This window comes from Excalfactoria chinensis, chromosome 1, assembly GCF_039878825.1.
Source record: "Excalfactoria chinensis isolate bCotChi1 chromosome 1, bCotChi1.hap2, whole genome shotgun sequence".
NCBI classification, from domain to species: Eukaryota; Metazoa; Chordata; class Aves; order Galliformes; family Phasianidae; genus Excalfactoria; species Excalfactoria chinensis.
The window spans coordinates 156,609,640-156,753,818 of NC_092825.1; the positions used below are offsets into that span (position 1 = coordinate 156,609,640).

General features: G+C 44.1%; 1 protein-coding gene across 6 annotated transcripts; it reads right to left on the reverse strand.

The window, feature by feature from the left end:
• Positions 1 to 13,048: 13,048 nt before the first annotated feature.
• TSC22D1 (TSC22 domain family member 1) lies at positions 13,049 to 85,054 on the reverse strand. Of its 6 annotated transcripts, XM_072358985.1 has the most exons (4): positions 84,578 to 85,054; positions 81,223 to 84,086; positions 15,071 to 15,122; positions 13,049 to 14,469 (listed from the first exon to the last, which is right to left on the reverse strand). In XM_072358985.1, the coding sequence occupies exons 2-4, from the start codon at positions 84,051 to 84,053 to the stop codon at positions 14,212 to 14,214; spliced, it is 3,141 nt and encodes a 1,046-aa protein (XP_072215086.1). In that variant the 5' UTR covers positions 84,054 to 84,086; positions 84,578 to 85,054; the 3' UTR covers positions 13,049 to 14,211. The 6 variants fall into 6 exon arrangements, with proteins under 6 accessions (XP_072215086.1, XP_072215078.1, XP_072215118.1 ...); XM_072358977.1 differs by lacking the exon at positions 84,578 to 85,054 and having other exon boundaries at positions 81,223 to 84,095; XM_072359017.1 differs by lacking the exons at positions 81,223 to 84,086; positions 84,578 to 85,054 and adding an exon at positions 33,530 to 33,620.
• Positions 85,055 to 144,179: the final 59,125 nt, after the last annotated feature.

Here is a 144,179-nt window from a genome sequence, read left to right on the forward strand (position 1 = left end):
TTCTCCTGTCACTGCTCCTCATCCACAAGCAGAGTAATTTCCTTCCTTCAGTAGGAAGGAAATTCTTTCCATTTCCATCAGTACCTGCCATTACAGCTTCGCTCATCGTCTTCCCCTCTCTTATCCTCTCTTCCCCTCATGGAGTGCTCTTAATAGCACCAAAAAATTGTGTCAGACTTCTACGCATTAGAGATAGTTTTCATACGTCTTTCATAAAAAGCAAAGGACCCCTTCAGGAACCACATAGATGTGGCACTGAGGGACATGGTCAGTGGGCATGGTGAGGATGGGCTGATGGTTGGACTTGGTGATCTTAGTGGTCTTTTCCAACTTTAGTGGATTTGCGATTCTATGATATCATGAAATTGCCCAGGAGCCTGTGGATGCACCATGCCATGATAGCTAAATGTCTCCCCAAGTGCCTGGACAGTAGTGGGAAACCAAAGCCCAACTCAGTGAACTGAAGCTGGTGAGAGAATCCAGTGATATCTCCCTTTCCATTTGTTTTATTTGCTAATTTAGCTATCACACAAAGGGAGGGATTGACAGCTTTTACAGCATGTTCTGCATCAAGGAAGGAGAAACATCTTTCTCCCAGATGCTCACAGAGGGCACAGCACATTCAAGGACTGCAGGCGTCAGGCCAGACAGCCAGACCCACTCCTCTCTCAGCTTCTCTCGGGCCTATTCCTTTAGCAATTTTCACTGCCAATGCTTAGAGGATGTCATGCTGGGATGTGACGCCCCATTAGCTGTCTCCACCTGACCCCGTCACATCAGCATCCTCACTGCGTGTCCCCACAAGAACTTAAAATCCAATGCTGGCTGCAGCCAGAGTTCAGCTTGATGCGTTGAAGGGGCTGGAAGCACCCTGGCGGCACCCCCTCACTATGCCCCTTCCTGTCCCCTTCACAGTCCCTTTCTCTGTTCTTTTCCTGTGACAAATTTGCCCTGTTCTGTCTGAGGAAAGTACTGGAACGGTTTCTTTCCTGCAGTGCTTTTCTCCTTCTCCGTCCCTCTCAGCGGGCTTGGATCTATTCAATTCCCCTTTATTTTCTTTCTTTCCAGTGCAGCTTCCTTCAGTCTCAACTTTTTGGCTGATGCTGGGCTTGAAATCTGCTTTTCCTTTTCCCCACGCTTCCTCTTGCAGTAACCCTTTGTGCATCCCGGGCTTGCATTCTGTCCCAGCACTGCTCCGATTTCTCCCCCCGCTGCCCCTGGGCTGTGTTGATGATGCTGTGTGTACACAACAACACCATTCTGTTTGACGCTGGTGCTTTTAAAAATATTATTGTTATTACAAAGGAATGCTTATGCACAACCCTGTGACGTCTGCACCCGCTTCCCAGATAGCCGGTGCCTGATGGCTTGAGTCAGTCTGCTGATTCAGGCACCTACTGGAACAGACCTCAAGGGGCCATGGTTTGTAATCTCAAGTTCGTGCTCGTAAACAGCAGACCAGTCACCTCTTTGAGGTTTTGCTTCCTCTTGAGGAATGAGTTCACCAAAAATATGTTCTTGCCCGTCTGGATTTTTGTTTCATTTTGGTCTTGACTTTTTTAATGTGAAATAAACCAGTCTCCCAGAGAGGTGTCTCCCTCCATCACCCAGGAGACATTCCAAAGGAAAAGCCACTTACTCTAGAGCAGGTCTCACTGCCCAGTGGTGGGGACAAAGACTAGGCTGGTAGCTCCCTGGCAGACAAAGCAGTGCTGTGGGGGATTGTTGTCTGAAGAAGAGCTCAGGGGAGACTTTATCACACCCTACAACACCTGAAAGGAGGCGGCGGTGAGAAAGAAGTCAGCCTCTTCTTCCAGGTAGCAGTGGTAAGATGAGAAGCGATGGGCTTAAGTTGCAAAGGGGAGGTTCAGGCTGGATATTGGGAATAATTTCTTCTCAGGAGTGGTGATGTGCCGGCACTGGCTGCCCAGGGAGGTGGTGGAATCACCATCCCTGGAGGTGTTCAAGAACACCAGAGATGTGGCACTGAGGGATGTGGGCAGTGAGCATGGTGGGATGGGCTGATGGTTGGACTAGATGATCTATGTGGTCTTTTCCAGCCTTAATAGCTCTAAGATTCTATGATTCATGGAAAAGTGTGGTTCTGAGTTACTCAGAAAATGGCAAGGCATGTCCAGGGAAGCTCTCTCTGGAAATGTTCTTTCATCCTTCTGCTTCACAGAATTATAGAACCATAGAATCACAGAACTATTGAACAATTTGGGTTGGAAAGGACCTTAAAGATCATCCAGTTTCAAGCCCCTGTCATAGGCAGGGTTAGCACCCACTAGCTCAGGCTGCTCAAGGCCCCATCCAGCCCGGCCTTGAGCACCTCCATGGATGGGGCATCCATAGTTTATCTGGAGAACCTGTGCCAGTGCCTCACTTTTCCTTTGTTTTATTTTTACAGTATATTGAGGCATTTCATTAGTACTGTACATTATATAAGAATATTGTACTGGTGGGTTGTTTTTTTTTTTTCCCTCTTTCTATTCTGTTTCATTTAAGAACTATTAAAACCATCTGCCACTTAGTAAACACTAACATATTTTCTTTTCTAGATCAAAGTGTCTCCTGTCTGTGTTGTAGTGGAAGTTTGACATTATTTTTTTTACAAGACAGTCAGGAGACACTTTGATCAGGTGCCAAACTGCTCCACTACAACAAACAGGCAACACTCTGAGCTAGAAATGATAAGATGTTATTATGCGCTGTGATGATTTCATTACATGTCAGCATTAATGTTAAAGAAAAAAAAAAAAAAAAAAAGCCCTACATAACATTTAACATTCAAATATCATTGTGAAATTCCAGATTTCATTAAAGCAAGCAATGCATTAATTGAAAGCGTGCCTTTTGTATTTTGCCTCCACGTAACTCTGACTTCTTGTTAGCATTTGTAACCGCTTTTAACCCTTAGCAAACAAACCAGAATAGTATCTTCTGTCAAAAATATTCCGTTGAAAAAATTCTGATGGATTCAACTTAAACAGATTTTCCTGAAAGCCTCTTCATGCACAAAAGATTATCGCTCCTGTCAGAGAACAAAACAATCACCTGCTGGCTTTTTTGTCATTCCTAAATAAATTAATTGCTTTAGGATTATCCCATCAGTGTTTCTCAAACACAGCACTCCCCGCTGGCCCTCATACACGTGTTTTCCTTTTATGCTGCGATGCTCTTCTCCACAGAGAGCCCCTGGCTCTGCAATAACAAATACTGAAGCTACACACCAAGGGAAAAAAAACATGCACGTTGTTGTTTCTGTCTTAATTTGCATGCTGACAAGGGCTCTTCCATAACCATGTATACATCACCAAGCACCTGGGCACCAAAGAGGGGCTATGCGTGAGTGTGAGTACATGGCCCTGAACATGGGAACTGCTTGGGGAGCAGGTGGAGGTGACCAGCTCCACTCCCTCCTCCTGAATGCAGGTCATCTCCTGGCCTGTCAGCAGGTGCCATCCTAGATTTCTCTGTTGACAAGCACTGCTGGAAGGGCTGGCTGTCTCCTATAGGCCTCCATAGCCCAGAAAAATGGTGGCAGAAAGGCAACAGGGTGGACAAGGAGAGCTTGTCTCACCAGTGGGGAGAGATGGGCACTGATCCTTCAGACATCCACTTGCCACACTCTAACAGATGGAGGAACTATGGGTGTCTTAAGTTTTGTTCTCAGCTGTATAACAATTTTGAGGAACCAAAGATGACTCTGTCAGAGAAACTGGACAAATGATGCATCAAAGAGAAGTTCAGTTGGGTATTAAGAAAGAAACATTCACAAACACTGGTTGCACAGACTGTCCTTGGAGGGATCCCCAGATCTACCATATATGGCCCTAAGTGGCCTGTTCTATATCAAAGTTAGCCTGGATCTGAATGGATTGTTGGATCAGATGGTCTCCACAGATCTCTCTGACAGCTTCAGCTATTCTACATCTGTGTTAGGAAACACCTAAATATAAGTGGGATGGATTCCAGCTCAGGAGATAACAAATGTGCCTGACTCTGAGCTCATGTCCCTGTCCACATCCCTTCACAGCAGTGATGTAGGCTGTACCGGTGGCCATGTGAATCTCTGCACCCAACATCAGATGCGTCATTCAGGGAACACCACTCAACCCTCCTGAGACAAAGTCCTTGGTTGCTCAGATAACATGTATTTCAAACATGTATTGGAACCAGCCTCGGGTTGAAGGACTCATATCACACAGCATAAGGTCACAAAGAGACCACAGGCAGAGTGCTGACCCGCGTTTCATTGCTGGAAGTGTTTGTAGCAATAAAGCCACATGCTGGTGCAGCGTCAACACTCAGAGCACGTTCAGCACACAGCCCTGCCATAACACCCCGGGGTTTTGTGTCAGTATGTGCATTATAAACAAAGGCCAAGCATGGACACTCCACATTTAGGACTACTTTCCTCCCCTGATGCTTTGGGTCGGGGAGGTCACTGTCCCGAGAATGACTCCAGCATCTGCTTTAGCACTTGTTGCTCAAGAAATGTTGAGCTTTAGCTCATCTTCTCCCTTTTTTAACAGGCTATTTAGAAACAAAAGCTGTAGTATCGTGTACAATTGCTGTTTCAACTCAATAGTAGTATTTTAGTATGCAGTAAATCATTATTGAGAAAAAAAGACAGAAATCCAGACTGAGAGGCTAGGCGTGTGGGTCCAACCAGAAGGAAATCAAGCCGGGTGTTTCATTCCCTAGGGCTCACCACTTCCATGCTTTTCTTCCCAGAAGACTGCTTTCTAAAGTTCATCAGCACTAGGCAAAGTTTTACTTCATTTTGGAAAGCCATGAATTCAATATTTTCTACCCTATAAAGAGGACTCACCTTTCACGGGCTGTTTCTTGTTATTGCTTGTCCGCTGGCATCTCTTCCTCCTTCTCTAGGTAAAAATCACTTCTCACTGCCCATGATGCCCTCTTACCCCATAGGGTTATCCATTAGCTTGTGCCATCCCTCCAAACATCCTGTGCGCTGAAAGACCCAGGAGAACACAGAGCCCAGTTTGCCCATGGGCTTCCCTCTTCACCAGGAGAGGGAAACAACCTGGAAAAGACAACTACAGCTTCCAGAGATCCCACCTCTTCCCAAATAAAGATATTTTGAAGCTGTGGCCTAAAGAGAATGGCTGTTTACCAGCTCCAAACCACCCCACGTTCCTCAGCTTCCACCTAGGAGCTCCTAATACTGCCTGTCCTCCAAACCAGAGAGGACTAAACATGGTCATGGAGTTACAGCCATCAATGGGAGCCAAAGATAAAACTCAGCACCTTGAGGTCTGCAGGTGTATGTGTCACTCATCTATTGCTACAACACCTTCTCATACAATGTTCGTGCCTTTCCCAGAACCAAAGACATCCCTAGAAGGACTGGTCTATCATTCCACTGCTCCCTTTGAAGTGCCTTGCCCCCCTAAGCAAAAAGGGGAGGAAGTGCTTTGTGTTCATAAGCTCCAGTAAAGCACTTTGGGCTGGGAGGCATCTGCCAAGCGGTAACGTATAGCATGTTCTGCCTCTCTATTTGCATGGTTTGAGGAAACAGGCTGCCTACACAGCCACCTTCCAGATGGAGCAGTCCCATGTGAATATGGACCTTTGTTAGCAGTTGCCAGACGTAACGTGGTACATGAGGAATGCCTACGTGGAATCATAGGGTTGGGCTGTTTTGCTTAATCATTCTGATGACAGTAGAATACAGCTGCCTAAAGGGCTGTCCCCTTGGAAACTTCCCTGTCCGCACATTTGAGAACACTCAAGATAAACCAAATCTCCCGGCGTGATCATGGTAGAGAGAAACTTTACAGGGAAGAAAGAGGTCTAACTTCTGTGTCTTCGAATAATATCTTTCCCTCATTCAATACGCTCCCGATGTCGCCCTTCAAAGCCTACAGCACACACAAAGGACTTAAGACAGAGTTCTTATTGTGGCTGGTTATTTTTGTTGGAAATGGCTGTTGCTATTTTTCTGTCCCATTGATTTAGCCAGTGGGTTTCAAGAGGACAACAACAACAACAAGAGCTCTCGATCTTTTGTAGTGAAACATAGCCTAAGATTTCAGAAACTTGTGGTCAGAAGGTTCTGGCTGCCCTCACCATTCATGGCACCATGAGAGAACACTGAGGATACTATGGCTATCATCCCACTGGGGACAAAGGGACACCAGCCCCAGCTGGTGAGCCTGCTTTGAGAGAGCCCTTTCTGCAAGGAATCCGTCTAATGGGAACTGGTTGGTGCTGTACCAAGCAGTTGTTGGTTTGTTCAGATTGCAGATGCTGCAATAAAAGTGCTTCGGAGAGTCTGTAGGGATGAAGGAACAAATGCCATCACTTCTTGAAGCAGGAGTGGAATCCAATGTTGCAATGTTCGGTACAATTGCAATAGTGAGAAGCGCCACTTTGAATATTGCTTTCCTTACCTGTTTGCACAGCCAAAAGCATCTGGCTGTTTTTCCCTTCCAATTGTGTGGGAAATAGATTGCACCCTTTATTCCTTCCTTGAGGAAGAGACCGAACTGCTTTTTATGGTTCTGAACTATGTGACCATACGTTCCCTCTACAAAAGCAATTTGTGTTTTGGCGTGATTATGTGCATGCAACATGAGTCACAGGACAAAATACCGCGGGTATGCCCCTACATAGAGAAACTGATAGAACACACTGAAGAATAAGGATCCAACATAAGGATACGGTGGAAGAGGTGGAGTGACCATCCCTGGAGGTGTTCAAGAGCTGTGTGGACATGGCACTGAGGGATGTGGTCAGTGGGCACGGTGGGGATGGGCTGATGGTTGGACTGGATGATCTTAGTGCCCATTTCTGACCTTAATGGGTCTGTGATCTTATACCACAAAGCTATCACTGAGCAAGAAAAACCCTACAGGCCTGATGCGCCATTTTATACTAACAAATAATTTGGGATTGTTTTTCTTTCCTTTTTAGGTTTCTGGCTCTGTACATTGCAGCTCATTTATATTTTCTACTCAGAAGTCAAAGGCTGGAAGCTGACTCATTGCTAATAGAAAGTATAAAAGCCTGCTAGAAGCGACATGATTTCAGGAGCTCAGACTATCATGGGAACATCAAATGCACCTGGCATTGTGATAAGGCCATCAGAATTTAGCAACACCAAAGGTGCACCCTGGGTGTCCTTCTAACACAGATCATAGCTGATATATATCTGTCTGTACTGACATCACCCGGAGCCTCAGCAGCATACTTTGGAGGTAAGTATAAGTAGAAATTGCATTTGGTGAAAGTTTAGATCAAAAGTGAGGGTTGTTTTTTCTTCTCCCTCCTTTTAGAAAGAAAAGAGAAATTGATGTCTATGAGGTTCACACCCATCGTCTCAAAAGGGTGGGCATTTAAGGCTTTCCTTGGCTGGGCTCTTCTCTCAGCCCTGCCAGGATTACATTCTCATCGGAGAGAGAAAGTAAAACTTTAACCAGAAATGAAAGTGACCCATTTAATGATATCTCATCTGATGTCTTGCCCACAAAAAGAAGAGCAAATCAATGTCAATACCTAAAGTTCTCTCCTGTTCCAAAAGAGAAGCAACATCGAAAAGATGGGCTGGGATGGGACAACAAGGAAAGCATGGCTGTGGCTATCACACAAGGAGGTTGGGGCTACACCTTCTGTGGCATTTGTCATAGAATATTCCAAAATATAAGGGTGGAAATGAGCACGACTGGAAGATATCTCCAAAGCCAGTTATTAAACACCTCGGTGCTGTGTCCATTTGGGAAAGTCCTTTAATGGTTGGCTGTTGGAAGGTGAGAAGATGCTCAGAATCAAGGACAGCTCTGCACCTTCATCCATAACCTGATCCCAGTCAGTTAGAGATGCTGGGATAGACGGGTTAAGTCAGCCCTCACCAATAACCCAAGTAAGAGTGCTATAGATGAAAAGAGCAGAAAGCATTGCTTCAACTGTAGCAACCACCAGTGGTACCAGACAGATTAATAGGAACTGCCACTACTGAAATACATTCTCATGACCAGAGCCAACAAAAGTCACTATGGGCAGAACTGCCCTTGTCTTCTGCAGGGTGTTTTTTGTTTATTTTGGCTTGGGTGGATTTAGCTTTTGGTGGGTTTCTGGTTTGGGGTTGTTTGTTGTTTTGTTTTGTTGTTTTGTTTTGTTGTTTCTTTGTTTTTACATTTTGCATTCCTCCCAATTAATTCAAATACTACCTTAAGTTTATTTGGGGAAAAAAAGGAAAGGATCCAGCCCTGCTGCAAACATGTAGCAACCTGCTAATTTCCACCACTTCCATCATGGAAGCACCAGTGCTGTTGCCTCTGCCCCCAGTACTTCAGCAATAGGATGGAAGACAGCAGCTCCAATACCAATCAAAAATGTGAATGTCATTTTCCCTGGGCTGTTCAAACACTCTCCTATATTCTGTGAGGCTTTCCAATAGGCAGGCAAGGGGAGGACTTGCTGTAGGTACATAGACTACAGCAGTGAGCTAGGAAACATAACCCAGAAATATCCCCAGACCTCCACTGGCAGCCTTGTGAAACAAATAGAGGCCCATAGCAGACTTCCCTTCCCCACTGACATTCATCCTCGTTTATTAAGAGCCACAGACTCACAGCACAGCTGAGGTTGTCAGGGGCCCTCTGGATCAGTGGTGCAATCCCTGCTCCAGCAGGGACACCCAGAGCAGGGTGCCCAGGGTCACATCCAGGCAGTAAAAATATAATGTTAAGATCCCTTTATCCCACAGGCATTTGGGAGCCAATCCTGGAGTAGATAAGGCTGCACCCTCACTTGCCCCAGGCAGTATGAATACCAAGAGCTCAAAGCAGCTCCAGAAACCTGTTCTCATTAAGCCAGGTGGCATTTCAGGACCCTGTCCCCCAGACTGTGCCTCCCCTAGGAAGGTGACCTCACTGGCTACCAAGGCCACCAAATGCCAGTAGCGGTGAGGTCAGCTCTGTTGGTCTGAGCCACATCTGCTTTTCCTCCCAAGGAAGCATTCCATCTGCATCTCCGTCAAGCAAAGAACTTCAGGAGGCAAAGCTTGCAGCAAGCTGCAAACCACATCCACTCCCACCACTCACCTTTACTTTTCCTCTTCTCTTCTGGTTTGGCGTTTTTAACAACTGTATCTTTTCTAAATGGAAGCCCACACAAACCTCTCTTCTGATGCCCTTCACTTGTGCTTTTGTGAGCCTTTATAACCAGCACTAAGAAACGCATCAAATGAGACCATTAAGTCAGTCAATAACGCCCTTCAGAGCACTTGTATACAAGGTTGTGATAAGTGTGTGGGGACAGCCTGATGCCACTGGGAGGGAACCTTCATCTCTGGGGCAGCAGCTCACAGAGGAGGTCAAGGAAGTATTTCTGAAGAGCCATTCCTCACAGATGCTCAGCTTTTGAGTCTGGTGACCCTGCAGGAGATCAAGGCAGCCACCAGCAGGGTTTATGCTTTTACAGGCTGAAGTCCATGAGAAGAAAGGAGTCAGACTTGTGCTGGTATGGAGGAAGCACTCCTAAAAGCATCCTGTGATACGTGTCCTTGCCTCAAGTCCCTGCTAAACCAGAGGCCCAGCAGGAGAACAAGCTCACGGAGGAGGTAGAAGGAGCTGAGTATCAGAGCAGAGCCCTACAGGCTGCAGCCGCAGTGAGCACAACATGGAGGGCATGGTGCTCTGGCAGCAGTTGGCTTCACAGTGTCTGTGAGTATACGCACAGATCTAATTGAATTGCAGATGTCTTTTCTGATGGCTATCTGGAAGCAAAGCTTTGATTAAAGCAGCAGCAACAGAGAGGCAGAACAGGCTTGCTCTTGGTAATAAAACCAATGGAAGGAAGAACTACCAATTACTGTGGCTTCCTCAGGGAGCACAAAGCAAGCAGATACTCTAAACAAGACTTTCTTCTTGAGATTCAAAAGCTTGGCGCAAATACCCAGCTTCCAGCTCCTGAAGATCCCAAATATATGCAGAACTGTAAAGCAGCTGACCGTGATGTAAACGATCCACAAACTCTTCCTTCTCACCTTCCCATACTCCTTGACCAACAACAGATCTGCCGCCCTTCTGGAAGGCCCAAGAACAAGGGTCCAAAGAACTGCTTTCCTTGTGCTCAGCTGGCTGCAACCAAGCAGGTTTTGAGGCCCCCTTGGCTAAGTCTCGTTGCTTCTTGTTCTCATACTCAGCTCTCCTGGGGTCGTCTCAAGGAACAACCACCTGGGGCTGAGCTTCAAGGAAAGACTTTGCAAATTAGCTCATTTTCCCTTTTGACCTGCTGCCCTTTCCTGATGTATTTCCAATGTAAGGAAGCTAGTTTCTCCTCAGTTTGGCTTTTAACTTCATTGTTGAGCTTGGCCTTGCTCCTGTTGGAAACCGGACCCTGATTCAGGACGGCAGTTGCCAGTGTCTGCTGGAAACTCCTTGCCCTGGGATTTTCAGCCGTGCTGTTTATTGGCCTAGCTCACTACAAAGCAAACAAGAGTTGGACGTCTCCTGCTTACTCATCACAGCAGAAGAGTTTGTCCAGTGGCAAGTGTTTTCTTGGTCTCCTCAAACACGCACTTGCAGTTCCACAGCTTGTTCCAGGCCTCCCCACAGCTCCCTCCAGCAGTCACTTGCTCAGCATAGTTCCGTACATCTGAAGCCACGCTGACCGGCAGGCCTGGAGCTGGGCAGACCTTCCAGCCTCGCTCCTCTGACTTGCAATTTGTTTCAGGTCCGTTCCAGCAGAAAACTCTCCAGAACGTTAAAAAGCATCATCCAAAAGAGAAAAGAGAGAAGTACTTCAACACATACGATGCGTTGATACTACTCAAGATGCTATGTTACACTGAACGAGCATGCCTACAGCCAGCAAGCTTGAGTGCTATTCCACCCCACAAAGAATAAATAGTAATTAAACTTGTTTGTATTCATTCGCTGGAGCTACAGAAACCAAGGATGGTAATTCCCAGATAGCCTCGCTGGGTCTTTTTTTCTCCATAGGAAGATGCCTTCCAGGCATCGATTCTTCCCAAAAGAATTAGGGAGAGGCATCTCTAAGGCACTGTGCTTACTGCAGTGCTGCAGGTTTGGTCTCCATGCTCACCGGACAGCTTTCAGACAGTAATGGAGCCTACTTCTCTATCTGAAGCATTTACAAGGCCTTCAGAATGCAGTCAACCTGGACTTGTCTTAGAATTACTTGCCTGGATCTTGACTTATTGAGACCAATTGATTTAAAGTGCTCTGAAAAAGAACAAAAGCAAAAAAATAAAATAAAAAATAAAATAATCAAACCAATTCATCCCAACACCCAACAGTATCACAACACAACCAGCTGAGAAGTCCACTCTTTCTTTTGGTCTCAAGTGAAATGTCGGTCAAACTGAGAGCCTTCCATTCTGACAGTGATTGCTAACATCACCTTGGCATAAAGTTCCGCTGCCTAACTTTAGCAACTTCACAACCAGCTCCAGAAGCTGGCTCCGCGGTTTGAAAGCAATTAAAACAACCCTGCAAAGAACAACTGCCCAGATTCGCCAACAGTGAAGCACAGCGTCCTAAAACGATCGCCGCCTTATCTAACGTAAAGCCTTCAAGCTTTTAGATATCGTATGAGAGAACGGCTGACAAAAAAATACAATCAAATCCCAAATATGCTCGGGCTGTTCTTTAAATGGAGCAATAAATCCAGAGGTCAACCACATTTCTGAACATAAAACGTTGTTTGCAAATTCTGGTGAGCGAAGTGGGTGAAAAGGCCTGTGTTAACATCAACTTCTTATGTACTCAGCCTTACCAGCCTGGAAGTGCTCGAGACATTCAGAATATAAAGGCAACTGGAGACAATTAAGCCACTTACAAAGCACCAGAATTAGCATTCCTTTTGTCAGATTCAGATAATTCAAGTGCTGTTCTGCCACAAAGGCTATCATCAATTTCTAATTTTAGCTTAATCCCTCTGTTAAAAAAGCATCCAGCCTTTCCCTCTGTTGTTTGCTCATTAAGAATCCTTTTAAATTACATACTGAAACCCCGAGAATGCAAGCTAGGAATTAAAGCTCACATTCCCACAGGGACATGCTCAAGCAGTTGCTTTGATATACTGATCCCAGGGAGGGTAACGCGACAGCACAGCAAAGCAGTGCGCCAACCTCCACATGACCTGAACCCAACAGAAGAATTTAGCTTTAAGTCACTGATAAAAACAAGGTGGTCTATCCTGCCTTTGAACCCCACTGCCTTCTTATTTCCTTTGCTACACCTACTTATATTTCTTGGGGAAGTCCCAAGAGAGTATCTCTTCCATACTTCTATACGCTATCATGTAGAAAAGCCTCTAACAACTTTATAATTAACTTTTACGTTTTAAGTCGTATTCCAGCATCATCCTATAAGTTGGATGCTTTCAAGTGCCTCCGTCAAGGAGGCACTTCAGATTTCATTCCATCAGCGATGAATATTGCATCTATCTGGGATTCATATCCTTAACACCACCGAATAGGACCCACTGTAAAACTGCAAACCCCTCTGCTATCCCAGCTGCAGGCTACAGCCATGCCATACCTGCAGTCTTTCACATGTAGAGCTGTAGGTTTAAGTTTGCCCATATTATAACCGTGACTACTGAAGAGGAAAGAAGCATTTCTATTTTTCCCCCCTCAAAATGGAGGAAAACTCTCTTATCTTCATGCAGAGCTGAAAGTCTTCCTCCACAATCCAAAAATGTAGCTGTCAACACCGTGTGTCAAATTCACACTATATTTCAGCTCATAAACAGCGGCAAAGAACCAAAAGGTGAGAGCTGTGGCTGTAGAAACTGAGGTATCCTCGGACATCCAAGAGCTTCAGCCCAGTCTCACCGTGCTGTAGATGCGATGCCCCCACACTTGCCACGCTGAGCTGCAGGGTGGCTGCCAGCATGGGTGCTGCTCACGGTTCTTCTGCTCACAGCTTGGAGAAAGCACTCAAGGCTCCTGGCATCTCAGCACCGCTTTCCTGGCCTGTTCAAGCCAAGCCCAATTGCAACATGTTGAAATGACTGCAGTTAACATTATTACAGTATGCAAACAGCGATTTATCAACATTGTATGCTTTATTGAAAGTTGACAAGTGCAACAGTTAAATACATTGACGTGTTACAACTGTTTAGAGAACATGCACAAAAACATATGCATACTACTATACAGATCATATGCAAAAAAACTCATACCGGGAAATCCCAATTTTTTGTTTCTTAATTCTTTGCTAGCGGGGCTTGGTAATTTTTGGAGTGGTTTTTCCTGTCTTGAACCGAACTACAATGAACAAAGATTTACTTCAAGATAAATCAGCAGCCAGGGAACTTCAGAAGTTACACAAACAGCATAAATCTGCCATCTGAACAGTTGCGTAGGTGCATTCTTGTTTACGTAGCATTAAAAAAAAAAAACAAAAACAAACAAACAACTTCCCAAACTTCTTCAGATCAGCCGATGAAACAACTAAACCTCAATCTGTACAACCTAAATAGTTACAGTTTGCTATTTTACAAAGTAATTACACTAAATACACAAATATACAGTAGGCAAATAACCTTCATTGTAATTCTCCTATGACCCGGCTGTACGTCACCTACCTGCCTTCTATATATATAATACAGCTTTATGCACCTGTCCACTGCTTCAGAAAACGGTGCAAATATTTGCACTTAAGGTTTCAGGTGACAGTTAAGTGTTGAACACTGAGTTTACCTTTCTCCCTCTTCCTCTGAGGTCCTATGCACCGGTCCTCACTCGGAACTCAGGTGCACTCTATGGGGGGTTGCGCCATCACTTTTGTTTTTCACTCCAGTCTATTTCTTCACGTTTCCGAGCTGGAAAAGCACTTGTATGGATCGCATCACTGGATGAGCAGATTTAAAAACAAACAAAAAGGAAAAAAAAAAATATAATAATAATAATAATTCAGGCATGCAGCTTCATTTCTCAGCCACCTGCAGAAGCTGCTCACGTCCCAGCGTCCTTGTGCTAATTGTCTGGCGGAAGTTTGTTTCACTCGATCAAGCTAAGAACTGAACGGAGCCTCCTTCGAACCAGAGGGAAGGGAGGGAGGAGGGAGGCAGATGAGTGCGGGGAGCTCCTCGCGGCGATGCGGGGTGCGGAGTCCTGCAAGGTGCTGCGGATGGGCCGCACGCCATCACCAGCCCCTTCTGCAGGCAGTCCAGAGGCCGGTGGGGCGGCGGTGCCACCCATGGCTACGCCGAGGGCCCCGAGCCCTGTGAAGCCGGCTGGGCGGGCTGCTGCGCCGTGCCCTGTGCCTGGCCGGAGGATGGCGGGGAACCAGTCTGCAGCTGCGCCTGGAATTGGGCGAGCTGCTCCGGGCTGGCGAGCGTTTTGAGCAGTGTGTTTTCCTGCTCCAGCTGCGAGTTCTTCTCTATCAGCTCCTTGATCTGCTCCTTCAGGACCTCCACTTCCTCCCGCACGGCGTACATCAGGTGGCTCTTCACCAGGTCCTAAGGGAACAGGCGGGCAGGGCGTCAGGGGGTGCCCCGGGGGGGGGGGGGGGGGGGGGCCGCGGGTCCCGCCGCACACGTGCGCCTCGGGGAGGGGGGGGGGGTGAACGCGCAGGCCCCGCCCCCTCCCCCGTAGCCCCGCCCCCAGCCCCGCCCCCCGCGCACCGGCTGCAGCCAGTTCTGGGCGCAGGTTGCCGCATTTCCCTCCCTCCCGCCGGCCGTCCGCGGCCGCGGGTGACGTCAGAGCGCGGGGCGGCCAATGAGAGGCCGAGTTATTTATAGCCGGGAGTTAAAGGCTCGCAGTTTGCCTAGCAACAGTCGGCGGAGGCTCCCGTGAGAACGGCTCCGGGCTGCGCTCCGCCAACAAAGGGCGGCCGGGCCGGGGTGGGAGGATGCGAGATGCTGCGGGCCGAGTTCAAAAAATAACAGCCGTGAAAACGCTAAAGAGCCGAATAATAATAAAAAAAAAAGAGAATTAAATTAAGTAAAAATAATAAATAAAAAAAAAAGTCGGAAAGGGGAAAAATAAATAAAACCGAAAACCCAAGAACCACAATACGCGGAGGGCACCCCGCTCCCCGCGGCCCCCGGCGGTACGTACCATGGCCTGCTCGATCTTGTTGTCGATGGCTACCACGCTCGCACCGGAGGAGCTGCGGGAGACACAGAGAGAAGCGCACGGGGCGCGTTAGAGGCGGAGCGGGGACGGGGATTCCGGCAGCCGGGCTGCGGGATGCTGCGGCCCCGCGGACAAAGGCACCCCGCCCGGCCGCGGCGCGTATTTACCTACTGTCGAGCCTCAGGGAGGAGCTGTCGGTGCCCAGCAAGGACGAGAGAAAAGAAATGGAGAAATGCCTCAGTTGATAAACTCCTAGATCCATTGCCACCGGTCTACAACATTGGGCATTCATGCGACCGCGGCCGGGAGCGCTGCCCTGCTCCCCGGGCACACGCGCGGGGCGGGGCGGCGGCGGGGCTGCGCGGGGCGGCCGGCGGCGGGGCTGCGCTGGGCGAGCTCCGGGGTCAGCGCTCCGCCGCGCCGCACAAAACCTGGCCATCCCGGCCCCCCCTATAATTTATGCGGAGCCGCCGCCGCCTATTGGCTGAGCCACCGCGCGGACACGCCCCCCCGTGCATCTCATTAGCCTGTCGCCCCGCCCATCGGCAGCGAACCCCCCCCCCCCCGGCGGTGCCCACGCGGGACGGCTCCGCACGCGTGAAGGGCGCGGGGATGAGCCCGTGCCGGGAGCAGAGCGAAGAAGAACGCGGCTCCCGTGCGGGTTGGGTCCCCACCCGCTAGAATGGAAGGGATGAAGAAAAATAACAAGCCGTGTATTCCGAGCAGTCAATACAGAAATAACAACCGACAGTAAAGAGGCGAGGGGAAGCCCGCCCGGCGGCCCGGCCCGTGCGGTGGTAGCCGGGCTCCTTCCCGCTCCGACAGCGCCATCTATCGGCCCGCGGCTGAACGGCCGCTCCTCCGGGCACGAGTGCGGGGCCGCTGCGTGCCCACACAGCGCACGGGTGCTGCTCTCAGCAGGAAGCTGAAGGCACCCAGTAATCACCTTAAGGCCAAATATAGCACTTGCGTAGCTGCATCATCCACCCCAGATTACTGCCCGCACCGACTGCTGCTCTGGGGGTCAGGCAGAATGAGGAGTGAATTATCGCTGTCCTGCTGCAGGACATCAGCAGGTATTTGCATGCACATGTAAGAATAGAGATGCATTCTAGGCTGATTGCTGCTGCTGCCACCATGATTGACCTTTATGAAAGAAGTGGAATGATGCCATTTAATAACGGCAGCAAAATGACATCATCCTCGGGCTAAATTAACAACAAACAACACCGCCCGCTTCGAATCTATATTAATAAACCCTCACCAACAAGAGAGAGAGAGGATCCTCAATCCCATTCCCACTTAAAGGCATTAGCCATATTCCATTAACTTCAGTGGGCTTTCAGCAAATTCCTTCCTTTTATTTTTAGCTGCCTACAAGCCTGAGCTGTGATTCAACCAAGCTGTCAGCTGCGCAAGCAGGGCTGTGTACCCACACGCATGTTCTGCTTGGCCCACTCCATAGAAAAGGCAGCCTCGAGTGTCCCTTTATGGCTGGGAAGGCAGCAAGCTTCCAAATCAGCCAGGGAATAGCAAACGTGACACGTACTGCTTCCATCCCAAACATCTGGTGGGGAGGAGGAGCAAGAAGGCATGCAGAGAACTATAGGATATCCCAATTTGCAATAGGGCCACTGCCCTATGCAGCCCTATCCCATGCTCACCACCCTCTGGGGCAGAACCTTTCTCTAAGCTCTCCAAAGACTCCTCCAAACTCTCTTTACCTGCTCATCAATTTGCCTCCCCTCTCGCCATGACATAAGCACAGGCTGCACTACAAGGCTGCCCTTTGAACTCGCTTGCAATCCCACAGCACCAGAATAGAGGCAGGGAGGTGACCGTGGTGCCACCCAAAGCCTTCTCACCATCTCCAACACCTCACTCAAGAGACAGAAGGCAGCATTTTAAGACACAGACTCCCACAAGGGCTTTACAATGTGCCTCCAGGCTGCCCCTGCTCCTTCAGCAGAGCTCCCCTCCCACGCACAGCCAGGCTGCCCTGATGCACATCCCTGGGCACACACTGAGGGATGCTCAACAGTGGCAGAGAGCAACACGATGCTCAGCAAGGAGCCCATAGGCACGCTATGGTATTCAGAAAGAAATTAACTGCTCACGTTGAAACACGTGCCATAGCCAAAAAGCTTTTCTTTTTTTAGCAAACATCCCCACTTGCAGTGTTTTAGCTCTGTTGCTCCCATTATCTCCTCTTATCTCAATTGAATCACGCTAAGCAGTCCTCCTGAAGTGCTTGTCATTGTAAGCACATAATGAGGTGCCGCACAGAACCACTTTGTCTCTACACAGCTCTGCTTTGGCACACCCCGGGTGCTCCTCGCAAAGCACTTTACCTTGCAAGTACCTCATCAATGGATGCTTCCTTCAGATGCCACCTCTGATCATCCCACACAAAGCAGCTCCCGAATGCCATCTACACCTCATCTTCAGACTCTACTGCAGAGACCACACCGGGGATCACACAAGCGATCCCATCACATCACACCTTCACCCATCACACCACACACATAGATGCAGACAGGCTGAGGTCCCACAGACTGCAGCTTTCAACCAACACAATGGGAAAAAAAAAACTCCTAAGGTTAAATAAATTGGTTAATTTCTCAAGAGAAGACGACAGTAATCAGATTCTACAAGACAGTGAAGTGACAAAGTAGCATTCTGCTGTAATACTCAATGATTCAAAGCTACGTGTTAGCATCAACACCCCCTTCAGTATTAAACTTAGGGAAGCTGCTCCAAGTCAAGGTATTTGCATCTATAACTCGGTTGCTGAGGAAGTTGGTTTTACACCTAAGAAAAACACACAAGAAAGAGGAAAGCTACACAGGATCTTCTGCTAACAAAGTGATGTACTCCGTGTGCGCTTTGTTTTGTTGTTGCCAGATGTGCAAAGCAAAGCTAAATAAATATTCAGAGGAAAGAATACATATGGCCCACTGGGCTTCTGGAAATAACCCGGCAGCATCTCCGATTGCAGTACACACACAGAGGCATCCCGCTGTGCACACCGCATGGGAGGCAGCGGGGTGCATTCAGAGGCAAGGAGAAAGCGGTGGAAGATCAAAAGATGAACAAGGAGTGGTGCTCGCTGGGCTCCTCTGAGGATATCTCCTTTCTTTTTTACAGGGAACTAATTGCAAAGTCAACCCCGGTTGTTTTAATGAGAGAATTATAATGAATCTACTCGGTTTTAACGTTGGCAAAATAAAAGGTTTGTATTATACTTGGATATAGACAGGGAATCCACTCCTACTAGAGTGCAAGAAAATATAGGCCACCTTACAGCCACTCTGGTGCTGAAAGAGGGACTTGGGCCATTTCATGAGCTCACCCACAGATAAGTTAGCAGCAGCACAGCTGGGGTAAGGACTCTGTCCCACACACATCCAGTGGGTTCTGTTTCAGTGTCTCAGAGTCAAGCAAGGTTTATCGTAATCCAAATCCTGAAACTGGAGCCAGTTGCTACACACCACCTACCTTTAAGGAGGTTCACATCTGCAGCAACGCACACAGTCTGGGAATCACAGGTTTCACTAAGAAACCAAACAGCCCACTTCAGCCGGGACTGAGAAGGGCCACTGTGCCATGGTTGTTTTTAACTCTCTTACTGCTCATTTCCCTTCAGGCTGCTGAAAAGTCACCTGGCCACAGTCAAGTCACACCTATGGGAGCACTTGCTGGTGCTGAGTGGAGGGAGGCACAGACCTTATTCCTTCCACATCCCTTGTCCCTAAGCCCTGTAAAGCCTGTGTCCCTTATACTATTTTTTATACCACTAATCCTCTCCTTCCTCTTTTCTCCCTCCTCCTGTCCTTTTTTTTTTTCTAATTGAGCCCCTTGAAGCTACATTAGAAATCCCAGACAAGTAAATAATTCACTCACACTCATGAAGAAGTTATTTGGCTTAACAGCTGCCTTATACTTCTCATGGAACATTGTTTTTCCTTTGATGGTAACACTTCAATTCAGTGCTGGAAACCAAGCCTGTCCTTCACACAGAGATATCTTATGATACCTTCTGGAGACCAGAGTTAGTTGTAGAGATGATTACGGTTCTTCCTGCAGCACTTGCACACTGACAGCCTTCTCTCCCATACATGATTTCTGAAGATAAGGTGAATTCAATGCTGCTTTTCTTCCTCAGCAGATACACCAATGGGGCTTCCCTCCAGATGTCCTACAATCCCACAACTTCAGTCTCTGGTGTGCTCATACCTGAATGGAAACTTTCATTTACAGGAACCAAAAACCACGTACCTCCACCCATTCAGGAAGCGGGAGGGAATTTCCACAAACATGCAAGAAATACCAGATTTACTACACAGTGCAGTGCACCCTGAAGATTCGCTCTCCTCATCAATCACTGAGTCAGGCATCTGCTGAATGATGCCTTTTTCCTGCCCAGCCCGTGCTTTTGTTTTCCTGTCCCTGTGGGAATGAGGACAAGAAGACCTGAGCGCTGAGGAATCAGGGTGCACAGCTACAGCCAGCACAGGGAAAGTGCTTTGGGCACACTTTCAGGGGCTTAGAAGCACAAGTCCCACTGACTCATGACTGCAAGAAACCCCATAGGTACTTCCATTTCAGTTTTCTGTGCTCAAGGCAGAAATTGTGAGGCAATACTGATTTGGAAGAGTGCAAAATACCTGCTGAAAACTACGAACTGAAGATAGATAAATAAGTTTTTCTATCCAACTTGTCTTCGTCTTGGGGCCACTCATTCTATCACAGCATTTTCTTTCCTGCAGTTCTGCCCCATACAAACCAGCAGCCAGAACACAGATGTGCAAGCTCAGCATATTCTGAATGCATCCCTGGAGCCCCTTCCAGGCCAGAGAGTGCGAGCAGCTGGCACAAGTCCACGTCACCTATAGAACAAAGCCTGTAGAACCCATAGATCTCACTCTCCTTCAGCTGGGGCTTTGGCATCACCCAGTACCCTACAGCTTCCTACAAAGCTCTCAGTTTACAAACTGGAAGATGGAGACCAGTGGAAGCACCCTGAGCACTGACATTTAGCCACCCTTGAGCCAGACGTTCTGCAAAGAGCAGAAGATAAAGTTAATCTTTTAATACACAACTTGCGAAGGAAAGATTACAGCATATTAGTTCATACATATTCAACACCTGGGTAATCGTCCTTGCGCAGAGCTGGCTGAGTTTATGAATGGCGTCCTGCTTATGAAGCAGTCCACTCCATTCCCTCAATACTGCTGGTGACACTCTTCTGGTAGGTATCTACCTAAAATATACTTCATTAGCTATTTGAAGAGTTTTTTGTACAATGCAAGGTCTGAACTCCTTCCTATATGGCACCAGGCCTGAAACAATTACATAATCCTCCAGAAACCAGTCATTGAGGTAACACCTTGAATCTTTACGGCTGAAAAAACAACCCTCCAAACAAAAACCCCACGAAAACAAAACCAACTCCAGCATCGGAAGGGTGAGACAAGCAACCCCACTTAGTCACGCATGGGAGTCCAAAACAGCTCCCGGGTCCATTTCCTCAATCTCAGGCAGCCTCTCATCCAGGGAGGCACCACTAATGCCCTGCAAGGTGCAGAGCAGGGGAATTCCTCTATCTCTTCCCAATTGCTGCCTAATGCTGGAGGTTCTGGGCAGGCAAAAAGATCCATCAATCAGTATGTTGAATACAAGCAGGCACGACAAGTTACAAACAAAAACATCTGTAAGTGAATGTTTGAGTCACAGGGCAGCACTGGTGCAGCTGAGTAGGCTCCTACCTTCAGTTCATTAGCCAAAACCTGTTTCTCAGCTCTGTTTCCGTAGAGCTCAGCATTTTGAAACAAGCCGCTGAAGAAGAATCACTGAAATGAACCAGAGATTGGAGTTGAGGGAATTGATTTACACCGATGGGCTGAAAGATGTCAGCGTGACAGAAACAGTCCTGGGAAGGACTGAGATCTGGTTCAGGTAGAGGGAAAAATTCCCTTTATAGAGAGAAGTTTAAGGGGCTGTCAGATCTTCGGGTTTATATTAGAGGGCCTCTACTTAGTATCTGTTTAATGATGAATTAAAGCCTTCCTTCTAGAACCAGTAGGAAGGACCAGCCCATAAGTACAGTGGGATTTCTATCCGCTGGTATCAGACAGGGCCTATCACCACAAAGTCTGGATGCCCTTCACTGCGGTACACTTTAAACAAACTGAAGATCCTCAAGCCCTGACAACAGCAATTGAAATATGACAGCACAGGACATACTGAAGCTTTTGTTCCTGCCTTCAGTATTTCCTCATGTATTTTAATCAAGTCAACACCTTAGCAAACCCAGGAGCTGGCTCCTGCACTCAGCACTCCCTTCATCCAAATACCAGTGTTGCATCTTGAGGACTCAAAATAAGACTTGGGATTTGTTGCTCTTTCCTAGCAAGCTGCACACAACTTCTGCCTCCCAGAAGTTGCTGCATCTAACCTGGAGGAGGCCAAATGCATCCTTGGATTTGGCTTACACATTCAGTAGGGTCAGTGTGGGAAGGAAAATAACAGTACTTAGCAATATTAGCCAAGAACAGCTGCGAAAGTGGTGAGGAGTTCCTCCTTCATTTGCAGCCCATGGTGACAGTCATAGTCTTAACCCAGCAAAACAACCAGTGCCTGTGCAAGAAAAACAAAGAAAACAACAGCATGAGAAGCAAACAGGAAATGTCTCACTGAAAAATAACAGAGAGCATCCAAACTCCCTGTATGAAGCCAGTATGCTTCAGAGGTGATACAGCATACTGCTATCTCTATCAGCGAAAATTAGTTAGAGAAAAACCACTCCAAAAAAAAAAAATCATATCCTATTCTACCCTATAGAATCATAGAACAGCCTGGGTTGAAAAGGACCACAATGATCATCCAGTTCCAAACCCCCTGCTTTGTGCAGGGTTGCCAACCATCAGACCAGGCTGCCCAGAGCCACATCCAGCCTGGCCATCACACGTTTTCACTACACACTGTGTGACACACCGAGTCCTGATAGGAAACCACCTTCTCAGTACTACATTTCTTGTTCGGTAACACAGTGACAGACGTTATTGGCTGCATACACACATTGCTCAAGTATAAAAGACTCATCACCATTATTTTCAATTGCTATTATAAAACATTTCCATTACACTGGTTCCACAGGCATCCAGATGAATTAATGCAGCATAGCTGAACATCCATTTAAAAGTTCACGCGTATTTTCAGAACCTGTCAGCCACACTAAAGTATTAAAACTTAGACAGGAGGCTTTCCAAGGCATGAACGTCTATTTTATAAGGCAGCAGCACTGACAGAGGAAAGCCATTCTCTGCAGGCACTCACACAAACAGCGTGACAAGGCGAAACGCACTAACTACCTGTCAAAGATTTCTGAGAGCAAGGTGTGGCATAACAAGAGCACCAGTGCGGAGGGCTGAAGCTATGAGGAACACACTGTATTTTCTCCCACCGAAGGCTGCTTGCCTTTTGTGCACACAACTCTGCAACGTGAGGTATTTTTTCCCCCACACCATGTATTTTAAACCAGCAGTGTAAAGCAGCTCTCTCCATTCACCGAGTCGCATGATATCTCTTTCAAATGCTAGAAAGGTATCAGATCAAAATAAAACACGCGATGCACGTTGCACGATGTGCAAAAGGTTAACAAATGTCACCTGCAGAAGAGCAAGCTGTATTCCATCACTTTGCCAAGCATTTAACAAGGCTGACAACTAAATTCGGAGTACATGACAGTAGGGATTTTCCAAGGCTGGTGAATAAGCAAACCACTCTGCACGGCATAGTACTCTCAATCAGTAATGCAGCTAGAAATGGTTTTAATAAGTGCCAAGCACTAAAGTTCAGAAGAAGCATTTCTACGTACTTGCTCAAAGAAAACAGCTTAAGAAACCACTGCAATAACAAAAGAGAGACAAGTAAACCAAGCATCTACATAGATCATAAATACCTCTTTAGGTGTTGCTGCAATTCCACGAATAACACTTTCATGGTTATTCTGCCAGGGCCCCGTTTCTGGAGAAATGTCACTTTCATTGATGTATCTATTTAGTACCTGCTGATTAGCTTTCCCAGAGCCACAGCCTGAAGAAATACCTTTCAATCCTTGGCAGCCGTGAGATTAGCATTAGCATTCCACTATTAACCGCGAGTGCTGAGCTCTGCAGCACTTACAAGAATCACAAAGCCTTGCCCGTTAAAGATTATCCACTTGCTTCTATTCAAAATTGGCACAGTTTAATACTGGTTGGTCACGATCAACAAAAACAAGAAGGGCAAGTGGTGACGACACCACAGGTCTCGAGATCACGTGGTTTTGTTACATAAAGCATCAAGAGCGATTAAAATCTTCTCGATTAGGTTTTCACATCTCAGTGCAACGCATCTGCTTGCAGCGGTGCCAACTTCTCTAACGCAGCCAGCTCCCACGTCCCATAAAGCAGATGGTAATTGCTACAGGTTGCTATAACACGGCTTAGAGAAAGAGCTGAGCTACACTATTTCTCAAAGATCCAGCACTTAATGACAACAGTAATTAGTCACGGAACTAACAGTACTGGGTCAGCCCCTCCAAAAGATGTGTTACCCGGGCAAATCCCAGCCCTGCTGCTATCACCACAAACACTATCGATGACAACCACAGACACGATGCGACTGAGCCTTCTGCAGACCAGATTAAGACGACCCATCTGTTGGGCCAAGCTGTGTATCACTTCGACACCCAACTGAATACTGTATATTCCTCCTCACAGAAACACATCATCCTAAGGAAGGTTTGCATCTTCTAGCACAAATGTAACACCAATCTGACTACAAACTTACTTGCTCACCTACCACCATCTAACCCTGATTCATAGTCTTAGAATCCTTAGAGCTGGAAGGGACCTCTGAAAGCCATCTAAGTCCAACACCCCCACACTGAACAGGCACATTCAGCATTCTCCATCCTCTGTCACGGTGAAAGCTTGTACTGCAAACAAAAGTTTACTGCCAGAAATTACCCTCCCATGCAGAAATCACAGGCTACAGAAGGCACGACAGCAAGAACCCCCATAGCACAGGGATGGAAGTCACAAAAATGGAGCAGCAAAGCCAGAAATCAAACCTTACAAATGTTACTTGGGCTCACCTCTGACTGCTAAGCATCAGTTGCATTTACAGTAGGTTTGTCTTGTCAAGACAATATTGCAAATAAACAAAAAGGAAAGGCCAAGCAAACTGGCTCAGGGCATGACTATCTGTTATTTAGCTGCATTTCTGCTCTGCCTCGCTGTGACACTGAAGAGATGACTGATGGCCAACAGGCCCAGGTACTATGGGATTAGAACAAAATCTAGCCCAGCTCAGTGGAGGGAAAGACAGGAAGGGGGAAGCCCAACCTCACCTATTTGCACCAACAAAACCAGCCACCACATACAGGCAGTATTTTGGCTAGGAACCAGAAAGGAAGCAAATCAACAGAAATAACACCTTGGTCTGGCCAGAGGGAGGATTAGCTGCTCATTCCCAAAGCCAAGAGGGAGCTCAGATAAGTTAAACTGACATCAGAGCTGTCGTGTGAAACAGTGCAGAATATTTCTAATTGGTCTTCCCAGAACCTGGTAAGCCTTGACTGTAAGGACAGGGCATCGTGTTTCTTTCAAAGTATGCCAATCAGATTGAAATAGGTAAGTCCCACTTCAAAAATATTTGTTTTTCTCTCATTACACCAAGTCTGTTCCTGTTTTAAGTGCTGTAGTGAGGGAGACAGCCATGGCAAACTTGAGCTTCCTCCTTGCACTCCCACCAAAAACCCATTTAGGTAGGATCAGTCAGATTGCAGAGCACTGTACCTTGATTCCTAGACAAGCAGTAAGGTCTAAAGGCACTACTAAAATGCTGCTTGCTTTGAAAGCACAAATCTACCTTCAAAAGCTTCAAGCGAAGACTAACACGGTACAAGTGCATAAAAAAATAGAGGGAATAATTTGTAGAAGTAACCGGACTTTCAGCAATAAACTGGGAACACAGGAATCAACAATGACTGACACCAGTAACTATAAGGATGAGAAAGTCTGTTTTAGGATTATTGAATTACTTCAATAATCAAGATGAAATGCTTCCTTCTTTCACGAGCAGAAACATCAAGCTGAATAGAGAAACGTGCAAAACTGACTCCAGAAAGCTGAACTAAGATGGAAGTTACAGCTCAAGTGACATTATTAAGTGACGGCAAGATGCTTAGCACAGGAAATGATCCCTAAAGAATAAGACATCACCTTATATATCATAAAACAGAATCACAGGATTGTTAGAGCTCAAAAGAGACACCTGAAGGTCATCTAGTCCAATCCTCTGCAATGAACAGGGACACTTACAGCTAGATCAGCCTGCTCAGAGCCCAGTCCAGTCTGATGTTGAGTGTCTCCAGGGATGGTATTAAGGACCATAGTTTAGTGGGCAATATTGGTGGTACGCAATTAGACTAGATAATCTTAAGGGTCTTTTTCAGCTTTCATGACCCTATGGGGCATCCACCACATCTCCAGGTAATTACCCTACAGCATCCTTCCCAACTCTGTGACCCACACAGCTTACAGTAGGACTGTCATCAGTGGCAAGCAGGCTTGGCTGAAACCATACCCAACAGAATCGCACAAAGACCCAAAGGCTTCAGATTTCAAGCTGCCCTTCTTACAAACTTCAGTACTTTTCTTGCCATCTGTGCTGCCTGCATTCCTCTCTCTAAAGTTGCACTGTTGATACCAGCAAGGAAGACAGCCCATCTCTATAAGCACTGTGGTCACAGATGTTCTTCAAAGTATCTAAGCAAAGAAATACACATTACAAGTATATTGGCATGGAAAAGAGATGAACACAGTGTTCTTAACCTTTTACTTGAATGGTGTCTGCTTCTCCCTTTCCTATTCCAAGTTGTTTCTTGAACAGGCGCTCTATCATCCTAGGGCTACACCAAGACCACTACAAACCAGGTCCAGTAAGTTATGCACATCTCACCCAGATGTTGCTTTGTTCCTCTGTGGCTCTGACTCAAACCTGGGTTTCCTGAGTAGCCAGAAAGATCCTGACACACTAGGTCTGAAAAATCCATTTCTCAGAGGCCGACCTTTAAGTGCTAAATGTAATTCATGAAATATAAACAGCCATATGTACTATCAACCAATGCCCACACAAATAAAAGGATACTGTAAAAGTTATCTTTTCATCATCCTCCTCCTTGTGAGCTAATGTTGAAATCTGCCCTGATTATTAAAAGTCCTAGCAGAGGCAGTTTGAAAGAAGGTGAAAAATAGATTTTATATAGACACACAGGTTTTAATGTTTATATATAGAGAATATATCTTTATATAGATATAAGATACGCACACATATGATGCAGGACTACTGAATACATTCAGCTGCTATGTCCAGCAGAAAAGCAGCTATGCTGCTGGGCTCGCAAAGAGGAGCCACAGGCAGCTCCATCTCTGATAATGCTGCATGTCTTCCCTCATGCTTCAGCCTTATTTGTGCTGACAACTTCACGGTAAGGCAACACACGCAAACTCCATTTGCTACTAATCCTCTCCAGTTATTCCAAGTAAAATTGTTTCTTCGCTCCCGATTCAAAAGCACAAATTTCATCATCCCAAGGCATCACCTTTTTATTTGGGGCATTTGCGACCCAAAGGAGTTTGATCGGTTTGATTTATCACCTTCAAGAAAAAAACAGCAAAGGATTTGCTTTGTCAGTTACTGGACTGAGACCAAACTACATGTTAAACATCACTGCTTCAGAGGGAGGTATTCCAATAACTGATTTCCTCTTCCAACCCATTCCCATAAATTTCCCGATTCTGGTTACACAAGTAATTAAAAATATTGCTCAAGTTACGTGTAGGTCAACAACTCGCAGGTAATAGAAACCACAAAGAAATTTTAAGTCAACTGGATTAACTAAGTGACGGAACATTTTTACTGCTTTGAAAAATAGCCTCTAGCAGCAACTGAAAAAAAGCCCAAAGTACAAGGATCTTTCTTTCTTCTCCTGTCACATTCAAGTATTCAGCACCAAGCTATGCTTTCCTTCCTTTGTCCTGAACCATTCTGGCTGTTATATAAAGTGACAGATTGCGCACAGATGAATTATCACTGTGGGTACACCAGGATGTCAGATACGGATAAGTTTTAGCATTTAATGAAACAAAAAACAACAAGATTTCATGCGTGATCGCATCAGGGTACCTAGTCTCCCCCCTAGTAACTGCAATACCCCAAGGGGAGGAGGCAAAGCATTCCAAGGTATTTTTGCTTGCTGTACTTCTCAACAGTTTTGCTTTAAGAAAAAAATAATACAGCAGCCTCAGTTTGGATTCAACCTAAGTGAATTAACCTGGCCTTCAGCCAGCGACATTTACCGTTTCTGTCAGTCCAAATGAAGTTCAGCTCTTCAAGCACTGATCCCTGCACACGTCACACAGCAGCGAGTTAGCTGCCCTATGCCAGGGAGTAAACACTGTGCAGCTTTGGTTTGTCTTCTATTTACCCATGGAGTGCTGTGAGGTAGCACTGATAATCCAGCCTTCACCATAGGAAAACATGAAACTAACTAAGAGCTAGCTAACCTTTATCACGCAGCACTACGGTAATATATATATATATAAATCTATTTATGTTTTGATATGAAGCAGCAAAGTAAGGAGGGATTTCAAATTCTGATGTGAATACTGGTGCTTGTTCAAGCAGAACAAACACCTAACAAAGCATTCCAGCTCTTCTCGAAGTCTTAGAATTACAAGCCTACAATCCTTAATATATTTAAGAGTTTTAATGCTTACTGAACAGTGATGTAAGACTGATAGAAGCCACCACTTGGGATCTCCAAAGTCTGTTGTGTGATTACAACAGTTTCCAAAGAACGCTACTCCAGAAGCCAGAAAAACAGAATGCAATGAACTCGCAGCGCTTGCTGTTGTAAGAGGTGTTCCAGATACCATTTGCATCACAATTTATGCATTTTTTTAATGCTTGGTTCCCACTACACACCTCGATTGATTCTCATGGTACACTTCAGCACGGTGTGTTCCGCAAGGCTGCTCAGCAGAGACAGCAGCACACAAACAAACCCGACTTCAGAAAACATTCATTAGTACCCAGCAGTGAAGAGATGCATGCAGAAATATCAAGGGAAATTAAGCTGATGAGAAGAACTGAAAAAGCACAAGAGGCTGTGCATTGGCACTGAAGTGAAAGACAAGCATGTGGATGCCAAGCCTGGGCAGTGCCTCGTTCCAAATGCCAGCAGCAATAGCTATGTCTGCACCTTTGCTATCCTTGTGTTTCAAGCTGATGTTATAAACCACACTTAGAGAAAAAGACTTCAGCTCACCACTATGCAGCCCTTCCCCAACAAACAGCTGTGTCTTTGGCAATTAACATCCCAGTTGTGGATCTTAGCAATAGTCTTTGAACAACTTGATAGCCACCAAGTGATAAGTAAGGTAATGCTTTGAGTTAAAGATGAGCATTACAACAGCACAGAATTAATCTGCTCCGCGCTAGGTGTGCTTTATATTTTTAATCAAACCCCATCTAGCCCAGGAGATCAACTGTCCATGGCACCCGTGAAACTCAAGCCAGCAGCAGCAGCTCTGATTAACGAGGACCATGATTAACAGACTGACACAGCACTTTTTGCTGCGGGGGATTGTCAATTTATTTGGCATGTTACATCAGCTGAATACAAAACCAATAATGAAGGATTTATGGATACCAGCTAGACTGGAGTAGGCACTCCCCCAGAAAGCTAAGGTTGCATCTCAGTACCCAAAACATTCACAGCCTCTAACCCACATACATCACTAGATGTGAGCTAGCAGTAACCAATGACAAATACTCCTGGATACCAGGAGATTCATGAAGCTAAATCAGATCTGTCAATACTTGAGCCCTCGGTAGAACTCACAGCACCGCAGTTCCATTACAAGGTTTTCCCTTTCCTTAGACCCAGCTCAAACAGGCCCAAACAGATGAGGCTCTGGGAGGTTAGCAACACATTTCCAAGAGGCCAACCAGTGCAGCATCACCTCTGAGCCAACACAAAGGCACAAGTTCCTACAACAGCAATCGCCCTCCAGCATGGTAAGCTCAGCAGCTGCAGAGTGACCTCTGATATTCCCAAGACGCTGCTGAATCCAGAACGGGGGTGAGGGGGGGAAATCTCTGCCATGTTGCCTTCACAGACAGGGAGCTGTTAGTAGCCTCTCCTCACAACTCTGCCATCCTGATGTTTCCTCATTTAAGGCAGAGGCTCTACAAGGCAAGATGCAGCTAAAACAAAACAAGCTCACCGATGTCTAAACCAGAGTTAAGTGCTGCCTTTCACCTCCAGGAACCCAGACAGCAGCAGTGTCGCAGTCAGGCCTCGCTACAGCACAATCAAAGCACTACGAGTGCAGTAGGAAGAAGGGTGTATGACTCACTGCTGAAACAGAAACTCTACAAACCACTCTAATTAGGTAAGTAAGAGCTATGATTTTTGTGTGGAGCCAGGAGTTGGACTCAAAGATCCTTACGGGTCCCTACAGACTAAAACATGTCAATGAACTAAAGAAAAACATAACAGTGAGACAGGAAAATAGAAATAAAAGCACAAATGGAAGCAGGGAAGGAACAGGGAGAAAACTGGACAGAGAAAATAGCAAAGAGTGCAAGGCATTGAAGACAAGAAGGGTCAGGAACTCTATGTGGGAGTGAAGAGGATAAAGGAATTATGGGCTAAAAATACCCAAAAGAAAGGTAACGGGATGTTATTTTTTTAGTACATTTAATACGACAGCGGAAAAAATAAAACAATTCTGAAAACTCCAGATTTTTCTGGGAAAGGCAAAATATAGGGAACAAAGGATTAAGAGACTAAATCTACGATAAGCAGTCGCCAAAGCCCTGCAATTTCCCTTGGCAGAGCTTCAATTCATTGCCCAGCACTATGACATCACTGTCTTGCAGTGAGAGCTAAATACAGGTACACTATTCCATCCCCCTTCTCTAAGTGAGCAGAAACATTGAGCCTACGACGACTCTTTAGTTCACGCTCCAATCCTAAAGAAACACTCCAGCCATTATACTTTTGATGTCAGAGGTCAGCCAAGACCTCTCCATTGCTTTGTTTATCCCACCAGAAAGGGCTAAATGCTTGCACAGTTCATCTCCAAATGCCTTGCAGAGCTCAGCCCATGCTGTCCAGCACTGCAAAGCCACACACACAACCCCCCCCTCCGCAGTCTATTTTGGCAGCCAGGAGGTGCAGGTCAGCCCCACACCAGCAGTCCTGGGCTTAACACACTGCAGCTGCTACCCTTCAGTGGAGGTGGGTTACACCGAGCAGCAATTAGAAGCAAAAAGCCAGCCTACACGTGTCTTTTCATAATCACAACCCATTTAGGCACAGCAAGCACAAGGATTTTCAAGAGAACAGCGCTGTGTGAGCTCTGCATAATACAGCATCATCTTAATTCCACTGGGAGGGAGGGAGAGAGCAGGCGTTTCCATGGGGAGGCAGACACAAAGCTTACAACCACATTTGCACTCTGGGTTTAAGTTAATAACGGCTATCACTTCATAACACTCAATAAAAATAAAGCTGACGTAAGGATTGTATGTTCTAAATGCATTCCAAGAGCCTCCGTGCTTTTGGCTTCTGAATATCAATTTATCAAGCTATAAGAACTGAGAGTTCTCGTTTCCAAGTTTATTATTTTCTCCTTCGCTGAACAGTTCAATATCCCATTAAACATTTGCAGAGGTCCCTGCAGGTACATACATACAGATCTAAGGCCCAGGAAGCAATCTGCTCAGGCATTCATGTCAACAAGCTTTCCATTGACGGAAGCTGAACTCCATATGTTGGTAAGAGACACGAACATAGCTAACAAGACAAGTTAAATAACATTCTTTTCCTCTCGCTCCATCAATGTATTCCGCTATTGTACTTCTCAATGGGCTCAAATTTGTCACACACAAAAGCTTCTCCTGCCTTCTCTTTTGCATTAGATCCAGTGGCAAAATTAGTCTACCAAAGGTACTTCGTGCTACCTACCATGTGGATGGGACAGAAATGAAGGCAGAAATGAGAGGCTGCCAGGGAGAAAGGGCAAATATACCAACATTACTCATTCTAGGCAGGTTTGGTTTCCTCTTTCGCACACTTACACCATCTACATTGCTGGGGTAAAGTCTTCCAGAGACGTTTTTGAAAGGAGGGGGTGGGAGAAAGAGGTTAGAAAGAGGAAAGCAGATAAGGAAGGAAACATTCAGGGCATCTCCTTGACTAATCTTCTCTTCTAAGGATGCTCATCATGGCAGGGGATTGCCCTTTCCCAGTCTGCAGCTAAATGCATGTAACATCTGATTAAAGATTCATTGCACGCTGCCAAGCAGCAGGCATGCTCAGTAAATATTGATATCAACAGACTAATATTTACCTGTGTCAGGAGATTATCAGAACAGTTAAGAGCCACATTCCAAAAAAGAGAAGTAGAAAAACAGGCAGAAAGAACAGCAAGAGAGAAAAAACAATTATCATCAAAGCTGTCATGTTAAGAGAAACGAAACAGCAAGTATGAATAAAATTAAGCCTGGTGAATATTTCAAGGTTATTTGACAAGTGACTGAATCATCTCTGCCTTCCCAAACAAAGACATATTGATAGTAATACTATCCAATTAGTTTTTACTAAAAATCCATAGATTTGTTAACTGTTACACTGTCTGGTCCGTACAAAGGACCCCTTTAGGAACATGGTTTAGTGCATGTGGTGGTGATGGGCTGACAGACTGGATGATATCAGAGGTCTTTTCCAATCTTAATGGTTCTGTGATTTGTCAAGATCATGGAATCACAGAATGGCCTGGGTTGAAAAGGACCACAATGATCATCCAGTTTCAACCCCCTGCTATGTGCGGGGTCGCCAACCACCAGACCAGGCTGCCCAGAGCCACATCCAGCCTGGCCTTGAATGCCTCCAGGGATGGGGCATCCACAGCCTCCTTGGGCAACCTGTTACAGTGCGTCACCACCCTCTGTGTGAAAAGCTTCCTCCTAATACCTAGCCTAAACCTCCCCTGTCTCAGTTTAAAACCATTCCCCCTTGTCCTATCAAGGACAAAGTAAGCCAAAGTAAAATGCTTGCAATATTACTGAAATAAATATACTGATATCAATTAAGTGTTTCCCAAAGCTTACTTCAGCATAGGGAAGGTCAGATGTCAAAGGGCTGAGCCCAGCCTAAGGCACTTGTCCTTACAACTCTTCTCACTGGACACAGAAGCAGCTCAACAAAATTATACTACCTACAATAAGGTTGGACTTCTAAGAAAACCTCCCCTCCTATAAAGCAGCTTCCCCCCATTTATCCAGTATAATTCAAACTCCGAATGGGAACCTCTTAAACTAATACCAAAAAGATCAGTTCAATGGATAAGGTGAAACCTCTAACAGGCAAAACCATCAGGCATGAAATCTAAAGGCACTCCGCCAGGTAACTAAGGACGATGCTCTTTTTGGGAAGGAGCTGAGTCACACCTTTGCTGTTCCTCTGCTTTGTTCTCTTGGCTGTCAGCCCATCCACTTCTTCTCCACACTCTTCTCTATGTCCCTTTCCCCCCAAAAAAAAGCTATTGGAAGGAACTACCTTGTAGTCCTTAGTCTTTCATCATTAGTCTCAATTATTTCCTTGTCAACCCAAATTAAGAGGAAATTAGATAGCCTTCAGTCAAAAACTGCTGCTCATGTGTTTAAAAGAAAGCTCCTACTAGAACTAAATGCTATTCTATAGGACCAGCTCTCACTCTGTTTTAGATGCTGCTTTCTCCTTCGAGGCCCACGTTATGTAACAGCTTGGCTGCCTACAGAACATCACACATCACCATCCAAAAAAAAAAAGCAAAGAAAAAGTATCTATTTTTGCTGCAGATGAACAAACCACTAAATGTACACAGCCAGCTTTCGGGGTGGGGGGGGGGAGGGTGTTATTCTTTACTTCAGCTGGATTTTGCACAATAAAACTGCCTCCAATCTCATAACAGCATATAAAATAACCACACAGCTTTTAAATATTAAAACAAGGGCCTATCCCCTTTGACCACGTGCACAATGTTTGAGGAGAATCAAAGAGGTAAGGCGCATATTTTCATCCCTATCCCTATTCCCTATCACAGCGCACAGCACAAAAACAGGAATCAGCAGAGCACAGGGCTTATGTAACCAGCAAGCCCTTGGTCTCACTGCAGCACGGCTGAGCTCTGCCCGCACTGAGCCGCCCCCAAAGGCCTCCTGACATCCTGCAGTTCCCTTCTACAAGCACACTACATCAGCAAAGCCTCCTTGCTTACAGCTGGGAACCTGAAACAAGAGAGATAAAGCCGTATCAGCACAGATAAGATCACTCACCTATTTTTCCCCCCAGCATCGTATCATTTGGGAGCATTATTCAGCTGCAGCAATAATTAAGACTGCTTCAAGACTATCATACCTAAGAGAATTCTGTTCAAATACGCTACGCTGCTGGTACTGCAGCCTGAGCTATAAATAAGCCAGCCCTGCCTTGTCAGAGCAGTGCCTCCCACCCCCCATCTCTGCTGCTTCCCTCCCTCCTGTTGGGGTCTGGGGGCTTGGGGGAGGCACTGCTCCTCCCAGAGGTGCAACACTGAGGAGCTTCAAAGGAAAAAGCCAGGCATAAATGAAACTTAAACAGAAAATCTTGAAGCAGGACTCTGAAGAATCAATCCCTAACAAGGTCAAACAATCACCATCAGCACACAGAAATGCAAAACAGACAGATTTGATGTTGGAAAAAATAAGCAGCATTAAAGCAGCCAATACCTACTTCTATCAACTAACTGCATAGAAGCATACGTTTACAGTCATCCAAAAGCTCCGCTTCGGTTAAGTAGGATTACCCTGCTTGCACACACGTGACAAAGCTGCAGCTCGGGGCCGCAATACCCGAGGCAAAGGAGCTCCGTGTTCCCGGCTCAGCTCCTCGGGCCGCGGTGCCACCCCGCCACCTGGCGGCTGCAACCGGAGGGAAGCGCCGCCGATCCCCGCTGTGCGCCGCGCCGCCAGGGGGCGCTCCGGGACCGGCCGCGGCCTCCCTACACGCTTCCCGATCCCGAGGCGCTCCCGGCCAGGATTCCTCGGAGCACTTCGTGCACCACGACCCTTCCCGTTTGCTTTCCACTGCTAGGAGGTCGTTAACTTACCCACAACAAAGCGTGCAGCTTCACTGCAATGCAACCCTTCGTGCCAGATTCACAGGATAGGACAAAAAACCCGAACAGTGTTAGCTTGAGGCTAACACACCTTCATTTTCACCATACTAGTGAGCACTATCCTGTGTTTTTCCTTCACCAACACGGAAACACTTGAAGGTATTGAGTTTTGTTTTGGATTCCTCTCCCCTTGTTTGTTTGTTTGAATAGAGCATCAGCCAACATGGCAAAGACGAGCCCTCCAAGTGCCAAAAGCATCACTGGTGCAAAAGTGATGTCAGCACTGTTTTGTTAGGGAGCTGGCCTTCCCTCTGAAGAGGCAAGAACGCACACTTTGCCAGGTCAAGCATTAATGGAAACTATTGTTAGTTTACTTAGCCCAGCCAGCGTGAAAGCTCGTAAAACAAGACAGCATCAGAAAAGGTCTGGGATCACCTCAAGCTCCACCACTCCGGCTCACTTCCCACCATCAGGAATCCAATTCACAAAACGCGTGGGGATGTTGAGGAAGCAAGCATACAAAAGTGATGAAACCTTGACCTTCTGGGACTTCTGGACCTGCCCCCCCGACTTACCTATACATGCAATGGAATATGGCGGCCTGCAGGATGTTTGACCCCATAACACTGAGAAGTCAACAAAAACAACCAGGAGTTTTATGAAATCGACGCTCCAAATTCAGTAATGAATCAACTGTCATAACAGGAGCTGACACAAGAGTTTGATTCTTTTGTTGCTGTGCTAAAGCCAGAGCTTTGTCTGCTGTTGTTTCAACACCGCACAGACTCCATGAGCTTTCCCAGCAAGAACATTTACAATGTTAATTATTACAGCAGCATTTTACTCGTCTAAACAAACTGCCTTACCTTCCCTAATTGCTCAAGTAGTCAAGTTCTCCACTATACTGCCTGCTTCACATGAAGTCACAAGTACACTCTGAAAACAGACCTTGAACACACAAGAATATACGGGCTACAGTAATACTGACGAGCAGGTATTCTTAATTGACTGAGTGCCTTTTGCTATAGGCTCAACAAGTCAGGCAACTGCAGTCTACAGCTTTGAGGTATAAGAGCCAGTAATGATGTGGCAGGCCAAATTAAAGGAAAAAAAAGCCATCGAGAAGATGAGCTTGAAGCCTTGGAAACCACTTAATGCACAATCAAGTGCTGTTACAAAGCACAGAGTCAGAAAAAGCTGGGTTGGAAGGTTTCTTTGGAGTTCATCTAGACCTACACCTGCTCAAATGAAGGCCAGCTTCAAAATGATATTGGTAGCTCGTGGCCTTCTGAAGCAATTCAACAGACAACACAAAATTCACAAGTGCTAGCGTCCCAAAGGGCCACCACAGCTGGAAGGTGCCATCTAAAAGACACACCTTTGGCAATGCTCAAGGGCAGCAAAGAGAAAACAGGTCCAAGCTCTGCGTGGACCTTGCAGTTAGGTGAGCAAAGGCCATCCACCAGCTGAACAGAACAAGCCACATCCTGAAACCACTGAATGACGGAGCATCAGACACACTTGTCATCAGTCACCAAGACGTTACAGCAACTCCTCAGAACACTCCTTACATTAAGTTGTATTTAAGTTACTTCACCTATTTGACTTCCATACTCCTGAGAGGAAGCCAAGCCACAAACTCAGGAGCCTTCAGTCTGTGACACACACTTTCTTACACCAGTTTAAGCTAAGAGACCATAACAGCGTGAAAAATGACAGTATACACACAGTTCTCTCCTGGCTGCTTCACGTTCCCTAGATCTTCCACTGGTGAGCCACCAGTTGAAGAGAAGATGTGATAATACTCTGTCCAAATCAGTGTGATCTTATAAAAAAAACAACCTGAAGAAACTGATCCAAAAGGTTTGAAGACTGCAGACTTAATACTACGTACAATTCATTTCACCATATGAAAACCCACTGACAACAGCCACCTGCTTAACAGAATCTATTTTCCTACCACTTCTATGAGTTAAAGATTGAAGTTTCCACACTTTCGGTAACTCTGTGGTCAGAAAAGTTATGATGAAGATTCATTTAATGCCAGAAATCAAACCCCAGCCTGAACTCTTTACAGCAAGGTTAAAGCCATGCTAGAAATGTTTGCAATACATGTTTGCAGAGGTTAAGAATAGCCCAAAGATAAGCACTTGCCTAAACTTGGCAGTAATGAACTGGGACTGTACACAGGCACAAAACATTCTTCTGATGCTCAGACTCATTTGTTCTCCAACACTGACTGTCCCGGCTCCAAAGCCATGCTAAAGTTTAATGAGGTGACAATCCTCTGTTGTCACAAAGTATTGAGAGATTCAGGTCACAGAAGGAAAAAAAAACCCACGTTATTTTACACAACAGGAAAAGACTTAAGTAACAGGTGGTGGGAGCTGGGTTTTTTTTTGTTTGTTTGTTTTTCCTTAAAATAGCATTAAAAGAGAAAGCTTGTGGCAGAAAAGTCATATAAATTTGATTCTTGAATTGTGGGAAGGATTTAAAGAACAGCTCAAATTTACCCACTCATTTCAGGGCAGTCATCCCTCACAGTTTCTCTCCTGAAGACTTGAGGAGCTAGAATCGTCACAAAGGAAGTCTTCATGCTTCCCTGTAAGCCATAAACCATATTGTATGTGAAGGGGATGGATTGGTAGGGAGAGGAGAGTCATAGCAATGCATGTAAGACTGGCCACAGTGATCGTATTGGCCTGCCTTTCACCAATATGTCTGGCATACTGAACCTATCTCCATTACTACCACAGAAAATCCCACTGCATAATCATAGAATGACAAGGTTGAAAAGGACCTACAAGATCATCTGGTCCAACTGTTCTCCCATCAACATTGCTACCACAAGCCACTAACCCAGATCTCATAGCTCCTCATCCAGACACCTCTTTAACACTGCCAGGGACGGTGACACCACCAGGGAAAGCATTCCCAGACACCCTGAATACAGACATGAACAGTGATTTAAGTAATTGTACTTGCTCTACATTTTATTTATCATCAGGTAGCCTGATGTGGAAAAGTCCATTGAGTGAAAATGTTACCATATTAAAAAATACTCCAGCTTTCTAACCGACTTCACTGGCCTCTTGCTCGAATTGGTGGCCAGTTTCTGAAAATAAAGGATAGCAAAGTTGGGAAAGCACAGCTGTAAAGGCATTCAAAAACACACCAAAACTGAGGAAGGCGCCCATTAACAGAAAATACTCAAAGTTGCTCTTATAGCATAAAGAAGATCTCAAAGATTTTTCTTCTTTTCTTACCCTAAAGAACCCACAGAAGAGAGAATCTCATTTGGATTCTTTCCTGCACATTTCACGGGACACAAGTTACGTGTTTTCTTCTATATAACTGCTACAGACTGTATGTAAATAACAGCGTCACCCATTTCCAACTGAAACTGATTCATTCATTAACATGAGAGGGAAGGATTTGGGCGTCAGGTCATTAAGATTTGAGAAATATAGGTTAGCCTATCTATAATAAGCATTCCTGATGATTTAAACATGGTCTGATGATTACTAGATTCATCATCTTTAAATAAACACTTCTGACTCAGCATCAGTAGAATAGAGACATTTTCATCAGCTAATTTACTTTAAGACTTTTTGGCAAGCAAGAATAGGAAAGAACCGATAGCTTTTATATAAGATCAGCGAAGGCAGGAATAGACATGCAGGTAAAAGGGAAAATATTATCATGGAACAGAATCCAAAACCATGGCAGACAATTGTTCCCATCATACTCCAGTGTTTTGTATTCTAAAGTAATTAGCAAGCAGACACTACACTGACAGGAAGAAAAGGTCCTTATCTAAATATTCAGCTAAGGGGTTTACTTTGTTATGATGATTAAACATGAAGATGCCTTAGAAGGCAAGTTGTATCTTGTAGAAGGTAACAACATACAATGGAAACTATTTATTTTGGTACTTAGTGGTCAAAGAGGATGAAGCTAATGACTTCTGAATCAAAGATTTAATCCTCTAACGTTCAATTGCTAAGGACAAGCAGGATTCATCTCAGCAATTCATGTGTTAAGCAAGCCAGGAAACAACACCAAATCAAGAACTGCCACGTACCCACAGAGGAAAAATGTGTAGAAAGACCACAGAGATGCACACCCCCTAAGATCCTCAGCATACCAACAAAAGACTGGCTATCAGAATTATTTCAGTAGCTCACTACTGTCTAGAATCAAGGTCTTCCCACAGCATTCAAAGATCCGCCCCATATTCCAAAGATACAGTCATCTGAACCACATCATCATCTTACAACCCGCTGTGCCACACAAGGTCAAATGCCAGCCTTTCTAAGCACTCGTTTTCCCAAGATCCATATAACCCTTTGTACTAGCTTATTGATAATGCACATCTGCCCCAATAACTACACTAGAAGACAAGCTATCTTGCGTATTCCAGCCCTAAAGTCTGTTTTGTCTACAGACTCCTTGGAAACTTGGTTTGTGTAACACATTCTTTTCAAAAGACTCCCTTGCTAAAATAAACACGTGGGTTTTTCTTTTGTTAAAGATAAGGCTGCTGGCCTTCAGCTTCCAAAATTCAACTTAATTTTTTCATCTTCAATTCAGAAGATGACCCTTCCATTTTTTTCATGGCATGCAAACATCTTTCCGCCCTACACATTTTATCTGAAGCCAATTCTTTCCAGATTCAGGATCCCCCTCAGCTTCTCTGTGTCCCATCGCCTTATTTATTCCACGCTGAACGTTAACATATCAGAGACCTTTAACTCTCTTCTCTAGTGCTACATCAGTATGCAGCTACTGGGCTGCATACCAATCCCCAAATAGCATTAGTCAGTCAGGGCTTTAAGCTTTTTTTTTTCCCCTCTCACATGAAGCAAACAGTGCTCCCCATCTTTCCCCTACATTAGCAGCTCTGAAATAGTTGAGGCTTTAAAACAACGTGTTAGCATTCACCTTGAGCTTCACCAGAGAACTGACTATGTTTTAAAGATTAAAAACAAAAGTACTTGCTGAAGGTGACAAGAGTATGGATAAATACAATAACAACCTATTTACACAGTACCTGCAACATCTGGAAACAGCCTTGCAGCAAAACTGGAACAGGTTGCCCATGGAGGTTATGGAAGCCCCATCCCTGCAGGCATTCAAGGCCAGGCTGGATGTGGCTCTGGGCAGCCTGGTCTGGTGGTTGGCGACCCTGCACATAGCAGGGGGGTTGAAACTGGATGGTCACCGTAGTCCTTTTCAAGGCCTTGAACGCCTCCAGGGATGGGGCATTCACAGCCTTCTTGGGCAACCTGTTCCAGTGCATCACCACCCTCTGTGTCAAAAACTTCCTCCTGATATCTAACCTAAACTTCCTCAGTTTAAAACCATTCCCCCTTGTCCTATCACTATCCACTCTGTAAAGAGACATTCCCCTTCCTTGTGTCCCACAGCAAGTCTCATGTAGCCTCACCTGCCCTTCCCAGGCTGCAGGTTGACCTGGAGTGCCTTCTGGACTCATTGAATCAGGTACCCAGGTGACTGGGATCATAAGCCCCAAGTACAGCCTTGATGGGAACCAGGTCAGAAGGATCCTTCCTTAAATGAGGTTATGGGTGGGATGGGATCATCCCTACCACCAGTATACCTCTGGGTTTGTGCACACACATAGCCTGAGATGAGCCTATTCATCACATAGCCCACCACTCTTAGTGTTGCCAGACTGAACATCCAAAGCTATTCCAGGAGCATTTATCAAACCCCTGCATGCAGTACTTCAAAGTTCAAAGCTAGTGTGTTTGGAAAATCACTATGCTCACCACTTGCCCTATGTCAGGGGCGGGAGATGAAAAAACCTCAAGCACATCATCTATCGGATTTACTTACTCAAGTAGTTGCTCTTAAGTGTCAGGTGCTTGCTCATGTGTAATCCCAATAAACGTTTTCCAACAGTTATCAGGACACTCAAGCAATACAAAAGCACCACATACCTTGTTAAACATATCACATTATATTTGCTTTATAAACACTCATGACTGTTAATGTTATTGCTAAGCAACTGGACTATGTGCCACGCACTAATTGTGCAGCACTGTATCAGCAAACAAATGGTTTAGAACTGTTTTAACTCACAATTCACAACAGAATTACATGTAACTAACACTAGGCAGATGTTTGTTTGTTCTTAGACTTTCGATAAGTTATCTAAATCATCTCAAAAACTCATTCACGGCTGGCATTTAAGAGGTTGGGACTGTAAAGTCTTTAAAAAGAGATGGGAGGTTTGAGTTGCTTGGGAGATGACAGTTGAAGTTTTAATTATACAGCAGCTCTGCAAGGTAGAAGAAACAAAATCAAAGGCATTAGCTAGAATTTCCAAAGCACCATTTTACACCTTGAATGTGAGGGATCCTTTGCTTGCCTTAATAGAGCAGCTACAAAGGTGCAAATCTGTTCACGCACAAAGGAAAGAAAAAAGTTAATCAGAAAATGGAGAAGGGACAAATGAAGAGGAACTACAGCAGCATTTATGTTACGAGTGAAAAACTGTTCCTTTACACCTCCCATATACATTCCTTTCTCCAGAAACCCTAATGCTGTCCTTCTCTGCTAACGCGAGGAGTGATGGCTCTTCCAGATCCTCTCCATTTCCACGTTTCTGTTCTGAAAAGCACAGATTCGCTTTCACTTTTTATTTCTATTACAACTTCAATGTTGATTGACTTACAAATACTGGCAAGGCAGCTACTGTTACTGAATTGTACTCCAACACTCCTTCCCCAGGTTTCACTTATGTTCAAGAAATTCCAATAACATTCCCTGAGAGCAATGAATAACCTGGTTTCTTACAGGGAACAGAGTCAACAGCCACGTTTTGGTGAGGGGCGCTGAGTATCCGATGTATCAGCCAAGCTGTGCTTTTATCACTGCAATGGTAAGTTGTGTAAATGTGACCCCATCGGTCACATCAACAGAAAGATCAAATATACACCAGGAGTCAGCACAGCATGTGAAATGCCCCGTATTTCTGTGCAGAAATACCCTCACTGATGAATGGTGCAAGCAGCCATTCGCTGGCTGAACAGCGGCAGGAGGAGCTCACGTGTTTCTGTTACCATCAGGTCAAAACAGTGGGTAATTTTAGAACCACTCCATGAGAGAAGCATTTAAAATAGGCAGATGAATGATACTGATCTGGAGCGGTGGGTGAGACTGCAAAAATTTTAATTACAAAGCGTCTGGAATTGAATGCTCTACTAGCTAGAGATTAACCCAAATATTAGTTAGGCAAGTTTTCTAAGCATGGAGCTTCAGAACATCGACACCACCCACACAACCATATGCTTAGCCTACATCAGATTATTTCCAATATAAGCTGCCTTTCCTTTGGATTGATCCTTCTCCCACATCTGATTTTTCACCTGTAACTATGACTGGGGAAGCTGTGGCACCACACCAGCAGCCTACAGCTCAACACGGACATAAGCACCACAAAGAATCACACACAAAGACCACGCAAGATGATATACAACAGACTTCAGCCACTTTCCTGCAAACACTGGCCTATTAGTAACTTCACAGAAACAATGCTAAGAGAATGTGGTTTTCATACCTAACGTGAGAGAGGAAGTTCTAGTTCACTGGTAAAGTCAACACTGTAACAGCAGAGCTAGAGGGAGGAAAATGGCAAAGAAGCGTCATAGCCACCAAGTGGAAATGGGTCGCCAAATAGAAGAATATTACCTGCTGTTAAAGTTTCAGAGGGTACAGGCAATTGCAAGAACTGGAACTAGACAGAGTAAGGCTCAGAAGAAGAGACAACCGCCTGCTATGCCACCCTTAGAATGCTTACTCAACATATAGTATGTTAAAGAAGAATTTCCCAGTACAATGAATTGAGCACTCACTGCTTCAAGAGATGTACTAAATACACATACACTGTGTATGTTAAACCAGCGCCTGGAGTCACAGGGGACTTAAGCCCATTAAAAGTGCACACATCAGTTCTGTATTTGCATGCAAAAATGTCAAGTATGAAGATATCTCTGAATGCTTCCAGGCAAGGAATACAGAAGGAAGCAGTACAAGACACTTTTCAATGCATACGTATGCTTAACTTAGGCCATACAGAGGCTTTGACATCATCACAAAAAATACATTCTTTTTCAGTATTACAGTAAGGAAGAAGGAAAACAAAGCTCATGCTATCAGTGTAATGGCCCTGCATACATAAAATGCACAGCCAGGGATGGGAGGGTGAAACTGGTGTACTTATTTACAGTGTCAAGCCCTGAACAATCGTTAAGAAGAGTTCTCATGAAAAGCCCCTCCTGGAAACTTGCATCTTGCTTCTCCTTACACGTGCTCTAACCACACCATCTCTACTCTGACATGCTGAAACAAAAACCTCAGTATGAAACAAAAGCTGAAACATATTACAAGAGAGGAGAGGCCTGGGATCTCCAGCTGAGATGCCAGAACAACTACAGCAAAAGGACTGTCCAGCAAAGCATAAGGATAAAGGAGCTGACCAAACTGTGTTGGATCAGCAAATTTAGGGCCAGATTCTGTGACTACCAGAGCCACACCAACATGCCTTTTGAGAGCACATCAGTTCATAAAGTAAAAACTGAGACCTATGAGATCCCATGGGTTGGTTGCAGTGTTAGAGAGAACCTGCTAGTCCACAAAGACCAAGGGTGTGGGTGAGAAGGAAGCAGCCAGGCCATCTCCCAGAGCCAGGCTGTGCTTCAGGAATGGTCCTCAGCTGAGCCCTGCAGGGAACAAGAAGCTTAGTTGCTCTTATGGCCCCACCATGAACATTAAAGCAGTATTAACGAATCTTCTTGAGTTCTTAGAGGAAGGAAAGATCCTTTATGAAAGTCTTTATATAGGTAGCTTCAGGACTCAAAAGCATCTCCTCAAAATAGAAACCCTGAGTTGATGCTCCTGTAAATATAACATACAAGTAGAAGAGCTACTTCAGCATTCAAATCCACTTCTAACGCGGAAGGATTTCAATACTTTCATTCACCTCCCCTCACCAGCACTGGGACCTTCAACCTCACACGCTGCGGTGGCCACTTCAACCTCACAGACTGCGGTGGCTGAGAAATACCCAGCGTGCTGTATCTGAGTTTTATAAACTGCTAAGCAAGTAAGCTGCGGGTCACATGAAGCTCATTTTGTCACCATTTCTAGCAGGCATTATTCAAACCTTCCTCAAGTCCTAACCCACTCCATTTCAGTTTTCACTCAGCTGGCTTAGCTAGGAGGTACTCAGCCACAGGTGCAGCAAGGCCAACGCTTGATAAACAAATACTGAGCTGCTCTGTAACCTTATCTAAAAAACCCCACAAAAGCAAATGGGAGGCTACCAAAACTATGTTAATACTTTATTTAAAAAATGGAAGAATTAAATGACTTAATGCCTGTTAATCAGTCTGCGCTCAGCATTTAAACCTTGACAGGGCAAGAGCATTCGGGTCAAGTCAAAAAAGCAGCACACAGGAGTGACAGATGGCACAAAGAAGACAGATGACAAAGAAGTCATCCACAACCTTAGCTCATCTTACCCGTTAACTGAGTTTCAACTTCAGCAGCAATCCTCACAGCAGAGCATCACCTCACATTAGTTGACTTAGCACGGGCTTTTGTAGCATTTAGCTTTTGCTTTAATGGTCATCACAAGCATCAGCATCTAGTGCAATGCCACAGCAGTTCTTGAATGCATCTTAAATTGACGACACGTACCACTTCTACCCCTCAATATAAATCCCACACACTGTACTGCCTCACTGTCAAAACTCTGCAGGGTAAAAACATAATATACTACATAGTATTACTCAACTACAGGTCCTTTCAGTACCTCATCTACACATACTTGCATATACTGACACACGTGCACATCCCTGCACAGTATTCAAGGGCTACAAAGATACTGTTCTGCTCTGCTGTATCGACGAGAGCATAAAATATCATGTAAAAGGCTATAATATTATGCATTCAGTTATTTTACTTGTATGACTATTTGAAATTAGCCAAAGCTGTCACAAACAGCACAGCAGAGGAAAATACATATAATATATATAAATATATGTATACTAGTTTTTAAATGTATATCTAAAAGGCTTTCTGCTGCCTTTAAAAGAGAAAGAAAGAAGACTACAAACCTGGTCAAATAAATAAGGTCAGTGTGATGAGCAGACAAGCAGGCCAACAAGGGGAGACAGCCTATTTTAAGCAGGCCTTCATCAGCAAAGCTTCACAACACTCACAAATTATTCCTTTCTAAGAAGCTCAGCTATTGCAAATGATATCAAATTCCCAATCTTCACAGATTATTTTTAGCCACGTTAAAAAGAAATCTATCATATTTTACTCTCTATTTCAGGAGTCTAATGCCACCTTAGTAGGATTTTGGTTCTAAAGAAATGCTTGTACAACAGTCTGTTGTGCTGTCTGACCTAAACCCACAGCTCCAAGGGAACAGTTTACAGCTTCAGGTATAAGGAAAGATGAGTTTGTCCAGGAAGCAGAGGAAAAACTCTTGCCTTATAAACCAAGCTATTTAAACTTGTACTGAAATACCACCCATGGGCTCAGTGAATAAGCAAGGCCTCATTCTTTTTGGCATCATGCAATAAAGGGGGGAAAAAACGACATGCTTTAGTTGCTTTACACAGACTAAATGTAACTGTAGATTTCTGGGGGAAAATGGAAACAGCATTCACAGTACATTATAGTCACTGTAATTCTGGAAGAGAAGTTAAATTCTTCTATTATGAGGGGTTCTGTTTTGTTCTGAGCATCAGCATTGCTGTATTTCATAAATGATGTCATTAAATGAAATTCCACACCATCAAAGAGTTAGGACTCACTGAAAAGCAAGGGGAGTTCCATAGGTAAATAATCTCTGCATTATGACAAAAATTGAAGGGGAAACAGAGGAAGGAAGACAGGCAAAAGAAATAGGGGGCTCAGAAGAAAGCTCCTTTGTGCAAGAAGGCACCTCCCCCTTCAGAAAGCCAGTCAACACACCAACTACTCTAGTACTCTGTTTTCCCGAGGATAGTCCTGAGGATAACTGAGTATCACATGCCCATTAAAACTGGTGAGACTAATCACTGAGCACAAGCCTTAGACATACGTGGTTCTCAAGCATCCCCAACTTAAACTACACACTGTGCAAAGAAACAAACACAAACAGCTCGTCGAGCCACAACATCTTGCGTACACTTCAGTATTCCCATAAAAGCAGACAGGAAAACTTCTCTCTAAAGCACACCAAATCACAGACTAAGCCTGACTTTGAAACAGCAGGAGTTACAGGAAGGGGGTGGCGGGGAGGCTAATAAACAGCTGGTAGTTCAGGGGAACTAAGTGTGGCAACATAAAACCATTCATTTGCTTAAGTGTAAACGCAAGTGAAGATCCTGGATTTATGTCATTGATACATATATGGCATACAAGGCCTTAGAAAAATGTTTCACTTGCAGTAAAGTCACAAGGATATAACAGGAACATAGTCCTTTTTAGCAGTATGATATTGCCACCAAGTTTAGAATATATAAAAGAAGTGCCTTAAGGAGACAAAGCTGATGTTAAGCAGTAACTTGAGTCCAACAATAAGCAGGAATCAGGATGCTAAGATTACATGGGGAGGGAAACAGACCAACCTGCAGCCAAAGCACTCCACGCTGGAAACACTGGTTTGACTGCAGGCCACAGGGAAACGCTCAAGTCTTACAAGCTGGGTGCTGTCCAAAAATACAAAGGAAAGGATACAAGGAGAAAGTGCCTTTGACTTTTCTTAAGCATTTATTCTCAGGAAAAAAAAAATATGGTATTACTGTTCATCATTCCCATTCAAATTTGATTTAATAAGAAATGAAACAACCAATTTGAACTGGTTGAGGGAAGTACGAGACCTGACCAGCATGCTCTTATTAAAGGAGGATAGATGGGAAAACTCTGCAAGTATGGGGGGGGGAAAGAAAAATCCTAGAATCACAGAATGGCCTGGGTTGAAAAGGACTACAGTGATTATCCAGTTCCAACCCCCTGCTATGTGCAGGGTCACCAACCACCAGGCCAGGCTGCCCAGAGCCACATCCAGCCTGGCCTTGAATGTCTCCAGGGATGGAGCATCCACAGCCTCCTTGGGCAACCTGTTCCAGTGCGTCACTACCTCTGTGTGAAAAACTTCCTCCTAAAAGTAATTGCAAGTAATAAGATAAAATTTAGAATTAATATGGGGGAACAGATACTTGAAAGATATCACCAATACCTGCATAAAATAAACCAATTTCCATATGGAAAAACTCTAGCTGCAATGCTGCTGAGCATAATACAAGTGCTATTGTTTCCCAAAATACTCAAGGAAAACAGCATCAGCATACTTTATTAGACACCAAAGAACCCAACCAGCTGGGCATCAGACTTATAGCAATACAGAATAGGAACCAAACAAGAAGAACAGACAGAACTCTCTCCTGTTTGATAGTAATTTCTGTAAAATCTGATATTCAGTCTTTCCGATCTTACTGCAGCCCCACATAAAAGGGGGGAAACAAGTATAGTTTACTTAGTATTAAAAAGCCTTTCCAACAACAAAAAGCAAGACGTGTGCAAGATTCAACCGCCTAGACAGTTAGTTTTACTCAGAGTAACACCTCAAAAATATGCAGAAGCTGCATAAAATTCCAAAGTATTTTTAACAGCATGAAAGCAATAGAACTACAAAAAAATACCATGCCATCCATATGCCTCTGTAGTCATTAGAGCAAACTATTCCAATGTTCTGTTTGAAGAAATACAAAGACTGCTCCCCATTAAGGTGATACCCGTTTGTACAAGATGTCTTCATTCACTGTTCTGTGACAGACGCCCCAAACCCACATATTCTCCTGGCATCCACTCAATACATAGAAAAAAGCAGAAGCATCCATTTCTGCTGGTGAGAAGAGGCAAACCACCCACTTGTGAGTATAGACCATAGGAATGAAATAACACAGGACAGTTGGTTAGAACTCCAATGTCATACTCTTAAAAAAAAACAAAAATGTATCGGGAGGGATCAAGGAAGCCTCACTGTCATTAATTAAAGAAAGCCCCAAACTTATTAAGGTCTTCAAAGCCGTGTTTCCAAGAGTTGGTTTATAATTACTTGCATGCCATTTTGACAATCCAGTTCCTTAAGCAGCAAAGCCCGACAGTTCCTGAAACAGCTCATTAACTCACCTCACGTTGTTGATATCAGCCTGTATCATTTACAGGCCTGGCTTAGGAGCTGGGCTGCTTCCAGTTCTTCAGAAAGTCCATGTAAGAAACAAACCTGGGGCAGTTCAGCTGTTTGTTAGCACTGTTGTTCAGATAATGCCTTTCCCAATTTTCAGTGGAAAAACACCTTTCTCAGCTAACCCTCAAATCACATTCGTTTTTCCCAGGGATCACCAACATCAAAACCAAGGTATCTGCTTTCCTCAACAGGCAAAAAAGAAGCTGAAATATATATATATATATTCATCATTTCTACTTGACCAAATCCCAGTGCTCTGCAGACAGGACTGGAGAGATGAAAGTAAGAATCTAATCCAGTTCACAGTATGCTACTGCTGACAGAACCGGCCTGCTGATGCTTTTGCTATGCATCTCCCTCACTGCAAAGCAAGGAAAAACACCCCAGATTCCACGCTGTTTATTTTGATTTTGCTTATGGAAGGGCTAATGCTTTTGGGTCCTTCCTTTGAAGGACATAACCTGAATTGGCAACTCATCTCACATGCACACATACAAAAAAGAAAAGAAACAGGTTTAGCTCCGGGAGAAGCAGCAATGTTAGCAAGCTGGGTTTTTTTTTTCCCCCCTTGGAATTTCTCAATCTTTACAGAAGGCTCCATTTATTTTCAAAGCGCCCCATAACAGAGTAGCAACACAGAGTGAGAAAGGGTGGAGATAGAAGGTGGGAAGAAGAAAGCAAATCTTTCATTATAAACAAGATAGCTTTTCTGAGACAGGAAAAAAAAAGATGTCAACATCCAGGATTTTATTCACTGGATATAAAACAGTGAAGAGGAGCTGGCATCTGGTAAAGAAGATGTAAAGGATTACACAGAATGAGTCAGGAAGCTCTAATGCTCAAGGAATCTTAAAGGGAGCAGAAAGAGGAAAAGCAGAAATACTGCAAGCCTATCTCCTGAAATTCCATTAGTAGCCGGGATTAAAAAACCACTAAAACCATACACTCTAAAAACCACACCATGCTTTTCCATGTTTCCTGACATTCTGAGGGCAAATCAGAAGAGAGTCACTCAATACTCATACAATTACATTAGGTACAATATAAACGAGAAGAAAATGGTTTTAGACATCTTTATTATTTAAGAAACACAAAGGCAGGAGTTGTCACTCTAAACAACTTATTAAGAATCCAAGGTGCCAGCTGCAAAGCCCAGAGCACAACAGAGGTACGCTAACAATGCTGATACACAAGTAGTATTAAAATGCTGACTTAATAAAAACAACAGATTTTTGGAGAGTTTTCCTCCGTATGTGGTTTTTTGGTTGTTGATTCTTTCTTTTTTGTTTTTTTAATTGTTACTATGGAGAGGGGGGGAGATGAGCAAAGTCATTTTATGTTTCCCTAGAGACAGCAATTGAGACAATAATATTAGTAAGTTCTCAGTACCTCTTCTTTTACTCTAAGTATTTAGTTTCCACAAGCGTTTAATGGTCTTAAATTCGTGTTACACTACAGAACAAAACGACCAAGACCTGCAGCTGAGGAGACGTACCTTTTAAGGATGGCACAAACCATATCAAACCTTAAGCAAGACTAGAAACCAGAAACGCGCAGGTATTTTCAACTAAGAGAAGTGCTGGCACAGATCTCAAGCCACAGATGTTAGTGTTTATTTCTAAGACTCACAGATCTTCAGCTTATAACCTCCAGATTACTCCTGTTAAGCAAGCAATTTATACCCAAAGATCCGTACCTATGACAGCTACTCAATTTTGAAGTCACCATATGCACAGACACACACTTCAGTTAGGTTGTTGGTTTTTTTTATATATAAGAAACATTTGTCACATTAAAACAGTTTCTTTAAACTTCCAAGTGCACAAGCGTTACTGCAGTTGCATAGTTTAACACATATATCAGACCGTTCTCTAAAAATATCAGGTCATAACATTAGCATTTTACTTGATAACCACAGAAGCGGCAAGACAAAGTCTGATACTCACGGAGAAAGAAATAAAAGATATTAAAGGCATCCGACAGACAGCCAAATTTCAGAAAGTCCAGTGAAAACGGCTCACTACATAAGAATGTACTTAAACAGCACCATCTGAACAATTATTTTTAGAACATACTAAGGCTTCGAGGCATTCCAGCATAATAAGAAGTCACAACTGCCATGAAGCCTCATGGTAGCCTCAGGGCTACGTTAAGACCAATCAACAATGTAAGCACGCTGGTGCATTTAATGAAAGATCCAGGCAGTAGTTATAAACTGTGTTAGCACAGTAACCGATGTAAGAAATTAATTGGACTCAAGCACAAGTGTCTAGTTTACTCCAACTGCCAGAAGCAGAAAACTGAAAAATAGAAGAGCTCTTTACCTGTCAGAGGGTCCAGTTCACCCTCCTGCCAGCCCTTCTCACACTCCAGGACAAAGCTTTCCTCTTTCCTAGTTAGAACGTTAAAACTAAGTCCTATTGTTCAAAATCCATTTCCTACAGTGAAAAGACCAAGAGCGGACGGACACGAATGTGTCGTTCACTACGGCCAAACATAAGGTTTGTATTTGAGATCTCGCAAGAAATTCAAGTTTGACTACAGAATCCCTGAGGGGGAAAATCAAATTAAAGCATTCTGCTTTCTAACAATCTTGAAGACAAATCCATGTTTTTCCACTTTCAGCACTTCCAATATACCTTTTTTTTCCCTACAGAAGTAACCTCAGAAGGCCCAAGACTTTTCATATAGCCATGGACGTTTGTCTTTTTCTTTCATTTAAATAAAATTGAAGAGGTGGAAGCCTAATTAAATGCCATTTCTATAATAATCCTCATCAATATGCTTTGCGATCATTTAAATAGGCTATAAGCAGAAAAGGCTTCACAAACGTATCAGTCTGAACCACAGCAGAACCCAGTTTCACAGATTCACATGGCATCACCTACACAGGAGTTAGAAAGATCTCATCACACTGCGAGACCTACAAACTCCTCAAGTTGGATTTACCGATTTGATCTTCATCAGACAGCAAGATCCCAGGTTTAGGTTTTTATATAACATCTTTATGACACCATATCAAAAGGACCATGGAAAGCCAAACAAATTCCCTAAAGGATCACGCATGAGAAGTAACATTCTGCCTACGCTTCCGTTTCTAGGGTGGCTCTGTATGATGGAAAAAGGAGTCATTTCTTTCCCAATCCCATTTTTGTCAGGAGATCCTGCTTAAGGAAGGCCAAGATCCAAACCCAGTCATCTTCCAGCAACATAAATGGCTCTCATAATCTTCTGCCGAAGGCTTGTGAAGCAGTATAAAGGTTACAAGGTGTCCTGAAGCAAGTTGGAGGGAATGAAGAAGGAGAGAAGAGTCATAAGATGCACCAAAGTAATAATGCACGTAACATAGTTCCAAACGACTTCACTCAGCATGAAAGAGGACCTGAAAAAGTCCATAAATCTCATTGCCAGTTTTTAGGTGACATCACTTGCTAAAAAAAAAATAATCAAAAATCTAGAATAAACTTCCTGTGTCAGCAATGACATGCTGGAGAAAGAAAAAAAATCTGACTTTGGGCTACTGATGTTTGCAAGGAAGAGGCTGTTGCTCTGCACAGCATGAAGCAAGGAAGGCAGAATTATCCCAAAGCTGATTTTACTGATACCCCTTATCTGGGCCTCAGGAGTTGCCGATTGAGTCTGTTAGTAGCACATCTCCTTCCTTACTCAGAGCATCCCAGTCTGTTTCCTTCACACCGACAAAGAAACAGGACTTAGACCCAACAGCCACAGACTCCTCTGAAGGAACAGCATATTTCACATTCAAAAATGGGGAACACTGTCACCGCTGGGAATCAAGCAGGATTTCAAATCCTTTTGGTGACCTCCGCCTCACAGTGTATCCAAAGCTAACGCTGGTGTAAAGAGACAGGGAGGAGATGGAAGCTATGTGGCATGAGGTCATACACAATCACTGGCCTTATTTATGCCCTCGCCACCAATTTCTGTGACTTTGTCTCCTGATATAGGAAAGGGTCAGAAGAAGATCATTATCAGAGCCTTAAAGAACTCCTGTGCAAACATGACCCCATGAACAGGAAAATTACTCAGAGGTGTAAAAACACCCTTTCCAAGCAACCAGGTAATTTTTTCCTCTCCTCTCTCTCTCCCCCACATTTTTTCTTTAAACTGCTCACACTCTCTCCTCTCAGCAGCCTAGAGAAGTAGAAGACAACATCAACAAAAAAAAGAAAAAGCATAAAGAAACAGTATAAAGTTCATCCTCCACACCTGAGTGGAAGGCAGTTTAAAGGGGCCCTACCTACCTGCAACCCTGTTGTTTGCTTCAAGAACTCTGTTTGCCCAAGGAAAAAGAGACGAGCAAATCCTGGAAGCAGATCCTTCCCCAAAGGAAGTTTGAGACTCAATCCTCTGAGTGGTTTCTTTCTTCAAACTTTCACACTGGTTCTTTACTTTTGTGGGCAGCTGGAAAAAGAATGAAGCCGTAGGCTGAGGCAGGGACTCCATACTTCCAGGATAGGGAGGCAGAAAGACTGGAGGGGAAGGAAAAGTGCTAGTTGGTAACTTCTTGAATAATGACCTGCAATCCCTCATTCTCGGCCACACAGAGACATACACATAGAGTCACTGCCATAGGGGAGGATGACAAGAGATGAGGACTAGACATGCAGTTTTTTTTCATGCTCTGATGCCAAAAATAAAAGCCATGACCAAACCCGCCCCGAAGTGCTGAGCTGTGAACTTTCAAGACTGTTCAGACATCTACCGATCAATGAGATCAAGAAGATTTTCTTTTTGTCCAGAAAGTTCTCTCATTTGTTACGAGATGACGTAAGGTGGGCAAAAAAAATTTACGAGATTATTTCTGGGGGGAAAAAAAATGTCCACATTTCTCCTCTGTTCTCTCCAGAAAATTAATAATGGCATCTATTGCAATGTAGTGAATACCTCCCCGTGATCGCAGGCAGAAGGCACTTTAAGAAGAAACCGGCATACTTACCTGAATGCTTCCCTTATCGATGACTTCCTAACCCTACTTCCAGCTCCTCTGTAAAAGGCCTTACTTCAGTCTCAACTTCTTTATTCAACGTAGGTACATCGCGATACAGCTGTAGGAGCTGAGAAACTACCCATATTTCTTACTGAATTTCTCAATTGGTACGATATTAACTTCTTCCTGAGAGTTAACTTTTATATAAATAAAACATTAATGAATAAAAGCACAAATTTTCCTCTTCACAAACCCTGAAAACTGACAGACTGCAGTGAAATTTCATCAGTAGCATGGAGCCAACAAGGAACAGAATAGTAGGGAAGTAGAAGAGTCAGGACTTAAAACAACCGCATGTATAGCTTAGTATTTGTTTACTGGTTATTACTCATTACAATCAGCTTTTAAACAACGGCAATAGTGTCTGGTATTTGTATACAGGGTAACTGTTGTGCTCCACAGACTGTTTTATCTGCAGTGCTACACCAGGTAAAATGTGATCCAGCAGTTAACAAAGAAGGTAATATACTCATGTTTGATGCAATTTCAGTTATCATTCATTTAGGGTAAGTTTTACTATGCTTTTTCCCCCTCACGTTCTCTCTCTCAGACTATATAATCTAACCAAAACGGTTTGTATAGTTAGATACCTGAAGCACCCTTCAATTCTAAGCACTCCTATCCTCAAAAAACAAGTCTCCATTCTGCTACAAACAACATAAAAAGAAGTTGGAATGAAAGCCAGGTTTTGTCATTCATAGCACTTCAATAATATATTCTCAAAAAGGCATCTCTAAGCTTTCACAATCAAAGTAGTAAACAGGAACGCATCATGTGAGATGCTTTTAAAACACTAGCACAATCTGATATCCCACATTAATTACAACAACCAAATAAGAATCAGTAAATTGGTTCCAGAGACACTACTTGGGCACACAGGAAGATATTCTGCCTCTTGATTCCTCCGAGGACAACAAACATGGTGATATTATTTCAATTTAAGGCACGAGTTTTTGCTCTAAATAGACTTTTTTTTTTAATGAAAAAGTAGGATTAATTATCCTTTAGTGGAACTCCACGACATCTGCTTATCTATTTTTATTTTAACACGAGACCATGTGTTCCTGCATCTTTCAATTTGCCAAGATTCTGACTTTTCTATTAAGATCGGCTTTCAGAAGGTTAGAGAGTTGGGTTCAGTCTTCTCGTTCCACATGCATGCTTCTGTGACAGAGTTTGTCTGCAAAGAACAGTTAACTGACCAAAACATAAATGTAATTGGCCATTAGATGTCCCCAGGATTGTATTTATGCTCTCTGCTCCCAGAGAGGCAGGTGGTGCAAGATAAAACAGGAGAGAAAAATGCAATGCACAGGATGTGCCCAAAGAAAGAATTTCTACTGCTATCTACTCTCTGACTGAAAAAGAAACTATTACAAAAGGACAATACAATTCTCCTCCTAAACAAAATAGTGAATAATAAGGTTCTTAGGTTGCAAATACCTTGATTCGGTAGCTTTTCAAGTTGCTAACACTTACTACTTACTTGCCAACACACTCTGTGCAAGCACAATGCCATACACAGCAATACAGGCTTAATTTCAGATGATAAGTGCTGAAGTTGGAAAAGCTAATAATGCTCTTAAGTCAAGATTCCTTTCCAGCTGAAAGCCACAGAAGATATCAGAGACAACCCAGATGAAGAAGCATGACCTAGCTTTGTGCAGGCTGCTTGAAACAGAAATCTGTCCATGTCCCAGTATGATCAAAAGGCTGCCTTTGATGGATCCTCTATAATGAAAGATCTTATTCACTGGGAAAAGACGACTCCAGAAAACCTTTGGTATACTGCCTACTATGAAATCATGTACTCAGGCTTTAGGGGTACAGAGATTACTTCATCTAATTCAATTCATGTAGTAGTTCAGTAAAGGATACAAAGATCCAACATAAAACTTAAGGGAAAAAAAGTGTCCATGAGAACATCATGCACTGCATGAAAATAGATGAGCAGCAGAACAGTTTCTAGGAGACCATCCTGAATTGTGCCGCTAGGAATAATTTGTTTGTAAGCTCCTTCCTTGCATCAAGGTCCATACAGAAGGTCATCAAGGTCCATCAAGGTCATACTATTTCTTTTTCCAAGAAGGGCCAACCCCTAACTTTTGCTTTTTATCTTTTGGCATGTTTTGCTTTCCTCCTAGACTTGCACTGAACACTGAAGATTGATCATGCTTGTGTTGAAGCTTTGAAAAATACCAGCCTGATTTCTATACAAATACAAACGTCAGGCCGAAATCACTGCATCACTTTGCATTTTGAAGAGATAAGTGCTAATAAATGCTCTTTTGTTCTTCCAAGATTTAGAAGAGCACAACAAATCTAGAGCTGATCATCCAAAACACGTGAACGCCCTGTTAGGGGAATTCTGGGAGAGGCTTTTTGCTGCCTCAGCAATTGTAATTAATTCCTGCTCCAGAAATGGGATATTAGGTCAGCATAAGGAGCTGAACTGACACAGCTCTTTTCTCAGTCACTGTACTGTTGTTTACTGATCCACCTGAAGCAAAGGGATCCTTCTTGTTGGAAGAGGGAAAATTCTGGCTGACACAAGAACACCTTACACAGATAATCTCCAGGAGAAGATGGAGTCAGGAAAGGCCCTCATGTCCTCACTTGCGAGCATGCAGAATGCAGTTACAACAAACGTCTTCATCTTCTTTGAGGGAAGAAAGGAATCCCTGCAGTGTCTTTGCCTTTCCAGGGTGACCTGATTGTTGATAGAGACCCCAAGGTAACAGTAGTTGCCTATCAGGAAACACTGAATCCATGCATTTGTTAAATGGCACAGAGCAAATGCAACACTTTTCTTTTTGTTGCAACACTGCAGCTTTAACTCAAGATCTAAGTGAAAGAGCATGGAATCAAAAGCAAACTGCCTCATCCTACTCAAGATACTTGTACCTTCAATCAACTACTTCTCAGTCCTGAAACAAGACGTATACAAGTTTTATATATCATGCAAATGTTTATATTTGAAGTGCTGCTGGCCACATGAAATACTTGCAGCTGCAAAAACAAGAGCCTTAGCCCTTGAGGAGGAGTCATTGTTGCTCTGTTGCTATTCCTTAGTTTGGTCCTACCTCTAGAAACATGTAGGCTGCAAACCAGCTGCAGGATCTACACGCCAACATCTGGTTGAAATATTATACAAAATAAACATCACAACAACAAATGTTTAGCAAAGTACCTTTCTCTGGCAATTAGCACCAACATGACAAGGATACTGAAATGTCAGCTTCACATCACTGGCGTTATCTGTGTCAATTTCAAGCCCCTGACATTAAGGAAAACAAAGACTGGTTTCCCAAAGCCTCCTGCTGAACTTCAGTTTGGGAGAAAGGGAAGGAGAAAACTGAGGGGACAGAAAGGAAGATGTCATTGAAGATCACAACAGCTGCACCAGGAAACACTGCTATCAAGCCTCAGGACAGAGAGAAGGTAGCAAAAACAATTTATCAAAGTGCTGATTTACAAACAAAATCATCATGCAACCCATCGTTAAAAGCTAAATCTGCAGTTAACTGCAATGACAGAAAACCTGACTTGCAAAACGTTCAGTTTCTTTTACAGTATTCGGCCTCTTTCCAGAAATACTTTGTGTTTAACTTCTTTAACAGCACACTACACACCACTAAGGGCCACAGCGCTGCCTAGGTTAACACCGAAGGGGTTCTGACCTGTTTGAGATCCACACAGGTGACATTCACTGAAAGACCTTTTCCTGTTTCCAGTTTAAGAGCGGTAATAAGCTGCGGCTTCTCCAAATTCAGCATGACAGAATCCAAAGTTGGATACAGCTGTCAAAGCACAACACATATGAGAAATGCTCTCTGCATTTCTTCCAGCACATATAAGAGCAGGAAAATCCAATGAGTGCTTGATTTCAGAAAACACTAAAAGTCATTCCCATTAACATCAATTTTACAAAGTTAAATGAGAATCTGTTAAACAATGATATATTCACATTGCAAGAATAAAAAAGCTAACTATAGTGATATAGGTTACAGTAGCCTAGGTACTACGTACCTTGAATTTACTTGAAGAAATGATATAAGGATATTTACTTTCTTAATATTAACCACCTCCGTGCTTTCCTTTTCTGCACTAAACACGCAAGTTAGTTGCTTTGTTTCAATTTAAATGCTACTAACTCATGTAAATGTGCTGCACAATTATTCTAAAGCAGCCTTTTTCTTAGCTTTCAGTCTTCACGTAACTCCTGGGCTGGGTGAAAGACCTCGGCCGGAGAAGTGCCCCTGTGAAAGCTGGAAGCTGAAATACTACACGTGATCAGTGTGAAGAAGAAAGACCTCAATACCGTTCAAGAGCCACACCAGGCTGAACACTGGTGCTGGTTTTGGACTGATTATTTGCTGGTGTGGGCTTTTATTTATCCCCAAACTGAATTTTCAAGTGAAAATGACTCAAGGCTTTTCCTTGTATGTTTGGCCCTTGCTCTTCTTCACAGCTCTCCCCTGGCACGTGTGGTCTCTGGAGAACAACAATACAGCACAAATGAAACTTCTTTCACATAGGTATTTACTCAAATACATGTAGAAATTTAATGGGTTAATGTTAGTAAATGGCAACATGGATGCACTGGAAAAAAATGAAAGCTAAATTAACAACTTGGTTTTTTGTTGTTGTTGTTGTTAAATATAAAGTCCTCAGTTTTAAGAAGTTCTACAATAGAAAGTATTCAAAGAACCTATTTCAGAACTAAATCCTTACTAAGTTACTTTCCGTATCAAATATTAATTGCCATATATTTTTCTGTTAGATGTTCCTAACTCCTGATCTCACAAATGCAGCACAATCTGACCAGCAGGTTCAATCTTCTCTTTTTTAGCAGCTATAAGAACCCCACGGCCAAAACTGCACTGAGTGTCCTACAGACACTCCTACTGCTGAGGCACAACCTGATGCCAAATGCTGTTGTAAGCTGTGTCAGCTCTCCAGTACTGAGAAGCAGTGTGATGTAACTAAGGCTTATTTTTTTGTCTAACATAAGGTAGTGACAGCGGAGACAGACACCAGCTTTGAGTCATCACCTGCAAATGATGTGCAAGTGTACCATAATACTTCCACAATGTGAAGCCTGGCCATTCAGGTCAAAATTCAAGCCAAAACATCCCATGGCAATTATGTCTTAGATTAGAGCCACGTTACTTTCTCTTTTTCCTAAGCAAGTGCTAGCAGTGCATGGAAAACGTGCTCTTGATTATCTTGTACTGCTACCACCACACAAAAACACACTTTCTAAAGGTTTGCTGGTGATTGCTTTCCTTACTATACCAGTGCCCAAAATTCACCCAGATCTTAACATCAAGTTAAAACTGTCTTATTCTCTCCAAACATTACATGAAGTAAAACCACCACGCGCTACATAATACAACACTCATAGTTAAGCTGAAATAAACAACACCTGAAACGTATTATTTGTCTCTGCTTCAGTAGAGTTGTGTTTCCACTGGTTTCCCCTGTCTTTTCTTTATGCAAGCACCTTCACACCTACCTGCTTTCATCAGCTTTTGCACTAGACACCACTAACTTTGCCAGTGCCTCTTCACAGGCATTCCAGTGTGCAATGTCTGACTGTCTCTCTGTATCTGTTGAAATATTAGCACTTGTTTTAGGTCGCATGAAAGAAAGAAAAACAGTGTCAAGTCATGTGTAACATTAAAACAGAGATGAACACACAGATCTGTTCCTAGGCCAGGCTCACTGCTTTCACAGAACCATACAGAACATGGAAAACAAACACCAAATTGTCCACACCAAAACAGAAACTTACCCCACTGACTGACCCGGGCTGGAGATGTTTAACCACACCCTGAATCTCACAGGACCCTCCTTTCTTCGTTTAAGTCAAGACTTCATTGACAAAGAAAAATGCAATCTGGGACATAGAAGAAGAGCTTCCCACACACTCAAGCAAATACGTAGAAACTATCAGCCCTTTTGATAATAAAACATCACTTCAATCATTACCAAACAGCTCTATATATGAGTGAGACACGCGATACGCGAGGCTTAATTTGAAAGTAAGCTTGACAACCACATACAGCAGAAATTCTTGAGACGAGGTTCATTTTCAGCATAAAAATTGTTCTCTGATCACTTGTTTCTTTCTGTACCAAAAGGTAATAAATAAATAAATCGGTGTTTTTCCAAACTGTTAAGTTTAATAAAATGCTTCTGTCTGTAAGTTCTTAAGGTCAGTTCTCCTATAAAAGACCAGCAAGTCTCCTTTCCTTCCATCACGTTTTCTTTTTAAGGCAAGATTCTAAAATTAGTCTGCACCAGGATCAAGAAAGGTCTGCAATGAAGTTATTAGGTTTTAACTGTATGATATACGTGAACAAAGTAGTTTATTTTCAGCTCCAGGGCTTCCCAGCTACCAAGTAAAAGCCCAAATCTCAAGTATTGCATGATGCCACTATTTCTACATAAAAGAAAGTTTGTATCAGATAACTAATCCTACAGACTCTCAAAGTGTTACTTAAATAGAACTTCATCTTCTAGTTTGCCAAAAAGGAAAGCACGGTGCACATGACAAAGCTCTCAACACAGCCAGCTTAAAGGAAACTGCACTCTGCTTTTCTGGGCTCCCATCATCCCCCACCCCTCAAAGTCATTGGGGAACTGCCTTCTACCAGTCAAGTTCTTGCACTCTATTTCATAAAACACAGCAATATTCCAGCAGTCTGGACAACAGAAGACTTACACACAGGGCCCAATAAAAAGCCTTTTAAATGGTACTTGCATAGGAAACTGTGTAATTTTGTTGAAGAGGAGCTGCAGGATGTATTTCGGTGAGAACTAAGTGGCAAGTTAAAGTACAGCATTAAAACAGTCTTTATGACAAGAGCTGAATGTAGCTTTCAGAAATACAACATCCTCAAGCCTGCACTGAGCAGAAGTCTGGTTTTCAAGCAACGTATCTTGATGTTATGACTCAACGTTTTGATTCAGTTTTTTTTTCCCCTCTTCTTGTACATCGAAAATATGTAGACAGAAAAGAAGGGCGTGTTAGCAAAAACAAAAGCACTAACAAAATATTGATCATCTCTCATCACCGCGAGCAAGTAAGAATTTGTTTTCATACTTTCTGCAGATTGTTACAAACAAAAACATGCAGTGAAGCACATTCCGAATTCAACAAACCAAGGAGGAGGATGGCTCCTATCTCTGAAGTGGAGGGAAAGGACTGGGGAAGGAGGGAGGAGGAGGAAGGTGGAGAGAGCAGTGCTCCAGCACTGCAGAAGAAGCACTTAACCACCTCTCAGCAGCACGCATTGTAGTAGAGTGTTGCACTGGCAAAGAGCAAGCAAATTAAACACAACAACCCTCCCCTTTATGGAAAGGGATCATACATTTCTGAGCTCTACATCGAGCTGCCTTAGCTTTCATAATACCAACTGTAGCCAAAAAATTACACCAACGTATGACAAACCTAACTGCAACTATATAGGCAGTGGTAGAAGGTCTTATTGATACAGTATGAGCAGTTTAAAAGGAAGGTCAAGAGAGAGAATCAGCATCAAAATCCCCACTACAGACAACTGTTCTATGCCTTCCTTCCCTGCCCATTCCTCAGCATGCATTGATGCAATGCATATTCCTTTCCTCTTCTTTATTACCTAAGACCTACCGCAGCAAATGGCTATTTGAGCGGTGTCCTACACATTAATGTAAAACACAATTAAGCCCATTTAGCAGCCAACAATCAGAGATGTCAGTGTCATCTGACTCCCCTGCTTTCCATTCACCGGAAACTAAATTTAAACTGCTGTTAATTCAGAGCACGAATGTGAAAATCATAGAATGGTTTGGGTTGGAATGGACCACAAGAATCATCAAGTTCCAAGACCCAGGCAGGGCTAAATAGTGCAAGACATGACACCACGGACATGAATGTCAGTGTCAGTAAACCCATCCCCATACAGATGACACCACAAAGCACACAGCTGAATGGGGAGAATCTCAGTTACTGTAAGGAAGACAAAAGCTTGAAAGCCCACTTAGGAACCAAAGCTAATTTTACATATCACAGAACCACAGAATGGTTTGGGTTGGAAGGGACCCTTAGGATCATCTAGTTCCAACCCCCATCTATAGGCAAGGACACCTCCCTCTAAATACATAAAAAAGAGAACTTAGGAAGAGTGGGCTCAAAGCTTTTGTAGCTATAAACCTTCCTACAGATTTTATTAGAATTACTCATTTTATTCAGCCAGGGACTAAACATTACCAGGAGTTTAGTTCACATGCACAGTTTAAAACTTGATGAACTTGCAAGTTACCTGACACCACGCTTGCATAGTTTCAAGCAATAAACCATCCCAGGCTCCACAAGATTATCACTTGTGTCACTCTACCACAACCTTGATAGGGTCATAAAAGAAACAGACTATTCCTGCTGCATCTTTGCAACAGAACAGCTGCTTTTGAATCCAGGGTTCAATTCACATCCGGTTGGGACACCCCAAAGAAAAGGGGAGTTGCATGAAGCATGACAACAGAGCAGACAAGCAAATGTCCTGCTCCAGCAAGGGAGGGCAAGGAGCAGGGCAGCACTCCTCCTGCGTGACAGCACGCAGCAGCTGGGCAGCATGCCCTGAGCTGAGAGCAGCACAGCCTGCCTGCTTTGGGGCAGCTGCGAGCCAAGAGGCACACAGAGCCAGAGGGAAACTGCAGGGGGGAAGTAAGGGGAAAGGGATGCAAGGCAAACTATGGGGGGCAAAGGGAAGGGAAAAGCTGACACATGGAAGCCAAATCCTTTCGTTTGGGTTTCTACATCCTGTGCTCCCCGTGCAGCAGAGCCACCAACTGAACCTTACTGAGCTACAGCCACAAGAGCCCGTCTCCATTTATTAAGCCAACTGGAGGACTGGAGCCCACGTTACGGGTATGGTACTTAGGCTTGAACACAAACCTGAATGTTGCATCACCCTTCCTATTTTTAAGTACAATTCAGCTTTTCTTTCATGACGTTATGCAAGCCTACTTTTGGGGGAGGGGGGGGTGTTTCCTTTTTTTAAATAACACTGCTCAAATGCAGTTTGTTCGACTCATCTGCCAAACAGTTTTGAGACAAATTTCATGCAGCAATGCCAACTGCTGGAATCGTTTATTAAAAGCAGTACTTGTTACAAGAGAGATACTAATGTTGACTTTACATATTCCTTAGGAGGATACGTTTAAGAAAACTATTTTTGTTACTGCTCTCATTTTACTTCTTCAGGCTGCATGAACAACAGTATGGAAAGTCATGCATCATGTTACAAAAAACATAAAAGGCATCATAGCAACCAAACCCCGATGCTTTCCAACACGGAGTAAGGCACTCCACAAATAAAAAGCACGGCTACTTACAATGGAAGCTGTGCAAAAAAAGAAGAAAATCATTAACAAGAATGAAAACATTTCACATTAACAGGATTGCCAGAGAACTTCCACACTGCTTTAAGTGGATGTACTGGAGGAGAAGGTCACTAACATCTGAAGTGAAGCATCGACATTTTCAGGAATCCCCTCACCTTCGATCAACCAAAGAACAGACAAATATTTTGAAAGCATCCCCCGACTGCAAATGGCTTCGAGAGCCCAGTTTGAAGTATCCTTGGCTCAGTTTCAGAAGCATTCCTCCTTGGAGACCACCAATAGAATCGTACTTCAGGAAAATATGAAGTGAGAACTGTTCTGCGCTAGAATTACTACTTCTTCGAGACAGCATGAAAAACAATTAGCTAAAAACAAAGAAGGTTTTATGAGAACACGAAGCTGTGATAAAATGGAATGCAACAAATGAGTCAAAAGTACAAATGAGAACGACGCTGAAATGTTTCTTGGCAATCTTTCAGTCGAGGGGAACAAGTGCCCCTCGCTATTACCTTATGTTTATGTACCTAACACAAATCAAAGCTAAAATATTTCTAGAGAAGCAAAATCCCATTTATACTAATATTTATGAAAGCTTTCCACAGCTTTCGAAGCAGCGTATCAAAAAGGGGCCCTTCCTTTGGTTTTCAGACAGTTTGGTTTGTTGGGTAATGCAACTCTGCTACAGTCAGTGGTTTGTTTTTCAAGCTGACTTTATCCCGAGACTCACTTTCACCTTGTCACATTCAGGATGGCATTTAAGTATAAGAAATTTCTCAGGCATAACAGCGATGTATCTTAAAAAAGCATCACGGGAGAAAACCAGATTTATCATTTATGCAACTCCTGCTGTCATGGTGATATTACAAGATACAAAATACAGGACCTGGCAAGAGCTACAGATATCTGCTCTTCCTCATTTAATTTAATATTTGGCAATCTAGCATTTTCAAAGAGTTTCATAGAAGTTCATGAAAAGGTAATCATCGGGTTCTATGCAGAATATACGAAGAGGGCAAGCAGTTGCTGACCCTTCCACCTTTGTTGTGCCTTGACTTATCTGCCAAAGCCAATTAGCTATTTTATAAGCAGGCAGTGAAATAGTTTGAATAAATCCAAACAAGGATTCATTAGCATATCCCATTTTCTTGGCTCCAATACAGCCAGCTCCGGTTTGCTCACTGGCCCAAGTCAAACCACAAAAAACATCCTCACAAATTCTGAGTTTTTACTATAACTGAAGTCCGAGTACATCATTCTCACTATAGCACCCAGCTGCACTACATGCTCCACAGATTCGGAAGACGCAAACTGAGAAATGGAAAGTGATAAACAGACGCTTTCCAATGCTAAAACATCTCAAGCTTGAAACAGGTGTAAAACACTGTGTTAGATGTAGCCATTGGTCACCCTAGGCCTTTATTTAGATGCATAGATTCATAGAATTACCCAGGCTGGAAAAGACCTTGAAGATCATCAAGTCCAACCGCAGCCTAACCGTAGTACCCTAACTCTAACAACCCTCTGCTAAATCATATCCCTGAGCACCACATCCAAACGGCTCTTAAACACATCCAGGGATGGCGATGCAACCACCTCCCTGGGGAGCCCATTCCAGTACCTAACCACCCTTCCTGTAAAGAAGTTCTTCCTAATATCCAACCTAAACTTGCCCTGGTGCAACTTGAGGCCATTTCCCCTCGTCCTGTCACTTGTCACTAGTGAGAAGAGACCTGCCCCACTCTCACTGTAAGAACCTTTCAGGTACTGGAAGAGGGTGATAAGGTCTCCCCTCAGCCTCCTTTTCCCCAGACTAAACAGCCCACTAATAAGACCACTAAGATCACCTACTCCAGCAGTTACTCCACCCCCACCATGCCCACTAACCATATCCTTCAATGCCACATCTACATGGTTCTTGACCACCTCCAGGGACGGTGACTCCACCACCTCTCTGTGCAGCCTGTGATATCATGGTACAGTGGGATATCATTAGGACTGAGAAACAAATATAGTGAGGAGCTAACCTAGCTCTTACCTTCCCCTCCTGCCCATTAAAGATGTGTAACAACAGTAATTCATTAACAAAAGCAGAAACTGCACGTAGGAGATGCGTATCTCAACCTTTGGAAAAGCTTTTCCTTTACAGGGATGAGCACACACTCAGTGAAGTACAGTGTGTCACAAGGTCATTTGTATAAGTAACTTCATTTAACGTATCATTCTGACACCTCATTATCAAATCAGTAAACTTTCTTGTTTATACAAGTGTCACAATTTGCTGTTTCCCAATTTAGGCGAAGCCTCTTTCTATTTGCTGAGAATCTCTTCCAGGCAACATGTCAGACCTTAACTGATGGGAAAAGCTATTATTGATTCTTAACTCAAAAATCTACATCCAGTAAGACCAGGGCTTCATGCAAAATGCAGCATCTTAAAGCTTTACTTCTAGGAATGTAAAATTCATAGTGAAGACCACAAATCTTCCTCCAGTAACTTCATTTAATTGCTAACTACCTGCTGTGAAGAGAGCCAAAGAGCTCTAGAAAACGTCTTGAATCTTTTACCCATCCGTATGGCTTAACGCAGGAAACACCAAAATACATGGACAGAAGTGAACAGAAGCAGAAGCTTTCAAGAGCCAGTTCCAGAAAGAGAAAAGACAGCAAGTAATAATGTGTTGAATTTCACCAGGATGGCTTCAGGACTCGCTGCTTTTGGAAAGAGAACATGCCAAGAACACTAAATAAACTAAAAGAGAAAAGAAAGCAAATAACATAATATTCATACTTCAACAGGGATTAACAGTATCTCATACTGAAGTGTTGTGCTTTTAATTATTATTAATTAAAGTCCATAAGCAGAATTAAAAGGATTATTAAAAACAGATGAATAAATTGCTCATCCCTGCTTTTTAAGTAAATGCTTACAGGCACTTGGGACGCTTTAATTTCACCCTCCTTAACGTGCACATTTCATATTCCATCTTTATACTGCCATAAAATAATGCTTTAAACATCAAAGATTTGGAGACTGAAGTCTGTTTTAGCTTTTAAAAAGCTAATAGTCTTATTAATGACAGAGAAAACAAATACTGCAAACGCGGAAGAGACGTAACACAGCCAAGAAATCACTCCACTGACTCCATCAGAAGCTCACTGGGTACAACTGTTATTTAAGCTAAAGCCACGTCATTAAAAAACCTCAGAACATAAAGTTTGTTTTAAAAATGAAATGTTAACTCAGTAGAGTGAAGAGTAATGAGAAACCACTCAAAATAATGGTCAGAAGTGTGAAAAATGAGGAGCCTCTAAAAAAAAGGCGTCCAACTTCTTGTTCCTAGAGTTCGCTGGTACACAAAAAGGTAAACATGTACGATTCAAAGTGCAAACATAATCAGCTCAGAGTCAAATTATGGCAATTCACGTTTTTCTTAACCTTTCTGTTAACATTCCCCTAGATAAAAGCATAAATAGGCAGATGCAGTGCAAAAGCTTTGTGAGTTTTCAGACGGCTATGAGCAAATTCCAGTTGAAAATTCTTCCCTGGCTACGTCATTCTTCCTTATCCTCCAGAGAAAAATGGGTCCCATATATCTAGAAACAATAAGCATGCGCCAGGGCCTCTGAAATTAACCCTGCATTGACACAGCACAGAAATAACCATCGCATCATATCCTGAATACGTTAGCAACCCTTTTCCTACATAGATGCAGGATTGCAAGAATGATCAAGTACCAAATAAAAGGTTCAGCAACAGGTTTGTTGATCTCCTTCCAATCCAAACTTCCATGCATTTAATCTCAGCTGCTGGGATTTTAATTTAGCTTTTTTTCTTTTCTTTTTTCCATAATAAATTATTTGAACCGATTATATTAACCTTAAAAGGACACAAACTATTAGTACAAAGAATTTCACAGCTCATTTTGATGTTGAAACATGATGTTGGGCTCTTTTGTGCAACAACTGAAAAGCTCAGATAATATGGGAGATCAGATGATCCAAATGCAAATGGAAAACATAGCACACAACTTGATTCAGCTTCAACAGTCCTTAGAACAGGTCGCATTTCCCATATAAGTTTCTAACAGTGCAAAAAATATATCTGCATTTCAGTCTCACTTCAACAAACATAGAATTACAGAAACATTAAGATTGGAGAAGACTAGTAGAATCATCAAGCCAAGCCACTGACCCATCCCCACCATGCCCACTAAACCACATCCCTCAGTGCCACATCTACACAGCACTATCGATGTCAACCACCTCCAGGGATGGTGACAGCAGCCTGATCCAAAGCATTACCACTCCTTCCTAACACCCAACCTGAACCTCCCCTGGCTCTACCTACAGCCATTACATCCACTTCACGTGTATAGTTTTTGGAAGTACCTAAGCCACACCAGTTAACTAAAAGACTCAGGGATTCCCTTTATCACTTTCTTCTATTAGGCTCAAGTTCACGACTACAAGATTAGGATCGTTTCCCATATGCAAACAGATGTGGCAATTCTTTCCAATGGCAAAACAGAGTCACTAGATCTTATTTATTTATTATGACTTAAAACTAAGGGTGTCAGGAGCACCTTGCCTCATGCAGCAGGAATAACATTCCATTCACCTCCACAACCATCCTGCATACTTCAAGCAATCACAGCTGATGAAATCGTATCCAATTGGGTAATAGGACTTTATTAACATTATTGGCACTGCATTAATTAGGCTAATTAGATGTATAAACTCATCCAGCCCAGCAGACAATGACCTACAGAATTACTTGGCTAAAGGAAGAAGGAACTCATTCTGTGCAGTAAAATGCACATCAGAGCAGTACAGCCCATTTTTACTCTGGAACCATTCATTCAACACAGGAATATCCTGTAGTACACAAGAAGCAGCCCATACACATACAGTCCTTACATATATGTCTAAAAAATGTTTCTAATCGTATTAAGATAAAGATTAAAGCTTGTAACATCAGGGAAAAAAAGCCTGTAGTCAATGTTGCAATGGAAAATGCTTCCTGAAGAGGAGCTTGTCAATCTAATTTGATAGACTGAAACACACTGCGTAGGTATCGCAGCTGAAAGGGTTAAAAACAAAGCTTGCTCCTACAAAGTAATATTTGGACAAAGATGATGTATTTACAGCCAATGGACATGCTTTATCTTCCAGCTCACCCCTCCTTACCCACCAGAAAATTTATTTCCTAAGAACATACCAGATCATCAACACCCCTTCCTCATCCTTTATTTTGGCTACTTAATCATGCTCAAGAGGACAGCTTCCCCCCACAGCTAAAAGCTTTTACTTCTGATCTTCAAAGGCTCTGTCTTGCATTGCTCAGCAACGTTAAATAAAATGGCTGTCTTTTCCATGGCATAGATCAGGTCATCTAAACACTGATCAATGAAGTCACCAACATCTTCAAACTCCTTCTCCCAGGATGTTTTACAGAGATAAGTAAAGTTGTATCAGACAAAGAGGGTCAGGTACAGTTACTTGAGAATCAAGCCACATAAAAGATCATACACTTGGTCACATCTCTCCCCCAATCCTTTGAGCATATTTTCTCTTGCACAATGTATTATGTTCACATCTGTCCCTCTTCCTGCAGGGAAGAATACACTGTATGTGGAAAGCACTGACATAAGAATTATGATTATATCAACAGGCTTCCAAAATCTCTGAATGTATCACTCATTTTACTGTTAACCTGCAAAGTAATTGCATTATTTTTGCATCCATCACACTGAAACGGAATCAAGTACCTTTTCCAAACACAACTCCTGCTTCTGAAGTGTCCTCAAAGTAACTATTAGAGTCCACTTCCCACGGCAAGCAAGCAGTCATGAACCAAGCGGAGACAGCCTGTTCTCTTTCTCACTCTGAAGACCGTTCACAGCAGCTTTGGTAACAGCACTTACCTGGCAGAATCAGGAAGGGAGGCACAAGAAGCATTTCATCTTCTATTAAAAATCCTATATGTGCAGCAGGAGAATTTAGAAACAGGCAATTTTACATGCTCGCTACCAGCCTATTTATGCATTAAGCAACAGCTACTTGAGTTATTTGCAGAAGCTTGAAAAGGGGCTTATCAACCAACAGAAGGCATCTTTCCTTTGCATGGGACAGGAGCAAGGAAGGAGGATGTGGAAGGACTTCCCATCTCCTGATACACAGAAGGACAGACAGCACACTTCAATTCTATAATACAACCATTAAACATACTTCCAAGATGATGAATTTGCCTAGAAATGCCCATAGCACACTCTGATAAGACAAGCATTTGGAATATATGCAAGGAGGGAAAACAAAGAAACAGAACAGCTAAAGTTTACCTCTTTTAACCTTCCTTACAGGTGCAAGTAGCACTTCACTCTGAACAACTCCAGCATTCCCTTGCAGTTAGCTCCCTACATACTATACCTGTCTATGGTTGAGGTATTCTCGTGTTGCCAATAAGAATGGTTTCTGTGAACTGATTGTTCAGAGGATTTTAAACTTAGCATTATTTGTGTTAAGCATGCACATAATTTCAATGTTTTGGGGAAATTACACATCACAAGTTGCCTTGTGAAACTTCAAGCATTTTTCTTCTTTTGCAGGCCTCTTGGATGCTTGCCAGCAGGGCTCTAAGGTCAGTGCTGTACCACCCCAAGTGCTATTCTAAGCCATTGCTGTGCTGACCATTACATTTCTCAAGCACGAGAACAGCTTCCTGAAAAATAACGATTGTGAATGAGTGCTTTTGTTGCTAATGAAACCATAAATATCCTACTCCATGCTTACACTGCATCTGAATTTCTGAGCTATGCTTTGAAATGGCAGGGCAGTTGGTACACCTTTCCTTGCTTCAAAGGTACCGCAACCTCGCAGCTTTCACTCCTCCATGAAATCAGCAGCACATCCTTGCATCCCAGCTACCTCTTAGCAGCCACAGGATCAATTGTGATCATGCACTTTTCTATAAGCACTCACAGTTACGGCCTTATTTCTGCACCTCTTTTTCCATTTGGCTCTATTAGTTTCTGCTTCTGCCCTCGCGCTCCAAACTATTCTCAATAAGAAGTTCCAATTAAAAAGCAAAACAAACAAAGGTAAGAACAAGTATTTGGAATATTCAGAAACTGACAGCACCAGATGCTTCCAACGCTGCTGCAGAAGGCAGCCATGGCTAACCTCACTCAGATCAACACATTTCTCCCAGTGAGCTACAAGTAGTCGCAGGAGCATAAGTCCTAAGTCATATACCTTCTCATATGCTAGTCACAGTTTTGTATACTTCCCTCTGCAATCATATACACATATACACATACATTCTCTAGCACTACTAGCTGCTGGGCCTGCACAGTATCTTGCAGCAATGAGCTCCACAGGCAAAAAAACGATGGTCTTTCACTTACGACATCAGCTTGGAATTAGCCAAGGTAATTTTACCTACACCCTCTCATCCCTGAATTATGTGACAGGACATGAGATCCAGATCTTGTTCTAAACTAGTTTATTTATAATTTAAAGTATAAAAGTAGTATGTTATGACAGCTTTAGGTTCCTTCAGAGTTACCACCTCAACCAGAAGTCTGACACAAGTTTACTATTCAGCTTTAGAGATTTACATTTCTTGTTTTAGGTTTTTACTTTATGTCATTTTGAATTCTTTTTAATCCCAGTAGATCACACTCTGTCATTAAGACAAAATACAACAGTAACTGAATTCTGCAGCATTCAAGCAGAGCCTACAGCAACTCTCCAGCTTCTTGCTTTTCAGTTAGGAGCGCAAGCAAGCCTACCCCAAAATGACAAGACAAAGGACTTCTGATTAAGTAAAAGTGACTCTAGGAAAACAAAGACAGGAAAACAATACAAAAGGAAGCCTTCCCAGCGTCTGACAAGACAAGCCAGCTGACACAAACATATCATTTGCTTAATCACAAACACTATCCTTTCTCTTACCTCTTTTCATTGCTTCTGCTGTAAAGACCATCAAAGAGCCTAGTTTTCCTGAACCAAAGTATTCATTATCCTTCTTTGAGAGTTCCCAAGCAAAGAACAGGAGATGCTGAACCAAATCCCAAAGGAAAAAAGCACACAGTAGTGACGTATTGCAAGATGCTATTCCAGGCTTAAAAACAGGATGGTGAGGACTTTTCTTAATGAGTTCCCACAAGCAGCATAATCCAGCTCTACAAGTTTTACCGTTTGGCAGTGTTATAAGGGAAGGGGCAGAAGGAAGGCTGCATGCCAGTATTTAGGATGCATTCAGAGCAATACATTGGAGCTAAAACAGTTTATACAAGAAACAACACAAATAAACTGGGAAGTCCAGAGGAGGGCCACTAAGATGATCAGAGGGTTGGAGCACCTCCCCTATGAGGAAAGGTTGAGGGAACTGGGCTTGTTTAGCTTGGAGAAGAGAAGACTCCAAGGAGACCTCATGGAGGCCTTCCAGTACCCAAAGGGACAGTATAAACAGGAGGGTGGATAGTGACAGGACAAGGGGGAATGGTTTTAAACTGAGATATTAGGAGGAAGTTTTTCCACACAGAGGTAGTAATGTGCTGGACCAGGTTGGCCAAGGAGGCTGTGGATGCCCCATCCCTGGAGGCATTCAAGGCCAGGCTGGATGTGGCTCTGGGCAGTCTGGTCTGGTGGTTGGCGACCCCGCACATAGCAGGGGGGTTGAAACTGGATGATCATTGTGGTCCTTTTCAACCCAGGCCATTCTATGGTTCTATGAAGTCTTAAAATGCAAGTTGCGTGCACATCAAATATGTTAATCCACTAGATCTCCAATTAATGCTGACAATTGTCTCCATCAGCTACAATTTCTGAAGGTGCTGGCTGCAACAGCTAAGCAATCAAAACAGCACCTCCCCAGAAACACATGGTACCCTCACAGCACTATGTCATACCAACAGACTGACCAGCACCCACTCTGGCTGGCCAAAAGCTTCTCTAGAATTCAGCTCTCCCAAGGCAGTGGGCCTCTGAGCTCAAAAAACACTGAGAGGAAAAGATCAGCCTTCCCAAGAAACAATACTGAAAGGAAGAAAAGCACACGCATTTCTCAATGCCTTTCTTGTAGAAGGCAGCAGGCTCAGAAATCTCCACTGCACAAACTCCTCCAGAACATGGATCTGAATGGAGGGCTGGCAACCTCGCCACCTCATAGGCCTACAGGTCACTTTTGGAAGTCTCTTCTTTTAATGCTGTCAACTACTCAATAAGATCCGTGTCACTGTTCTAGCAACCAGAGCAACAAAACTATGGAAGCAACTTTGAGAAAGCAGCATCAAAGGGCACATGGGTCATGGAGTTATAGGATTTTTAAAAGCTAAAGTGCAGCAAGAAAGAAAATGTTTGAGAGACTGAATAACTGCACGTGTTTTACATTGATTTGAGTTGATCTTCTATCCATACTCAAATAAGCACAGTGCGTTTCAAAAGCTGCCCCAATGCTCAATGTATAAAATGCACAGCATCAATTATCTAAAATATTTTATTCACATTTATGTTTTATGTTCACGAAATATGAAGGATGGTTAAAAACTGCCTTGTTTATAGGCTGGAGTAAGCAGTAACTTCCTAAAAATTACACAAGCTTCCTTTTGCATCTATTCAATGAAAGGGAATTAAGAGGAAAGGTTGCTTTCTCAAACACTGCTTCGTTAGTAAACCTTGCCACAGCATTTGGAAATACACTGAAATCGCAATGTAAATGCCCATAAGCCCCTCAAAGAATTCTTCAGAGGACACCTTCGGGCAAAACATTTCCATCCAATAGCTGCACATGCATTAGAAATGCATGTTCTACGTAGTTCAAGTATTTTGACAGTAAGTTACACACACACTGAAGACTCTCAGCAAGCAGATTATCAGTCAGACGAATGCAAAAGAGAGAAGTACTGCTAGCCACAACTGTCTGCTACAACTTGTTAATATTTATTTTTCCTCTTCCGCAGATCACAGTTCTCTTCAGAAGCTGAAAATATCTTCACGCAAGTCATCATCTTCCACTTACATGTTAATTTCCAACAAAATAAGAAGACTGCTCAATTACGTTGCTATTCCTCAGCACAAAGAACACGCGTCCCAAGAGCCGAGGCAGTGGAACCTTACAGAAGAGGCTCTCCCGTGCTTTCAGGACAAAACGACAACTGAAATAATCCAGTTCTGGTGCAGCAGTATTACATCATGTCCCTCACTGCTGGCAGGATATACCTCGACAGGAACATACAGATTACAATCTTGCATTGCTGCTGTTTTTTCACAAAACACAGAAAACTCTTAAAATCTTCCCAGCTTTAAAGCATCACTATCTTAAAATCATTTTGAAGGGAACACAGACAGCAGACAGCAAGTCTTTTATGATCCTTTTCCTCACCCTCGGTTATAAAGCAGCCAGCAATGAGGAAATCCCAAATGACAGGGCCTTTCAGCTCCTATCCCACCAGTAAGAAGCCGTGTTGCCAACAACTGCGTGCACTTGGCTCCAACACATAAAGGCTGACACAGTTTCACAAGATTGAAATCTCCTTCCCTGCTAAGAAAAGAAGAAAACCAAAACCATCATAAACATTTCACACCTTCTTTCCTCCCTCCTCTCTCTCCAATCAAATCCATCCTCGGGAACTCCTCTCTTTTACAGGCAATTACAGAATTGGAAAAAGCCCTCAAAACTTGGAAAGAAAGAAAAGAACATGGAAGCTCACGCACATCCTGCCCCATTCCCTGAGAGTTTATGAGTAACTTGCCATTTCACCTAATTTAGGATATTAGGCCTACTAAAGAAACACTTGGCAGCGCAATGCACCGATCCATTCTTAACATAATAACCTCATTCAATAGATTAAAGAGGTACATTTACGCCTTGAATTCAAGCAGTACAGTAAATTATTTAAGAAGAACTTAAAATATGCAGTCATTAACTCGTGGCTGCTTTTGTTTTATTTTCATTCGCCCTTATTTTGTACAAATACAAGAAATGAAAATGTACGAGCAGCAATCACTCCATATCTCTCCAACTGGTTCTGCTGTTGTGGGGTTTTATTTGGTTTTGGTGCTTCTTATTAGTACTACCAAATCCTTCCTTGCCAGATATCAGAGATGCTCAGAATTCATGAGAATCTGGAACTGCAAGTGACACAGGGGGACAATGTCAGTTACTCCCTTGCCAAATCTCCATACACACACATACAGTAAATAAGGACCCTGCTCTGCTTCCCATGGGGATAAACATAGAATCATAGAATCATCAAGGTTGGAAAAGACCTAAAAGATCATCCAGTCCAACTGTCCACCTATTACCAATAGCTCCCACTAAATCATGTCCCTCAATACAACATCCAATCGCTCCTTACTGAAGCCTCACAAGAGCTGAGACCAGATCCAACTCTTCCACTTCTACCTTAAGACGCTGCCCAGAGCCTGCCACCTGACTTCGTCAGAGAGAGAAGACACATCACCGTGATATGAGGCTGCTCCATAGTCATGCATCCAATAAAATTACCAAGTGGAAAATCATCTTTCAGGAAATCTATGGACATTAACTTACTGCCTAGGTTTATCCCTATTCGGCTGCAATACATGCCAAACAAGGCGTGCACAATTTTGTCTCTGCCTGAAAAGTTTGTATTTGATCTTTCTTGAGGGAAAAAAAGAGATTTCAAAACCGTAGTCACAAGGGAAGTCAGAGCAATCACACAAGTGATTGGGTTTTATCACAGACTCTCCTACTAACAGCACTCAGTATTTAGAAGCATGTGTTTAGGTTAAAGTTCCAAACCCGGATTTCTTCTGTTTCTTACACATCAGTTATGGCTGCCAGTCATCATCCCTCTTCTATCTATACACAACTGTGACAGAGCCGGGTGAAGAGAAGGTCAGGGGAAGCTTAAAAGGCATTTAAGTTCTCTCTCATCTTGACAGGGATTTCAGCCCTCTGCAGTGCACGGGGAGTTCACAGTTGCTGGATGAACATTAGCAGGTTTTTCTATGTCATACATTTGTTTACAGCCACGTAAAGGAAAATGCCATTCATAAACCGAGCACAAAATTCACCACAGGAACTAAGAACTTCACATTTCAAGGAACTATAAGGGTTGCTGAGCAAATACACAAGCACTGAAATAACCTTACCCTCCTAACTCATCTTTAAGAGCTATGATATAGTACAGTAGTAAAAAAAAAAAACAACAAAAAGCTACTATTAAAGGCATGAAGACAGAGCACTGTTGAATATGTGTCTACATTTCCAGCTGCTTTATGTGCTGTCCTTATTATTTAGCGCTGTTGCTTAAGCAACTGATAGAGAAGTTCAAATCTCCATCGCACACGAAGAAACCTGAAAAGTTCTGAAAGGTTCCTGCTGGATATCCAATGCTAATTAAAGCTGCAACAATAGGCCTACAAACAGGAGGCTGGACAAGTCGCACAAAAGCTCAAGCAGTTTGCTTGGCCAAACGAGTTAGTGCAATAAACAGCACATGAGAAAATACTGTACAAACAACCTCCAGCCTGTATTGAATCTGTACCTTACCAGAAACAGCATCCTTATGTTGATGCAGGGCACTCCATGCATAAGCTTTCCTCAACACTATGCATCTCATGATAACAGTACAATAAACACTTTAAAACAACATTTTAAGACCACACACCAGGCTAAAGGAATTACTGAGCAATGACTTGAAGTGGGAAACCCTCGTTCAGTAGGTGCTAACAAGTCATTCCATCCAGAGAGTAACCAACAATGATAGAATATCCAAAATATCACAGCATTTGCATGGAAAGGATGGTTACAATTCCTGCCTGTCAAACAGCAGTAACTACTCAATCTCTCCCTTAGCAAAGCCAGGCTTTCAAAGGAAGATTGAGAGTTTTGCATACAACTGCAACCACAAACCAAATCTTGCTTCAAACACTGGTAATTCAGGGCAGGTGTTAGGAAGCTTGCATAAAAATGAGCTGATAAAGGCTCCTACACCACAAAAAGACAATGGCACCACTTCTATCTTTGTTAGTTAATTCCCTGATACAGGCCAAGAGTTAAATTTTGGTAAGAAATCACAACCAGAAGGATTAGGAGCCCAACATGACACCATACTTTATTCTGTACTTCCATCATTCCAATCATAAGTCTATGAATGTATCAGAATAGGCTGAAATAAACAGCGGTGTCTCAAGTCACTCAGGAGCTCTTTCCATCTTACTTTTAGGCTATGGTTTCTTACACGAGCGCATTGAGAATAAAACAGCTCCTTATTTACAGTGAGCATTACCACAAAATAATTTACTAACTGCATCCACAGCCCATGCTCAGTAAGCTGCCATTACTTAATGGCACTGCCTTTGGTGGTGGCTCACGTGCACTAAGCAGAGGCCCACTTTTTAAGTTCCCAGTATTTGTTAAAGTATAATACTTACTTATTACACACACAGCACATTTTTTTCCCCTCTAATTAATCAACAGAAGAGAAATAGCTCCTAAAAATCAATGAGAACAAAAACACGCTATTCTTTTAATTCCTGCTTATGTGCACTGAGCTGCACACACTGATCACACCGAGAATATACTCATTATTATACTGATATTCCCCTTCTTCCACAACGCTACACTTGCAGCACTGCTATTTACTACTGATCTATTTCCTACATCTCTCAGAGCTGCCTAATAGCTCCTATTCTTTAATACTCTTTGTAAACTGAACAGCATTGTTACAGCTGTCGTCTTAGCATAGGTGTGCTATCCATACCTCTTCTTACTTGTATTTAAGCAAGTTGTATTTTAGAGGTTATCCCCCTGTTTTCCTAACTTTGGTAGCTTACCAAGAACAAGACAGACACTGCTCTGCTATAGCATTATCCTGCTATAGCATTATCTGGACCACAGTAACTTGTCAAGGTTGAAACTACCAATAGAGACTGATGGATCTAATTTCCAGTTCAGCCTGTAGCTTAAGGAATGCACCTGATCAAGTAAAAATTGCTTTCCAGTATTGAATTAAAAACCTTTTCTGTTTCCACATCCACGGCTATTTAGCTTGTGTGTACACCACCAATATCCAGAGAGAAGACGAGACTACAAAGCTAACAAACATCTTCTGGAAATGACAGCACCTCAGTGTTCAATTACTGCTTTTATGATCCCCTAAAACCTATTGGTTCTTCCTGTCTTTAAATGCAACGCAATACCAAGCATGCAGAAAATGCACCTATAAAAAGCCACCTGAAAAAGGTCCATCCAACAAGAGGTCACCACTTTCCTGTCTGCACTGAGTTCACCTTTCCAACCACAAAACAAAGGCAAAGAGGCTGCTGTCATTACGTGCACAGAACTGTGCTAACTATCCCAAGCTGTGGTTTGGGATAACTACAGCCTAAGCATCACCAAACTCAGCAGATGAGTTGCAGACAGCAGGGAGGGCAGCACTCTTCTGCCTGCAGCCGGCCAGCAGACACCACCGTTCATCCCTTGCATCCTTCACTCTTCTCACCTTCGAGCAGAGAACCAACAAACTCAATTCTGCCAATGGTCAAGTGTTTTATTTCCTCAGCTGAAATGAGAAGCTGAACTCATCGGCAACCACATTCGCTTTGCCAAATCACTCTTTTCACTCATGTGACTTGCCATTACCGAGGGTAACTATTTTTTCAAGCTCCAAAAATAACCGAGTCGAAAATATGAATAGACTTTTTTTTACAAGCCAGTATTCTGGAATTTGAATAATGTCATTTTCAAACTGGTGGTAAGACTTTAAAGCAAGCTTAACTTCTGAGAAATGGAAGACAAGTGATTCAGATGCATCCAGAAATCCCTCCGTATATCCATCCTTAGTTGTGTATATCCATCCTATGCCACCACAAATCCTTAGTTGTGAAGTATCTTCTAAAAGTACCTTCTTCTCTTTTCCTTAAATGTACAGAAGCAAAATTAACAGCAAATAACGAAGCTCACATAAGCACCAAAACAACTTACAAAAATAAAAGGCATGTAAAGTAATTACTGCATCAAAAATGACATTTAATTGCAGTTTTACTGCAGCACGTTCACTTCGCTGCTGCTAACATCTTCAACAAGTATTAAATTACATCTGTAAAAATCCAACCAACCCTCCCTACTGTACACTCGTGTGCATGAAACTTCATCCCATCTCCTGTGTACTTGCTTTACAAGCTGCTGCTACTAGTTACTACTACCGGAGTCTCACAATACTCATCACAAGCCTTTCAATTCTTGCCTTCAGCTGCAAGCTCCCAGCCATTGCTCCACTGTCAGAACACAAACGACACAGAAAAACATCCTCCAAAACTTTGTTTTGCTGTCTGCCCAGCGATAAAGAGATCTTCCAATTCAAATTTCCCTTTAGAAAGCGAATCGTAGGAGAGGCTGTCAGATAATACCGAATACTTCCAGTCTCTATACCAACTTGACGTGTTTATTGTCTCTTTCTCCTTATTTTGCTTTACTCCGGGTTGAAATGCATAAACAGGTGAAAACAACTTCCATCAGATGAAAGACTGAAAGCAGTTCTAGAGAAAGCATCAAGGACAGGGAGACAGCTCTCTCATCTTTCATTCATAAAATCTGCTTTTGAGTAATGGCACTCAAATGAAGTCATTTCAAACCTCATTTACAGCAGCCCATATAAATGCTGTAAAAATACTTCAAAAGTTTTCACTTTTCAGTTAAAGAATCAGACAAATCCAGGCAAACCCTCATTGCAACTATCTATAGTACCACCGAGCATTGTCTATAAAGATGTAAAATTAATCAGCTTTGCAACACAGTATAAATACACAAAAGAATGTGCTGCAGTACAAATGCAAATGTTTCCATATCTAAAAAGATTACAAAAGCACTGAAATTTGAACTAGATCTCTTTGGTTTTAAGACGAAATACCGATCTCAAATTACCATGTCTAAAACTGAGATAAGAACTGAATAAACTCAGGTAGCTGCAGCAAATTTAAGGGAGGAACCATATGAGGATCATGCATTAAAACGAGCTCAGGCCAGGACTCAAGCTAAAAAGCAAAAGAAGACATTTAATATCCAAATAAATAAATAAACAAATAAGGGCTGGTATTTTTATAGACTGAAATAATGGAAGAGATACACCAACGTGTGACCATGACAGCACACCTGACAGGCTGAGGAAACACCGGGCGGAATTCATTTTTTAAATACAGACACCAACTCTTATTTGTATCCTCTGTAATAAACCAAGTTTGCAAATTAATTTTCCATAGGACGCTCTGCCAAGTAGTTCATTTTTAATGTCTCTTCAAGTCACAGCGTTGAGTAGGAAAAGAAAAACCCTGATCTGTACAGGGGAAATAAAGGTGACTGTTTCTCAAAGCAGACAGGCTCCACAGTGCCTATAATTAAAAGGACGCATCCTGATAACAGGCACAGAAAGAGCTGCAAACGGTATTCTAAAATCAAACGGGGCCAAAGACTTAAAAGATACCAGTCTTTAAATGCAATTACACACAGGTTTAAGGAAAGCTGGGAGTTAATCTAAACAAGGTATTACATGGGTCAGATGTTTCTTCAAAGGCACACTACATGGAATTTTACAGCTTCTTCACTGCCCCAATTATGTCATCACTCGCTTTTTTCTCCTACCTCCTTTGCCTTGCGAGGCTCAGAATCACTTGGGATGTATTGATAAAATCTTAAATGATATAAATACATGCACGCATGTGTGTGCAAGAGAGAGATTTTTATATGCACACACTTGCACGCATATTTACAGCACATCTCCTTAAATGCTTATGTACTTCCAACAATTTTACATAATTATGTACAATTTTACAACACACTACCCATTATCTCCTGGAAAAGAGAGGGAATAATCTGACTAATCAACACAAAATTCCCAAGAGAGCTCCAGTTAGAGACGTTCAACTGGCTAGAGATACAAGCGAGAAGCCAGGGAGCAGCAGCACACCCTGTGCTGCCTTCAGGGAGGGACAAGTTCTGAGCTCCAGAGCTAAAGAAATGCCACAGTGGAGACAACACAATCCCCTGCCCCCAGACTCTTTGGCAGCACAAACAGAAGCAAATCTCACTGTGTTTCTAATTTTACAGGCAGATATACAGGGAGAAACACCACTGAGTATTACCCAAGCCAACTGACCGCCGCTGCCTTGCAGAACAATTATTTTTGGTCTCCATTTGATAGCCATATCCTGCTCCATGTAAAGCATCTAAATGATTTTCCAACTGCAGCTAAACAAAAGTACAGTCTACCTGGAGATGACAGATAGAAACAAAGACACAACATGTATGGGAGAAGAAAGGATATGATCTTTAGCTGGCCAAATAACAGAGGAAGGAGGTATTTCTGGCTATTGTTACCCAGAGGGATTTAAACAAGCTGGGAAAACCTGCCCATAGCGACGAGCAGCCAACATATGCTCTTAAAATCAGGGTACAGTCGTATGCTGGACGTGATTTTGCAAAACACTGAGTATCAATGAGCTTAAAATTCTTACTTAGCTGGGATCCCATGAAAGCTTAGGGTTTGTGGGTTTTTTTATTCACTGGTTGGTATTAATAAGAAATAAAATAAAATCCAACCAAATAGCAGGACCAGCAAAGAACAGGATCAGTGTCCGAGTTTAGAAAGGTCGAAGGAAAGAAAAGCAAATAAAAAGTTCCTGAGAAAACTGACTGCTAGCAGCACAATGGTGACACTGTGAGCTGCAATACCTCCATCTGTCTTCTACCACCTTCACGTATTTGTCGACTAAAAAATATAATCAAAATGAAGCAGTGTTGGAACTTGTCTTCCAGCACTCCTGAAAGACAAGCTGCTACTCATTAGAGCTCTCTGGCATCTCAGGAAGACGTGATGAAAGCCACTAAGACAGTCAACACCTCATGATCAACATAATCAGAGACTGCTGATAGAGTTAGTATTCTCAATATTAAGAACCCAGCCTCTCCCAGAAACCTGTTTATTAATACTTTTAACTATCAAGTTTGGCCACTGCTATTTCTTCTGATTTAAGCTACAGCACCAAGAAAATATTTAAGCATTACCTCGCCTTCCATCACCATTAACAGTTCTTTCTCACCTTGTATGCATTGGGTTCTTTGTTTTGTCTCCTTCCTCAAGCCTCAGCTTTTTATTTTTTTCCTTCCTTCAGTGTTCCTTTCTGTCCTCTCCCCCATTTCCAAGGCAGGTTATTTATTTTAAAGTTATCTCCTTCTCCCATTAGCACAGTTTCTTCTTAAACAAGCAGGTTTTTGGGAAACCACCACAGCCTTCCTGTCCACTTGTAAGCGCTATCACAAGAGGCCCCTGAGAGAGTAAGGAATTTCCAGACATAATTAATATTAAACAATCACGCTGCAGATCTGCTGCTAAGATCACTTGATCCTGCAGACTCAAGGGCCTTTTGCAACTGACACGGCTCCTTTGCACACGCTGTCAAAGAAATGAGAATATTCACGAGCACATACCAGTAGGACCAACCAACCCCCATTTATTGCAGAAGTGGAGGTGGGGGAAATGCGTGCAGTTTGTCACTGAATGCACAGGCTCACAGCCCCTTGCAGGCCTGAGCTGCTCCCACAATGGATTAATGCTTCGAAGCAAAACCACCATGACCAAAATTGCCCCACGTTCAACTGGAAGAGCCGTAACAGCATTGCTGACCTTCCTTATCTCACCATACCCACTCTCCTACAGCACCTCTTGGTTGTCAAAGAGAAGGAACACCACAGCCTCACAACAAGTTCAACCTGAGTGAAGGCAATACTTGAAAAGAGAAGCTGGGGCAGAATGAAGTCCAGGGGAAAATATATATATATATATATCCACCCAAGAATAATTAATTATTTCAGTATGATAAATAATCTAAACTACAATCACCACCAACATACCCACGTTCCGCGGTGTTCTTTTGTCTTCCTTTATACAATGGGAATATACACATTGTCACAGATTGTTAAACACAATTTACCCACGCAGTAGTTTCAGAACATAATCAATACAACCCACCCCCTCATGAGAAATACAAGCATTTTCCACAGGATACCTGCATACGCAGGGACCTGAGAAGCACAGTTTCTAGTTAGGCAAAACCATTGCACCGCTCCATCTCATAAAACAGCTGTAATGAGAGCTGCAAGTTAGCGCATCTCAAACCGTGTATCACTGAAATAAAGTTACAGGTGGCCTTACCTCTCATCCTCCCCATCTACGAGGGGCGTCGCCAGGGGCAGCACCTTCAATGGGAAGAGGGAGGCCGAGGCTGGCACGTTACTGCTACCACCATCAGCGATGGCTGATGCTCCAACGCTGCTCTCCCCGCTGGCAGCTTGAGGTAAACCAACGAGGGAAGGTTCCGTAGGGCGCCTGCCATCTTCCATTTGGCTTACAACTGGCTGGGCTAGTGATTGTGCTGGGAACTGAGTAGAGCTCAGAGGTATCTGCTGCGGCACGCTGGGTGCCACTGGCATACCTATACTTGTTGATACCAAAGGAGGCTGACTAACGCTCTGAGCCAGATTCCCATTCTGCACAGCTGAAGCCTGGGCTATGTTCTGCGGCTGTCCCAAGCCTATAGAAGCAGAAGGTATGCCAGGGGGCACAGCCGAACCAGCCTGACTCGGTGCAGGAACAGTACTAGCAGAAGGGATGGGGCTAACTGCAGGCAGCTGCTGGCCAGTCATTCCTTGCACCACTGACTCCACCGCTTGTGCCTGCGGCTGTACAGGTAACAAAGTGTTTTGCTGAGCAATAACCATTTGCTGAGGAAGGCCTGAAGCGCTAGCCTGTAATCCCTGTTGCATTATTCCTGTCTGCACAGGCTGCACCACTTGTGAAGATGGAGGAGCAGCGGTTGATGGCATAACTGGAGGTGGAATTTGGTTCGCAGCAGGTGGTGGCTGCACCACAGTGGCCACGTTTGCTTGCTGCCCAACGTTCAGCATCTGCCCACTGGTACCCACACCTGGTATCGTTGCTGGGGCGTGCGCAACAGGCTGAGCCGGGGCAGTGGCTGGGTGCGCCGGGACTGCAGGCTGCATGCTCGGGGCCTGGGCAACAGGAACCGGTGGGCCTGCCCCGACTCCCGCAGGACTAGGCTGCATGGCAGGTGCCGGGGGCTGAAGGATCTGCTGATGCTGAATGTACTCTGGCACAGCCCCCGTAACAGAGTTTTGGTTCACCGATTTAACGTGACTTGTGGCCATCTGTGTAGGAACCGCTTGCTGCTGCTGCTGCTGCTGTCCATACTGCAACTGTTGCTGTTGTACAACTGGCAGAGTCTGCACAGGCTGCGCCGGCTGAGAATAAGGTAACTGCTGTTGAGCCATACTTTGAATGGCAGGCTGCTGGTGGCCCAGAGCTGGGGATACACCTAGTAGATTAACCGGGGCTGGCTGAACCCCAGTAACAGTGGTTAGACTGGCCTGTGCAGGAGGTTGGACCCCTGGCTTCTGCTGCGGATAGTTTATCTCTTGAGAATGCAGCTGGACTTGTGCAAGCTGTGATTGGGAAACACTCTGTGGTATACTAGATGCTGGAATTGCTGGAGGAGCAGCGCTGCTAAAATCCATCTGCTGAGGACCCACACCTTGAAACGCTTGCTGCTGTACCACAGTAGGTGCTCCCATTTCTCCACTTCCCACACTTTCTGTATAGTGACTCAGTGTGCTTACATTGCTGCTAACAGAACTCCCACTGGTGCTCTCCCTTTCAGAAGTCGCTTCAAGCGGGTTTTGTTTTATCGTCTCTACTGCTTTGTTTACTGCTACTCCTTCTGAAGCTGCAACAGTGTTTTCTTTATCATAGAACTCAGTGCATGTCCATCTACCTTTTTTGAAAGGTTCAGAACTAGAATCTAATTTTACAACTCTAAACCTTGAGGTGCCAGATGCGGGCTGCTGCTGCTGGCTGGATCCCGCGGCCACTCCTGCACTCGGATTAGTAACATTGTTAACGACACTAGAGGAAGCACTCGTACCATTGCCAACACCACTCAAGATATTCACATTAACATTGCCACTAGTTCCAGACAAAGCATTTACATTACCAGCACTTGTGATGTTGCTTAAATTCATAGTACCGAGCACGCTGCTTGCCACACTAGAACTACCTCCGCCCATGTTATTCAAGGTACTAGTTCCAGTAGCAGAACTTACACCTAGATTGCCAGGAGTACTCGTAGTGCGGATATTAGACACGACAGATGCAGAGGAACCAGTGGATGATGCAGCAGAACCCGGCGCAGCTGATATAACATTGTCAGAGCTTCCAGTTGTTGAGAGCTTTCTAAACGATGGGCTGGGTGGCGGTCCTCCAGAAACTGGGGCGCTTCCCACCCCGGGATGCGATGGGTGATGGTGTCCATGATGGTGGTGGTGAAGATGATGGTGGTGATGGATGTGATGGGGATGAACGCTTCCGTTGATCACAACGCTCTGCTGCGGATGATGAGGCAGAGAAGGGTGCTGCTGAGGAAGATGAGGCTGGTTTGGAGAAACGGCCCCAGGAGTCTCTGCCTCTTGGAAGTTATTTAAAGTCTCTTCAGAGGAGCTCCTCTCAGGCTCACCCAAGTCAGTGGCCCTGGATAAAGAAACATCCAAGATTTCTGAAGAAGACAGGTCTTCCGTGTGAGACTCATCCAGGTCATCGTAGCTTTCTGTATCTTCGGCTATGCTGTTATTAGAGCTCATACTGGCAGATATTTGAGCAGGGGTCACGCTGGTAATCTGGAAGCCACTTTTCTTTTTCATCTGAGCTCCAGTCTGCACGAGAGGCTGCGGCTGGAGCTGAGACTGCGAGAGGAGGTTCAGGCTTTGTGGAGGAGGGGGTGTCGGCTGCGGGCCCGCCGATGAGGATGCTGCAGGAGATGGAGGCGGCGGCTGGACCAGCAGGGGCGGCTGGTAATCCTCGGCGGAGAGGGCAGCGCTCCCGACGCCGGTACCTGGTGCAGTGGGAGCAGTAACGCAGCTGCTGCCGCTGCTACTGCTGCTGCCCCTTCTAGGAAACATTGCCGGGTGCGCCATCTTCCTAGCACTAATGTCTGCGGCTGAGTCAGGCTGGTGCATTGTATCGGGCGTATTTTAAGAGCGATCCCCCGGCATGGAGAGAGACAGACACGCACACAGTTAGCGGGGCGCGGAGCCACGCAGCACCCCGGCACCGCCGCCACCCCCCCCTCCTCCGAGACAGGGAGGGGGCGAGGAGCTCTCCTCCGCCGCCTCTGAATGTGACACTTCCAATCCCTCCGCCATTCACTTTCTTTCTCCCTCTCCCCACCCCGCCACCCCCCACCCCCCTTTTCACTCCCACCGCCCCCTCCTCACCTCCTCACCCACCCCCCCCCACCCCCCCCCCCCCGCCGGCGCCTCTCCGCGGGGTGTGCTGAGGCCGGAGGAAATGCCCGCGTTAGCCCGGGGCCGAACCCCTGCCCTCCCGGAGCCGGCAACCGGCAGAACCGCCCTCCCCGCGCCGGGCCGCCGCCTCAGCGGAGCGAGAGCAGCCGGCGGGCCTTGGGGCGGCGCGGCCGGAGCGCGGCGGAGATACGTACGGGACTGGCGCACAGCGGGGCGGCAGCGGCGGGCTGAGCCGGGCAGGGACATCCCCGTCAGTGGCAGCCATGGAGCTGAATCATTTTGGGTAGAAGACAGACGGAGTGAGGAGGGAAGAAAAGCGGCGGCAGCCCGACGAGAGAGTCCATGAAAAGGAGGAGGGAGGGGGAGCCAGGCGGGCAGCCGCTCTCCTCCCTGTGTCTGGCTGTCTCTGGAGGCGGCTCCGCTCCACACGCTCTTCCTTCCCCCTCCGCCTCCTCCCCTTTATAACAGGCGGCACCGCTCTTCCTCCGCAACGCCCGGCCTGCCCTCGCCTTCCTTTCTTCTTCCCCTCGGGCTCTCGCGGCTCCCCGGCCGCCGCGGGTCTCTCCCCGCCCGGCCCCGTCTCCTCACGGAGCGCTGAGGAGGAGGAGGGCGCTGCGCGGGGCTGCAGGGGGGAGGGGAAAGCTCGCCAAAGGGGAGGGCAGGCGAGAGACAACGTAAGATGGCGGCGGCCGCGCATGCGCGCCCCGCTGGCAGACATAAAGCCCGTCTGGCTCGGGCTGACGGAAATAGGATCGGCTCGCGTGGCGGAAATTGCCGAGCGGCGCCGAGCCCCGTGCGGGAGGAGTAGGAAGGGCGGGGGTGTCCCCGCGTGGCGGCGCTCCTGAGTGGGGAGGGGGCGTGAGGTGGCCGCGGGGGGGAAATGTGCGTGCCGTGGAAATGGCGGGCGGGCGCCTCACGCCCCAGGTGCTCCTCAGTCCCGCAGCATGACTCTGCCTCACATGACGCGCCCCCCCCCCCCCCCCCCCCCCTTCCTCCGCCGCAGATTTATTCAAGTTATTCATCACCTTCGTATTCCTCCCCTCCCTCGGTCCAGAATATTCCTCCATCCTCCTCCCTCCCGTGCACGGGGAAGCTGGAGCCGCCGCGATCCCTTTGTGCGGCCGCGCATCCCCCTGCCGGAGCGTCCCCCGCTCCCCCGAAATGGCTGCCGTGGGGTCCGGCACCTCGGTGCCCCCGATGGTGATGGGGGTGAGCTTAGTGCTGGGTGCAGGCAGCTGAGAGCTCGTACTCTGGCTTACGCCTGTGGCTTTGTGGAATCGATCGTAGAATTATTAAGGTTGGAAAAGTCTGCTAAAATCATCCAGTCCAACCATCAGCCCATCCCCACCGTGACCCTCAGAGCCACATCCGCACGGTTCTTGAACACAGCTCCAGGGAGTGTTTCAGTGTGGGAAGAAAGAGCTCATATTCCATATCTCATCCCAGAGTCAGGTGATGATACATGCCATGGGCCTGGGCCACCTTTATCCTGTCATGTTAGTGCTGCTTTAGCCCTCCTCTGCCCAAAACTCAACCTGACATGGCTGCTATCAGATCTCTGAAGACACTGTGTGCTTTCGTACTGGTCTTGAGGTTTCCCTTAGCATCAGCATGGCTGCTAGTGTGCTCTAGTGAGTGCCTAACAGGTAGGTAGGTACCCTGCTGCAGCACAAGCACGATGAATTCATACCCCAAGTCATTGCTTCACCACTCTTCAACAGGACTATCTCCAGGAGCACTTGCAGAGCTTCATAAGTTGGGTGTCCTGCTTGGGGAAAGCTCTGTGTCTCAGTTACAGGTGGGAGATGAAGATATCCTCTAAAAGCATGCAGGTTTAGGCTTATCCCATCTGGTTCTGTGCTGCTGGGGACCACACTTAGGAGTGGAAGGGCTTTGCAGATTATTTTTGTCCAGAGGTGGACTCAGTGATCCTTTTGGGTCACTTCCATCTCAGGATATTCCATGATCTATGATTCTGTTGTTCTTGAGGTGGATGGAGTGCCAGGAGAGGTACTCATGTTTCCCACCTTCTGGCAGCACTTCCTCATCTCCAAATGTAGATTTTCATGAGCTGGTATTGTCTCAGTCACCGCTTTGAAGCTGTTTAGGTTTCATGAAGAGCAGAGCTTGACTGACACGGGCTAATTCTATAACCTGACAGTCAACAGGACAAGTGGGGGAAAAAGACAAGAATTTGGTGTTTACTGCAAGTAAATGTGTAAATAAATTATGAGGAGTGGTAGGGCTTTAACGGGAGAAGTTGGGAGAGTCCAAACTATGATATCACATAGCTGAGTCAGTAGAGTTCTTGTGGGGAGATGTGAATGTGCATTCCTTCAGGCAGAGAGATTTGAGTTTCCCAGTGTTCAGTGTGTGGTGCTTAATCACAGGGGTACTAAAAAAGCTGTTAATCTAGCTCTGTTTCATGAAAAGGGTGAGGATTCAAGGTCACGCACAGTGGGGGCTTTTTGCTGTCCCTGAATTTCAGCCTTCCATCTCGGCTTTCCCTGTCAATTAGATTATTCAGTTCTCAGCCAGAGTGGAAGGCGTAGTTCTGAGAAAATCCCACCTTTTGCAGCCTAATTGCTCTTATATCTGGAATGCAGATGTTCAGCTCACGTCTCCATGTACCTAAAAGGTAGACCTGTAGCCCTTGCTCTCTCCGTGCCTCTAGCATGCTGCCTATACAGACAGTAATGCACTCTTTGAAGCAATCGGTGTGTAATTAGATGAGATTCCTCCTTTTTCGAGAACGAGGCAATATTATTTTTTTTTAAAGATGATAATCAGAGCAGATTGGAACTACCTGAGCATGTTGTGAGTTGCATACAGGAAGGCATTTTTTCATGTAACCCTCACAGACTTCAGGAAAAGTCACAAAGGTGCCCACAGTCTATCTACATGGAAATTGATGCAACACCGAGGACTTACAAAGTCTTTGAGATGCTAAGTGTGCGTAAACATTTTTGGGATGAGAGCCTGAGGTTGCAAGCCAACTGCCATTATAAATTCCTGTTCTGTCTGCTTACAACTTTCCCAGAACAATTTCCTTGAGGGATTAAGCCTTCTATGATTAGTCTCAGCTCAAAGATGTTATTTCTGAGTGTTTGAACAAAGGCCAACTAAGAGCACGTGGTCTATGAAGATGGATAAATCTGTTTTCAACCTTCCAAATCTGTGCAAAAAGTTACTCAAATTGAGGTACGAAGTTTGTGTGCGCCCAGTAGACATCAATAAGCATGAAAAAGCCTATTCAGGTAAGTTACCTGTCATTGTTTTGGGTTACACGCTTCTTAGTACAGCATGTGAAACATCTTTAGATTAGCTCCACGTCGTTATCTTATTCCACAAGAGGAACTGAAGAGATAGAAAATGGTATTTAGACAAGTGTTAGCTAACTTGCATTATATGATCAATGGTCTGTTAACAAGCCAAATAACAGCTTCAACTAGACAAAGCACATCTGAAGTAGCCTGATGGAAATATTTTGTAAATGCTATTCATAAAATTTAATGTCACGTAAGATGTTGTTTTTCCTTGCTTACCATTTTTCACCTGGGTACACACTTACAAGTATACTATTCTTCTTTTGCAAACCTGTTTCAAGATGGATTTCTCAATTCAAAGACTTATTTTCATACTCATTAGGAATTGTGAACTTAAAAATAAACTGTCGAAACTGATAATTTGTTCAGTTGTTGTTTGAAGTGGGAAAAGAACTTTCTAATTTAAAACGCCGGATAGCTCAAAATCAGGCAACAATAAAATTAACCACCTTCAAGTAGGGGGTGTTTCACTGTTAGTTAAATTTCTCTGCAGCTATTCCAAAGAAGTCCACCTGCTGTTTTTTAACAAGCTGTATCAGTCTAATCTTGGAAACAGAGATGCTTCTTTGCCAGGTGGACCTGGCACCTTGTCCACCATGGTCAGTGCTGGTGACCACAGGGCAGTCCTGCATTGCCTTCATTAACTCAGCTGGAGACTGAAGGCTGCTGGAGGGTTCAAGTGTAAAGGAATCCCCTTGAACTGCACCTGGTACTTACACACTTCCCAAATGAGCAAGCGCAGGTGGGACTGATGGAGTCCTTGCTGCCAGACTGGGAGAGTGAGTGTCTGGAATAATTCCATTTCAATGTTAAAATCTTTGAAATGAATTGAAATAAAACTCCATTTCAATGTTAAAAAGATATATATATATTTTTAATGATACGAATCTACTGTTACTTTAAACAGAAAGCTTTTCAGTGTTCATTAATATTGCTGACTGTAGTCTCTTAAGTTGATTTGCAAAGGTGTTTGCAACTGTTTTCTTCCTTCTTAGAGTAGTACTCATAAGAAAACTCACTTTTCAGTTGAAAAAGATGTAGCCAATGCCAATATCCTCCAAACTGTATCTTTGATCTGAAGAAGTCATTTGAAAGCATTCATTACAGATGCACTTGGGGAATGGAGCCAAGTAGGTAGTCCCTCTCTATTTTAATTAATGTCTGCATTCAAGTCCAGCTTTTATGCATGACTTATAGAAGCTTTTATTATCACTTTAGACTATACAGACCACATGCATAGCAAAACAGAAACAGTGGGTAAAAGTAAATCCTCTGCCATTCCATGTCCAATGCATTACCAACCAAACCAACGCCATGGTCTCATCGCTATTATTGTCTTCTTCTTCCTTCAGTTCTCCATTTTCACCAGTGTTTGTAGTCAGCTGATGAGGTTGCATCCTACAGCAGAGCCAGGATCTGGAAAGTCTCTCTCAGGTATTTTAACCTATAACTAAAATAGGTGCAGTTCCATTGTAGTCTGAGGTCATTTATTTAATTACATTTTTGTAAAATACAGTTCATAGGTTGTTAACTGTTTGATCTTTGATTAGTCAACCAAGTGGTATATGCAATTAAGCCGAAGATCAAATAGAACAGTGACCAAGTAATTGAAATATTGTCCTGTTGCTAAAATAGGCCCTCCCCTTTTATACCTCTGTAAAATCTGGGAGCAAAGTGGAAAGTCCAACAGGTTTGGTTTGTTGGATTTTGGGGTTGTTTTTTGGTCTTTTAGCTTTAGTTTCTTGAGTTCATCAGAAATATATATATATATATATATATATATATATATATATGCTTGATAGTACTGGAAAGCGGAGCCCTTTTAGTTCTCTGTGACAAAGGCTGTCCATAATTGTTTTCTTCTCTGATAGAGGAAAGCATTTCAGAAAAAAAAAGGGAAAAAAAGAAAAGAAAAAAAGAAAAGAAAAACAAAGATGAGTTTAAGAATGTGCTCGTTTCCATTGATTACACTAGAAATTCTGTGTTGTGTAAAAGTTCTGCAGTTTCTGGTAAGGTAATAAGGTAGCAAGGGTGGATAATAGCAGGACAAGGGGAAATGGTTTTAAGTTGAAGAAGGGAAGATTTAGCTTGGATGTCAGGGGGAAGTTGTTTTCTATGAGAGAGGTGAGGTGCTGGAACAGGCTGCCCGGAGAGGTTGTGGACACCCCATCCATCTCTGGAGACGTTCAAGGCCAGGTTGGATGGGGCCCTGCGCAGCCTGGTCTGGTATTATATGGGAAGGTTGGTGGTCTTGTGTGCAGCAGGGGGTTGGAGCTTCATGATCCTTGAGGTCCCTCCAAGCCCAAGCCATTCTGTGATTCTATGATTCAGAAGTGAGTGTATCCATTTCACAGAGTCAGAAATCTTAGAATTAGGAGTAAATAAGTAAACTTTTAGATTATTATTATTTTTCCCTCAAACACCAGGCTTGTTTAATACAGAATTATTTACAGAAGCAGAATGTGATACCATTTGGTATTTAACACAGTCACTTAATTTGTGCTGTCATCATTTAGTAACTGGTGGCAAATAATCATTCCTAGTTGTGAAATGTACAGAGCGCTTCTTCCTGAACTCATTTAATTGAAACTTGTGTATCTTCATTTCCATCTCCCTTTCTGCTGTGTCAACACTGTGTCTTCCCACCTAAAACATATTTTGTGGAGGCAAATATTTGTTTGCTCAAATCCCGAATTTTCTATTGGACTGTGCTTGAGCAAACTTAAACTTTGCTTTGTATATGCATCAGCCGTAGTACAAGTGGACAGCTTACTGAAAGCAAGCACAGACTGGTCATGAGCACAGCAGAAGTAAACATAGTTTTTTGTGGGCATAAACTAATAAAAGTCATTTATTTCTGAACTGTTATTTCACTACTGAAGGACATACAGGCTTGTTCACTGTAATAGTAAAAGCAGACTATTTAATTCCTCCACTTATTTGAGGTCTTTGGTTTGCTTCCCTATTTTATAATTGCTCAGGTATTCTTTCTTGGATTATCCCAAGCATTTTAAATTGCTGTGACACTTTTGCTTCTGCACATATTCACTCACAAGCACTGAAAAGTTGAATTAAATGTTCTTTTAAGCCATTAATAGGTTTGGGATTTCCTCAGAAAAACTTCACTCTACCAGTTTAAGTAGGAAAAAAAGAAAAATGCTGATGATTCAAACGTTGTAGTCAGGGGCTTAACTTCAGTCAGTAGTCTCTGACTATTCATTTTCAGTCGCCAAACCCCTAAAAACTTGATATAAAATATGTAAATATTTGCAGGCTCAGAAGACAAAAAGATGAGGTATTTGCTTAGGTGCGGCCTTTTGTAGCCTTAGGATTATGCTGATCTTTAGTTGGTAACAGCACTGAGTCCTTTTTTAAGTTACTCCATGTACTGCTAGCTCAGGGATTCTCCACTGTTTTTCAGAGATGCTAGTTCTTTGTTTTATATAAGCTTTCTGTATTAGCTTAACAACCAGCCCTGAGTATTTCACTGCTTGTGCATCAAGTCACATTACCTCACTGGCAGTTTTACCAGTCGTTAAGGCATTTTAACTGCTTAAAAATGGAGTATCACACTAAAAAGTACGTTTCTGTTGATTAGAGTGCTCTTTGTTTCTACTTGTATGTAATACCTCTTGTGGTTCAGCATGGAAGCACTGATGAGGGTTTGAAACTCATCAGCATTACTCGACGCATCTTTCTGGAAGGTGAATTCTTAGATAATAAATGAGGAAAGCCAGAAATAATGTCAAAACAGGATCCAAACTGTACTGATCAAGTAGCCCACCCTACTTTTATGCTTCTGCACCTACTCTGTGGGACAAAATACTGCTCCTAACTGAGGGCATTGCTTCCTGCAGCTAACACTCCCTGACTGCTGTCTCCCAGTGACTCTGTTGTCTCTCTTAAACCTTCTGTAAGAAATGAGAGAAACATGGACTATCTGCTCATTAAATCTCATTCAGAAACACCCAGAGTGCTTCCTTTTGAATTGGGAGGTGTCTTCTCAGCAGCTACTGAGGATTGTCAATGGGGAATCCTTGGTGAGATGGCTTTTAGCAGCTCTCTATTGGCTTCGGATGCAGTACTTTTTTACTTTGTGAACAGGAAAAGGAGTTAATAGGATATAAATGATATTCACAGACATGAAGCTGAGGCAGTGTGGAAACCAGACAGGTCCAGGACAGCACATGGGGACTTAATATTCCCAGGAAAAAAAGTGCAATTGCTTAGTTCATACATTTAGTAAACATGAAATTAGATATGATTTTATAATAAACAATAATGTTTGGTGACATCTGCAAAGATGTTGTTGCTAGTATACCTAAAAAGTGTAATAATGTAAGGACACAGTGTTACTAGATGTCCGTCCAGAGAAATACAGGATAAGTGATGTTGGAGAATGCTGGAGTTTTCCGGGTATAATCTGTGTTTGTGTTGCATGTGGCTGCAGGTCGAAGCATTCAGCCGCACGATAATAATCTCTGGCTGTTGAAAGGAGAGGGGAGATCTGTCAAAGCAGGAAAACATTTCAGATCCAGATTCAGCTGCCTCACATCCCCACTAAAGTACCTGATAGAGCACCATTGCTGTAAAATTTGTGGTAAGGGACAGGAACCTTCACCTGCAACTTCTAATCTTCTGGAGCTGCTCGTTTATCTCCATCAGCTGCTAGGAAAGCCTAGGGTAATTAGGTGTTTAGTGTATGCATCTAAGTAGGGACCTAGAGTAAGGTGGGAGGTATTTAAACTGAGCATCAGAACAAAGAGTTTTGAAGATACGTGAGACACTCAAAGTCAAACACAGCCTGTATAAAAGTGATAGAAAATCTACTAAAGAGGCACTCAAAATCATCCAGAATAAAACAATAAAACATTCCTGTAGAGAGCAATACTGTACTAAGAAAGATCTTATATAATCCATAAAATTATTTCTATTATTAATAAATACAATAATCTTATTTGGGAAAGAACAATAATCTGTAATTAAAGGCGCTTGCCTGATATCAGGATTACAGGTGATTATCCAGTGCAGGAAATACTGGGGTTTTATTCACCAGCATAGTGCTGAGGAATGAAATCACATTCTTTATACACAGTAATATATATATATATACATAAAAAGGTGTTTTTTATATTGCATATATAATAAAGACACCTACTTTTTATTTCCTAACTGCAACTTGGTGGTGCTTTCAGCATCTGCTAATTGACACTTCTGCATCCTCATGCTGTCATAAACATCTTCTCTGAGTCAGGATCAGATTCTCCTGGACACCTGAGAGCTCCTTCCTCTGTTTTTTGTCCTCATTCACACTAAACACTACCATCCACATAAGCATGACCTCCCAGAGCAAACACTGGCAGGTAGATGAGCACAGACCTGTGGGCTGAGCTCTGGCTCCAGTGACATTGCCTGTTCTTTGCTACACGTCCACTGTGTTTGGAGATGGTGATGATGCTTTGTGTTGATTTAAAAACATTAGATCTGAATTCTTCAAACTTCTTCATTGTCCAGCTTGTATCTACTGTCCTAACATACCTTTGACCTGTCATTTACGTTATTTTGCCATGTTCCCAAGCACGCTGAAATGCATTCACTGCTGTGCTGTTAGTTTCTTCTTTTTCTCATTTGTCTTCTATCCTACTTTTCACTTCTCTTTTCTTTTACTCTTTCTCTTTTTTGTTGCTTGGGTTATTTTCTTTCATTGTAAAACTTCTCCCTCCCCCCCCCCCCCCCCCCCAGTTTATATCAACTGTAGTTCATGTACCCGTAGCTGCCACCACTTTCAGAGTGCTGCTTTCAGGCTTCCAGTCAGACCAGCTTCTTCTCAGAGAGGGTCACAGAGAGGTTATGCTGCCTCTCCGCTTCTCAGCTAATCCTCTGAGGCCTAGAAACAGGTTTTTCGAGCAGAATAAATAACTCTGCTGAGCCATTACACTCATTACAAAGTGTTAAATAGCTGATTTCAGTGTTTTTGTAGACAATGATGAGTGAATACTGCATTTTGTTTCTTTTTTTAGCCTGCTTTCCTAAGAAAACAAAGCTTACACAACTGTTCTGCCTGGCTGTCCATCTGCTTGTCTGTCAGCTTCTCTTTAATAACTTCGAACCTGTTGGCCGATTTCAGCCTGGGATAGAGAGAGATCATAAAGGTATGCTCACCCTAAAGTTCATGCACTTCTACAGTTTGGCAGTGGACAAAACCCTGACACCCTGCTCTTGTAGGGAACGGGTATCCCTGCAACCATTCTGGGGCAGCAGCAGCCATGGTCTCACAGTCTGTTGGCTCTGGCCAGCCACCACATCTCCCTCCCCTAGGAACAGGGAGCTTCAAGGGGGGATTTCTGCTGCAGAAGGGAAAAGCACCGACAAAGCAGGAAGCAAGGAGACCTGCTCAGTATGGGGTACAAAGATGTGTAGGCAACTGAGCTTCATTATTGCTGCTGTTTGTGAAATGTATGTATTTATGACAAAGAAAAAAAAGTATGTTAAAAGGTGTTTGGTTTTTGTTTTTAACAAGAGTCTTTCTTTTCTTGGAAAGAGTGTGTGAGTGTAATAGGCTCACACTGTGTGTATGTATTCATTTTTCAGCTGAATGGCTCAGTCTGGGATCTGGGTCACTAGGTGCCTCTGAAATACAAACATGAGATGTTAATAATATTGCAGGAGGAATGTCAGACTCTGTCCTTTGGTATCCAAGAGAAGTTGCCTACTGCTTGCAATTTGCAGAGTCCTCCTGGGCATTCAAGTTTCCATCTCCTCTAACTCTTAATCTTCTGCTCTGTACTGAAACAATTTTCAGCTGTTTATTCTTGCAGCAGGCTAGTATCCAGATATCCAGTGTCCAGATACTTAGTATTTGTCCTCTGTCTTCCTTTGTGCTGTGGAAGATGAGACTTTGCAGCTGCTGGTTAACAGATTTCATAGTCTAAGATTTTAACATCTTTGTGCTTTGGCTCTGGAGGTCATGGTCTGAATTCTCAGTCATAGCCACAAATAGAAAATACGATAAATCATCTGATTCACATGTTAAGCAATAAAGGTTCACATAATTGCAGTGTCTGAAACACCAATCGCAGTAGCAACTAATACAAATGAACCAGGGAACAAAATATGAACAGCTAAATGTGGCTCATGCATCTGGCATCCAGGCCTGAGAGCTGCTATATTATATCTGAAGTGGGTTGCTAGTGGGAGTGAATTCTAAATAAGGTGCCATCAGCTAAACAAGTCATTCTGTCAGCAACAGCTTTAATGAGGCCTATTTCCTGGGGATTTGCACTTCATACTTGGGTTCTCCATTGTCTAATATGGAACCAACCTTGAGCCAAGCTTTTTCTTGTGGATGGAGCACACCTTACCTATTTCCTGGAGAGTTTCTCTGCCAGTGTTGTTGAATAGTTGAGTAGTTGAATAGTACCAGACAACCTTGCTGGCCACTGAACTTCATTCATATGTGCTATTAAGATATCCAAATGATTCCTGGCACTGTTCTGGCCTCTGTTCCTCAGCAATCTCCCAAACAATTCCTGAACATAGCTTAGGAAGAAGCTTAAGTCAAAGTCACTTCCAACAGGCAGTCCGTATTAGGCCATCCTGTCTGGAGAGCGAGAGCTTTTAGAACTATTTGGCACGGGTTGTTCATTGCCAGATGACTTTAGTGCCGGAGAATGGTCTTGGGAAAGTCTGAAGTAGGAATGTTAAGGTCAGGCTTAAGGTGTGCTGCCATTTCTCATGGTGTCTAGCCCTTTGAATTACATCCATTGAACTGAATCCTAAGCAGAGAGAAGGCCACCAAGAACTAACACGTGCTTTTGAACATATACAGTGTTATGTTAGGTTGCAAATAATCTCTACCACTGTGGGCATGTGTATGCGTTTTTGAGCTGCTACTAGAAATCAGCTTTGGGACCCTTAGAAGTGCACTAATCTGAAGCTGAGCACCAAGAGAAAACGACACTTGAATGTTGGGATAGTTTCTTGTCTGGTACTGTCCCGGGCTCAGGTGAATGCATATGTTAGCACATGGAGAACGGCAAACACAAAGTTAGAGCAAGAATATTGCAGCGTCTGAAAGAGCTGCACCAGGACAGTAGCATCCCTTGGCACAGTCCAAAGCTCACACTGTTGCTGCTGTCCATTTCCAGCCTGAAGTACCCTCCTGCCTTTTGAAGTTGCAAAAAAAAAAAACAACAAACCAACAACCTTGGCCTTCTGCAACCTCGTGTAGCAAATCTTTCCAAGCCTGCAGGCAGCTGAAGCAAAGGTTTCAAGCATCAGGAGAATAGTCTGTACTTTTTGCAGCATGAAAACACGAATCCTCAAAAGGAGGATTTAAAAGGTCAGCCATGTTAGGTGGTTCATATCTGGACTCTTCAGCAGATACAACTTACGCTCATGGTCTGAACCCGATTCTCACACTTCCCTTGATACACCCTCCCTCCTTTCATCTGCTTCCCCCAATGCCTGCTGGGGCTGGTTTCTCTGTCATGCCCAAAGAAAAAGAAAGAACACATCGACACTGTGATTTTTCAGCTGCATTCCAAGTAATTTCCAAACAATCTTCCCTTGGAAAAGGAAAGATTCCTCATGAATTTCCATGACCGATCATGAAAATCCAGATTCCTCATGTCTGGGATGGTGATTCTATTCATTTATTTACTTACTTTAAAGAAACCCCTGTCAGGAAACAACGTCAGATCAAAGCGACAGCATTAAATATATGATGGAGCAGCTAGCGAGGGTACAAGACATTATGGGCTGCTGAGATTAAAGACAAATTTTCCACTGCAAGGGCAGGGTGAAATCAAGGCCTTGAATCTACAGAAAAAACCTAACCATCCTAGTAGTCCAGCTGCTAGAAATATCCCATTGACTGAATGTTAATGCATCTGTGGGATTTTCAGGAGTGATCTTTGAGGGCAGCGGAAAATGGAATGGAGTTTAATCTGGGAGGATACAAGAAAATTATGTCTTTCTCTGTTAGAATCAAAGCCAAGGAGAATTTGGACACATTCCATTACTTTGGACTGACTCAGCCTCTTTTTTGAATTTAGTGTAGTGTCGATTGCAAAGATGCCAACAATGCTAACCATCAGAATGCTGGGAGGAAAAAGCACAGGTGCTCTCCTGCTCCAGCTATTTATAGGGAAGGCTTGCCATCATATGTGATACAAATGCCCTGGTAAAGCTTTTACATTCCAGAGCCCTAAATCTATCTCTTCAGCTAAAAAACACAGCTTCACAATTATAATAGTCTATGAGTTGCAGCTGTTTAACAGAGCTGGGGGGAAAAAAAAGTAGGTAAGGCATTGAATTTTGCTGCAGGAGGATGGAAAAGCAGAAGTAAATTTAGGAGTCTTTGTAGAAAGTGTATATGTTTGTAAGAGAAAATATTAAGGCACTGGAGAATTTGCGTAGTATGTTATAATAGTATAACAGTATTTTATCAGAAGCTTTACATCCAGTCTTAAGTGCATTCAGGATGCAGAAAATGCTCCGAGATACAGACTGGGATTTGGATCTGTTTCTTCTTCTTGTTTGAGGATGCTTCAGGTAAACCAAATATTTTTTCTAGAGTAGTTGGTGTTAGTGTTGGCTTTTGACATTTCTCCTAATTTCATAGAATCATAGAATTACTCAGGTTGGAAAAGACCTCAAAGATCATCAAGTCAAACCACAGCCTAACCATAGTACCCTAACTCTAACTACCCTCTGCTAAATCATATCTCTGAGCACCACATCCAAACAGCTCTTAAACACATCTAGGGATGATGACTTGACCGCCTCCCTGGGGAGCCCATTCCAGTGTTTAACTACCCTTTCTGTAAAGAAGTGTTTCCTATTTGTTAGATCTTCAGGCAAAAGTTTGTAATGAATGCAAGAAACATCTGGGATTCAATCAGAAGCATTTGCAACCTACTGGAAAAATAATTTAGACCATTGCATAATTATATGAACGTGTTGCTTCTCTCTTCAGGACAACTGCTGTTGCCTCAGTTGCCATAATTGTTATTACAGTATGTTTTTAACTGCTTCTTCAAGTAAGGCAAAGCAGATTGCAAAGTCATCAAGAAATAAAACATTTTCAGTTTCTTCCCTCTTTCGGGACTCTTCCAAGACTTTTGCTAAAACTGGTGTGCAACACTTTGACCTACTTTGGCAAAGATCATAGAGCCTTAGAGAACTGAAAGGCTGTTCTGTTGGTATTTCTTTGGTTTTGAGCTGGTAACTTGTTAGAAAGCCACATAATCAGTTGTCCCAGCAGTACTTTGGCCTGCCTGGTGCAAAGACTCATTGTTCAGTCAGGCACTTGAATAGCTTCAGAGAGCTGTAAAGGTGGCTGTGGCAATATTCAAGTTTTGATGGCAACATACTACAGGCTGCATTCAGTCCTGTGCCTCCTGCTTCCTGTGTACCCAATAAATAGGATTGCCCCAATTATGGGGCTCTTTGATATGGAGCACAAGTATCCCTGCCAGTGAGGTGCCCAGCAGCACTGCCCTAGCACTGGCTATAAAGTCCTGTTACCATTTTACTCCCTTTGTTCAGCAATATGGTAGAAAGCGAAAGCCTTACATCTAATATTTTACCTTTTTAACCTACTTTCCGTTGGTCTTGAGATTTGGATAGTTGTCTTCTGTAAATGCATATTTTTTTCCATGTTTTTTTGTTTTTTCTTCCAGCCTCCAGCAATTCTTTCTGAGCTATATGCGATTTCTACAATTTAGAGGTCCCAATCATGTTTGGTTTGTATAAGCAAAGGGTTACATTGCAACATCCTGTCCTGATACCACATGAGGATGGAGACAACAGCTGAAGACAGAGAGAGAAGGTAAGGGTGTTGCATGAAAACCCCATAGTCAAAGCTCTCTGAAGTTTCACAGCTGGAAGACACACAGCTACAGGAGACCAGGCTTTCCTAGCCCTGCTACAGACTGACTGCAGCCCTGCAGAGCAGCAGCTACAGAATATGACGGTACAGCCATTGCTGATACAATAGCACATGTTACAATGGCTTCGTAATACTGACGTAAGGAGGGTGGGGAGGTGACACCTACCATAACCTCATACACAGTGTCAATGGAAGGCCAGCACTAGTCTCCTACAAATCCAAGAGGCTGACAAAACATTGTGTGTAATTCTTTCTATGATAAGCAGAGTGTACATTGCTGTGACGCTATCAGAAATTCTCTGGGCAAGTCATGTCATCAGTGAAGGGCAATCTAGGGTGAGTTTAACTTCTGGATCAGGAAGATTAGCCTGGCACTAACATCCTCCATCCAGAACACTACTAAAACATGCTTAATTCTCACAAAAAATAATGTAGATTTCCTTCAGTTGCTTAATAGAAGAAAGGAACCTGTGAACTCTGAGATTAATTGGCACCCAGTGAAACCCTGACACAGTCAGGTTCTGTGGCAGTCTTGGAATATTGGCTATCAAACATCCTTTAACTTTCGACGTGCTTTTTTGTTTGTCTGTTTGGTTGTTTCGATTTTATGCATTGCTACTGCAGAAGTGTTTTCAATCCACAAGTTTGAACCTCTGCTTTGCTATAGAGAAACGAACTGCTTTCATTCAGCAAGTATCCAGAGTGTCCAGAATGGATTTGACCGATTCCGATGGGGTGTGACACACATTGTTTTCTATAGTGGAACCAAGCCAAACAAAGAGGCATTCGCAGGCAGATCTTGTGGGTACCTTCAGCCATTGAGGAGTTTGGCAATCCCAAGAGCCTGAGCACATCTCTTCTTGGAAAGGTCAGTGTAAGTGCCAGAGTCTTTTGCCTGGCTGTTGTAGTGTGTTTCCAATGAGGGCCAAGCAATAAAACAGCATCCTGCAGCTCTGAGAAATAAATATTGTCAGACTGTATGTGCAGCATGATTATGATGAGTTGCTTGAAATATACAGACCAAGAAATACGTGATTCTGGAAAATAAATAAATAAATAAAATACTAATACTGGTTTCTTGGAAGTGCTGAAACAGCACAAGATAAACTTCTCAAATGAAAGCCTAGCTGCACTGAAATCAGCAGGAGTTTTGTTTGTGACTTCAAACAAAATGATGATTCCGCCATAAACTGGGTTATAGCTTCCACTAGGTAGCAACTACAAAATGAAGCCAGTTCCCTGTACGCTGGATAGTTATTTGCCAACTGCATTTGGGCTGGGATTAGAAAAGAATAAAATTTGCTCTGTTCTTTCCTTTCAGCCTTTTAATTAATTTGTGCTTAGCTACCCTGCCTTCTTTTGCTGCAAAGAGCAGACGTTAAATCGGGATTGCATGTGTTGACAGTCCCGGCTTGAGCCTTCTTGCGGGTTGGCTGAGATTTAACAATACATTTCTTCCCATGGCATTTTCTGTCACATATTTTTTAAACAAGTGCTATTCTGTCAGCTCTAGAGGGCACGGAGAAAAGATGTACTATAAAGCAGCAAACAAAAGGCAATTTCAGGTTCAGCGTTTGCAAGACTGTATTGGCAACTCTCCTTCTCTATAATCTCTTTATGAAATTTATAGTTTGTTTACTGTGCTATTCGGTGAAATAAAGGAAATTAAGGAATACTTCATCAAGAATGACTCAATTTACCTTTGACCACAGAAGAGCAAGCTCTACTGACATTTTATGGAGTCACTGCCAACAGAGCTGGACTTTGGCTATGACATAGCGGAAATGGGCGCCTGAAAACAAGCCCAACTGGGCTCCTACTCTGCGCCACGGTAGCTGTGAAGCCTCCAGCACCAGCTGGAAATGCATTGAGCCGCATGGTGTGTCACAGGGCAAATATTTGAATGGTACCACCACCGTGGTGCTTCACAGTTAGAAGTAATCTGATACAGTAGCCTGTTTTTCCACCAGGAGAATAGCCTTGTAGCACAGTTGCTATTGGCTCCATTGGTCTCAGCTTGTTCCCTTTGAAATCAAAGATAAAATTCGTACTGTCTTGAACAGGAGCAGTATGGGGCCAGGCTAAAGCGCCACACATTGCTTTGAAAGTTAAGGAAGCGTTAAGGACAGAATAATAACTTCCATTAAGTATGACAAAAATCAGTGCAATTTGCACTGTCCAGCTATTCAGCTTGTTGTACATACAGATTATCAGAATCTGGTTATCACATTTAGTAATCCCAGCCTGGCACCGACTGAAAAAGTGCTTTACAAAACATACACCCCAGGGCAGGAGACTCCATAAAGTCAATGTTTTTATTGCTTTCCTTATTGATACAACAACCCTCTTGTCATGTAGCTTTTCTCTTCTGTATTCTTTTTTTTTTAAAGGTGGAAACCAGAGATGATACAAGATGATAACTTAATGCAATGATTGCTGGTTGTCCCATGGAGAAGCATAAACTTGAGCCAGGATTTGGAATCAAGCCAAGGAAACTGCTGAGAAGACAGATCCTTGGTATCATGTGCTGTAGGTCGTCATGGGACCCATCGCAGAGCTCAGCTGTGTGATGAGCTTTGTCTCTGCAGGCACCCGTGTCTCCCTCCATAGGCAATGTGGCATTAGGCACCAGGAATCAATACCCACATCTCTTCACGTGAAGGAAGGTTCTTACAATTAAAAAGATGGAGAAGAGGATGAAGGAAATGTCCTAAAAGAAGAACCGGGATTCCTGCTATCACAAAGACTTAACAGAAGCAAAACAAAACCAAAAAGATATAAAATAGACAGGGTTGAATACTCTAAAAGGGTTTTCTGTTGGGGTGGTGAGGCTGCAGCTCTTGACACTGCTCTGATCGCTGATGGCATCAGTACTTAATTTGGGATAGTGGGACATGCAGGGAGGAAAGAACAGGAAGGGAAAGTTTGCCTTGCTGCAGCTTGCAGGAGAATCCCAGGCCCCCACATTCATGCACTGGAGTCCCAATAAAGACCATTGCTTTCTGAAGAAAGTTCAGAAGACATGTTTCCAGAAGAAAAGGACTAGCAGGAAGAAGGGTGAGCAGCTCTCAGTGCAGACTGAGGAGCAAAGAGCATTGCAGAGTGTGGATGAGCAACCCTAATTGTGTTGACTTCCAAGGTTGGACTGCTCCCTGGACAGAATGGTCAGCACTTGCAAGCTGTGGTAGCAGAAGACCTAGCAGAGAGGGTTTGCACAAGCTGAAGAACCATTTCTCTGATGATACTAGTATTTGTACCCAACTGCCATAAGCCACGTGGTATGCACTTTATTCAGGGTTCATCATGGCAGCGAGTCCACGAAGGTCAATTATGTTTTGTGTGCTGGGAGCCTTCTCACTGCGAGATGTATTAAGTTACAATTAACATAATGAAATGTTGTAACATATGAGACAGGACTGAGAAGGCACTTGGAGGCAGGCGGCCCATCAGTGGGAAGATTCAGGCTGCCAGCAGGCATGGTGGCACTGGATCTTGATGCTCACCTAAACTCACTGATAAATTAGCTTGTTATTGCCTCTTCCCCAAGCACAGCAGACAGCTCTTATTGGGTATGTCTCTTAGCTGAATTAGGTTGGTACATTGCCAGCCCTGGTCACAGAACTTTATCTAAGACATCTCGTGCTGCCAGCTGTAAGGAGAAATGCTTCGTAAGTGGGTGATCTTTATAATCCAATGTATTTCAGTAGAGGAGTTATCATTTAAACACTGCACTCCGTAAAGACAACTGAACGAGCATGGCTAAAACATTAGTGTAAATATAAAAACGTGTATTTTCTTGCCTAATATTATAAACTATGAGAATGAGTGTAATCAGGATTTCTTTTCAATACCAGAAGAAAAATAGCTTGAATAGTTGTACTCAGAGTTCTTCGTGCTTTATTAAAAAAACAAAACAAAACAAAAACAAACCAGCTGAAAAGAACCCACCAACCATCTGTTATTTCTGGTCTTTCCAGCGTTGTCTATTGTCTGACCATTCAGTACAACTTGCCTCTAGCTCAGTTTAAAGAGGCATTTATTAGGAGGTGGAAAATCTCTTTGCACCTCGGTCTAGAGGAGTTCACAGCCATTGTGTCCATGTCCAAGGAGACTACAGACTCTATTCTGGCTGAGTGTGAACCACTCTGCCATAGAGGCTCATGGAAGCAAGGTTATAGTGAGTGCTGAAGGAAGGGTTTAGGAGCAGAGGTTTTAGGTGTTCTGCTTTACCTAGCATTAAATACAGGTGCTGCCCTGGGATCAAGGACTCAAACCTCAGGCTCTCCTTTCCTATGCTATTCTTGTTCACTGTGTTATTCAGAATGTACCTCCGTGAGTTACACCATTTCACGTACGGTCAGCAACAGAAAGACTTTCTTCTCAAGGTCATTAATTACGGCAGAACCAGAACATTCAATGATCTCGCTGGGCATCTTCCATTAAGCTAGAAGGATTTACTTGAATTGTATCTCTTCTAATTTCAGCTTCTAGGAAGTGAACATTCAGTTCTCAGTTTGAGGAAACAAACGGCTTTGTTATATCCTAACCACAGGCCAGAAGTTAATTCGTGATGTCTGTCAGAGTATTCTCCGTTTGTATCAGTATAAACCCAGAATTACTCAGATAAGATGAAGCAAATCACAGTAGAATCAGCAGTTCCTGCTTCCATCCCAGTGTTCTGCCCTTCCAAGCACCGTTCTGCAGGAGGCCGGCATCTGCCTTTCCAGCTGGGGTCCAGCCTGCTGCTCACTGCAGTGGCTGGGAAGTTTTCCATGGCTTTAGGACGCGCTGGAGCTGGCTCGCTGTCTGTTCTTTCAAAACTGCAAACTGGTTTAGCTAGCACAACCAGCACTTTGCAGACAACTCAGCAATTACGGGATCATAGAACTACAGTAAGAGGCTGAGCTGCAAATTACTGTAATTATGAATATTTCTGTTGCAAGGCAAATTTACAGCCAGATATGTCATGTCAAAATTATTTCATTTTGTGGGTAATTCTAATTTTGCAATACATTTCTAGAACTTCATTTTCCTGTTAAACAGCATTTTAATTTGAAGAGTCTATTACAGCGGTTATAGTGGATTATTGGAAGAATTTAGAGGCAGATTATGAAGTGCAAACATTCTCCATCACTGGCTAAATCCATCCCAGACAGCGCAGCCCAGGTGGGAATAGCAATTAATGTCACTATGAAGGTGCTGGACAGTGTTTCAGGAGAGGCAGAGTTTCCTGGTATGGTACAGTTTTTTACGCACATCTCCCAGAATCCAGAACCTCAGAATGGGAGGTTAAGGCCTTTCGTTGGACCAGAAGAGGTTCAGGTTGGATATTAGGAAAAATTTCTTCTCGGAAACACTGAATTGGAACAGGCTGCCCAGAGCAGTGGTGGGGTCACCATCCCTGGAGGTGTTCAAGAAACAAGGAGATGCGGCACTGAGGGACATGGTTAACATGCACCATGGTGATGGGTTGATGGTCGGACTGTGTGATCTTAATGATCTTTTCCAACCTTAATGATTCTACAATTCTCAGATTCAAGTTCTCTCCTGAGCTCACCTAAGCACTGCTGTCAGTGATGAGCAGCACCACAGGGAAGATGGCATCCACAGCATAGAGGACTGCATGGCCTTTCCCAGCCCCATTTGTGATTGACATGAGGCAAATGCAGGGATTTAACCAGGCTCTCCCTCCTGCACCGGCTGCCAATGGAAAGAGTCGTGACTCGAGGCTGACCGGGTCTCCACTAAAAGAAGGAATGACCTTGTCACCTTTATCCTCGTATCCAGTTACACGACACAGGAGGAAGCCAAAAAACGCCCCTCTCCTTGCCTGTTTGCTCATTAGCAGTTCATGGGATGGGCTTGACCCTTGGTTCCCCGGCAGCCGCCCCTGCTGGGGTTGGAGGCACGTATGGCATGCAGGGCCAAGCCCTGGGGCACACTCCAGGTGCAGCAGATGACTGGGGTGCTTTTCTCAGTGAAGAGCTGCAGCAGTGGTTCATGAGATGTGAACGAGAAGTGCTGGGACTGCTCGGCCCTGAAGATGGTGGTTCAGGACATTCTGCCCCTCATCACCGAGCTTTGGCCCCAGTGGATCGCAGCTGTTCCCTGCAGTTTGTGTGGTGTTCATGGATTATTTTCACATACCTCACGGGGGTCAGTCCCTCCCCAGCCTGAGATGAAGCCTCTGTGATACAGGCTTTTCATCTGCAACTGCTAGGCAACAGTCTTTGCATTCCCAAACACTATAAAGTCTGAGAAGCTTCACAGCAGAGTTGGAGGTGGCCTTTGCTGGGTCCCTCTTGCCTGCACACAAACACTGCTTTGTTCCAGCAGTAAAATCTGGAGAGCCTCTCCAAGAATGAGCCCTGAACAGAAAGCTCTACCAAGTTCCATAGTGACTGGGGAGAAATGATTTTTCAGACACGAAGAGGGTTTATTGAAGAGCAGACAGTAAAATGGTACATGAAAATATTGACGCATCATTAACTCTCCTGCATTACGTCATAGTCAGACACGTAGCAGCAGAATTGCATACAGTCTGGCCTTAGCTTCCAAAGAGGATAATTCCCATCAGTTTGATGGCTGAGACCTTATAGTCCCCTTCATGAGGTATCAATTATTTATTCCATGCATTCCAAAAGTCAGCAAATCCTTTTGGTGCAGAGGAAGACTGCTAAACAAGCTGCTGATGGACTAGTGATGTTTTCCAGCTCCAGCCTCAGCAAAGGACAATTCTTACTTCATCACTGCTTCACTCCCCCAGGACCTTGTGCAACAAGGCTGGTTTAGGTGACACCTAACCCAGGCCACCACTCACTGTCCCCCTATATGCACCAGTGTGATCATTCGTGGGATCAAGCAGTAAATCATGGAATCCTACAACCATAGACTTGTCATGAGCCGGAAGGGAACCGCATCTCCCTGGCTATGGGATGCTCTCAGTGATTTCAACCAGGAACTGGCCCACCTGTGCAGCAGCTTCTCAGAGAGGCCCTTCCAATTGCCAAGCAGGTCCACCCAAGCCAACCAACAGGGCACAGCACCTCCAAAACTTCTGTTCTTCTTCCTTGTATGTGACAAACTAGATGAAACTCCTCGTGAAATTAGCTAGCCATCTTTCACAATTAAACTCATAATTAATGTAAATTGCCAATTTAATATATACCCAAGAGGAGATGCATATTTAAATGCGCACTTTCAGGTCATTTATATTGTATTGCGTTACATTAGTCTGGGAGATGCATCTGTTGTTTAGCTTGCCCAAGACTTCTCATTGAATAAAATTGTGACAGTGGTTACAATGGAGATTTTTGTCCATGTTGATTATCTGCCCCAAGCAACACAGCCAACTGTTTTAATTACCTGCAAGAGTAAAAACAGAAAACAAAAATACAGATGATCTCTTGCGAAATAAATGTTCCTTATATTCCTTTGAAAATGTGACAGGGAAAGCCTAAGTGTTTTTCCAATTTCAGACATGACATTGACCTCCTTGCTTTTGTCTCAGATCTCACAGTTGTGCTGGACTACTCAGACTGGGGGATAGATGCGATGGCAGCTATTTTAGTTGCACAAAAATCACTCAGCTCAGGATGTGTCTACAGCATATTTCTTGTTAGCAATGAAGGACTGCTCCTGGAATACAATTCTCCATCATCCCTGCTGACCATGCTATGGTTCACACCATGGAGAGATCTCAGAGCCACCAGCTGAATCCTTTGCTTATGAAACTAAACCTAAAGGTGCTCCCTAGGGACATACCTGATGTGACAATGGGATGAGACTAGAGTGAGACCAAAGCAACCCACACCAGTAAACATTAGATTTTCAGCACTGCTTCTCCCTTTTCCACTTCACTCCTATCTCACCGCACTGCATGCTAAAGTTTCTGTGGCTTAAGTCAATGCTAATTATCATTGAATCATAGAATGGTTTGGGTTGGAAGGGACCTTTAAGATCAGCTAGTTTCAACCCCCTGCTACAGGCAGGAACACCTTCCTCTAGACCAGATCTAGACCATCCAGCCTGGCCTTGAATGTTTCCAGGAAGGGGGCATCCACAGCCTTGGGCATGCATCTACCTACCTATCAGTCTATCTATCTATCTATCTATCTATCTATCTATCTATCTATCTATCTATCTATCTATCTATCTATCCATCTATTACTTACCTACTTACCTACATACTCAACAACTATCATCTTGGAGCATGCCCATGGACACAGCTTAACATGCTTCCAAACTTCAGAAAGTACTTTTGCATGACTTTTGCATGCACAAATAATAATCTCCTCTGTTCTGCAAAGTGGAGTCACAGCTCCCGAGTCCTGCTTCCTGTCACAGCACAGCATGTAGTGCGGGCATAAAAATAAGTAGCCGGGACTCGGGACATGAGCAAAAACACTTCCTAATGATGCTGCATGTACTAGAAAGTAATTTCTGGAACCCAAACTATGTAAATAAAATCTTCTACTGACCTCTTTCTCCCCTCTCAGTTCCCAACCTTATAAATAACTCTTACTTCCACCTTCAGATTTTTTCCAGGGCTCTGCCGAGGCTTTTGCTCTGCCTATTTTTAGCTTTGCATTTATTGACAGTGGTTTCCTCCTTGTCTGCTTATTCAGGCAGCAGCCTACAGAATGCAAAGGTTATTCGATTTCCCCAAATTGGCTTTCCATGGGCAGATCCGTAAAGTTTCTGAAGACAAAAAAGAGAGGTCAGCGCTTCTTTCCATCACACTTGCCTTATACATCCTTTGAGTGTCAGCTGGAGACCCACACATTACCTCCCTTCAAAGCTTCCCGACATGAGAACATACTCTCTGTTACCCAGGTACAATCAGTTATCTCTGGGGAAGCCAGCAAGGAAGACGTTAATGCACATAATAAGGAGTAGGGCAACAGGATGCACTTTAGATAACTCCGGTCAAAAAATATTATCATTAATGGCTGAAAATATGTAGGAAAACTACTAGAATAATAACATGCCAGCCTACATGCTTGGAAAGTGCAAACTTGTACGCTACACCCATAAACCTACAACCACAGAAGCAAACAGATCTCATAAAATGTGGCTTTTGCAGGTGTTTGATTTAACCATTAACATCCAGCAGGTTAAAAACACCGAGTAGTCTTAGCAGATTTTTTTACAGCTTTCCTCCCTTCTTGAGGGGTAATAATGCAGAAAAACAAAGGAAAGTGATGATAGTGTTAATTTAAGCCATTGGAAAGATAATTGTTTGACAAACTTATTAGTTTCTGTGACCATTTACATCTGCCCGACGCTTTGCTCCAGGCACAGAATTTTAGACATATCCAACAGGAGGGCTGAAGTGACAGAAAAGGTCACGAGTTGTTCTAAAAAACTGATTTTACAAAGATACGTGATTTCCTGATTTCCAGAGACATGCCTAAAGTAGGACACACGGTTAAAGAACTTGCTGAATCAGAGATTTGGTGTACAAAAGACCAGTTATGCAGCTAAGTGCCTGTGCAAATAGACTGTGTGATTTCCTTACGCGGTTGCAACTGCATACAGGAGAGATTCGCGTTCATTGCTGCTACAACTTATGGGAGCACTAATTGGGAAAATACATTTAGTATGGCCATAGGGCCAAAGATTTTCTACTGTGGATTGAATTTGAGCTTCCATTTTGTGTCTGTTGGTAAGATCTGCCTTGAAAAGCCAGCAGATTAGGTGTGGCCTATGGTAGATTGATTCTCTGAGACTTGAAGTTGTTCAGACATTTGATCTGAGGGAGAAACTGATAGCAGCAGAAGGCTGCCATCCAATCCTTGGACCAGTGAGAAGATGAAGGTGACAGCGCAGTCAGTGGGTGAGTTTCATGGCTGTTTCTTACCAATGGAGGAATGCCAGGATGTGCTTTGTCTATCCCAGAGCCTGATGGAGAACATGCTCCAGCCTCCTCTGGTCTCTGTTCCGTTTCTTTTCATTTTCCTGATTTCCTTTCCCAGCCTCTCAACTTTTCCAGCCTTTCCAGTTTTCCAGGCTGTGAGCTCTTTACCCTTGACTTGTCCTCTCCTCCCAGCTTTTGTTGTGGTTTCTGCCCAACCCTGGCCTGAAAAACCTTGCCCCAGTCACAACCTCTGTTCCTCTGAAAAGTCTCTCCCTTCCTCTCCCTGAGAAGCTCCTGATCCTCAGAGACTTTTTCTGTTAAGGTCACTGGGGCATTGGGCATGGTGAAAAAAAAGGCACACTGAGCTCAGCTCAGTTAATGGGCACTATCCCTTCTATGCAAGCAAAGAGGGAAGGGCTTGGTGACAAGTATTGACAGTGTCTGGAGATGTCACAGCAAGCTGACTCAGGGTCAGTTTAGAGGTCAAGTCAGTAGCAAGAGGCTATGCCCAAGTACCTTAGGAGGAGGTGTGAATACTCCTTCATAAGTGATCACACAATTAATGGAAAGATTTCACAGCCAGCTTTCACACTGACATTTCCTAGAAGTACCCCACTTTGCAACTCAGGGCTCTTTTAACAGCTTCATATGTGTACGCACAGCACTGTATAGATTCCTTCTACCAATAGCTTGGACAGTCAATAAGGCAGATGTTTAAGATATTTGCAGTATGAAATGCTACCGAATAAGCAAGCAGCTGTATACTAATCTGGCTTCATTTTCCAGATGGCCGCAGCAAGCAGCATCCTGCAGAGAGCATTATAATGGTCAAGTCCTGAGCTGACAAAGGCTGAGTAAGTGTAATAATATCTGCGACTTGAAAGAAAGGATCGTACAATTGCTGCCAAGAACAGATGGCAAGATAGTGTTCTTAGCCAGAAGTGATACCGACCTACTAGCAGGAACCACAGATTTTATTGCAAATTTATCTTATGACAATTGATGCAATCCCTTCATCAAAGAACCTTGACTGTTCCTCTAGTTAATTCCCCCACCCAGTCGGCATTATCGAGCAGTGTCTGGTATAAGGCTTAGCCACATAAGCAGCTCCTAGATTCCTATCTCATGAAGATGCTGGCTCGTATCGTGCATTACATCAGTCCAGTCAGATTAGATAGAGAAAGGGGCTTTATTCAGACTGCTATCAGGAGAGCCTGACATACGAGCTGTGATTCTTAAAGGATCAAAGCACTGATGAGTGATCCAGATCCTAGACCTTAAGGCATCAGAAGATGTACCCCTGGCACACAAATTAGATAGAACCTCTGCTGAAAGTGCCTAACAGGACCACAGTGACCTCCCGTCCCACTTCTCTCGACAGAATGTGTGGCTAAGGCTTTCCATGAGGGTCCCCTGGGAAAAATCAGGTGAGTTCGATGTGGGGATGAGCTCAGGGCAGGCATTCAACCAGTGTTGCAGGTCAGCTGAGGAAGGGCAGCTCCTCCAGCTGCTCACAGCCACGGACCTACGCCCTTCATCCAGGCAAGGAAACTCTCCCAGCGCAGATCAGCCAGCTGGAGAAAAGGTGCTTCCTCATTAGGCTTCGTTTCAGTCTGAGCTGTGCTCTTAAATTTATGATAATATGTTAGAGTTGAAAATGTTCTTTAATATGAATGTTAAAAGGCACCGGTTAGAACACGCTAGCTAATATATTTTAGAATAACACCTTTTGTCTAAAACTAAACAAGCACTCGCCAGCAGTAAGGAAATCACCCCCAGTATTTCATTTCTCATTCATCCCAGCCTTCCTTTTTGCTATATGTGTGCTCTGCTTTCTTTTCCCACGAGATCTTCCATATTTATACTTGCTTTAGAAAGCTGTTGCTCTCCAGCCTACCATACATAATACCCAGCCTGTGAAATTGAGTTTGCCCTTGACCATTCACCCTGAAGCCAGTAAAGAAAGATGTGAAAGGTGAGGAGAAAAGGGAAGAACTGTCTCTTAAAGTGGTACGCCAATGCTGTCTTAATAGAAACATGCTCTGCCTACTGTATTTCATGGCTAAGGGATAGGCATGACATGCAGATGCACACTGTAATGGGGATGAGGAAAACAGTCCTCTCCAAAGGAAAAGAGAGGGTTCCCATGCAGAGGGAATGGCCGGCTGTCCCATTCTAAAGCTGCCCTTAACAATCAGCTCCAGCCAGGCTCCAAGTGTCCTCCCAGAGCCCAGCATATGTTGCAGAGATCCCACTGGTCCTGGGGAGAGATTCAGGCTGCTGGCTGTCCTGGAGGTCACCCCTCTATGCCCACAGCAGTGCCAAGCTGAGTGAGTCTGTAACTCCTTTGGGCAGTGCCTGCCTCCCACCCACCCATCTGCACAGCACCAAGCTGGCCCGCTCAGCAAAAGTAACCTTTTTGTAACACTGAGCAGCAGTTCATTTCCAAAACCCACCAATTTAAAAGCAAAAGCAGCATCTGAAATGCCAGTTGTGCTTTCACAAGGGGTGGCTGCTCCTCTTCCATCTGCAGTGCTTTCTGTCTTTACCCCTCGATGCATTTATACAAACAATCGGAGCTGGGGGTCATCACTGCTGTTGTTTTCAGATTAAAACCTTATCCTCACCAATCAGGCACAACCTCAGCTCAGATACCCTTGGTGCCATCAGAGCCCAAGCCCACAGCTGAGGTCATGGGCAGGGCCCTCCCATTTCCTCAGCTCAGTGGAGGCTTGTGCTCCCCAAGCCCCACACGCTAGCCTTGCTCTGCTTCACTGAGATACACAGACGATGCTGCTGCAAACACCAGTGGGGATGCAAAGAGTCAGCACATACCGTCTGAAAAATAACAAAGTGGCATTCACTCAGAAAAGGAAACATGATACATCTGGGGAAAAAGCAGCTGAAACACAGATGTTCCAGGGGATGAGAATCCTAGAAAGTTGGAGCTCGGGAGGAGAGCTGGGGGTGACGGGAAGCAAAGGATACAGCTGAAGGAAACACCCTAAGTGATTCTGACCCGTGCTTACGTGACACCCAAGGTGATGGGGTCTGGTGGTGGAGCCTTCAGCTCGCAATATTTCCCCCCTGAGCATGGTGCCAGGGCCATGGAGCTGGGTGGAGATCCTCCTTTCTGGATGGGGTGGGAAGAAAAGGAAAGCCATACTAAAAGGTAGCTCAAATGCTCACTCTGTCTCTCTTCTGCCCAAAATTGAATATAAAAGGAAGAAGAGATTTTACACCAAGATGCTTTTCATTTCTCTCCGCTAGAACCTCAGCCTTCTCTTCCTTGGGCTACCCTTTGGGCTCCCTCTGCTCATGGTCGTACCTCTCATGACACAAGGCCCTCCCTGTGTCCACATGTCGGGATGTCTGGATGTCTTCCCTTTCCCATCTTTAGCTTGCAAGGTCTTTGCAACACCTTCCATCTACACCCAGACTTCTTGGGGAGAATTACCTCATCCTGGTGCAGGTGCTCCCAAGGCTGTATTCCTATTCAGAGTGCTTTCGCTCATTTCAAATCATTTTTTTGAATCACTTCCCATCATCCTAATCTACTCTTAAAAGCAGAACTGAGAATGGTATGTATAATAAGCACAGTTTAAGGAAGTTGGTGTAGCTACCTTTGATCTCCTTTTTTATAGAGAGGCTTGGATTGTGTTGTCAGATGAATGTTTTTTGTGGCACAGTTCTATTTTCTGATTAAAGATGAGAGTTTTTCCAAACTATTTTGATACGCAGACACCTACCCAGGGGAGGGCAGCAGCACTGAAACGAAGAATTCAAGCCTATTGAAGGCTCACAGTCTTCACCGCTTTTTATGAACTCCTTCCAAGCCTTCCCCTGGTATCCAGTAAAGCAGTGCACTTAACTTCGCTTTGGGGAGGAAAAAAAAAAACTGAAGACGGCTCAGCGTTAATAAATGCTTGGGCCCAAGATGCTTGAGGAAACAATGTCTTCTTTCAGATTCCCACCATGGTGAGCGTACGTCCGGCTGCGCGGCCGTGCGGGGGTCTGAGCATCGCATGGCCCAGATTCCTTTCCTGACTTGCAATTGTTCTGCTCCGTGACCTATCTCCGTCATCGCTCCCCATAGCCCTGATTGCTGTCGCCCTCAAGTCCTGGGAAAGGCACTTAACCTCCCTGAGATTCAGTTGTGACCTCTGTGAAAGAAATTGTTTCACAGCCTCACGCAAGAAGTGCTCTGGAAGCTGGAAATGAGCTGCTTTTGCTCGTTAGCGAGAGCTCAACGGAGTTAAAAGTGGAGAAAGAAATAGCATATGACCCCGATAATCCCTTCTGATGCCTGTGCTGTGCCCTGCTACCTGACCTGCCTGTTCTGGGCCTTCGCAAGGAGCCGTGGGAGCCGCGCATCTCCCGCCATGGGGCTGGCAGGGCCCCCGTGCTCACGTGGCATTTCGGCACTGTGCCCTGTGCTCTCTCACACCCAGATGTTTGCAGGGAGCATACCAAACATTTCAATATCTTTCTGCCTTCATCCCGAGGCTTTGCTGAGATACTGAGATCTCCCCTGCCCTACTGCTGAGTATCCCACCTCCCTGTGCACTCTTCATCTTCACTGTGTGCATTGAGCCCTAGTTGCCCGCTCTGAAAAATTCAGAATTTCTGAATGAATTTCTCCCCTTGCTGCGAAGGAATTCGTCTCTTTTATTTGAGAACCATGGCACACTGCAGCAGGCTTCCTGTTAAAATGCCTTTCTCGTCCCAGTAACCCTTTGTGTCATCCAAAACTCATCTTGCGAGCCACGCGAGGAATGCAGTCCTACATGTAATCTTGGAGAAAATTTGCTTAGTAACAACCCATTCATCTCCATGGAGTGGGCTAAATGCAAACAGTAATTACCCCCAAATCATCTTCTACCAATAGTCTCAATTTCTGCATTTTATTGAGCGGATACAGATGCGCTCCTGCTTCATTCTTGACGACTGAGATGAATCAGCTGATGAAGGAGGGGAAGCACGGCTGTAATTTCAGCTCTTTGGTACACTGCAAAATGAAATGTTTGTAATGTGATTCCTCAAGTTCAGACTAATATTATTTATTCACTGTGTAGGAAGTCTTTCAGGATGTGAATATATATACCTGACATAGAATGTTTCTTGAGGATCAATCGAATTGTTAACACAATCACACTCATTTGATGTCTTCATTGTTAAGAACCCATCAATTATCTGATCAAGAAACTCACTTCACAGCTACCATTTAGGGTAACAAAGTGCTGGTTTAAATCTTTCTCAATTATAAAGTACATAGAGAAAATACGAGCTCGACTCACGTCCCTTTTGTGCACACTATCTGGATCACTGCACAGTATCCTAAAATATATTTTCTGACAATTTGACTTTTGGAACTATAAATGCACGAGACCACTGCATTTCTGAGAAGGTCAGCACATTTTTGCTATACGAGCAAGAATATATTAGTAGTAGTAGTAGTAGTAGTAGAAGTAGTAGTAGTAGTAGTAATAGTAGTAGTATAGGTGTCCACTGAGCCACAAAATCATTGAAACCAGGGTTAAACCTCAAACAGAGACACAGTTTTTTTAGGATGTGACGATGCTGCTGAAAGACGAGCAGCCATCACCTGTCTGTAAGACTCTTCTATTGTCTTCTCTTACTCTTTCCCACTTTGCTTTCCAGGTTCAGTGAATGTCAGCGAAGCAGCCAGCCCCACTGTAAATGCTAATATCATATCAGACAACAGGTACCTGCAAAGCAACACTGATGGAAAAATCCCTTTGAGAAATAAAATCCTATAACAAATAGATCTGCTTCCCACTTGAAAAACAATGAAAATGTTGCTTTAGCAAGTTATCTAGTGGCTTATAAATATAGGCTTCTTAGTATTAAGAGGTAGAAGAAAAATGCAGTATGAAACAACTCGGGGTCAATAAAGTATGACATTGCAGCTTATGGATGGAATTAAACCTCAGGCTCATGATATTTAAATAGTGTTGCTTTCAATAAAAGTTGCTGGGTTTGTTGTATTTTTGTTATTAATCTTGTATTGCCTATTACGCTTCAAAGGCAGAAAGGCTCCAGTTTTCGAGCTTTCTCATTTCAGCTCGCGATCAGAGTATTCTGTGCTTTTCCACTTTCAACCTGATTTTCAATAGAGCTTTTTGAAAGATAATTAAAAGATCTGAATTAGCTGAGGGTGAGCATTATGGCCAGCAAGCTCGCTGGAAGAAGATCTGTAAAACCACAAGATGGATGAGATGCGGTACGGATGCATGCTAGCATTATTATTCTTTCCATTAGGCCATTTACTGCTCCTGAGCTGTGACAGAACTCCCACTGATGTCAAATGAAGTTGTACGCATTGATCCAGAGAGAAGAAAAGGCTCTTGCGGGAGGAATACACTTTTTTTTCCCTTCTCCCTCTGTGACAGAGAATTGATCAAAGTGCAAATATTTGGGCTGGGAAGCTCATCTCGCGGCAAACTCGAGGTCAGAGCCAGAGGGACTTGGGCATCGCAGGGAGAGGTGCTGCAACGCTTAGCACTGGGGTGGCCACCAACCAGCTCTCTCTGATGACCCAAGGTAAGAACTACCTTGCCTGCACAGCATGTTTAGGGGTGAGTTTGGTGTCTTACAGCTAGGCTAGCGAATGGACAGAGCCCATGGATTCAGGCCTACACCTGAGGAGCTCTCTGGAAAGCTCCTGCTCTTTCAGTGGCAGGAAGAGGTGACACCATCAGCAAGCTGAAGCCACAGCGCCTCAGGGAAGAGCATCGCCATAATCTTCCTCTGCAAACAGGGCCACTAAGGAAAGGAGAAAGGCAAGACCTAGATGGCCAGAAGGGGAGAGAGTGAACATCTGTAGGCACTCAGGCACCAGACTTTACTCCTTTCAACAAGAAGAAATGTGGACACCATGGCAGTGGATAGATGAAGGTGTTGAGATGGGGATGGGAGCACCCAGGTCCTGGTTGTGGCCCTCAGGAGGCTCTGGTGAAAGCTGCAGTGTGTGATGAGGAGATGGCACAGCAGGAAGGGGTTGCTCCTCGTGCAGCCCTTTGGGATGAAGCAGCATGGAGCATCACTGCCTGCTGCATGGACCCCATGACCCAAACCATATCTTATATGTCAACCTCCGTTAACCACCAGCACAGAAAGCTTGCACGGACTGGAAACCTGGTAACATGTAGGGCTGGACGTGGATAAAAGGGTGAGATGGGTGCATCAGCACAGCCACCCCCACCCCACACAGCCCCTATTCTCCAGAGATTTCCTGGCCCAGGAAACTCAGTTTGGCCATTTTGCCTTTCGAGTAACATCTGATTTATACTCATCCCCCACATGTATAGCATTTGTTTATTTCTGTAATATATTAAAATACAGCAACATTCCATACTTGGGGGGGAGCTTAGAGGGAGAGTAATGACTTACACATGTTCTGTGCTACACTGGATGTCTTCCAGTATCATAAATAAGAGGGAAAGCGAGATTTTACAGCTCAAACATTAATGAGAACAGGCCACTATCACATATGGAAAAATACTTTAGTCAGTAGGAGCTGACACAACACTGATGGCATTTAGCTGTCCAATATGAATCATCTTCATAGAATAAATTCCAAGAGAAAATATTATATCATTAGTTGATTTGTAACCTCATTGCAGGCACTGCAAATAAATGTTGGCACTGGTATGCACTAAAACTGGCTAGCACAGATCTAGACATAAGTTAATTAAACTGCAAGTGCTGTATCAAGAGTTAAACCTGCTAGGTATTATTCTGTGTTACCTGAAGGTGCTTTGTGCCTCCTCTCCATGCTAGGTGGTATTCAGAATGAAAGACTGAATGAATATTGCATATGAGTCAGTGCTCTTTTGAGAATCACAGAATGGAGTAGAAAAGAGCCCTAAGATCATCTAGTTCAACCATCTGCCCATTACCACCATGCCCACTAACCATGTCCCACGGTGCCACATCTACGTGGTTCTTGAACATCTCCAGGGATGGTGACTCCAAGAAGCCTGTTCCAAGAAATGGGCTCCAAACAAACAAACAAAAAGAAACAAAAAGTGAGGCTTTCAAAGACTGAAAGGAAAATAGCATGCTTGGCAGAAGTGGGGTTTCAAGAGCCATTCATCTCCCAGGCTCTGGTTAGGCTGATGCCTGCTGCCACCCCCAGGGAGTCAAGCACCACACTTTTTCAAACTTCTTGCTGTGAACAGAAGTTCTCTCCAATATCTCCCATGAAATTCCTCTCCAGGTTTGTTTATGAGCTCCCCAGGACATGGTTATCTTCCCCTGCCATCTCACAAAGCACCCAACCTGCTCTCAAAGCCTCCAGGTGTCCAGCCCAGCAGCTTATTTGAAGTAGCTCCTCTGTGGAAATGCTCGCCTCTGAAGGTGGTTTGAGCCTGAATCATGCCCAAAGTGCCTACTTTTCCCACTGTCTCAGATGATTAAGCTCCATGCACAGGTACCTCCATGATGTAGAGGTGGGCAGAATCTGGTCACCACAGCCCACATGGGCCCTGAGTGCCTGAGCACCTGCATGAATCTGAGCCCTTTGGTCATCCCTAATGAGGCTGTTTGGCTTCAGGCCTGCCTACACACGCAACAGTGTTGGTAAAACAAGAGTGTTCAGTCATTGACACTTTCTGCAGCTAATCATTAGTGTTGCTAGAATGCATTTGCCCGTGCCTCAGGAGAATCAAAGGACACGTTTTGCATAAACATATTAGCACAGCCTTCATCAGTAAACTGCCATCTTTTCTTAGCATGCAGTGCACGCCTTTAAACGCCCTCCAAGCTGTACCACGTAGAGCAAGAGAGAGCAGGAGCCGGCACACTCAGCTGCAGTAACTTGCACCGCAGTAACTGTAAGCAAAGCCTGAGTCCATGATCAGATTACATTTGGGGCTCAGTCTAATTTAATCTTTCAAGGATATTTTCTTCCTTCAAACTAAACAGGAAGGGAGGGGGAAAAATACCATATTTTTTTGGAAAGTGTTACATCATACAAGGCTTGTACTGGTAAATAGCACATAGCTTTTAAAATCTGAGGAATTGTGAATTGTCCCCTGGGCTTCCATAGGGAACTGGTCTTACTGAGCAAGCACTGATCTTCAGCAAAGAGCAGAACATACCTCATGTTCTTATATGGTGGCACCTCAGGAATTTAGGACAACTTGAGCTGAGGTGTCCCTGCCCCTGGTGGGGGACTTGAACTGGATGGCCTTTAAGGCACCTTCCAAACCCAAACCATTCTATGTCTCCATGCCTGGGCCCTTTGTTTTGTTGAACCACAAGAATGAGTGAGGTCAACTGTCCATTTGCAGGCATATCGAGGGACTTGAGATCCACAAGTGATGGAAAAATCCAGAGGACCTGGATAGAGTGGGAGATTCTGCTTGGAGGTTTGTGCTTTATGTAGTGTAGAAGCAGCTCTCAGGTATGAGCATGAGATAATCAGCCAAGTTGGGTTATAGAGTCATAGAATCATAGAATGGCTTGGGTTATAAGGGACCTCAAAGATCATGTAGTTTCAAACCTACGCTATGGGAAAGGTTGCCAACCAGTAGATCAGACTGCCAGGAACCCATCAAGCCTGGCCTTGAATGTCTTCATGGTCCTGCATGTAGGAAAGAGTTTGTGACTTCGTGTTTCTGACCTGCACCTTGGATGAAGCACTTCAAATGATGGGGTGGTGCTTGTAACAAGACATACTCACTCTGTGCCAAAGATCAAGGTATGTGGAGAGTGACAGCAGACGGTGGAAGTAGAGAAAGGAGAGGGACATCGCAATGAAAGCACAGTGAGCATCAACCTCTTCTTCTGTGCTAACTCCATCAAATCAGGATAAGGGCTGTACTGCCAAGGACAGAAAGCTGTGGGCTATCAAGAGAGCTCTTGCAAACAGTCACTACAGCAGAAGCTCCGAGCAAAGCCAAGCTGAGCATCAATAAGTAGGTACAATAAACATGGGAGAAGCACTGACTTTGGAGAGATGTATGGGTGACAAAAAGCAGGAACAGGAACAGGAAGGTTAAACACATAAACAAAAACAAATGGGTCAGTGCATCAGGCCAAGCCATCTAATTCATTACAAACTCGTTTGAATCCAAGCCAGGAGACTGCAACCCATTGAACCTGATCTATCAGTGAGAACAGGCCTGCACTCAGCCATAACCCAAGAAGAGTATTCTTTCTCCCAAGTAGCTGCTTATGTTATTCAGGAGGGTTACAATGACTTTTATCTCTGCCATGCTAACATAGAGCATTTCATCCGCACAGGGTCTGTACCATACTTTGGGTATCTGAAGCCCATCAAGTCCTTTTCAGTTCACAGCAATAGTCTTATCAAGAAGCATGCAGCAATACATTTGCTGGGATACATAATTACATTCTGACAAGATTTCCATATAAAGGCAAATTATTGATTAAATTAAAAATATTTCTCTATAGAGTCATGTCTGTATGTTATGCCAGACCTCAGATTTATTTTGGGCACTGCCAGTAGGATCTTTCATTAATGAAACAGAAAAGGGAATAGTATAAATTATTATTTCATACTATTGAAAATAATTTGCATCCAAATCATGTTACATTTCAGAGAGATTTGACTACTTCACCTCTTTTTGTTCCTTATCAAGAAGTACCAGAAAGGAGAAAATTAGCTTCCTGCCATGATGGAGAAGAAATTACCAGATCATCCTTATACCACTGATACCACAAGGAAATGTCAAGTGAATTGGTCAACATACTCCAAAAGAATCTCTGCCTGTGAAGCAGGCAACCAGACACACAGCCTTCCCGTGCTCTGCTTTGTCAGACCGTAGGAGCCTGGGATTGACAGCACTGCACGTTTTTCGTCCAGCCATTTTTCTTACAAGTGCTGCCTGGCTAATTCACCAGGTAATTTCTACCCCTCTCCAGCTTCTGCAATTTGTTAGGTGCCTGAGTGCTCTCTTTCTTTGATTTAGAGTGCAAACTTTGGGAGACACACAATATTCCCTTTGTTTTTGTGCAGCACAACGTGCAAGAATAGGACCCGATAGGTAATTAGAATAATGATGGTAATGGCTTAGCAAACAGAATGAGCTCTTGACTGCCATCATGAAGTATCACTCACATTAACTATTAAGGGGGTGCTATGGAGCAGAGATCTCTGCAGGTGATCAGCAGCTGAACAATACACACGCCTTCCATCTCCACCATAGCTAAGCACACAGCATATTTTTGATGAATGGAATGAGTACAAATCCCTCTTTCATGTCATTCAGATAGATAGTGATGTCTTGATATACCAGGGATACTTTCTTTTCTCTAGCCAAGTAGTAGGTAAGGTGGCACCCAGGACTGTTGTAGGGCCTTTGATCTGTAACCCACTAATAATAATTTATACCTCCTCACTTGCGAGAGTTATGGTTACAGAGCCAAGGGGATGGTTTATGTGACATCTCTGATAGCATTCTCTGCTTCTCATGGGACTCTCTTCCATCCCCGTGCTGACTTATCTAGGAGTGAGGTTGCTGTAAATCAAGCACATTGCGTATATTTACGCCATCCACTGCGCGTTGCTCTGTGTGTAGCAGTTCATAGAATCACGGGCTCACTAAGGTTAGGAAAGACCACTACGATCATCTAGTGCAACCCACCACCGCCATGCCTACTAATCCATCTGCCTTCTGCTTGGCCAGGTGTGGCCTCCACCCAGGCTGGAATATTCAGCTCATCCCAGGACGTGAGGAAGAGAAAGAGCTGCAGCGAAATGCACTCGCTCAGCCCACAGATTCCTTCTGCAAGAGCTAAGTTTGGGCACAGAGCTCTTAAATAAGCTCTTGAACTTTCCATTCCCTTTTTGGGCTAGATTATCCGAGAGGCTGCGGCACACAGCTACCTGTCTGCTCTCATCAGCAGGGGACATTCAGCATCCTGCAGGCTCAGCCGCTCACATATACATCTCCCATGCGCAGAGGGAAGGTCAGTTTTCAGCAGACGTGGGAATTTGTGCCTATTGCTCATGTGTGAAACAGAAAGGGAAAAAAAATAAAAACTTCTATTCATATCTACCACCAATGGGATGCCACAAAAAACATCAGACTAATGAGGCACTTTATAAGAAAATACAGCCAAGATTTTTGTTGTAGCCAAATCAGTCTCCATTTTAACAATTCCCCATGGCTTGTATGTGCTCGTGATTATGTGGGTATGAGTGCGGTCACTGAGTCCAAACACTGCCGTCCATCTGAATACCCCAACTTGGAGGCATTCAAACACAAACCCCGGATCTGCTGAGAACCTGCAATGTGAGTTTAGTAACTTCTCACATGCAAATGCAGGGAAGTGGAAAGCATTCAAACCCACTCGGGTATGCTTGCATAAACCTTTTATGGCACACACTGAAAGTCTGCAATTAAGTACATGGAGGAAAAATAGACTGACCCCGTGATACAACAGTGATGTTGTTTTACGGAGTATAAGGGAGGCTTCAAAACTGACCTCAGGATATGGGTAAGGAAGTCATTCACTTTTGCATGTACATTGAAGCAGTAGGTAAGACTCTGACAGCCTGATTTTAGCTCTGAACTTGTACCTCGGTGCATGGGTCTATCTGACTGAATGGGCACAGTGGATGCCAGCATCTTGTTGTCTGGATTCACAGAGGAAAGAAATTAACTTGTTTTTAGGTGCATTTGCCTTTTTACAAAGTGAGATGTGTGACACGTCCAAGGCAAATGGCTTCCAGAATGTGCCCAGTCTCAGCCATTGACTATGGCATATGACCGGGTCAGGCACATGTGAGCTAAGTAATAGATTTTATTACAACACAGTTAAGAAAGGTGATTCATACCCAATTCCTACAGTGTCAGCCCTGGAAGAATTTCAACACAGGGGTCTACACTTAGATGAGACATTCATCTTGCCCTCAGGAGGAGGCCTCAAGGCAAATTCCTCTCTGTTGACTTTTGGAGGACAGCTCCTATGGATGACTGCAATGTCAGTGCAAGCTAGAGACCTAAAGGAAACATCCCAGGCTCTGACAATCCAAAATGAAGCAGACAGGAGATCTCCTTCACTCCTTCTGTTATACAAAGAATCTCTCTGATCAAGGGAAGTTGAGAACCAGAAAAGGTCAGAATTATAGCAGGAGCTACAGGTAAAGCACTCTGTCAGCCAAGGACTCTGTCGTCTAAAACAGTTGCCACACATGTAGCCTTTATTCATGGAGTTAAGCAGTTCTTCGACTGTGTGCAAAGGACAGTGTTTGCTGGATTGGATCCCTTTTCATGGGAAGAGTTCCTACACACAGCAGTTTGCCAGGGCACCCTCTTGAGTGCAATCACACAGTAAAAGCTGCAGAAGTAGTTTCTACTCTATAACCTCGCTATCACAGCATGCCGAAAATGTTGTCTTTTCAGATGGGACATTTAATAGTTGATTGCAATCCATAGGTCACTGCTGTAAAGTCAAATCAAAATGTTTCAGCTGGTGATGAACTCTGATTGTCCCTCTATGTGCAGGGAATTCACTCGCGGCTTCTTCCACTGTCCTCCCAAGTAGGTGCCAAAGGCCAGTGCTGCAAAGCCGTGGACCACCAGGTTGAGTTGGTAGATTAAGGGCTGTTGTCAAAACCCTGTCACATTTATAAGTATTGCTGCGAACCCAGGAACAAACCTTAAAATGACAATGAAATAACAGTTCTAGACATTGTTCAAGTTTTTTTTCCTAATAAGGCTGAGTGCAAGACGATGGCTTTTCTGATAGCATGAACTTTCAAGGAACATTCCATACAAAGTGTCTATCAACCTTGCATCCTTCCCATGAAGCAACAAGTCACTCTAAAAAGACTTTAAAATGGCTTAAATGTTTTAGGAACACAGAAGACTTAGTAGGGATTTAAATTGGCTTTAATGCTTACATTATGCTACCTTAAAGATTTAAGGGGGCTTAAATGCTTATGTGCCTTAAGAAGTTAGGGTAACAATCACTGCGTCTGCACAAAGCCCAAATAATCAGGATTTATTCGGTGAAACATTTCAGGAAGGTCTTCAAATCATCTCTTTTAAACTCAAATTACAGGGGGGAAAAGAATCACAGCAAAAGTGAGGCTGGCAGGGACCTACCCCATCCCTGGGGGCATTTGAGGCCAGGCTGGATGGGGCCCTGAGCTACCCATTCTGGTGATTGATTTAGTGGTTGGCAATTCTGCCCACAGCAGAGATGTTGGAACTGGATGACCTCTGAGGTTCCTTTCAACCCATGCCATTCTGTGGCTCTATGATTCTATGACCTCTGGCTCCCTCTGCTTCAACCACTGCTCCAGCAGGGACACCCAGAGCAGGGTGCCCAGGACCACGTCCAGGTGGCTTTGGAAGATCTCCAAGGTGGGAGAGCCTACAGCATCTCTGGGTAATGCATTTCCATCTCAACTCCCATCTTCTCTCCCCTTTCTACTTCACTATTCTAAAGTCATGGAGACAGCTTTTGGCACCTGGCTAGAATAACCCCCAGCGTCTTCTGAGAAGTCTTCTCCCTTCCCCCTAAGTGTGAGCCCTCCTCAGAACCCATTCCTACCTGACTGGGGTCTGAGGTCTGGGTATGTCCCACATGTCTTCAGACTGTGAGGAGTTTGCAGCAAATTCAGAGGAAGCTCATTTCTAGAGTGTGGTTTTAATGGCTGGCAGTGAAATTCCACTATATCTGCTGGGTAATGATTGCAGTCAGCCTGGAGAGTGGAGCAAACAGCTCAGGATGGAAATGCAGTGGGGTCCAGGAGGCACTGCTGGGAGCAATCACTAGCAATCATCCCCATTTGCATGCACTTATCAGGAATTCTGAAGTCATTCCCTTCACACATTCTCTCACTTACTCTTCCTGGAAGTGTCTGCTATATAGAACCATAAGCCTGGCCCCAAAGAGTGGAACAAGCTCTGGGCATAGGTGAAGCAGACATGAGCTGCTGTTGCTTCCATCAGATGTTCCCATGTTCCCAAGTTAAGACTATCACTCTGTTATGTAGATGTGGTATTTACAAACTTGCTATATGTTATGTTACAGTTAATATTTAATAATGGTCATTAGCTATAATGAATGTTATGGAGGTGTCTTTGTCTGTTATTAGGGTTATTCGTTATTCTATTAGGCCCTCTCTTTAAAGCTGTCTGCCACTCCAATATGACTAATCTTCCATCTATTTTTTTCCTCTAATGAGCAGCTTTGGAGAAGCAGCAAAGTGGTGAGCATCACTGTTTGTAGTAGTGGCCTTGTTTTAGTGTCTTAACATGCAAGACAGACATCCACTTTGTGGGCTGGGTAGCAGGTGATACACGCTCCAGTAAATATATACACACCGGAGAGGAATGTGGAAACTCTTTGAGGGTTTATTTAATACCGTACAAAGATACAAGGTTGTTACTCTTCCAGAAAAACTAGAGAAACTAGCTCTGATCCTTCAGAGAAGAAAAAGGGGCTTTGAGTGGTTTAGAAAATAAAGGTGAGAAGGGAGGGCTCAAAATAACCCCTTACTGCCCTCAAATGCTGCATCTCAACTGCACAAGTTGGGGTCCAGTTTCACCTGAACCTTGCCTTTCACTCAAATCCCATCTCTGTGTGCTTCAGGGCTCTAATTAGGGTGTTACAACCGAGAGAAAAAAGGAAAATCAGAGATAAGAGCAACCCTGGTTTCAGATAAGCTTTGAGTAAGAAGGGAGCGGCAGTGAAGCGGAGAGCTAATGTCATCTCCCAGTAGGGGTCAAGAATGCAAGCCCAACGCATGCAGGATGGGTGGGCCCAGAAGGAATGCCAGATTTTACATAGCAGAAGGAGCTAATGTACAGGACGAGCCGCCATGGGGAAGAGCACAAGCAGCTCACAAAGCAAGATTTTTGGTGTCTTATTCATTTTGTTTTGTTTTTAAACAAGTTACAAAAGGCAGGGAAAAGCGCTCTGTGTAAAACGCAGAGGGAATAGATTTGTGCAGACTTCTTACCTCTCTTGCTAGAGGGGCCGCCCCCCAGAGCATGCTGCCATGCGATTAGTTCTTGGATTAATTAGAAAAATAACAGCGGCCCATCCTCCCTGTGGTCAGTGCTCTAAAGCTCATTAACACCAGCACACAGCCCATTAGCAGAGGGCTTGCACCATCCAGGCCTCGGAAGGCTTGCTGAGGAGCAGAATGGGATGTGGCAGCCTCCAACAAGCACAGGAGCTGCACACAGCCCAGCTGACAGCGTGCCTTGCAGGAGGGACCTGGGACACCATCAAGGCCCATGGAGAATACCAACCATTTCCCCATGCTTTTTCTTTCAGCTACACTGGAGAGTGCCGGTACTGCTTTGAACTGCATGATGCTCACAGCCTTGGGATGCGTTGTTTCCCAGGGGCCAACAAGAGAGAACTTGCAAATTGCTGATAGCCAGGCAAAACAAAGACCGTACAGTAACGTTTGGCTTCGCAGCTTATTTTCTTAGGAAGGTGGTTTGGGGTTGTATTTTCCCCCAGAATTTTCACACGTAACTACATTAGTCTAATCTGAGTCATGTCTGCGTGTTTACAAAGAAACAGATCCCCAAGGAGTTTATAGATATGTCATCCCAGAACTGAATCTCAGAGAATGATCCTTCCAGACCATAATGAGATATTGTGTCTGCTCCTGAAGCCTGTCTTTGGAAGCCTGTCCAACATGTCCAGAGATGTGAATAAGAGTCATGTGTACATAACCCTTCTGCCAGGGCTGCATGGGCCACAGTGAAGGCTGGGTCCAAGCATGAGGGCACTGTGAGCTCACACCTGGGAAATAGGCTCAGCTGCCTGATGGTCGGTCATCCCCACACTTTCTCCAGCAGGAATCAGATGAGCAACACAAAATATGCTTACTAAAGGGAGAAAAGTGGAACGAGGTAAGTAAACACTGTCACAGTAATGAATTCCTAGCCTGTACCGGTTTCAATTTCTCCTCCTTTGGGATAAGACTGCTTGGCAGCTTTCCTACTGCTGCGTAACCAAGTTCCTCTTACAAGAGAGCAAGGTTGCTCTGCAAGTGTGTCCCTGCTGCTCTGTGGGGACTTCCTGCCATTGCAGCTCTTGGGAAGCATCGCAGAGAGCTGGGACCTGATTACAGAAGCCCTGAAGCAGCTTATGCCTGTCCCATATCCCTTCTGAGTAATGGTAACCCATGGTCTCCTGCAATCGCTCTCTCCAAGAGTCCAGTCTTCCCTTTGCAGTTCAGATGCTGAAAGCTGCAGGTTTAGGTTGATAGAGTCACACACCTCAGGCTCTCTGTGCAAGATTTCATTGGCCCGTGCTTGTGCACAGTAGTGCAATCATCAGCTTTCCTGCATGTCCTGCTGTTTAAGTAGGCGTGCATCTCTAATGGAGTAATGCATCGCTTGCAAACACCAGCCCTGGCCACTGGGTCTTTCTTCCATTTCACCCAGCCCCTGGATTTGCTTTTAAAACCTCTTTGGTTTCCCATAGTATGTGTAGTATGTGTGCTGCATCTCCACCTGCCTGCAGACACTGGCAAAGGACGCAGGAGACAAGCCAAGTGGATGCACTAGTTAGATCAGTCACTTGTGTCCAAAAATGTCTAACTCCAGAAGTGCAAGGATCAGATAGACCTGGAGTACAGTACTTATGGGATTTTTTTCCTATTCCTTGGCCGTTAGTTATTGGATCACACCTCAGACTCAGATGGCTCACAGACCATTTCTTTCTCTTGATGTTCCTGCTGGGCCTGTTAGTCATACAAACACCTGCTGGTTGTGGGACTGGGCTGAACTGTCAGTTCCAACACCACCTCATGGAAAGCTTTCCCACGAATGGTGCATTTGCTGTGAGTGTCGTGGGAAATGAGTCCCACATCCATAGACTGGCCCTGAACACGAGGCGGAATGAAAAAACATCATCTGCTCACTCATGGCAATCCAAGTATGCGTTGTTCTCCAAAAGGAGCTTTTCGCTTCTGAATGTTGATACCTGCTGTCTTTCATTTTCATCTGATGTCACTTTGCTCTGGCGTTAAACAAAAGCAAACAACGTGTTCAGCTGAAATTCTCTGTATTACTCCAGCTGACATGTTTTGTACTATCTCGAGTCATCCTGTCAGGTTCCTTCATACCTGCCATCACTCCCACATGAGTCTTTTTGCCTTTTAGTCTGTCTGTGCTCAAACCTTTTTATTGCTCTTTTTATAGCCCTTCAGACCTTTTTGGCCTCATTTCTGAAGTATCTCACAGGTTTTTCAAGTTTCAACTAACGTGGGCAAATCACCTGGTTTGTCCCCTTCTTTATTGCACTAGACAGCATTTCCCAAGCCTTCCTTCATTCATGGAGCCAAAGAGCCATCTATTGCTTCAAATTGTCCTTTAAAGGTCTTCTACAATACAACGGCTATGAAAATTACGATGGGAAAGCTCTGCCCTTCTATCTTTGCCTCATTCAGAGTTCACTCTTGAGTTTCACATTCATATGCAATTTTCATCCAGGACAGAATTTTACCCACGTGCCTACTCAGCCTGTCCCTGCAGAGGCCATGCTGTTGTCCTGCTGTATTCACCAGGTTGCACTAAAGAAGCATTTCAGTTATCAGTTCATCCAGAGCTTCCTGTTCCTAATTCAAGACTTCCCGGCCCTCAGCTTTTATTTTAAAGATTGCTACAATCACTGTGCTTTGGAGGGTCTTAGCAGTTCAGACAAAAAAATATCCCACATTCCTTTAGGACTTGAGAAGGATGTTTTTGCTGGCAACTCGATCTCATATTGGCTCCAGTAATTGCTTGTTTGATACACAGCGCAGGAAGGAGGAAAGAAAAGGGGGTTGTGGGTAAGAAGACTCCGATGCATTCAGGCTTTTAGGCCAGAAAACAACATCCGAAGTTCAGCCTCCGAGGCCATTCCCAGGGAGCATGGAGTTGTGATGGAAGCACTCCTGTTGGCAGAGGCAACTGCTCAGAGGGCTTCTGAAGAAGCAGCACCTTCTGGTGATCAGAGCACCTGGCTCCACCTGGGCCCTGCAAAGACTTCAGCCAATAGAGATGGCAAAGTGACCCCAAAGTGCCACCAAGCTTTGCTAGAGTCCTCTGCCATGGTTAGTGACAAACCCTTCTTAATTCATAGAATCATAGGATCATTAAGGTTGGAAAAGACCACTTAGATCATCTAGCCCAATCACCTGCTCATCTCCACGATGCCCACTATCTGCATCCCTGAGTGCAAACCTCACCCCCTGAGCACCTCCTGCTTACAGATATAGTATTTACTGTGTTCTTTTCATCCTGAAAGAAATTGTTTTTTTTTCTCTGTCTTGTACACAGTCTCTCTGTTTTTATAAGAGAGTGACAGAGGAATAGCGCAATGCCTGCAAACTTTCTGTTGTTATGGTATTCAAAGAGTTTGGTTTTCGTGCATCTCAATTAATAGCTAAAATATTCCATCAGTCCAGTAGCATGGGGACCGAGAACAGTGTAATCTGGGTTACTCATCCCGTATAGGGCTTTCCAGTCCTGCTAAAAAGGCCATGGGTAACACTGTTAGGAGTTCACAGCCAGAGATCATAGGCAACTCCATTCAGCTCTGCTCTGACCCCAAACAAAGAAGAAACAGTACACTAATGGCCCCCTGTGGGCAGAGGCATGCCCTCATCCCATGTTTCACAGGAGAAGGCAACAAGCTGTTCTGCAGCTGCTCTGGTAGAATGTTCTACAGGACACATGGAAGCATCCCCTGGCCACTGGGCAGCATTGGTCTGAATGGTAACAGCCTCCAGGTTCAAGCAGGAACTCACTCAAGCAAGTCGCTGGAATTTGAGAACTGACCACTTGTAAAATCTCTTGTTCAGTAGGCCGTCTATGTGATGACCTACACAGTATCAAAAGCATCTTTTGGATTTCATTTAATAAATTTGCAAGAGAACTGTAGCTAAAATAACTAACCTCAAGAAGGAAAACCATATACAGAAGGAAGAGGAGCCGATATCACTGTGGAAAGGACAGCTGAATTTCACTCATCTGTCATAACTCTTTGCACATCTCAGCAAATAAAAGCAGATGTACCATTTTGGCCTGGATATTTGTGAACAAATAGCACACGCGCAAGCAAAAAAAGTCCATGAGCGGGTTAAATAGTGAGTTGGCAAAACCTGCTAATTACACTTTGCTTCCAGATGAGTGAAGGCTGTAGGGAATTATGTAGGGACTTAACATCATAGTTACTGGAGCAGCACAACACTATGTGAGGGCCCCAGACACATGTAGGTCCGGTGCTGAGGGTCATGGTTAGTGGGCATGGAGGGGATGGGTTGATGGTTGGGCTTAGATGATCTTTTCCAATCTTAGAGATTCTGTAATCCTGTGATTCTGAGATCATGTAAAATCAAGAGACCATCTTGGATCATCGTGCCATAACAAAATTGGTAGGATTAGATACTCCTCAAGAAGGATAAAATGTATAGAGACAAGAATTTGATGTCATTTCTTTTTAAAAAGAATCTCATTTTTCTGACTTCGGAAACCAGTTGTCAAGGGAATAAGAAGGAAACTTCACCTGAGATATTAATCTCTAATTGTTCTTTTAAACATTTCTTGCAGCCACCTTCCAAATATTTGTCCCTGATTACTTTTGAATATCGGCCCTAGAGTCGACAGGTCCTGGTTCTGTATGATACAATGATGGCTTTTACTCATGTCAAAACCTGTTTGGCTGCATTCACCATCTATACCAGATAGTTTGCAATCCCTCTAAATTCCAAATTATTGAGCTATTTTCCAACTAATTGGTCTGAGTTGCACCTGGAGCAGTCGGGAGTCCAGCCACCACCACAGGGAATTTCCTCCCGAGCTCCCATATCCTCTACAACCCTTCTGCAAAGTTAGGAGAGTGGAGAGAACCCAAAACCTCTCCCTGGAATGCCAGCTTTGCCAACCAGCTGATGGAGCAGTGCAACACCAAAGCCCGAATGGAGGTGATGCTCTGGCCACGTGCAGCCCAGTAACCCGCGCCAGCTGCCTTGATGGGCAGAAGTGAGGCTGTCAATAAACACCCGGGTGAAAGGAAGTTGTTGGGCTGTAATTAACATATGCCATTAGTATCTGTCGCTCTGGCCAGACGCAGCAGACAGGCTGAACCCATACATACAAATGAGTGTCTGCCCGAGCTGTGCGGAGGAGAGGGAGAGATGATTTCATTGTGAGAGTCTGGTGCTGTCAGCAGCTTTAAATCACACTGGCACTTACCAGCGAAAACAGTAACGACCATTGTGTCCTGCAACAATAATACAGATTTGAAACTCTGCTTTATTTAATAAACATTTCTAAACCCTTCTTTGCTCCCTTCCTTTCACCAGCAATGCTGAATTTAAAAGATATTTCAAGGGACAAAGCTCCACCAAAGATAATGTTCAGTGCAATTCATTTTGGAGGCTCCCTCACCTGCAGCTCTTCTGCAGCTCTTGCAGTGCCGCTGCCAGTGGGAAAGGTGATGGTGGAGGTCCCACTGGAATCATTCCAGCTCTTTCCTAAGAGTCACAGAATCATTTGAAATGGAAGGAATCAAAGCCAACTGGTCCAACTCCCCTGCAAAGGACTGAGCAGGCACTCAGAGCCCCATCCAGCCTGACCTTGGCTGTCTCCAGGGATGGGGCATCCACCACCTCTCTGGGCAACATGGGAACATGGGCAACAGTTTCTTGAAGGTCTGAAATGAGTTCACAGACACCCAGCAGCTGGGCCATATTCTGCTTAATTTGGGGCTGGTGCTGGGCTGTGGTGGGCTCATGGCACTGAATGAGTTCATCCTCATCTACCTTGGGTGAGCATGTCACCAATAGGCGGTGTTCTCTTCTGGTACAGTATGCACAGCCACTTCCTAAACCAACATGCAATAAATCAACTAAGGCAGCATGTGACCAGGGGTTGGTCTCTTAAAGTGGTCACGGAGCTCAGATTTGGGCTCGTTTATTTTTCTGAAACCATAATGATGCTCTTCTCTTTTCGTTACCAATAATTATCTTTGCATAGCATTGCACAAATTCTTCTTTCTCTGAGGGGTTTGAAATCTGAAAATGCCCAGACAAGCCTCAGCCCATTGGCAGTGCCTGAGACCTTCCCACTAATCGCTATCACTCTGTTCTCACTCCAAAAAGAAACGTATGTCAGGAACTGAAATCTTAGCAGCTTTTTATCCCCTCTAAAAATAAAGCCTTGGCAAACTGGAAAAAATAATGATAATTTGCAACCCCCTAATATACTACTAGAAGTTAATTGTGATTATTTTTCACAGTTGCCTTAGCCTTCCTGTAGGTTTAAATGTTTATTTACATAAGCGATTAGTTCAAGAAACGTCGCTACCAAAACCAGTAGATTCAGGGCTGCAAACGTGATTCTGCTGAATTGCTAAACTGCAGCAAAAAACAACAAAGTCAGAAACGTCTGGGCTGTGCTCCAAGACACTGGATTTATGTGATCACATTCTGCATCTTGGTTCAGTTTGACAGAGTATTTTCCTACTTTCTGCATTAAAATAGCTTCAAAGGTCTCTGCAGGAGTTTCTCGTTGGAGGCATTTGAGATGGCAGATGATAATTACACATTTCTATAGCACAGAAATTATTTTCTTTGCAATTCCCAGTTTGCAGGCAAAGCTGCGGTCAGCAACCCCATCTGACTCATCCTCTCATCTTCCTACTTTTAAAACCCCCAAATTCTCTTATTTATTGGCAATAAATACATAAATACATAAATAAAAAGCCTCAGAGTCTGACTATCTCCAAATATTCCTGTTTCATTGTCCTGGCTTCCAGCTTTCTGCAGTAAAGCTGTTGCTGTAGTCATTGCCATAAGAGCCTGAGGAAGCACAGCAAAAACCCATAGGGTTCATCCCTTTGGTGCACTCTTTTTAAGGACAGAGGCATCAGGGCACATCAGCTCTCATCCACCAGCAGACCCAGCTGAATGTTGCCAGTGATCCCCAAAACACTCTGGGCGAAGCAGTGGGACTGGGTCCTCCAGCTGGCCCAGCTCTGGTAGAAAGGCCAAGGGCCAGGTGTGTTAGGGAGCTGCCAAAGGAGTTGTTTCATTTGATGATTTCCTCATATTTCATATTAAAATCCCAAGAGCTGGATGTGGCAGCACATCCTACTGAGCATGCAGAGATGGACCAGCTGAATTGAGTGTGCCCAACTTGGATGTTCCCAGTGTCACCAGATGCTCAGTAAGGCTGTCCTTAACTACAGCTGCCCTGCCATTATTTTCTCCCTTTTCCTCCTGCTTTACACTGTGGCGCGGACAGAGGCCCTTCACAGCCACTCATCATCACCAGGACCACTCTGTGGTTGTCCTCACCACCCTTCATCTTCATCAATCAGTACCCTCTACTGGAAAGAAGCCCCAGGCTACCATCGTCATCTCTTCAGAGACCCACCACCAGCTCCTGGTCCAATCTGAAGCTAGAGATAACCATTGTGAAGGACATCTTCACATGGAGGCCCCAACCTACTGTCAGATCTTTGAATGGAGAAATATCACTGTAACGTCACATCATGCAGCTGTTGCTTCTTTCCAAAAGACTGCAGCAGCATTTAATTCACCACTGGGATAGGGTGGGCTGCAATGTTTAGCAGGTGGATTGAGCACAAGCTGCTGGAACCCAACTCTTTGAGGGATGAGGTATTGGGCACGGTAGTGGTGGGATGATGGTTAGACTAAATGATCTTAGAAGGCTTTTCCAACCAAAAGCAGTAGTTCAGCTGCAGAGTTCAAAGGCACAAGAGGAAAAGGTTGCCAGTGAGAAGTTCCATTAGGAAGTATATTTAATCTTCCAATATGTATATTAATCATCGCTTAATGGATTTAGTGCAGCACTCAGGGCAACTCATTACATCAGGCAGGGATACAGCTCCAGCTTTGTGTTTTTGCTCACTATGGGTAAAACAGCTATCAGTATTAGATGGGGATGCTGCTGATCTGCCAACACCTTTGGCCCCATGCTCCCATCTCTATGCTCCCATCCCTTCTATGGGCAAGGGCTGATGCATGCCTGGCCCCACAGCGTGCACCTTCAAGGAACTCCACCTGCAAGAAACATCTCTGCAAGGACTGGGGAGTGGTTTTCAGCCTGTCTGCCTTGGTGGCTCATCCCACCAAGGGGTCAGATGGTGGTGGGACAGAGGCATGGAAATCCATAAGGGTCCCTGAGCTGCTTACAGAGCGGGAATCAAGATGCAGTGTAGTCATGCTCTGAGCTTCCCTCAGGGCTCCTGAAGGCTTTTCTCATGCTCCATGTTAAGCAGCCTCATTCCTTATGCTTCTATTCCATGGTCTCTAAATATTCTGATTTGCTTGGGTGGCAGTTTCACTATGGTCAACAGCACCAGGTATTAAGCAGCACTGCTAGTTTCCAAAAGGTTTCGTACTTAGTTTTCCTTTCAATATTTCTCCATCTGAATTTTTGCCATAGCTGAAAATACACATTTGTAACTCCAAAGGTAATGAGCGACAAGTCCTCATACCGGAAACTGCTGTGCTTTTCCTTAATATCAACCATCTGCTGGAAACAGATGATGAGAAGGAATGCAACAGTTCCCCTGAGCTAACCTCCCAGTGTATCAACCATTGGTCCATAAAACACTATTTTCCAGCAACTTCAGGAGGATGGGAAAAACAAATTGCCCATCACTGACACCTATGGCTAGTGTGGTGATTGAGGGGTGGCTGGTGGGAGTGTTAGGGCCTCCTTGAGCAACAGCACAAGCTGCCTTTGGCTTTGAGACATCCCCTGGTCCCAGAGAGCACTCCCCCTCCCCCTTTCCTTTCTGAACTTTCTTCACATAGAAAAGGGGAAAAGACACGGAACTTAAAGAAGAAGTTAAAAAGAAATGCCCTCCTGTGCTTTTTTTGTTTCAATAGAGGAAACTAGAAACTTATGGAGGCCAGTATAAGAAACAGAGCGAGGCAGAAACACATAAGTTTTAGCATGAACATCTTTTCTTTATTAAACTCTTTGTTGCTGTGAAGAAAAACTGAAGACCTTTTTGATTTGTTTGCATTTTTATAAGACAATTGCATATCCAGTTTCCAGTCTCTAAGCCCCATGAATTAAGCGCAAGTATCACAGCAGGACGGATCTCATAAGACATCGTGTAGAATCACAGGATCATGTAAAAATCTTACATTTGATTTTTTCCTAAAAAACTAACTTTTTTTTTTCCAAACAACTCCAATAGTTGGAAAGAGAAAAATAAGAATGTCAGCACTTTCTTTTTTTTCAGAGAAAGGGTACTTTTCCATGCTCAGTTCCTAGTTTCAAAGGGACATGACTCACATTTTCTCGCATGCCTGGACACGGCAGTACAGTTTGGTAGGACACAGACATGAGTGTGACAGCTTGAAATCCCCAGTTTATGGAAGAAGCCATCAATTTTCATCTTACTCACTGATGTGCTCCTCTGCAGTATGAGGCATCCAGACATGTGAGTGACATGAAGGTCTTCCTCTAACCACAGCTTTCCTATCAATCATCCTACGGGTTATGTAGGCCATTTGTGTGGAAAACCTTCATTTCTGGATGCCATGTTGAAGAACCTTGGGAAGACTTGTCTTCTCTCATGGCATGCATGCTCATCGGTTCCAAAAGCCTGACCTCCTTTGAGGATGTTGTGGGATAAGTGACAAATACAGCTCATTGCTACTGAAAGTGCTGCCCTTGGGAGTGCTATGAAGGCAGCATGTTGGGTGCCATGGCCATTGGCAGCACAGAGTAAGAGGCTGCTGGTGGCTGCAAGGCTTTCCTGGGAAAGCAAGGGGCAATCTAAATTTATAATGTAGCAAAACAAGCAGGAAAAAAGAGAAATCAAAGCCTACCTTCAAAGGCCCCTTTTATGCCTCATTAAAAAACTGAGTAAGACCCAAGTGAGGTCTAACCACTCAGTCCTTTTAATCTCCTTAAGTCTGCTGTGGGCTTGCTTGTTGGGTTTGTTTTTTTTTCCTCTGGTTTGTCACAAACCTGTCACAGCAATAAGTGCTGACAGCCATGCGACAACATTGCTGAGTCCCCAGTTCTACACCAGGCAGCGTGGCCTAATGCGGCCTGCCGCCTAGGAGGCACCTTCTAGCTCAGTCAGGCTGCAGACCCACTTTCTGCCCTGGATGTTTATCCAGGTACTTAGCAGAATTTGCTATTTTTGCAAGCTTTGACAATCTCTAGCAATCTCCAAAGTGCCTGTGACTCTGTATCTGAGAAAGAAATGAAGGGGTCTCCAGTGGGCAGTCGTGGTTTGGCTACTGCAATACTGAAAAGCCACACACTCTCCTACAGCCTTTATAAGCATGTATCATTTGCAATTTATTTGACTTTTTCCAGCTTTTTATTTTATTTTACTTTATTTTTTGTACTCATATAGATCTGGTTTGATAATTGTTTTCTTCCTTGGAATACTTTGCCTTCACAAAAGTTCATTTCTACTCAGAGACCAGATGCATCCTCTAATAACAATTACGTAGCACAGAGCAATAAACCTATTGTTTAGCCCAGTAAATCAGGCTGTATAATCAGAGAAGGCAGATTGTTATTTCTTCACTGTACATTTGTAATGCTTTGTTTGACTTCTTATAGGCTCAGGCATATATACGTACATACACAAATATATATGTTTCTATGCTTTGGACACGGCAGTCTGCAGAACAAAAAGAGCAGATCCCCATGTTTGTGAAGGGCTGCTGATGCAGCGTAACAGTGCCCATCCCTGTAAGTCCCAGCTATGGGGCCTCTGAGCCCCCATCCTGCAGTCCCAGGGTTGTGCAATGGGAGGTTCACTGGTGCTGCAAAACTGAACACCTTAACAGGAAGGCTCCCCAAAATACAAGAAATTGTGTCAGAGAATAACAGAATAATAGAACTCTTTGTTGGAAGGAACCCATAGAGTTCATCTAGTCCAGATCCCTTGCAATGAACAGGGACACCAAGAGCTAGATCAGGTGCTCAGAACCCCATTCAGCCTGGCCTTGAATGTTCCTGGCCTTGGCCTGGAACAAGGCACTCACTACTCTCTGGGTAACCTGTTTCAGTGTTTCACCACCCTTATTGTAAAAAACTTCTTTGTTATATCCAGTCTAAATCTCTCACCTTTCAGTTTGAAGCCATTTCCCCTTGTCCTGTCACAGCAACTAAAGAGTGTGTCACCCCATTAAATGCATTTGTCAGGTTCACATCTCTCTGGGGCGTTCCTGGATGGGTGGCTTTTCATCTTGTAGGCTTCCAGAACTAGAACCAGCTCAGCTAAGTATTTTCTCATATAAATAGCCTATTGGCACATAAACCATGCTCAGGGGCTGCATTCTGCCAATAAATGCTGGGTTCTGCTCTGAACATCCACCTATCCTTTCAGCAACAAGTCTTCCAACCATGCTTTTGCATAACAGCCTTCACTCTTGCCTTGCATCAGTCCGTTGCAATGTTATACTGTGGGAATGGCATGTATTTAGTTTTACGTTCAGTAGTTGGCACTGCAGAAGTTCCCTGCCCTCCATATTCTGACTCCTACAATGCTACCTGTAGTAGCCTATCAGCACTTGTTGTTCTGCCCATTGAACTTGCCCAGCTATTTAAATTCTTCCTGTTCAATCTTCACTTCCCCCTCTATCGCTTATAGCTGCATGGGCAGCTATTAATAGCACATTGCTCCCAGAAGACCTGCACTGGTAATGCAGAGCCTGGGGTACAAAGAACTGAGAGCTTTTGACACTTTACCAAAAGCCAGTCCAGGCTGTGTCCTTACTAAAAGTGCCACCCCACTGCAGTCGGGGTTGCACATGAAAACCATGTCAGCACAAGTCAGTCAGCACAAGTCCCACGGGCTCTGTCAAGGAGCTGGGCAGCAAAGCCTCACTCTGCATCAGTCTGGCTGCCCTCTGCCCTGCAGATAGGAAGCCTCAGCTCCCAGAGCCTGGAAAGCCATGCCAGGTTACTGACAAAAAGGCACTGGGAGTCAAGAGGTTCAGGCTTGTTTCCCAGATTTGAAACAGTTGTCCCTCATGGCCTTGTGCAAAACGCTTTTTCTCCACTCCCTCCGGGTCCTTATCAGGAAAACTGGAACAGCAGCTTCTTGACTCCCTTCTGTCCTGCCTGCCCCAGTGCTAGTGAGAAGAGTTTTGCTGAACTTGGTAGAGCGCAACCCAGCACAAGGAGGTCCCACAAGGGTAGTGGGATGAGAGGTCCTCATCCTAAACCCTACCATTAGCTATCAGGTTAGAAGCAGACATTGTGTCTTTAATATCATACTCTGCCCCACATACTTGTAATTAACTTCCTACTTTTTCTGATCACGTGGTATGTGCAGACTGTACTCTGCACTGAAAAGCTGCCTTGGTGTTGTGAGAGATGTGCAGCCCTGTAACATCTAGGTTCTCTATCAGGTTTTTAAGGGAACACAGCAGGACATGGTTTTTATGGGAACAGAGTGTCTGGGAGGAGCCTGGCATTCACATGGTGATGTGGGACACTAGTGGCAGAGCTTACAGGGCTGCACACCTCTGTGGTTCCCATTGACCCTCCTGACGTATTCCCAGACTGCTGAGGAGAACATCATTGAGTTCCTAATTCCTTTTTAGATGTCTGCAGTGCTCTTATAAGAAATTACAGTGCAAATATCCCAGGGTGATTTTCCTGCCTGGAAACCTTCCAGGTTCTTAGCACGTGAGTTTCATTTCATGATGGGAAGCATGCAGCTCTTCGTACTTGGCAGCACTCCGAGCTGAAACACCACAGCGGGAGGAGAAGGCTTTCTTTTTTGCTTTTGGTATTTATGTCAAGTGATACTTCCTTGGGCCAGCTACTAGGGGAATACTTTTGGAGGAAGTGACTGACCTGTGTAGTGCTTGCCTATGTTGGTGGTGGCAATGGCACCTTGCTCTGAAAGGTGTGGCCCCTCACTATAAGAAACAGGTTGGGGCCTTGGAGCGTATCCAGACAAGGGCAATGAAGCTGCAAAGGGTCTGAAGCACAAGTCTTCTTAGGAAGCAGCTGAGGGAACTCGGATTGTTCAGTCTGGAGAAGAGGCTCAGGGGAGACCTTATCATTCTTCACGACTGCCTGAAAGGAGATTGTAGTGAGGTGGGGTTTGGCCTTTTCTCTCAGGTAACAGTGATAGAACTAGAAGGAATGGCCCCAAGTTGTTCCAGGGGAGCAATATTCTGCTCAGAAAGAGCAGTGAGGCAGTGGCACAGGCTGCCCAGGGAGGTGGTGGAGTCACCATCCCCAAAGGTGTTAAAGAGCCGTGTAGATGTGGCACCAAGGGATGTAGTTAATGGGCACGGTGGAGATGGGCTGACAGTCGGACCAGATGATCTTAATGGTCTCTTCCAATCTTACTGACTCTATGAATTCCATGATTCAATGATTCCATGAAAGCTGATCACTTCCTATTCTGTCCAGTGTCTCTGCCATGGTGAGCTGCAAGCTGCAAACTTCTACAAGGGCTCAGTGCAGCAACAGCAGAAATTGCCCTCCAAAACAGCAGCATTTCAAGGAGCCTTTTGTATACTGGAATTTTATGAAACTCCAGTGAGGAAATAAACCCCTTCATGGTGATGTGCCAGGCTGGGCTGCAGCCAGTAGGAGCAGGAGCAGTTGGGTGTCAGAGCACGGTGGAAGCGCTGCAGCCAGGAGCCTTCACTGCAGACTCACTCACATACTGCAGCCCTCTGGAGAGGATTATCTGCATAATTACAAGGATCACAAATTCTGCACTTCCCCTATCAGCGAGCATTTTCCTTTTGGGTACAGTACGTTCCTGCAGATTCCAACGATAAACTGTCCTAATGGTCTTTGCAGTCATTTGATGTAGCTACATAAAAATGTCCTAGCACTGCTCTGGAAGGCAGCTCTCCTCCACGTGGATCTGCATGGGAACAGGGTGTGTGCAGCACGTCCCATCCACGGATAAGCTAATCCTTTCTGCAGATAAAACTTGCCAGCAAAACGTAGCCTGAAAAAGTAGTTACCGAGGTTGTTTATTTTTCAAAGGATGGATAAAATTTCAGAGCGATAAAATCACTTCCTTGAAATGCTTTCATTCAAATAATTTACTTCCTTCTGGAAGGCTTAATCTTTCCTTTGCTGAACTTCTTTTCTTTTTGCTCCTTCCCCAGCAGGGCAGAGCTGGCCAATGTGCAGCTGTGAGCGTGCGCGCGGTGAGCGGGCAGCACGTGCAGTGCCAGCTGTGCCCAACGCACACCGGCAGCCCTGCAGTAAACGTCCCATTGTGCTGGTAAATGTCTCATTGTGCTCATTCCCAGCAGCCCTGCAGACCACTATGACAATGAGAATTGTTGTTAGCGCCATTAGCGAGGCTGCACCATGACACGGGGCATGCTGGTGGGCTACACCTTGCAGGAGGGGAGCTGGGCACCCTGGGCGAAGGATGTGTTCTTTGATGAAGGCTGAGCTTCTGTGGTTAAGCCCATGTAAGTGTAGGCAGATGACCAAAGAGCACGACATTTGCTATAAAGCCACAGAAAGCTGGCACTGCTGGGGAAGCAGTGAAAAATGAATTGTTTTTGCAAAGTCACACAATTATTTTAGTTCGGCTGGCAGCCATCGCCCGCCTGGAAAACTCAACAGAGCAGAGAATAAATGCCACTGAAAGAAACAAAACAAAACAAAACCCTAAAGGGTACATCTGTATCTCCGGCTTGAGTCGGACTCTGTATGGTGTTTCTATCCCTGCCATGCAGTGCATGCTTACTGGAAAGTGGCTTTGCAAACAGAGCTATTTCATCCAGCTGCTAGGGAGGTTCGTGGAGTGCTGCAGGACCTCAGTGCCCAGAGGTTGTCATGCTGTGACTTGGGGGAGAACAATAAAGGAAGCATGAATGTTGCTCAGAAAATTGGTCAATGGAGAAAGAAGGGCTGAGCCTCTTGTTGCAGCCTGCAGGACATGGGGATGTCACGCTCAGCTCTCTCTGCACAGCAGATTTGTTGCAGCCTCTTGTATGGGCAGTGTCCTTAAGCTGGGGTTCAACTGGTGGCAAGACCTACTGCTCACAGTGGGCAGAAATCAGAACATAGGGGAAATTTGCCCCAGAACCCACTCTGGAGAGTGTAGGCACCTCTGCAAATGATGCCAGGCAGGGTGAGAGGAGGAGGAGGGTTCAGCTGCTGAGTAAGAAGTGCAGCAGGCCTGTCTGACACAGCTTTGTGTGTGAATGCAGGTTTATATCACAGCGAAGATATATCACAGTATATATAATGAAAGTTTCTATCACAAGCATAGATGTAATGAGGGACAGGAAAAGGAAGAGATTAATGGTCTTCTGCCCCCCATATTAGCTACCAGACACCAATACCTCTTGGGTCAATACAGTGGCCATGCTAGACACCCTCTCCTGACCTCAGTAGGTCATAGAGTTGTAGAATCATTAAGGTTGGAAAAGACCTATGAGATCATTTAGTCAATCCCCAGTCATCAGCCCATTCCCACCATGCCCACTAACTGCATTCCCTCGGCACCACATGTACACAGATCCTGAATACCTCCAGGGATGGTAATTCCACCACCTCCCTGGGCAGCCTGTGCCAATGCCTCACTGCTCTTTCTGAGAAGAAATTCTTCCTAATATCCAATCTGAACGTCCTCTGAAACAACTCAAGGCCATTATCTCTCATCCTACTGCTGTTACCTGAGAGAAGAAGTCAACTCCCACCTCACCACAACCTCCTTTTGGGTTACTGTAAAGAGTGAGCCTCCTCTTTTCTAGGCTGAACAAGTTCCCTCAGCCACTCCCCATAAGACTTGTGCTCCAGACCATTCACAGCTTCATTGCCCTTCTCTGGACACACTCCAGGGCCTCAATGTCTTTCCTGTAGTGAGGGACCCAAAACTGAACACAGTACTCAAGGTGTGGCCTCACCAGTGCCAAAAAGGAATGACCTGAAGCTGATGATATCTATTTTTGGATTGTATGCTGGTTCATTTCCTAGTACTCCCCAAACACCCAGCGCACAGAGCACCATATAGATCTAAGAGATATAAAGAAATATGAACAAAAGGTGAAGAAGATGAATTATACCTACAAAAGGTTAAGAGGATTTGGTGAAGCTGACATCGAGTCAATTTCTATCACCATAATTCCAGTGGTGTAAGTGGTAAATAGCACATGTGGATGAAAATCCTATCTGGGCTTGGGTCTGTTGCTAACACACACTGTGACAGCAGGGCACTACTGACCACTAAGCAACTCTCATGTGTCCTTTTTGTTCATATTGGTATTGACAATTGTTGGTTTTAAGTTTTTGTGAACTGGATGGACGGAGATGGGAGAAAGATGCAGTAGAGAAAGAGAATCAAATGCAATGAGAACGAAAGTAGATAGAAAAGCACTGGAACAGGTTGTACAGAGAGGTGGTGAATGCTCCATCCCTGGAGACATTCAAGACCAGACCGGATGGGGCTCCAAGCACCTGGTCTAGCTGTAGGTATCTCTGTTCACTGCAGAGGAGCTGAGCTTGATGACTTTTAAAAATTCCTTCTAACTCATATGATTCTGTGATTCTACAATTCTTCATGAGGCCAAGGCAAATTTTGGGGGCTTTTGGAAGACCAGGTATTCATCCTGCATCCCAAAGGGAGGACAGCAGGGTAGTCCTTGAGAAGGAAGAGCTGCTCTTGGAGTGACTGCATTGCATCAGCTTTGATGGCCTGAGGGTATAACTGAGGCAAAGTCTATGGGGAGAAGTAATACCTGTCAGCAGATCAGCCAAATACCATTGAGAAAAAACAGCATATAAGCCTCCTGTGGGTACGTTCTCCATCAGGCACTCATTGTGTAATATAAATTGGCTTAATATAAATTACATTAGGAGAACGAGGTGTAAGTGCCTGATGGGATGATGGCAGGCAATCAGCTCTGATCAAAGGCAAGAAGATTCAGTCGTAACATTGACAGTCAAAAGATGGAAGCTGGGCAAGGGTGCAGGGAGAGGTGATACTGTGCAATCCAAATAGATAAGGGCACTGTGCAGCCAGGTAAGGGGTCTGGTCTGTCATCTCCCATGCCAAAACTGCATAAGGTTTTCTGCTGTTTCCATTCCAAGACCTTCTTCTATTAAGTACTATGCAAAATGAATTCAATCATAGTACAAATGGGTAGCTACAGGTTAGGTGATTTGTTTTTTGTCTTCAGTAGTTTTTCAACTAAGCTTAGTGTCAGCAGACCCAAGTATGCTTAAAATAGAAATTCATCATTTTTCAGGTAAAGCAGGCAGGCTACCTCATGTGTTTCTGCAGATACAAAATACAGAACTAAAGGAAGTATTTTGTCCAAAGCCTCAGGACAAGCTTGTGGCAGAGTCTGAGAGGAAACCTGAGGCTTCCTCATTCCCTGCATGCTATTTGGCCATCTGCCCCTCTCTCCTCTGGGAGACACAGTGACCTGCACAGAATGCAAGACCTCCCAGCGCACCCACAGAGTTGTTTCCTATGTGAATCCCCATGTAAAACTCTTGGCATTTCAGGAATTAGGAGAACTGCAAGAAAAATGAGAAATAATTCAACCAACCTATGGCATGGGAAATCCCTCCTGTCCATCTTCTGGTTGGTGTCTGGACAAGGAGCTAGGAGATATGGCTTAGTGTTTTTCTGTAGGTATGGTAAAGGGAGGGTGGTTGGACTAGATGACGTGTAGGTCCTTTCCAACCTTGTGATTTCATGATTCTCTGATTCTCTGATTCTGTGTTACGTTAAGTCTGAGCCTTGGTCTCATCAGCTCCAGTTTCTCACCACTTAAGCACTATGAAACAGGAATCTTATTGGGAGGAATCTACACATAACTGAGTGGTAGCCATCAATGGACTATATATGGTGTGGTTACCTCAACATATAACAGTCAGATCCATAGCACAAAAGTCTTAAAAAAAGGTAGATTTCAGATTTTATTTCTGTGCTGGCATTATCTTGTTCATTTCAGTTCTGACTTTCCTCCCATTTCCCCATGCTCACCTTCCCCTAGGACTGACTATTAGCCCGTGTCCAATGGCTGCACTATTTGGACAGTAGTTGTCTCCTTTGGATTTCTTTTTTCAGCAGCATGATGAAAATGCAGTTTTGCAGCCCGCATGACAAAGAATGTCCAAAAACCTCTGGATTTAATAATACTTATTTTAAAACCTTACAAAAATCTTTCCAAAACACTAAATGATTATTTTTTTTCTGAGGGAGATTTCTATACAAAAAATGTTCCCACACCTCCCGTAGCCCAGACCCTCCATTCACAGAGCTCAAAACCCACAGTCATTCCTACTTCAGTGCAATTACCACAGTGTAAAATTATACCTATGAAGTTTGAGCTCATAAAAATAACATATTTTCCCCACATAAAGCAAAGAAAAAGCAAAGGCAGGAAAGGACATGATAGGAGCTCTGCTGAATTAGAGAAATACCTTTGGCAGCAAATGGCATCTGGGAATAGAGGATGTTCTTTCTCAGCAAAAGAAAACGAACAAAACTTTGTTTGCAATGACTGATTTGCACATCTCTTCGAAGCCACTGAACTCCGCCCAGCTTCATCCTTGAGATGGGCAAAAGAAGATGGAGAATCTCATGGAAGCCACCTTAGCCGTGGACAAAAATGGACAATGCAGGAGTAATACCAGTGAGAAGCATAGCAAAGCTTCTGAAAGCAGACTGGAGCAGCCAACCAGTAAACAGACCAGAGCTAACCAAGTCCCTTAAAAAATGAAAGTAAGTCTAAGTTCTGTCCACCTCTGAGTCTAATTCCCGTCATCCTGTCCAGATGTGCTGGTTTGGTGCCCTTGGAAATGAACTCTTCCTACGTCTTCCAATCTCTGAATGTTAATTACTGTAAGTAAGTATAAATTATTGCCAGTTGAAGATCAGTTCATCATTAAAAATAGTGAAATGAAGTGTAAGTAGATGTGGCCAGCAGCGTTTCCTTTGCACCAGGAAGGCACAAGGGAACAATTACTATTACTCCTCAGGCCTGTGTAAGAACCGAAGGGACTTTGAGGGAATCCCCAGGCAAAGGCAGAGCCCAGGGAGATCTTGTAACCTACCAGACCAAAAGCTGCCCTTGAAGTTCAGAGCCCTGAGAGAAGTTGAAACAATATCACTCTGCATCAGCTGAGAAGTGGGAGACCACAATCTGCAGGACAGCCCTTGCAGGGCAGAGTAACCCAAATGCTGTGCGTAGGGCTGTTGTGAGTTGATATGCATTTTTTAGGTATGTTTACCCACTCAGTCAGATCAGACTGAAGAATCTGAATTCAGGGCTGAGTCACCAGCCTGGCTTCTGAAGTACTCAAGCAGGATGGCAGTGGTGGATACAACCACAAAGAGAGCAGTTGCCATCTTGCATCACCAACCTTGGTGTTAATTGAGACAAATGGCAAAAGCCCATTCAGTGCACTGCAGTAAACCTGCTCCTCACACAAGTGCTGCTTGCACTCACGCCAAGTGCTTGCTTCAGCGTTTCTTCCTAATGCAGAATGGCCTGTGGTGGGGGTCACAATTCAGGCTGGTCTGCTCTCCTCCCATTTCCCTATGACATCACCAGGGCAGTGAGAGAGAGCTGCTTACTTGGTAGCACTGAGGACATCCCAAGGCTTAATGGAAACATGAAAACCACAGCACTGCCCAGTAAGGCCAAGGGATTTCCATCCCAAGGCCCCTCCAGGCATTTCCCTGATCAGCAGAAGCATGGCCAAGCATGCAGACACCCAAACTGAGCATCG

Bases quoted from the DNA above. Each gene is read 5' to 3' on its own strand.
- TSC22D1 (XM_072358977.1), bottom strand. From the start codon at position 84,095: ATGCACCAGCCTGACTCAGCCGCAGACATTAGTGCTAGGAAGATGGCG. The intron at 15,123-81,222 runs GTAAGGCCACCT...TGTCTCCCGCAG, and splicing joins GTAGATGGGGAGGATGAGAG to CTCCTCCGGTGCGAGCGTGG. The intron at 14,470-15,070 runs GTACGTACCGCC...CTGTTCCCTTAG, and splicing joins ACAAGATCGAGCAGGCCATG to GACCTGGTGAAGAGCCACCT.